The 139,862-nt window shown below is 39.3% G+C and overlaps 4 protein-coding genes and 1 long non-coding RNA gene across 7 annotated transcripts; 2 read left to right on the forward strand and 3 right to left on the reverse strand.

Moving 5' to 3' along the window:
* Nucleotides 1-2,981: 2,981 nt before the first annotated feature.
* On the forward strand, nucleotides 2,982-48,606 carry LOC139763638 (dual specificity protein phosphatase CDC14A-like). 2 transcript variants are annotated; one of them, XM_071689898.1, is made up of 10 exons: nucleotides 2,982-3,217; nucleotides 13,033-13,242; nucleotides 13,404-13,722; nucleotides 16,827-16,965; nucleotides 17,291-17,465; nucleotides 21,203-21,331; nucleotides 22,945-23,078; nucleotides 29,495-29,680; nucleotides 32,381-33,001; nucleotides 46,627-48,606. In XM_071689898.1, the coding sequence occupies exons 2-10, from the start codon at nucleotides 13,129-13,131 to the stop codon at nucleotides 46,679-46,681; spliced, it is 1,872 nt and encodes a 623-aa protein (XP_071545999.1). In that variant the 5' UTR covers nucleotides 2,982-3,217; nucleotides 13,033-13,128; the 3' UTR covers nucleotides 46,682-48,606. The 2 variants fall into 2 exon arrangements, with proteins under 2 accessions (XP_071545999.1, XP_071546000.1); XM_071689899.1 differs by lacking the exon at nucleotides 32,381-33,001 and having other exon boundaries at nucleotides 3,041-3,217.
* A 3,423-nt stretch (nucleotides 48,607-52,029) lies between these two features.
* LOC139763640 (uncharacterized) lies at nucleotides 52,030-86,616 on the forward strand. Its single transcript, XR_011716200.1, has 4 exons — nucleotides 52,030-60,787; nucleotides 60,852-70,674; nucleotides 75,507-75,617; nucleotides 86,334-86,616. It is a non-coding gene; the product is annotated as an uncharacterized lncRNA (long non-coding RNA).
* On the reverse strand, nucleotides 78,657-112,728 carry LOC139763639 (uncharacterized). Of its 2 annotated transcripts, none has more exons than XM_071689901.1 (5): nucleotides 112,515-112,728; nucleotides 102,535-102,585; nucleotides 89,507-89,760; nucleotides 85,923-86,613; nucleotides 78,657-79,799 (listed from the first exon to the last, which is right to left on the reverse strand). In XM_071689901.1, the coding sequence occupies exons 1-4, from the start codon at nucleotides 112,627-112,629 to the stop codon at nucleotides 86,122-86,124; spliced, it is 912 nt and encodes a 303-aa protein (XP_071546002.1). In that variant the 5' UTR covers nucleotides 112,630-112,728; the 3' UTR covers nucleotides 78,657-79,799; nucleotides 85,923-86,121. The 2 variants fall into 2 exon arrangements, with proteins under 2 accessions (XP_071546002.1, XP_071546003.1); XM_071689902.1 differs by lacking the exon at nucleotides 112,515-112,728 and adding an exon at nucleotides 109,933-110,017.
* Nucleotides 112,729-116,190: 3,462 nt separating this feature from the next.
* LOC139763641 (uncharacterized) lies at nucleotides 116,191-127,482 on the reverse strand. The gene is made up of 4 exons (XM_071689903.1): nucleotides 127,283-127,482; nucleotides 121,310-121,411; nucleotides 119,775-119,880; nucleotides 116,191-117,163 (listed from the first exon to the last, which is right to left on the reverse strand). Exons 1-4 carry the CDS (start codon nucleotides 127,453-127,455, stop codon nucleotides 116,231-116,233), a joined length of 1,314 nt encoding a protein of 437 aa, XP_071546004.1. The 5' UTR covers nucleotides 127,456-127,482; the 3' UTR covers nucleotides 116,191-116,230.
* A 2,006-nt stretch (nucleotides 127,483-129,488) lies between these two features.
* LOC139763642 (microfibril-associated glycoprotein 4-like) lies at nucleotides 129,489-137,197 on the reverse strand. Its single transcript, XM_071689904.1, has 7 exons — nucleotides 136,762-137,197; nucleotides 134,431-134,495; nucleotides 133,912-134,003; nucleotides 133,556-133,742; nucleotides 132,606-132,731; nucleotides 131,811-131,917; nucleotides 129,489-131,348 (listed from the first exon to the last, which is right to left on the reverse strand). The coding sequence occupies exons 1-7, from the start codon at nucleotides 137,012-137,014 to the stop codon at nucleotides 130,988-130,990; spliced, it is 1,191 nt and encodes a 396-aa protein (XP_071546005.1). The 5' UTR covers nucleotides 137,015-137,197; the 3' UTR covers nucleotides 129,489-130,987.
* Nucleotides 137,198-139,862: the final 2,665 nt, after the last annotated feature.

Raw genomic sequence — 139,862 nt, forward strand, 5'->3', positions numbered from 1 at the left:
ACTCTTTCCCCTTCCCACCAAACCTGAGTCTGACTCCCTCCCGACCACACACTACCCCACTTGAACCCCGAGGGAACACGGTCCAATGATGAACATGTTGCCACCACACCGCTCTCTTTTGTGTCTGTTTAAGATGAGCTCCACTCCTGTGTTTTGTGTTTTATATTGTATCATTTTATTCAATTTGAAGATGGACAGTGTTATGTGCTTGAAAGTGAAAGTGAACGTAAGGCATTTGATTCTCAATTGACCTGATGAAGCAAAACGTGTATTAAGAAAAATTGGAAATGAAAAGAAAGCTAGTGAATGTTGACTATCCTTTGGTCTTTAACAAGTGCACTATATATATATATATATATATATATATATATATATATCACATGAATTTGTAAGGATGTATATGAGAGAACAACGACACCATGTTGATTTACCCGGGAAGAAGAATAATGCATCACGTGGAAAATGTTGAACCACGAAACCTCATGTGATAGAGTGAGTAATGTGGGATCATGAAACCCAGTTCCAGTGGAAGCAACTGTTGGTGAAGGTTGCCAGAGTCGAGACCGTGTCCTGCCGCCGGCGTGTGCCAACCAAGTAACGGTTTCCTGGGGTTTGAGTAACCAAGTAACGGTTTCCTGGGGTTTGAGTAACCAAGTAACGGTTTCCTGGGGTTTAAGTAACCAAGTAACGGTTTCCTGGGGTTTAAGTAACCAAGTAACGGTTTCCTGGGGTTTAAGTAACCAAGTAACGGTTTCCTGGGGTTTAAGTAACCAAGTAACGGTTTCCTGGGGTTTAAGTAACCAAGTAACGGTTTCTTGGGGTTTAAGTAACCAAGTAACGGTTTCCTGGGGTTTAAGTAACCAAGTACAGGTTCCTGGGGTTTAAGTAACCAAGTAACGGTTTCCTGGGGCTTAAGTAACCAATTAACGGTTTCCTGGGGCTTAAGTAACCAATTAACAAGTTCCTGGGGTTTAAGTAACCAACTAACGGGTTCCTGGGGTTTAAGTAACGGGTTCCTGGGGTTTAAGTAGCGGTTTCCTGGGGTTTAAGTAACCAAGTAACGGTTTCCTGGGGTTTAAATAACCAAGTAACGGTTTTTTGGGTTTAAGTAACCAAGTAACGGTTTCATGGGGTTTAAGTAAGCAAGTAACGGTTTCCTGGGGTTTAAGTAACCAAGTAACGGTTTCCTGGGGTTTAAGTAACCAAGTAACGGGTTTCTTGGGGTTTAAGTCTGCATTGAACAATATCAAGGCCATCCATATGTGGAATACTTACCGGAGACAAGTTGAAAGGTTATATGGTACACAGGAAAATAAACTAACAAACAAATACGATGTAAATACTGTTCAAGAATCTAAACAGTCGTATAGGGAAAGATAGTAAATAACAGATAAAAGATGGATGAGGACGGTGAGGAAGTTTTAAAAGTGTGTTTCTTGAGTTCATAGATGTGGTGTTGCTCAGCGAAGAGCGAGCTACCCACCGAACTTGGAAGTGAAACTTGAGTGGTAACATGATGGAGGCGGACTCTTGAGTGGTAACATGACGGAGGTGGACTCGAGTGGTAAAATGACGGGAGGCGGACTCTTGAGTGGTAACATGACGGAGGTGGACTCTTGAGTGGTAACATGACGGAGGTGGACTCGAGTGGTAAAATGACGGGAGGTGGACTCTTGAGTGGTAACATGACGGAGGTGGACTCTTGAGTGGTAACATGACGGAGGTGGACTCTTGAGTGGTAACATGATGGAGGTGGACTCTTGAGTGGTAACATGACGGAGGTGGACTCTCCCAAGGTTAATGGACCAGACGGTATATCGTCATTTGGACATAGGCATGTGTAGAAGCTAGTAAAACTTGCTAGCTTTTGTTCTGGTGGAATGGAAGAGGACTGGCCTTGCAAATAGGTTGTTGCACATACTTGTGTAATTGTTCGTGTCACTGACCATGATTCACACACAGGTTCGAATCCTGGGCTTGGTCGTCAACCCACAGGTAACCCAGCTGTTCATTCTTCCCTCACGGCTGGTCAGGAATTGGTGTCTTAGTGTGGAGTATGTGTGTGTGTGTGTATATACATGAGTGTTCGAATGCAGATTACTTCATTGGGTCCTGAAAAAGCTGTTTGTATTACTGGAATAGAGCAGAAACTTATGGATTAATGTGTTAGGAGTACAAAAAACATTCAGATTCTTCAAAGACCAGTAAACTTTTCATATAGGGTAGCAGGTGCAAATGTCAAATGTTACTTGTGGATTTCAAGAAATATTTATTAAGTTTATGTTCGAACTTATCAACCTTACAGCTCAACTGCTATTTTTTCTTCTAATCAAGGCCATCTCATTAACACTATATATATTTTTTTTTTCATACATATTCGCCGTTTCCCGCACCAGCGAGGCAGCGTTAAGAACAGAGGACTGAGCCTTAGAGGGAATATCCTCACTTGTCCCCCTTCTCTGTTCCTTCTTTTGAAAAATTATAAATGGGAAGGGAGGATTTCCAGCCCCCTGCTCCCTCCCCTTTTTAGCCGCCTTTTAGGACATGCAGGGAATACGTGGGAGGTATTCGTTCTTCCCTATCCTTAGGAGAAAATTTCTCTCTCTCTCTCTCTCTCTCTCTCTCTCTCTCTCTCTCTCTCTCTCTCTCTCTCTCTCTCGAGCTTTTAATTTTGTCCACACTTGACATCAGTATAGGACATCCTCATACAATGATTACCATGTGTGAAACAACAGGTGATAAATCTTTGTTCCTCATCATTCATTGCATGTAATACTTAGAAATATGTGGGAGAGATTATCTTTGGGAGTACCGTGACAATAGCCGAAATTCCAAATCTGATTGGAATAAAGACAGGATGCTAAAGCAAAAGGCCTGTCCCCTCCCACCTCAACAGACTTGTTTACTTATAGATAGTATTAGTGATTTGATTGTCAAGCTGTCATTGAAAGATATTGATATTCCTTTCACTGACCACACTGGGTTGTGGTTTTTTTCAGTGTTCCACTTTAGGATTTAAGGTATATCAGTGTTCAACTAGTTTATTTCTAAGATTTTTTGTGCAGTCTGGTTATGTAACCAGTTTGGAGACAATTAATCCTAATGACTGTTTTTCATCTTGCAGTCTCTGTCGTTGGCAAAAAAGAAAATTGTGCATTACACAACACTCGACCCACAAAAGAGAGCTAATGCTGCCTTCCTTATTGCTTCCTATTCGGTAAGTATCTATTTTAAAGGTCTTTATTGTTATATATTTATCTTATGATGGCAGTGATTGGCAATTATATGACTTTTCCAAATTGTCCCTCCAAATTTTTGGAGAAAATATATATCTTTATTATATTCTGTGCTGGGGTTCCCCTATTTTTCTTTATTACTGCAGAACTATTATTTTCATTCTTCTTAAATGCTGACCAATAAAAATGAGGAGTTGGCATTGTTGCCTAATAAGAGAGAAGTGTACTGAGGAGTTGTACAAGTATTTTGTATGTCGTAACAGTTCTGTACTGATGATTGAAGGTACAACCCCCCCTCCCTCCCTCCCTCCCTCCCTCTCTCTCTCTCTGTAGATTTAGGGTATGTGTTTATATAGTTAGATTTTCTAGCAGAATGTTTTATAGAATGGATTATGTCAGGCAGAATATATCTTATGAAACTTTACATGTTCATGAATTTTTTTTTCTTAAATGGGATTTACTTTATATAGTAACCTTTGCTTGGTAAGATTGTAATAGAGTCCTTGTATCTAAGTCTGACGTACGTTGAAGTAATGATGGAACAAAAAAGAATATTTATGCTCCACTTATGTACCAGTTTCATCCATTTTTAATGACGGGCTTTAAAAGTTGGGGTGGGAGGCCTGGGAGCTGAGTCTATTGCTGTTGTAGGTGACACAGCTCTAGTGGTGATCTTGACTGAGAAACTGCCAAAGTTGGTTTCTGAATTTTTGAGTGTGTAAAGGGATGAAATTGAGAGTTAATGTGGATAATGATAAGGTTATTAAGTTTGGAGGTGGAGAGAGAGAGTTTGAATGGAGCAAACTTGAGGAAGGTTTTTTTTTTTTTAAGATACCTTGGATTGGCAAGTGTTTTGGGAGCAGCTGAATGAGTGTGTTAGCGGTTTTGATGCACGAGACCGGGTTATAGTGATGGGTGATTTGAATGCAAAGGTGAGTAATGTGGCAGTTGAGGGAATAATTGGTATGCATGGGGTGTTCAGTGTTGTAAATGGAAATGGTGAAGAGCTTGTAGATTTATGTGCTGAAAAAGGACTGATGATTGGGAATACCTGGTTTAAAAAGCGAGATATACATAAGTATACTTGTTTAAGTAGGAGAGATGGCCAGAGAGCGTTATTGGATTACGTGATAATTGACAGGCGTGTGAAAGAGAGACTTTTGGATGTTAATGTGCTGAGAGGTGCAACTGGAGGGATGTCTGATCATTATCTTGTGGAGGCTAAGGTGAAGATTAGTATGGGTTTTCAGAAAAGAGGAGTGAATGTTGGGGTGAAGAAGGTGGTGAGAGTAAGTGAGCTTGGGAAGGAGACCTGTGTGGGGAAGTACCAGGAGAGACTGTGTACAGAATGGAAAAAGGTGAGAACAATGGAAGTAAGGGGAGTGGGGGAGGAATGGGATGTATTTAGGGAATCAGTGATGGATTGCGCAAAAGATGCTTGTGGCATGAGAAGAGTGGGAGGTGGGCTGTTTAGAAAGGGTAGTGAGTGGTGGGATGAAGAAGTAAGAGTATTAGTGAAAGAGAAGAGAGAGGCATTTGGACGATTTTTGCAGGGAAAAAATGCAATTGAGTGGGAGAAGTATAAAAGAAAGAGACAGGAGGTCAAGAGAAAGGTGCAAGAGGTGAAAAAAAGGGCAAATGAGAGTTGGGGTGAGAGACTATCAGTAAATTTTAGGGAGAATAAAAAGATGTTCTGGAAGGAGGTAAATAGGGTGCGTAAGACAAGGGAGCAAATGGGAACTTCAGTGAAGGGCGTAAATGGGGAGGTGATAACAAGTAGTGGTGATGTGAGAAGGAGATGGAATGAGTATTTTGAAGGTTTGTTGAATGTGTCTGATGACAGAGTGGCAGATATAGGGTGTTTGGGTCGAGGTGGTGTGCAAAGTGAGAGGGTTAGGGAAAATGATTTGGTAAACAGAGAAGAGGTAGTAAAAGCTTTGCGGAAGATGAAAGCCGGCAAGGCAGCAGGTTTGGATGGTATTGCAGTGGAATTTATTAAAAAAGGGGGTGACTGTATTGTTGACTGGTTGGTAAGGTTATTTAATGTATGTATGACTCATGGTGAGGTGCCTGAGGGTTGGCGGAATGCGTGCATAGTGCCATTGTACAAAGGCAAAGGGGATAAGAGTGAGTGCTCAAATTACAGAGGTATAAGTTTGTTGAGTATTCCTGGTAAATTATATGGGAGGGTGTTGATTGAGAGGGTGAAGGCATGTACAGAGCATCAGATTGGGGAAGAGCAGTGCGGTTTCAGAAGTGGTAGAGGATGTGTGGATCAGGTGTTTGCTTTGAAGAATGTATGTGAGAAATACTTAGAAAAGCAAAGGGATTTGTATGTAGCATTTATGGATCTGGAGAAGGCATATGATAGAGTTGATAGAGATGCTCTGTGGAAGGTATTAAGAATATATGGTGTGGGAGGCAAGTTGTTAGAAGCAGTGAAAAGTTTTTATCGAGGATGTAAGGCATGTGTACGTGTACGAAGAGAGGAAAGTGATTGGTTCTCAGTGAATGTAGGTTTGCGGCAGGGGTGTGTGATGTCTCCATGGTTGTTTAATTTGTTTATGGGTGGGGTTGTTAGGGAGGTAAATGCAAGAGTCCTGGAAAGAGGGGCAAGTATGAAGTCTGTTGTTCGCTGATGATATAGCGCTGGTGGCTGATTCATGTGAGAAACTGCAGAAGCTGGTGACTGAGTTTGGTAAAGTGTGTGGAAGAAGAAAGTTAAGAGTAAATGTGAATAAGAGCAAGGTTATTAGGTACAGTAGGGTTGAGGGTCAAGTCAATTGGGAGGTGAGTTTGAATGGAGAAAAACTGGAGGAAGTGAAGTGTTTTAGATATCTGGGAGTGGATCTGTCAGCGGATGGAACCATGGAAGCGGAAGTGGATCATAGGGTGGGGGAGGGGGCGAAAATTTTGGGAGCCTTGAAAAATGTGTGGAAGTCGAGAACATTATCTCGGAAAGCAAAAATGGGTATGTTTGAAGGAATAGTGGTTCCAACAATGTTGTATGGTTGCGAGGCGTGGGCTATGGATAGAGTTGTGCGCAGGAGGATGGACGTGCTGGAAATGAGATGTTTGAGGAAAATGTGTGGTGTGAGGTGGTTTGATCGAGTAAGTAACGTAAGGGTAAGAGAGATGTGTGGAAATAAAAAGAGCGTGGTTGAGAGAGCAGAAGAGGGTGTTTTGAAATGGTTTGGGCACATGGAGAGAATGAGTGAGGAAAGATTGACCAAGAGGATATATGTGTCGGAGGTGGAGGGAACGAGGAGAAGAGGGAGACCAAATTGGAGGTGGAAAGATGGAGTGAAAAAGATTTTGTGTGATCGGGGCCTGAATATGCAGGAGGGTGAAAGGAGGGCAAGGAATAGAGTGAATTGGAGCGATGTGGTATACAGGGGTTGACGTGCTATCAGTGGATTGAATCAAGGCATGTGAAGCGTCTGGGGTAAACCATGGAAAGCTGTGTAGGTATGTATGTTTGCGTGTGTGGACGTGTGTATGTACATGTGTATGGGGGGGGGTTGGGCCATTTCTTTTGTCTGTTTCCTTGCACTACCTCGCAAACGCGGGAGACAGCGACAAAGTATAAATGAAAAAAAAAAAAACCTTGGATTGGATATGCAAAATGCAAATCAAGGACTAGGTGTTTTGCTGGACCTCAAAAAAGATATGAGGGCACATTCATGGATGATATCGCCAAAAATCATAGATAACCCAGTTGACCAATTCCTAGAAAGGAGATTCCCCCAGTTTACCCATAGTAGAGTTCTTCACCATGCAGCAGGGATCTCAGCACAGGCCATTGAGAGCATTCCTTTATAATCTGCTCTTGGACCAGACTATTGGAGCTCATGTCCTCAAAGAATGCAACACAATATTAGCTCAGGCACCAAAAATCCCCCGAAAGGAAAACTTAGATTCTTACGTCATTTCAAAGTTTGAAACTGTGTTGCAAATCCCAGTCTACAAAGGAGGAAACCAAGCAATCCTAGAGAACTACAAATGGATAACAGTGACATCTCACATCATTAAACATTTTGAAAGATGCCTAAGATGAAAGTTGATTGACTGTTTGGAATTATTGTTATAATCCAGGGTGTTTCCAATACCTCCAGGGTATGAGCCTGGTTTCACAAGAAAATTTACTTTTACCTCTACTGTTATCTGACTTAGGTAAAGATATGAGCTTCAGTTTTATATCAGCCTTTGATAATTGTATTTGAATAAGTATGAAATTTTCATTGCATAAGTAAACACTAAGAAATTGTAAACAGATATAAACCAGGTCTTCTGATGGTTCACTGAAAATGACATACTTTTCAAGTTATATATTATGGGGAATTGAACAATAAAAAGTGTTGGAGAATACTATACCTGACAGAAAAAGGCTTGTCATTTTGAAAGAACATCATGAAAGTCCTCTAAATAATGATATCTGATGATGTAAGCTTCAGCAAACACAGTAGAGGTATAGTTGCCTCTTGCAAAAACATGGCATGCCAAGTTTTATGCAAAATGGTCTTCTGATGGTTCACTGAAAATGACATACTTTTCAACTTATATATTATGGGGAATTGAACTATAAAAAGTGTTGGAGAATACTATACCTGACAGAAAAAGGCTTGTCATTTTGAAAGAACAGCATGAAAGTCCTCTAAATAATGATATCTGATGATGTAAGCTTCAGCAAACACAGTAGAGCTATAGTTGCCTCTTGCAAAAACATGGCATGCCAAGTTTTATGAACATTCAAGACAATAGAGGTAAAACCATTGATGAAGCACTTCATGTACTAATATTCTTCCAAACAGAATGCCCATACTTCTTTGTACTGATATCATCTTTCAGGGCAGGGATGTGGATTACTGTGAATGAAGGTAAACACTTAAGCTGTACTATCTGAAACATAGATGAGAGTTTTATCTTAGCATGTTCTTGGAAAATCCCTGAAGGTATTGTTCCAAAGTTAAGCTATACTTTCCAAATGGTATAACAGGGATGAACCTCAAAAATGTTACCACTGAAATCAAGATTTCAAGTGAGCTCTGTAAAAGATTAGACTCGATACTGTACATCTAGGAATGATGTTCCTTTACTCTTTCTGCGAGTGGTTATTCCATATGTAGTAAGTCACCTTTGATGAGACTGTATCATCATTAGTGGTTGGGAAATAGTAAGCGCATCTTTGTTGAGGACCTTCCTACCCAAAGTACCCCACCTTACAGAAGAGCAACCCCAAAGCTGAATGGGCCCTATACACCTAAATACTTTAAATTGTTTGATACCGGGCTCCAGATCAGCCAAGCTGTGGGAGTTAAGTGTGCCTGAGGACTGCAGCTTCCAACAACTTAGTTGACCTCAACCTAACCCATCTGCCTGGTCTTATCTAAGGCTGTTGGGGGGTAGAAGACCCCAAAGACTACACCAGATATTTGCCAGGTTTGCATGCAGTCATTGGAAACACTATTGTGTGTAAAGTGGAGGAATTTAAAAAGCCTGGGTAAAAATCTACGTATCACCAACCTAGATATGATTGATTAGGCAAACAAGATTTGGCCCCCAACAGCCTGACCGAACTGAGGAGCAACACAGGAACATGGCTTCTGGCCAAGCTTTTGTGGGTAGATGACCAATGAAACAAAGTTAAAGTTTACATAAGGCAAGGTATACTGAATGTATATTGTTGACAGCCACCATAATCACTCTAACCACCACCTCCACCACCATTAGCAAGACCAGCCAACATTACTACCACCATCATTGGTGACACGAGCTGCCAGGTACACTTTTGCCACTACCATCATTGGCAACACAATCCACCACTACCACTGACATCAGCTACCAATGCCATTCTTTCCACTACCATCCCCACCACTGACGACACAAGCCATCGCTGCCACCACCAGATGTGGTGACATCAGTCACCAGTAACACTAATATCATGACAATGCCCTACTAATGTTCTCTAGTACTCCTGCCACCACAATACACCCCAAGTGTCACCAGCCAGTTTTACCTGTCTTACGACAACTATTACTGCCGTACATACCATTTAGTGTGTGACATCAGCCTCCATTACTGTCCATACGACCACTACAATAACAGCAAAATGCATCAACCACCATTAGCAGTAATATATTATCAGTCCTGATATTGCTATTTCAACTTTGTCATCTCTGTATGTTTATATTTAAATGTACTGTGGATGTTATTGATTACATTACTTCAGATGTTGTTTGTAAACTTTTGAATATGGCATGATTTTTATATGTTTGTATTTATTTTTTAAGTTTATTGATTGGTGGTGAATCTATCCTCTTATATTTTTATGACATGCTTGTGATATGCTTTAGATATAGAAAACTACAACAATGCAAGTTGGCAATGAATAGACAGGATGAAAATAGAGAATGCTGGTAAGAGTCAATGTGGATGTGTGTGTGTGTGTGTGGTGTGGTCTCTGTAGTGGACTAAGTAATAGATGTTGTCTCATGTTCTTGTAAAAGGTAGCTGGAAGGAAGTTCCCTTGATGATATCCAGGACAGTAAAAAGTACATGGTGTAGTTTCCCAGCTCAAGTGTTACGATGGGCTGGCCCACAGCTTGTTTACTCCATTGTATCCAGCCTGGAAGTGCCTCAAGGTTTCATGGAATTCCAGGAATGTCATGGCTTAGGATTGTGGCAGAAAGCTATAATTGTGTGCTAAAGATGATCCTGGCTTTTGTAGAAAGAATATCTGTCTGTTATTGTATTTATGTTTGACTTGTATGCAGAATCATGTTTTACAATATGAAACTTGGCACAGAGAACTGAAGTGGAAGAGGTGGGACAAGTCCAGTGGGCATGGATCACTACCCACACTCACGCTGATATCTTGGTTGTTATCCTTGATGCATGTATACAGTTTTTTGTTTAACATTTACACAACTTGATTTATAATACCTAACATAAATAATGTATTTATTTCTCTCCTTATATGTATGTAGAAGCTGTTTCTTTATATTTTATTTTATAGGTAAATATACATAAATGCCTCAAGTGCCTCAAGGCACTTCAGATGTTGTTTGTAAACTTTTGAATATGGCATGATTTTTATATGTTTGTATTTATTTTTTAAGTTTATTGATTGGTGGTGAATCTATCCTCTTATATTTTTATGACATGCTTGTGATATGCTTTAGATATAGAAAACTACAACAATGCAAGTTGGCAATGAATATCCCTGGGGATAGGGGATTAAGAATACTTCCCATGTATTCCCTGCGTGTCGTAGAAGGCGACTAAAAGGGGAGGGAGCGGGGGGCTGGAAATCCTCCCCTCTCTCTCTCTTTTTTTTTTTTTTTTTTTTTTTTCCAAAAGAAGGAACAGAGGGGGCCAGGTGAGGATATTCCAAAAAAGGCCCAGTCCTCTGTTCTTAACGCTACCTCGCTAACGCAGGAAATGGCGAATAGTTTAAAAGAAAAAAAGAAAAATACATAAATGCCCACTTACGCACATATACATACCTATACATTTCAACGTATACATACATATACATACACAGACATATACATATGTACACATATACATATTCATACATGCTGCCTTCATCCATTCCCACCGCCATCCCGCCACACATGAAATGACACCACCCTCCCCCTGCGTGCGTGCAAGGTAGCACTAGGAAAAACAACAAAGGCCACATGCGTTCACACTCAGTCTCTAGCTGTCATGTATAATGCAACGAAACCACAGCTCACTTTCCATGGTTTACCCCAGACGCTTCACATGCCCTAATTCATTCCATTGACAACACGTCAATCCCAGTATGCCACATCCTTCCAATTGACTCTATTCCTTGCACGTCTTTCACCCTCCTGTATATTCAGGCCCTGATAGCTCAAAATCTTTTTCGCTCCATCCTTCCACCTCCAATTTGGTCACCCATTTCTCCTTGTTCCCTCCACCTCTGACACGTATATCCTCTTTGTCAGTCTTTCCTCACTCATTCTGTCCATGTGACCAAACCATTTCAATACACCCTCTTCTGCTCTCTCAACCACACTTTTTATTACCACACATCTCTCTTACCCTTTCATTACTTACTCGATCAAACCACCTCATACCACATATTGTCCTCAAACATCTCATTTCCAACACATCCACCCTCCTCTGCACAACCCTATCTATTGCCCATGCCTCACAACCATATAACATTGTTGGAACCACTATTCCTTCAAACATACCCATTTTTGCTCTCTAAGATAACGTTCTTAACTTCCATACATTCTTCAATGCTTCCAGAACCTTTGCCCCCTCTCCCACCGTATTACTCACTTCTGCTTCCATGTTACCATCCACTGCCAAATCCACACCCAGATATCTAAAACATTTCACTTCCTCCAGTTTTTCTCCATTCAAACTTACCTCCCAGTCAACTTGTCCCTCAACCCTACTGAACCTAATAACCTTCATCTTATTCACATTCACTCTCAGCTTTCTTCTTTCACACACTTAACTTTACCAAACTCAGTCACCAACTTGTGCAGTTTCTCACTCGAATCAGCCATTAGTGCTGTATCATCAGTGAACAACAACTGTCTCACTTCCCAAGCCCTCTCATCCACAACAGACTGCATACTTGCCCCTGTTTCCAAAACTCTTGCATTCACCTCCCTAACAACCTCATCCATAAACAAATTAAACAGCCATGGAGACATTACACTCCCCTGCTGCAAACTGACATTTGCTGAGAACCAGTCACTCTCCTCTATTCCTACTCGTACACATGCCTTACATCCCAATAAAAACTTTTCACTGCTTCTAGCCACTTACCTCCCACAACATATACTCTAAATACCTTCCATAGAGCATCTCTATCAACTCTATCATATGCCTTCTCCAGATCCATAAATGCTACATACAAATCCATTTGCTTTTCTAAGTATTTCTTACATACATTCTTCAAAGCAAACACCTGATCCACACATCCTCTACCACTTCTGAAACTACACTGCTCTTCCCCAGTCTGGTGCTCTGCACATGCCTTCACCCTCTCAATCAATACCCTCCCATATAATTTCCCAGGAATACTCAACAAACTTATTACCTCTGTAATTTGAACACTCACTTTTATCCCCTTTGCATTTGTACACTGGCACTATACATGCATTCTTCCAATCCTCAGGCACTTCACCATGAGCCATAAATACATTGAATATCCTCACCAACCAGTCAACAACACATTCCCCCTTATTTGATATATTCTTATTATTATCATACTTAATCGCTGTTTCCCATGCCAGCAAGGTAGTGCCAGGAAACAGACAAAGGATGGCCCATCCACTCATATATACACATATATATATATATTTAATCACCCATACACACATACATACATATACATACACAGACATATACATATATACACACATGTACGTATTCATACTTGCTTGCCATCATCCATTTCTTTTGCTACCCCACCACACAGGAAATAGCTTTGCTACCCTCCGCTTCAGACACTGATCACAGTCTTAATTCAGATTGAAGTGATGAATGTCTACATAACACATTCGTGCATTGCATCTTTGGCACGTGGATTATTGTACCTGCTGAGGAGTATTGTTCTTTAACATATCAGCATGAAATTTAGTAGATTAAGTAACTTGTTTTAATTGCAATTCTTTAGATTAAATGACAGCTGTAAAACTAAAGTAAAAGAATATTTTTGTTCAACCTGACCATGTAAAGAAAAATAAAATGGCACCAACTTGCCCTGAACCAGACACTAAATTAAAACTCTATTCTCTTGTTTTAGATCATCTACTTAAAGAAGACGCCAGAGGAAGCTTACAAACCACTTATTGGTGGTAACAGTCCTCCATTTTGTCCTTTTCGTGATGCAGCGTATGGTATGTCTACATACCATTTAACACTACTTGACTGCTTGCAAGCAATTGACAAAGCCTTCAAGCTGGGTTTCTTTAATTTTGAGGACTTCGATGTTGACGAGTATGAATATTATGAGGTGAGAATGATAATTGGCTGTTGGTAATGCTTGATTTTTTATGGATTTGTCATTTTCATCATAGTTCATGAAATATTGCATGATTTCTTTAGGAAATTTTCTGTGGATTATATAGTCTTCATTGATAATTTACAAAAAATCTATGTTTTTTTAATAAATAGAAGGTGCAAAATGGAGATTTCAACTGGATCATGCCTGGGAAATTCTTGGCATTCTGTGGGCCGCATGCTGAAAGCAAAGTCAAGAATGGTTACACGCTTCACTCTCCAGAGACATATTTCAGTTACTTCCGTAAGCACAACGTTACCACCATTGTCAGACTCAACAAGAAGATCTACGATGCAGCCCGGTTTAAGAATGCTGGTTTTGAGCATTATGACATGTATTTCATTGATGGCTCATGCCCATCCGATGATATAATGAGAGAATTTTTGAGAGTTTGTGAACATACAGAAGGCGCCATAGCAGTCCATTGCAAAGGTACTGTCATTTTCTTATTAGAATTTGATGTATTTCTTTTGTGTTTCAGATTTTTATAGTTCAGCCTTAAGATTAATTGGGGTATATTTTGAGTTTGTATGCAGTTGTATGTCATGTGCATATCCATATGTTAAAGCTGTGTGTTTGTGTTTATGTATTGAACACTAAAACTTGTCTTATTTGATCAGATTCAAGACATCAGAGTAATTGACATGCAAAATAGTATATATAGGCATGTGTACGTGTAGGAAGAGAGGAAAGTGATTGGTTCTCAGTGAATGTAGGTTTGCGGCAGGGGTGTGTGATGTCTCCATGGTTGTTTAATTTGTTTATGGATGGGGTTGTAAGGGAGGTAAATGCAAGAGTCCTGGAAAGAGGGGCAAGTATGAAGTCTGTTGGGGATGAGAGAGCTTGGGAAGTGAGTCAGTTGTTGTTCGCTGATGATACAGCGCTGGTGGCTGATTCATGTGAGAAACTGCAGAAGCTGGTGACTGAGTTTGGTAAAGTGTGTGGAAGAAGAAAGTTGAGAGTAAATGTGAATAAGAGCAAGGTTATTAGGTACAGTAGGGGTGAGGGTCAAGTCAATTGGGAGGTGAGTTTGAATGGAGAAAAACTGGAGGAAGTGAAGTGTTTTAGATATCTGGGAGTGGATCTGTCAGCGGATGGAACCATGGAAGCGGAAGTGGATCATAGGGTGGGGGAGGGGGCGAAAATTTTGGGAGCCTTGAAAAATGTGTGGAAGTCGAGAACATTATCTCGGAAAGCAAAAATGGGTATGTTTGAGGGAATAGTGGTTCCAACAATGTTGTATGGTTGCGAGGCGTGGGCTATGGATAGAGATGTGCGCAGGAGGATGGATGTGCTGGAAATGAGATGTTTGAGGACAATGTGTGGTGTGAGGTGGTTTGATCGAGTAAGTAACGTAAGGGTAAGAGAGATGTGTGGAAATAAAAAGAGCGTGGTTGAGAGAGCAGAAGAGGGTGTTTTGAAATGGTTTGGGCACATGGAGAGAATGAGTGAGGAGAGATTGACCAAGAGGATATATGTGTCGGAGGTGGAGGGAACGAGGAGAAGAGGGAGACCAAATTGGAGGTGGAAAGATGGAGTGAAAAAGATTTTGTGTGATCGGGGCCTGAACATGCAGGAGGGTGATAGGAGGGCAAGAAATAGAGTGAATTGGAGTCATGTGGTATACAGGGGTTGACGTGCTGTCAGTGGATTGAAGCAAGGCATGTGAAGCGTCTGGGGTAAACCATGGAAAGCTGTGTAGGTATGTATATTTGCGTGTGTGGACGTGTGTATGTACATGTGTATGGGGGGGGGGCCATTTCTTTCGTCTGTTTCCTTGCGCTACCTCGCAAACGCGGGAGACAGCGACAAAGTATAAAAAAAAAAAAAAAGAAAAAAAAAAAAAAGTTCACAGAAGCACCTGTAATATTATGGCTTCCACAGAAACCCACATTAAAAACTGTTGCATTGTTGACACTAGTGCCATAGTTATATTATTCATGTATTGTGGCAATACATGAACCTTATAGGCCCATGTTGGAGTCCAGAACAGAGTGATTGGATCACAGCCAACCCAGTTGTTCATTTACCCCTTTAGGGTTAGTTGATTAATGTGTGTCAGTGATATGCTGTATTCTTCATATGTTTCTATTTATGTAAATTTATGACCTTTTATATATATGTATCATGTTTTTTAATATACTTGATCACTGTATCCTGCGTCAGTGAGGTAGTGCCAGGAAACGGATGAAGAATGGCCCAGCTGTGGTTTTGGTGCATTACACATGACAGCTAGAGACTGAGTGTGAGTGAATGTGGCCTTTTTTGTCTGTTTTCCTGGTGCTACTTTGCTGAAGCGGGGGGCAGTGATGCTGTTTCCTGTGGGGCTGGGTGGCTTTGGGAATGGATGAAGGCAAGTGAGTATGAATATGTACATATGTATATATGTATATGTCTGTGTAAGTGTATGTATATATATATGTTGATATGAAGTGATTTAGGTATCTGGGAGTGGACTTAGCAGTGAATGGAACCATGGAAGTGGGAGTGAGTCACAGGGTGGGGGAAGGGGTTAAGGTTCTGGGAGTGATGAAGAATGTGTGCAAAGAGAACATTGTCTCGAAGAGCAAAAATTGGTATGTTTGAAGGAATAGTAGTTCCAACAATATTTCATGGTTACAGGGCATGGCTAGACAGGGTTGTGCAGAGGAGGTTGGATGTGTTGGAAATTTAATGTTTGAAGACAATATGTGGTGTGAGTTGGTTTGATTAAGTAATGAAAGGGTAAGATAGACGTGTGGTAATCAAAAGAGTGTGGTTGAGAGAGCAGAAAGGGGTGTGTTGAAATGGTTTGGACATATGGAGAGAATGAGTGAGGAAAGGTTTTGGTTGAGAGAGCAGAAGAGGGTGTGTTGAAATGGTTTGGACATATTGAGAGAATGAGTGAGGAAAGGTTGACAAAGAGGATATATGTGTCAGAGGTGGAGAGACCAAGGAGAAGCAGGAAACCAAATTGGAGGTGGAAGGATGGAGTGAAGATGATCTTGCGTGATTGGTACCTGAACATACTGGAGGGTGAGAGGTGTGCAAGGATTAGAGTTGATTGGAATGATGTGGTATATCTGCGTCAGTGTGCTTTCATTGGACTGAACCAGGGTATGTAATACGTCTGGGGTAAATCATGGAAAGGTCTGTGGGGCCTGTACGTGGATAGAGAACTGTGGTTTGGTGCATTACTCATGACAGCTAGAGACTGAGTGTGAATGAATGTGGCCATTTTTGTCTGTTTTCCTAGTGCTACCTCGCTGAAGCAGTGGACGGCGATGCTGTTTCCTGTGGGGTGGGATAGCGCTGTTTCCCATATCAGCGAGGTAACACTAGGAAACTGACAAAGAATACTGAGAATAAAGTGCTCATATAGCATTTTACTTCATAGGCCATACTACTACTGAAGGTTTTAAAAACCAGATACTGGATATAAATATTGGTAAATCAATGTAGTATAATTATAGGTAAATCAATACAGTAGAATGCCAATGTTGCATTTTACTTATAGTGAACTGTGAATGTGATGATCCCATTTCTTTTGATACCAGCTGGTCTGGGTCGAACAGGTTCCCTCATTGGATGCTATTTGATGAAGCACTTTCGGTTTACTGCTGCTGAGATTATTGCTTGGTTACGTATTTGTCGACCAGGCTCTATCATTGGAGGTCAGCAGCAGTGGCTTACCTCGTAAGTTGTAATGCTTATTAGAAAAGTAGGATAATACATATTTCAGAGATTCAAAACTAGTTAACCTAATACTATGATTTTTCAGTGTGGAACTCTTCTTAATAGTTGATTGTGTAAATTGTTACTTGAGTGTAGTTTTACTCAAAATAGACTGGAGATTTCAAAGATTTACAATATTAGTATGCAAAGAACATCTGAGATTTTTGTTGATATGCAGTTTTATGTTGAACACATCTCTTTTTAAGTTTTTTATATCCTTTGTTGTTGATTTGATACCGTATATACTTTAAGTGTTTACTCAGATTTAGATTTTGTTGCTATACAGGAAGCAGTCATCCTTATGGCTAGAAGGAGATATTTTTCGAGGGCGCAATAAGAACCAGAACTTGAACAAGAAGTGCTTATATGGGATTTATAGCATTGCTTATCGTGAACATGTTGCCAACATGCGCAATAATCAAAACAAAATCAACTGCAAGAATGATAATATGAAGAATCGGGTAAGTTTTAATTTTTAAAGAATCTTCCACTTGACATTAAATTTGCCATGAGTTTCATAATACTGAATTAGAATCATAGAATTTATAAAAAGAAAATGTTGTATTTAATAATACAACATGCATTTTTGTGTAAAGAATATGATGTTGCAGTTACCTTGTGTACCCTTAGGAAACAAATTAGAATTATGTATGTAGTATCCCTGCTGTCAGTGTCATTTAGGTTTCAAAGTGCCATTTATAAACACTTTACATGGTAGATATCTTTCCAGAAAATGCTCCATTAAGTGAAAAATGTTTTCCTGTACTTTTCCATTACAGAAATTGAAGTTTGCTCCAGGGACATATTTTTTTATCCCACATTACTCAGATATTGCCACAAAGTTGCATACATGACTGTTTTGTTTGCTCCCTCTTTTTCTGACACTGGCCTTTCACACAAGACCGTTCTATCAATCACTTATCATCCTTAGGCATTTGATTTCTTATGTATCCACCTTCTTCTGGGCATTACTGGATTCCACCTGATTATGCTTACACCACAAGTGAAAAGTCACCTTTTTGAAGTTGTATCATCAAATTATAATCTCTCCAAAGAACTTCTTACTCTTTAGGAGTCCATTCTTTCCCTGCTACTGATTGTAGTGTAGCCTTGAAGCTGCAGTAACCTCTGGAGTTTGTAGTTATTATATCATCCCTTGGGGTTGTGTTTTTATAATAATCCATCTTCTTGCACTCTTTTGCATTCAGGGCCCAGGAAGTGCATCCATCAAACACAGGACTACTCTACCTCTTGACATAGCAATCTTTGCCCATCCAGACATTAACCTCCTTGTGCATGATCCCTAACACACCCAGAACTTTAACCCAATTTTCCTCCTTGTGTTTCTGTCCAGCCCACATGGTTCCATCCACTGTCGCATCCATTTCCAAGTCCCGGAAGAACTCTACATCTGTAGGTATTTCCCATTTAAACTCAAACCAGCTTTTCTAATCCCCAGCCACACCTCCTTATCTTACTTTTCTTTTCATGCACTCATATTTTTCTTGTACAGATTTTCCCAGACTCTGCTGCCAGCTCCTGGATTTTCTCTCACTAGTCTTCCACTAGAGCTGTGTCATCTTTATATGTCTGTCTATCTATCTATATATATCTCTGATGCATGTTTCCTTCGGAACCTCTCTCAAGCAATGGGGTACATTGGATTCTCCATAATTAGTGAACTCCCATGCCACTTCTTAGCCTTTAGTGCCTCCCTTAACAGGCCACTGGCAGAGGGCATGTCAAACACAGTGTTTGCAGAGGCTCCTACCTAATGTTTCTGCAGACTACTACTATGTAATGCTCCTGCCTGATGTTCCTACCTATTATTTCTACTTAATGTCCCTACCTAAATGTTCCTACCTACTGGTTTCATCTATTGTTCCTACCATTTGGCCAATAGGTAGGGCTAGCACATAGCACACTCCACAGGAAAATCTAGAGTTACGAAGAATGAGATGTATAATTAAGTGTTGTCAGGTGTTATGCGTGACAAGGAGAGATTGTATGTTTGTGGACAGAATGCTAGTAGTCCACTTGCGGGTGAGGCAGAAAGAAAAAATAGCTACCTTGGTCAGAGTAGCGCAACTTGACAACTTTGGTACTAAAGTGCAGGCTTACAATTCAGTCATCACTAACCCTTCAGATATCCAGGTCGGTAGTACTGGTAATATACCTCCCTGGTTGTTGGGTGCCTACTAACTGCTACTTCATATAATAGCCAATTTGCCTCCTATACACTCCTGCTCTCCTTGATCTTACTGTAGACTTGCTCTTATCACCAAGACTGTTGCATTCAACTCTCTTGCCACCCTATCCATGAACAGAAATGTCTCACCTCCTAAACAGAGACCTGCTAGGAAAAACTTACCATTCTGCCTTACACATTCTATGCTCTCCTGTGTAAATTCCTCATTGCATTTAGTAAGTTTACATTTACCCATATTGTATACTCATGGGATATATATCAACCTTATTTATTATACACTTACTTCAGTCACACTCTTTCTCCATATATTTCTCACTCATATTCTTTAATGCAAACACCTTTTCTACACACCAACAACCATTTTGGAAATCTTGCTGTTTCCAGGCAGTTGCTCTTAACATGACAACCATAATCAATGAAAATGCTTCAAGGATCTGAAGAAAAAGATTTGAAGGTTAGAGAAATAAAGAGCTCTGAAGTACTGAAATACCTGGACCAATTATATCCTAACAAGTCCAGCAGCCCAGATAATTTAGTTCTTAAGGTTTTTGAAGGAGGTCAGGAGACAGCTGATATACCCCATATCAAAAATGTTCGATGAATCTCTATCATTTGGTCAGGTGCCAACTAACTGGAAACTAGCAAATATTACTCCTGTGTATAAAAGATGAGACAAAAAGTGTGCCTTGAACTACAGCCCAATTAGGCTTGTGTCAGTGGTAGGTAGAACCATGGAAAAAATAATACGAGATAGAATTGTCATGTTTCTAGACCACAAAATTATATCGGACATCCAACACAGTTCCCGCAATAGAAGATCCTGCCTGAAAAATTTGTTGGAATTTTTTTGATATCAGAATTGGGATGAAAAAGCATCATCTGATGTAGTATATTTAGACTTCCTAAAGGCTTTCAATATAGTACCTCGAGACTTTTATGTAAACTCAGAGCACGTGGAATCAGTGAAGAACTCTCCATGTTGATCAGAGACTACCTTTCTCTTTATAAGCCACTTTTTCATGTACTTCCACTCACTTTTACTCCTCCCCTGAAGATCCAATTCATACACCATCATTTTCTGCTTCACTAGCAGTATAAGTTCCCCATTCAACCGCTTACTACCATCTTTCATGTATCCATATCCCATCTACTTTCCCTACACTTTACCATTCCTAAGACCAATTTTTCAGGCTCAGTTTCATGCTCAACCAGTTTTCACCACATCTCTCACAAATGTCTTAACTTCATTTTCCAAATCCACCTTTAACTTTCATGCTTATCTACACAGAGAAATGATCAGATGTTCCATCTACCAAACCTGTCATTGTGTTAACATATAAAAAATTTTCTTTGGCACACTTATTAAAGAATATTTAATTCATGAATGTATAATGACCCATCTATCCTACTTGCCCACATATAGTTATGTATACATACATCTTTTCTTAAACCTAAACCATGTATTTCCTACTATTGTTCCTTTTTTAGGACAGCTTGATAAACTTTTCTCATGCCTTTCAGTTTTACCTGCATTTATTACTTCACCTTTGCATTGAGCTGTTATAGCACTAAGGTTTGATCCCTTGAATCAGAACATGCATTCAGCTCCTATAGCACTAAGGTTTGATACCTTGAATTAAAATATCTCCAAAGCACTTAATTGGCTCATCCAAAACTGTATTATTATTTTTTTCACTCCTCACACCACCAAGTGCATAAGCACAGACTGTCACCTCCCTTTCATAGTGTGCTTTTATTCTTATCCACATAAACCTTGGACTCTTTTCCAAGCACTCTAGCACAGTCCCACAGCTATTTGTGCATCAGAAGTGTTATCCCTTCTTTTGTTTGTCTTTTAACAAGCTTTGGACTCTACCACCTCAACAGAAGTGGAAATTTAGAATGAAATGGCATAAAAGATTTCTTTCATAGGAAAGAACTAACTTAACATGTATTGATCGTGTCCTTAGATTTAGTTTCTCATTACAGGTTACTGGGAACTCATCCGATGAGGAAGTTGAACGTGAGGAAAATGTTCAAGTTGTGTTGTGTGGGGTAGACACCCTGAAGCTTGATGACCACACCTCACACACAGACAACCATGAAAAATACATAGAGGTTAGTTGTTTATTAGATGGCTGTCTAAAATAATTGTCTCAAAAATACATAGAGGTTAGTTGTTTATTAGATGGCTGTCTAAAATAATTGTCTCAAAAATACATAGAGGTTAATTGTTTATTAGATGGCTGTCTAAAATAATTGTCTCAAAAATACATTGAGGTTAGTTGTTTATTAGAGTGTTGTCTAAAATAATTGTCTCTCTATATGTATCATATCATCTTATGTGAGTAGCATGAAGTATCTCAGGCTCTATTGTGTAAATTATTAGTTACTTAATAAGATACACATCTTCCCTATATGTGCACCACATGCATACAGGCTCCTCTGTTCTGCCAGTAACTTTTGATATGCATATGTTCCTAAAGCTTCTTACTCTACTCATATATATAAGATTAATGATGCAGGGAAATGAGATAAGATGGTGTGAGAATAGATTTGAATGGGGAGGACCTGGATGAAGTGGATTGATTTAGAAAACTGGGAGTGGACTGCAATGGATGGAACCATAGTGGTTAAAGTAAGTCATAGGTGGGAAAGAGGGTTAAGGTTGTGGGTGCATTAAGTGCATGTGAAAGTAGAGGTTAGTGATTGTTTGGGCAAAGATGGTTATGTTTTAAGGTATGTTGGTTCCAGCTCTGTTGTATGCGTGTGAGTCTTGCACCCTATCTATATCTCTGACACCCATTCCAATTGGAACCCCCTCATAGGGGTGGCCATGGCATTAGTTTCCATAACTAGTGAACTCCACTGCCGCTTCTTAGCCTTTAGTGTCCTCATCCTTAACAGGCTACTGGCTGAGGGCAACTCTAGTGCATTGTTTGTGGAGGCTCTTCCCCAATGTTCCTACTGACTACTTTTATCTAATGCTCCTACTACTTCTACCTAAAATTTCTTGGATCCCTAAATGCAAAAGAACAGAAGAGGGTGGATGAGTTGGAAATGAAATTTCAAAGGATTACATGTGTTGTGGGAAGGGTTGATCATGTAAGAAGTGATGTTGTAACTACCTACCTACAATTACCAAATAATTAGAATTAGCTAAAATGGCAGGGCTACCATGATGTGCTCATTGCACATCTTGCTTGACGTATAAGAGAGAGGTATGATAGCAAGGTATGATTGAGAAAGCGTACCAGGTAGTGATAACATTGTTTGGGCATAAGGAAAAGAAAGCCTGACAGAGAGGATCTATGTATCAGAAATGGATGAAGAAAATAAGAGAGGGAGACCAAGGAGATAGAAGGATTCAGTGAAAAAGGCTTTAGGGTATCTGGACTTGAGCTTTCAAGAAGATGAAGGGTGTGCATGGAATAGAATAATTGTATTGATGTATTATGGTATAAGGAGGAACAATGCTGTGTCTGTGGGCTGAATCAGAGCATATGAAGCAGTCAGAATAAACCATGGAATAATCTGTTTTTGACTATGAATGTTAGGTTCTGGTTTTAGTGCTTTATACATGACAGCTAGAGAGTTAATGAATTCAAATGAGGCAGTTTTTCATATGTTCGTGATGCTACATCAGTAAGGTTCAGACATCAGTTGTGTATAAAACTAGCTATGCAAATACTGTGTATAGATAAATAGATAATTTGATCTTATATTTTTAGGATGTTGCCAACAGTAACACTACTACCAAGGATTCAGAGACACGCATCATCAATGGACTTTCGCAAGGTGACCGCTTGAACCAGCTTAAGGCAGCTCGCTCCCATTCAAGATCTGCAACAACGGGACGAGTTCAGTAAGTAATAACAACAGCATGGTTTGCATGGTCATGTTTGCTGTAATGCATGTGCATAGGTAGGAATAGGAGTGTATGCATATATCTGAAGTGTACCTGGTGTGTTTCATACTCCATAGGCCCATTTGTCACCAAGGAAATTTTCTGGTTGACCAATTGTACTTGGCAATTTCTGTTTGCTGTTGAACATGTGATTTTGACTAGCATTGATAGCTGAATGTGTAATTTATTCAAGCAAGTGTTCACTAATCAGTAAGTCATTGGCAGAAGTGATTTTCCTTTTCTAGGAATATTTGTTCATCATTTTATATGTATCCCATAGTCATCCTTTGCAGAAGAATGACATGTATAGTACTTCCTCCTCATTCCATGACATCATTATAATTTGGCAAATTGCCCCGTAACATTTGCTTTTCATCTTTGTACTCCTTTACGATGCCTTACCAATATTATCAAGCAACTACAGTATTATTAATCCCCCTTGAGCTTTTTGTTTACCCTGTCTTTGCTCTTTCTTTCATTTTTCCTATAATTCCTTTTGTGTTATTGTAATTCTTATTCCTCACATTACCTGATTCCTTTTAATTTTTTATCCTCATCCATTTCATAGAAACTTCAGTTTAATTGCTTAGTAAGTAGTGAGGAAAGATTGACGAAGGGGATATATGTGTCAGAGGTGGAGGGAACGAGGAGAAGTGGGAGACCAAATTGGAGGTGGAAAGATGGAGTGAAAAAGATTTTGAGTAATTGGGGCCTGAACATGCAGGAGGGTGAAAGGCGTGCAAGGAATAGAGTGAATTGGAAGGATGTGGTATACCGGGGTCAACGTGCTGTCAGTGAATTGAACCAGGGCATGTGAAGCGTCTGGGGTAAACCATGGAAAGTTCTGTGGGGCCTGGATGTGGAAAGGGAGCTGTGGTTTCGTTGCATTATACATGACAGCTAGAGACTGAGTGTGAATGAATGTGGCCTTTGTTGTCTTTTCCTAGTGTACCTCACACAGATGTGGGGGTAGGGGGTTGTCATTTCATGTGTGGTGGATTGGCAACGGGAATGAGTATGGGTAGACAGTATGAATTATGTGCATGTGTATATATGTATATGTCTGTGGGTGTATATATATGTATACGTTGAGATGTATAGGTATTTATATGTGCATGTGTGGACGTGTATGTACATGTGTATGTGGGTGGGATGGGCCATTCTTTCGTCTGTTTCCTTGCGCTACCTCACTAACGCTGGAGACTGCGGTAGAATATAATAGATATAAATAATTAGATATAGTGAGCACTGTGCATTAGTTCTGCCCTGTGACAAAATTTTTATCGTAGGTATTCAGATATTCATAGGCACATACTCTGCTTTGAAGGATAACGTAGGGTAACACCCAAATGCTGTCACCTGTTTCATGCCATTAGGAGAGGCTTTTCATGGAGGTTGTTATTAGAATAACTGTCTTGGGGGGGAAAGATAGCTCATAAAATGGTAGGCTTTCTGTATTTGCTACAAGAATAGATTTGTCTCTTTTCTTACATCTTTGTTACAGGTAAGTTTGATTTTCACATATATTTTTTGTTAAGTATTGTATACTGTTTTGTATTGTTGAATCAAAACTGTTATCTGTAAAAAATTTGGTACATGCAAAGCATATTATCTCTGAGGCAGGGGAGAAATCTCAGTATTCCCGAAATGTCATAAAAGGCAACTAATGGGGGTGGGAGCTGGGGCTAGAAACCCTCCCCTTCTTACATTTCAATTTCTGAAAAAGTAGATAGAAGAAGAAGTCGTGCAGGGAGTGTTCATCTACCTCGAAGGCTATGACTGGGATGTCTTATTGTGTGTGGATGTAACCAAGATGAGAAGAAAGGAGAGATAGTGTGTTTGAGGAAAGAATCCTGGATAATCTGGCTCCGAGTGAAATGAAGTTTAAGGGTAAAGGGGAAGAATGGTTTGGCAATGTTTTAGGAGTAAAGTCGGGTTGGTGAAAGGAGAAGAGCTAAGGAAGGAGTAGCAATACTCCTAAAGCAGGAGTTGTGGGAGTGTGTGATAGAGTGTAAGGAAGTAAGTTGATGTGGATTAAACTGAAAGTGGATGGCAAGAGATGAGTGATTATTGGTGCTTATGCACCTGGTCATAAGAAGAAAGATCATGAGAGGCAAGTGTTTTAGGATAAGCTGAGTGAGTGTATCAGTGGCTTTGGTGCACAAGACTGGGTATTGGTGATGGATGATTTGAATGCAAATGTGAGTAATGTGAGAGTTGAGGATGCAATTGGTGCACATGGGGTATTCAGTGTTGTGGATAGAAGTGTTGAAGAGCTTGTGGATTTTTGTGCTGAAAAATGACTGGTAATTGAGAATATGGGAATATCTGGTGAAAGAAGAGAAATACACAAGTATATGTATATAAGCGTGGTTGAGAGAGCAGAAGAGGGTGTTTTGAAATGGTTTGGGCACATGGAGAGAATGAGTGAGGAAAGATTGACCAGGAGGATATATGTGTCGGAGGTGGAGGGAACGAGGAGAAGTGGGAGACCAAATTGGAGGTGGAAAGATGGAGTGAAAAAGATTTTGTGTGATCGGGGCCTGAACATGCAGGAGGGTGAGAGGAGGGCAGGGAATGGAGTGAATTGGATCGATGTGGTGTGCCGGGGTTGGCGTGCTGTCAGTGGGTTGAATTAGGGCATGTGGAGCGTCTGGGGTAAACCATGGAAAGCTGTGTAGGTATGTATATTTGCGTGTGTGGACGTATGTATATGGGGGTGGGTTGGGCCATTTCTTTCGTCTGTTTCCTTGCGCTACCTCGCAAACGCGGGAGACAGCAACAAAGCAAAAAAAAAAAAAAAAATGTATATGAGTAGGAGAGATGGTCAAAGGGCATTATAAGATTACATATTAATTGATAGGCATGTAAAAGAGAGACTTTTGGATGTAAATGTGCTGAGAGGGACAGCTGGTGGGATGTTTGATCACTGTCTTGTGGAGGTGAAGGTGAAGATTTCTAGAGGTTTTCGAATTGAGTAGAGAATGTATAGGAAAGGAGTGGTAAGAGCAAGTGAGCTTGGAAAAGGGACTTATGTGAAGAAATACCAAGAAAGATTTGAGTGTTGGATGACAAAAGGTGATAGCAAATGAAGTGAAGGGAGTGAGTGATGAATGGGATGTATTTAGGGAAGCAGTGATGGTATGTGCAAGAGATTCGTGTGGCATGAGAAAAGTGGGAGGTGGGGAGATTAGAAAGGATAGTGAGTGGTGGGATGAGGTATTAAAGTTGTTAGTGAAAGAGAAAAGAGAGGTGTTTGGACAATACTTACAAGAAAGGAGTGCATATGACTGGGAGATGTACAAGAGAGAGTGGCAGAAAGTAAAGAGAAAGGGGTAAGAGTTGAAAAAAAAAAGGCAAATGAAAGTTGGGGTGAGAGTATCATTAAACTGTAGGGAGAATAAAAAGATGTTTTGGAATGATGTGAATAATGTGTGAAAGACAAGAGAACAAATGGGAACATTGGTGAATGGGGCAAGTGGGTAAGTGATAACAGGTAGTGATGAAGTGAGTATAATGAAGGATTGTTAAATATATTTGATGATAGAGTAGCAAATCTAGGGTGTTGTGGTCGGGGTGGTGTGCGAAGTGAGAGATTCAGGGAGAGTGGTTTGGTGAAGAGAGAAGAGGTGGTGAAAGCCTTGAGAAAGATGAAATCCGCCAATGCAGTGGGAGTGGATGGCTTTGCAGTTGAATTTATTAAGAAAGGGGGTGACTGTGTTGTTGACTGGTTGGTAAAGATATTCATTGCCTGAGGATTGGTGGAATGCATGTATAGTGCCTATGTACAAAGGCAAAAGGGATAAAGGTGAATGTTTAAACTACAGAAGCATAAATATATTGAGTATACCTGGAAAATTGTATGGGAGGGTATTGATTGAGAGGGTGAAGGCATGTATAGAGCAGTGTGGTTTCCGAAGTGGTAGAGGATGTGTGGATCAGGTGTTTACTTTGAAGAATGTATGTGAGATATACTTAGAAAAACAGATGGATTTGTATGTGGCATTTATGGATATGGAAAGGCATATAATAGGATTTGTAGAGATGCTTTGTGGAAGGTCTTAAGAATAAATAGTGTTGGAGGTAAGCTTTTAGAAGCGGTGAGAAGTTTGCATCAAGGTTGTAAGACAGTGTACAAGTAGGAAAAGAGGAAAGTGATTGGTTCCTAGTGAAAGTCGGTCTGCAGCGGGGTGTGTGTGTGTGTATGTCACCATGGTTGTTTAACTTGTTTATGGATGGGATGGTTAGGGAAGTAAATGCAAGAATTTTGGAAAGAGGGGAGAATGTGCAGTCTGTTGGGGACAAGAGGGCCTGGGAAATGAGTCAATTATTGGCTGATTTGAGTGAGAAACTGCAGAAGTTGTTGACAGTTTGGAAAAGTGTTTGAAAGGAGAAAGCTGTGAATATATGTAAATAAGGGCAATGTTATTAGGATCAGCAGGGTAGAGGGACAATTTATTTAGGATGTAAGTTTGAATGGGGAAAATTGGAGGAAGTGAAGTGTTTTAGATATCTGGGAGTGAACTTGGCAGTGAGTGGAACCATGGATATGAGTCATAGGGTTAGGGATGGGTGAAGGTTCTGGGAGTGATGAAGAATGTGGAAAGAGAGAACATTATCTTGGAGAGCAAAAGTGGGTATTTTTGAAGGAATAGTAGTTCCAACAATATTATATGGTTGCAAGGCATTGGCTATAGATAGGGGTATGGAGGAAGGTGGATGTGTTGGAAATAATATGTGGTGTGAGGTGCTTTGATTTAGTAAGTAATAAAAGGTAAGAGAGATGTGTGGTAATAAAAAGGGCATGGTTGAGAGAGTAGAAGAGGTTGTGTTGAAATGGTTTGAATATATGGGAAGAATAAGTAAGGAAAGGTTGACGAAGGGGATATATATGTGTCAGAGGTGAAGGGAACAAGGAGAAGCAGGAGACCAAATTGGAGGTGGAAGGTTGGAGTGAAAAAGACTTTGATTGAGTGGGGCCTGAACATGCAGGAGGATGAATGGTGTGCATGGAATAGAATGAACTGGAATGATATGGTATACTGGGGTCAACATGCTGTCAGTGGACTGAACCAGGTCGTGTGAAACATCTGAGGTAAACCATGGAAAGGTCTGTGGGGCCTGTTTCACTGCATTACACATGACATCTAGAAACTGGTTGTGAGTGGATGTGGCCTTTTTTTCGTGTGTTTCCTGGTGCTACCTCGCTGATGCAGGCGTTGGCTATTCTGTTTCTTATGGAGCTGAGTTGTGCCAGGAATGGATGAAGGCGAGCAAGTATGAGTATGTACATGTGTATATTATGTATATAGTTTTTTCTTTTTTTCATACAATTTGCCATTTCCCACGTTAGCAAGATAGCATTAAGAACAGAGGACTGAGCCTTTAAGAGGATATCCTCACTTGGCTCCCTTTTCTGTTTCTTCTTTTGGAAAATTAAAAACGAGAGGGGAGGATTTCCAGCCCCCCCGCTCCCTCCCCTTTTAGTCACTTTCTGTGACACGCAGGGAATATATGGGAAGCCTCTGTCCTATCCCCAGGGATAATTATATATATGTATGTATGAATATATGTATATGTATGTATATTTGTGAGTATATGAGTGGATGGGTTTTCTTTGGCTGTTCCCTGGCACAGCCTCGCTGAAGTGGGAAACAGCAATCAAGTATATTGATTAATTATGATTGAATATTTAGATGCAGATAATGAGTGTTTTGAAATAGATTAACTCACAGCTTTTATATGCATTTCTTGGCTAATGGGGAATATGTGTATTGTTTTGATATTACAGGTTTGTGAGGAGATGTTTAAGGCAAGAATGTTGTTTATATTTAGATGTATCTCTGGAAGTTTAGCAGACCACGGGGGACATACAGGAACTTTAGGGAAACATCTAGCAGAAAGGCAAATGTGGCTTATGTGTAGCATTTTTTAAGGTTCAGCATGTTTCCTTTTGTACCTTGAACAAATGTATTAGATAAGAGAGACAACAGATATGTTGCTCTTATTAAAGTAGACTGAATATTTGTAGCATAGAAATATACTGGTATCTAGCAGTAGTGGAGTTTTAGGAAATGATATAATGTAGGCTCTGTAGATCTGAATTGTGGATTTTGCAAGTTGTATGTTGGAGAAATTTTACTAAGACTGACTTTCCTTTTGTGATTATTAGTTTTAAATAGTATAACATTTTGAAAGGTAGATTTGATCATTTACTTACAATCTTCTTGTTATTAGATCAAATACAATGGTTTCACGTTGTTATTTACTGACTGATTGTGGCCACAGTATGATAAAAATTTTCAAGCATGAGTAAAGTAGTTTCAAAGTATGGTATTTATTAGATATTTGGGGTAATAGCACTGTTGTTACAGCCTTGAGGATAAAGCCCACATTCGCACCAAGTCCACACCCTTGGGCAGTGGTGGCAGTGGTAGTGGTGGTGGGCGAGAGGCAGTGTTGTCACCACTGAAGGCCAGCAAAGTCTCCACTCTCACCACAGCACATCGAGATACAGCACGAAGGCCCATACGCACCACCACCACAGCCACCACAAAGAGGTGAGTACCTTCTTTTTAGATGAGGGGTTGCATGTCTAACAAATTATTTTGAGGGTTTGATTTTTGTGTGTGATACTGTAACACCGTCTTCTAATCCAATTATTTGTTTCGCTCTAATTTTCTACAGGGAAGGAACTGCATCAGTTATGTAACCACCATAACACAAGTTAAAAAATTTTTTTGCATTAATCCCATGTTTCAGAGGTCCCATTCATGTTCTGCACTCTTTGATTTTTTTTTGCATTGCAGTAAAACTCCCAATTTCGGATTATTTGTAGGCACAGATTGATTTTGAAGGTAGGTTATCTTGGTAATTACTCGAGCATTTTATAGCATTTCTGCTGAGGGAGTTGTGAAAGTGTTAAGAAAGTAAGCCCTGAAATAATGTGGTAAAAATGTGTGGATTTAGAGAGGTAGCTTTTTATTAGTGCTTATGTACCTGGCCATGAGAGGACTTGAAGAACTGAGCATTTTAGGATGAGCTGAGTGGGTTAGCAGGTTTGATATGAGATATTGGGTGTAAGTTTTAGGTGTTTTGAATGCAAAAATTGGTAATGTGGCAGTTGAGGGTATAATTGGGGGCATGAAGTATTTAGGAAGGTGAGTGGAAATGATGAACAACTTGTGATGAAAAAGGATTGGTAATTTGGATTACCTGGTTTGAAAAAGTCAGACATACATAATTATACTTGGAGTAGGAAAGGTGATAAGCATTTTTTGGATTATGCACTTACTGATGCATGTTCAAAAGAAAGATTCTTGGATGTGAGCATGCTTAGAGGAGAGGATGATGGGGTATGGGATATCTGTTGTGTATGGTCAGACTTGAATCTAAGTTTGCCTCTTAGGTATCAAGGAGCATGGGTTGCAGTGTGCAGCATGGTTATTTATATTTATTTACTATACTTAATTGCCATCTCCTGCATCAGCGAGGTAGTGCAAGGAAACAGATGAGAAATGGCCCAATCTACCCACATACATATATCTCCATACACGCATATATACATACATATACATTTCAACATGTACATACATATACATACACAAACATACATATATACACATGTACATATTCATACTTGCTGCCTTCAATTATTCCCGTCGCCACCCCACCACAGCATGGTATGCCACTAAATTTTATGTTTGGTTGACTCAGGATCTTTGAAGTTGAGGTGCAAGTGAAGATTTGTAGAGGCTTTTGGAAAAGAGGAATTGGTATATGTGAAAGTAAGTGAACTAAATAGGCTTGTGTGAGGAGATAACAGGAGAGATTGAGTATAAAATGACAAAATGTTATAGCAAATGATGTTAAGGGAATGTGTGAGGAATGGGATTTCTTTAGGGAAGCAGTGCTGGCACGTATGAGACAAGTGTGTGTTGTGCTGAAGATGGGAGGTGGTTAGGTGAGAAAGGGTAGTGAGTGGTGGGATGATGAAGTTAAGTTACTAGTTAAAGAGAAAAGTGTATGAGCAGTACTCACAAGGAAGGAGTGTGAGCAATTGGGAGATATACAAGAGAAAGAGACAGATGAAGGTAGTGTCAGCAAAGGGGGCAAATGGGGAAGTGGTTACGGGCACAGGTGAGATGAGTTGATGAAGTGAGTGTTTGAGGGATAGGTGAATGTGTTTGATGATAGGGTGCATATGTAGGGTATTTGGTTCAGGGAGGAATGCAAAGTGAGAAATCCATGGTAAGTGAAAAGAGAAGAGGTATAGAAAGTTTTTTGTAAGATGAAATGTGGCAAGGTGGCTGGCATGAATAGTATTGTAAATGAAGTTCTTTAGATAGAAGGTCACTTTTTTATTGATTGGTTAGTTAGGATCTTCATTGTGTTGACTGATCAAGGTAAAATGCCAGTGGATTGGTGGAATGCATGTATAAAGGGAAGGGACACAAGGTATGTGTTCAAATCGCAGAGTTGTAAGTTTGTTAAGTGTACCTGGTAAGTTGTATGGAAGATTGGTGATTGAGAGGGTTGTGGCATGAACAGAGCATCAGACTGAATCAGTGTGAATGTACAATACTTTTTAGATTTTGATGTTAATATTCCAAACATTGGGAGTTTTCTGTAATAAGTACTTTTGATTGAATATTATGAAAAACTTACAGGTTGTGATTAATTGCAAAGCCTTGTAAAAATTTGGTGTCCATCTGAAATAAATAAAAGCACTTGTGACATTGTTTTCTGGACTGTTGGCCAGGGCCTAGTAAATTTCATAATTTAAGGAAGAGTTCGTGAAATTTTTCATTATGAAATGTATTTCTGAAAATTTCTTAAGGAGCTAGATGCTATTTATGACTCATGGGAGTGTTGCTTCTTTGCTCTTAACATTATTGGGCCTTGGTTAAGGTTATAAGATTTGGAGCATGAGTATGCATAAGAAAAATACTACACTAATATGCAGAACGTACATTGGATAACACAATTAATACAGATATAGCAAAGGGATTTGTCCCTCTGTTAATCTTTTACTTAGATAAATGTTGACTTTCATATAAATGTTTCTTGGAAAGAAACTGGTAAGAGGGAAATGCATGTATTCATCTCCACTTATTGCATTTTTAGGTGATTTTTGGTGTTGTAACTTGATTGATGATTAAATAATTGAAAGGCTTGGATTAAGGAACATTTACTAACGTAAAAATATAATTTCTCAATGAGGCATTTACCATAAAACTTTCTCATCTCTCTTACACAAGACATGCATGGCTATTGGGATCGGTGTATCGGGGATCTGCTCACCGTGGAAACAAGTCTCGTGGGGTGTCCCGTGCCCCTGGGCCCCCATCAGTTTGTCATCCTCAAACACGTGGCTTGATCCCAGCCTCAATGATTCCTCTAGGGACCTCACAAGGTCCTGATAATTCAGTGTCTCAGAACCCAGGAAGAAAGGCTCATTTGAACAGTTCCAACACATCCTCCTGCTCCTCATCCCTTACAAAGGCCTCATTCCGTTCTCTATCCCCAACATCTGCTCCAAGGGTTCCTTCCATTTCCTCTTCCCTTTCATCTTATTCTTCCTCTGGAAATGACAATCAGCTCCCCAGGGCCAGTGACTTCAGCACATGTGCAGCCTTGTCATCAGATAATGTGGACAATGGCAATGTTGGGGAGCATACTCAGATGGAAAATAACAACTCTGAGCAGAGTCTAGAAAATGATGGCTGCAGCCTGAGAGATGACAGTAGAAGCCGGACTTCAAGTTTGGGAAATCAGTCTCCGCTCTCACCTCCTGCTGTACACAGCAAACTTCCTGTCTGTCGCGTAGTAAAGGGAATAACAAATAGTAATCAACTTTTTCACTACCGTTTCTCTCCTGTGTAAGTTAGATGTTTAGTGATTAGTGATTATTTTTCTTTGCATGTATTGACTTACTTTCAGATTTATTCTGCTTTGCCATGCCTGAAGTCTCCTTTTGCATAGCCAACCATTAGTCTTTAATGTGTTTTTATTATTTGGCATGAATTGTACACATTTACACATATTTTTATGGTTATGCATGCTCTCTCACAAACATACACACATCTTTCTCATTCTCTCTCATTCTCTTTTCTTTCCAATTTCTCTCAACTTTTTTCACATACTTTAATTCTCACTTGTACTTTCTCATTTTAACTTTTTCTTTCCCTTCACTTTCTTTATATATATATATTGTTATGAATCCTCCTACTGGGAAGGATCGTAAACTACGCACACGGATAACACTATGTTAGAGTTATGGGATTAAATCAACGACCAGTATGAAAACTACTTATAATCCAAGAAATAAAGAGTAAAAAATAACAGAAGCATATTAATCAGGCACAGATCATTTACGTTAACACTGAACATGAGTTCAGTATTCCAGGAATCATTTCAAACCAGGAGATCTCTTTCCTTTATGACAGTTTGACTCTAGCAACATGATTCAAGATGCCCTTATTGGTTGGACACTTCTATGACAAGTTACAATACTCTATGACACTCGAAACTAAATGATAGAGGCAGTTCAACACCATAGAGTTTCGTATAGGCTACAGGGTAGAGAGGAAATCATGGCCCAGCTGGTGTCAGGTTTTTATTGCAAGGAGGAGCGAGCCAGGAGCGGCCTGCCCCGCCCTGTTGCCCTAGTCTCAGGTGGGATTGGTGAAGGGTGACCCATAGTGCCACTCTTGATTGGCTAGAGGCCTAAGGCCCAGTTGTGATTGGAGGAGGGTGGCTCATAGTGCCACTTTTACTTGGCTGGAGGGTCTTAGGTCCGGCTGTGACTAGAGGAGGGTGGCTTATAGTGCCACTACTGGTTGGCTGGAGGGTCTTAGGTTTAGCCCACATCTTGCTTAAGGCCCAAGCTCCTCCTCTTGTCCTGACGGTGATGACGATATACAGGAAGCCATATTTCCTAGTTGACCTCCTATCTTGACCCCCAGTTGTCTGGTGCCTTGACGGGATGCCTCGGACTGGGGAGAAATGACAGTACTAAGTGTTGAGGGTGACTGGAATTAATGGACCAGCGTGACCCTTGTTCTTGACCTTAGCCATCTGGTTCCTTGGGTATGGGAAAAATGGTAGGCCTAAGGGTTGAGAGTGCCTGAATAGATGACCCGGCCAGGGAAGTGAAACCCAGTCTGAGATAACACGAGGCCCTGGCCCTCCTCTCTGTCGTCCTGCGTCATAGAATATCTTTTACACCATACACACACAAAGGGACACACATACGAACATGGGGGCACATACACACATGGGGATAGGGGAGAAAGAATACTTCCCACGTATTCCCTGCATGTCGTAGAAGGCGACTAAAAGAGGAGGGAGCGGGGGGGCTGGAAATCCTCCCCTCTTGTTTTTTTTTTAATTTTCCAAAAGAAGGAACAGAGAAGGGGGCCGGGCCAGTTGAGGATATTCCCTCAGAGGCCCAGTCCTCTGTTCTTAACGCTACCTTGCTAACGCGGGAAATGGCGAATAGTTTGAAAGAAAGAAAAGAAATATATATATATATATATCTTCTTTCTTTTAAACTATCCACCATTTCCCGCATTAGCAAGGTAGCGTTAAGAACAGAGGACTGGGCCTTTGTGGAATATCCTCACCTGGCCCCCCTCTGTCCCTTCTTTTGGAAAATTAAAAAAAAGAAAAAAAAAACGAGAGGGGAGGATTTCCAGCCTCCTGCTCCCTCCCCTTTTAGTCGCCTTCTACGACACGCAGGGAATACGTGGGAAGTATTCTTCATCCCCTATCCCCAGGGATATATATATATATATATATATATATATATATATATATATATATATATATATATATATATATATATATATTTTTCCAAAAGAAGGAACAGAGAAGGGGTCAGGTGAGGATATTCCCTCAAAGGCCCAGTCCTCTGTTCTTAACGCTACCTCGCTATCGCGGGAAATGGCGAATAGTATGAAAGAAAACATATATATATATATGTATTTTTTTTTTTCATACTATTCGCCATTTCCCGCGTTTGCGAGGTAGCGTTAAGAACAGAGGACTGGGCCTTAGGGATGCTTGTGGCATGTGAAACGTGGGAGGTGGGCAGATTAGAAAGGGTAGTGAGTGGTGGGATGAAGAAGTAAGATTATTAGTGAAAGAGAAGAGAGAGGCATTTGGATGATTTTTGCAGGGAAATAATGCAAATGAGTGGGAGATGTATAAAGAAAGAGGTAGGAGGTCAAGAGAAAGGTGCAAGAGGTCAAAAAGAGGGCAAATGAGAGTTGGGGTGAGAGAGTATCATTAAATTTTAGGGAGAATAAAAAGATGTTTTGGAAGGAGGTAAGTAAAGTGCGTAAGACAAGGGAACAAATGGGAACTTCAGTGAAGGGGGCTAATGGCGATAACAAGTAGTGGTGATGTGAGGAGATGGAGTGAGTATTTTGAAGGTTTGTTGAATGTGTTTGATGATAGAGTGGCAGATATAGGGTGTTTTGGTCGAGGTGGTGTGCAAAGTGAGAGGGTTAGGGAAAATGATTTGGTAAACAGAGAAGAGGTAGTAAAAGCTTTGTGGAAGATGAAAGCCGGCAAGGCAGCGGGTTTGGATGGTATTGCAGTGGAATTTATTAAAAAAGGGGGTGATTGTATCGTTGACTGGTTGGTAAGGTTATTTAATGTATGTATGATTCATGGTGAGGTGCCTGAGGATTGGCAGAATGTTTGCATGGTGCCATTGTACAAAGGCAAAGGGGATAAGAGTGAGTGCTCAAATTACAGAGGTATAAGTTTGTTGAGTATTCCTGGTAGATTATATGGGAGGGTATTGATTGAGAGGGTGAAGGCATGTACAGAGCATTAGATTGGAGAAGAGCAGTGTGGTTTCAGAAGTGGTAGAGGATGTGTGGATCAGGTGTTTGCTTTGAAGAATGTATGTGAGAAATACTTAGAAAAGCAAATGGATCTGTATGTAGCATTTATGGATCTGGAGAAGGCATATGATAGAGTTGATAGAGATGCTCAGTGGAAAGTGTTCAGAATATATGGTGTGGTAGGCAAGTTATTTGAAGCAGTGAAAAGTTTTTATTGAGGATGTAAGGCATGTGTACGTGTAGGAAGAGAGGAAAGTGATTGGTTCTCAGTGAATGTCGGTTTGCGGCAGGGGTGTGTGATGTCTCCATGGTTGTTTAATTTGTTTATGGATGGGGTTGTTAGGGAGGTGAATGCAAGAGTTTTGGAAAGAGGGGCAAGTATGCAGTCTGTTGTGGATGAGAGAGCTTGGGAAGTGTCAGTTGTTGTTCGCTGATGATACAGCACTGGTGGCTGATTCATATGAGAAACTGCAGAAGCTTGTGACTGAGTTTGGTAAAGTGTGTGAAAGAAGAAAGTTGAGAGTAAGTGTGAAGAAGAGTAAGGTTATTAGGTACAGTAGGGTTGAGGGTCAAGTTCAATTGGGAGGTAAGTTTGAATGGAGAAAAACTGGAGGAAGTGAAGTGTTTTAGATATCTGGGAGTGGATTTGGCAGTGGATGGAACCATGGAAGTGGAAGTGAATCATAGGGTGGGGAGGGGGCGAAAATTCTGGGAGCCTTGAAGAATGTGTGGAAATCGAGAACATTATCTCGGAAAGCAAAAATGGGTATGTTTGAAGGAATAGTGGTTCCAGCAATGTTGTATGGTTGCGAGGCGTGGGCTATGGATAGAGTTGTGCGCAGGAGGGTGGATGTGTTGGAAATTAGATGTTTGAGGACAATATGTGGTGTGAGGTGGTTTGATCGAGTAAGTGATAATAGGGTAAGAGAGATGTGTGGTAATAAAAAGAGTGTGGTTGAGAGAGCAGAAGAGGGTGTTTTGAAATGGTTTGGTCACATGAAGAGAATGAGTGAGGAAAGATTGACTAAGAGGATATATGTGTCAGAGGTGGAGGGAACGAGGAGAAGTTGGAGACCAAATTGGAGGTGGAAAGATGGAGTGAAAAAGATTTTCAGTGATCGGGGCCTGAACATGCAGGAGGGTGAAAGGCATGCAAGGAATAGAGTGAATTGAAAGGATGTGATATACTGGGGTCGACGTGCTGTCAATGGATTGAACCAGGGCATGTGAAGCATCTGGGGTAAACCATGGAAAGTTCTGTGGGGCCTGGATGTGGAAAGGGAGCTGTGGTTTCGGAGCATTATTACATGACAGCTAGAGACTGAGTGTGAACGAATGGGGCCTTTGTTGTCTTTTCCTAGCGCTACCTCGCACACATGAGGGGGTAGGGGGTTGTTATTTCCTGTGTGGCGAGGTGGCGATGGGAATGAATAAAGGCAGACTGTATGAATTATGTACATGTGTATATATTTATATGTCTGTGTGTGTATATATATGTATATGTGAGATGTATAGGTATGTATATTTGCGTGTGTGGACGTGTATGTATATACAAGTGTATGTGGATGGGTTGGGCTGTTCTTTCGTCTGTTTCCTTGCGCTACCCCGCTAACACAGGAGACAGTGACAAAGCAAAATAATAAATAAATAAATGAATATATATATTTTTTTTTTTTCTTCTTTTTTTGCCACTGTCTCCCGCGTTTGCGAGGTAGCGCAAGGAAACAGACGAAAGAAATGGCCCAACCCACCCCCATACACATGTATATACATACGTCCACACACGCAAAATATACATACCTACACAGCTTTCCATGGTTTACCCCAGACGCTTCACATGCCCCGATTCAGTCCACTGACATCACGTCAACCCCGGTATACCACATCGCTCCAATTCACTCTGTTCCTTGCCCTCCTTTCGCCCTCCTGCATGTTCGGGCCCCGATCACACAAAGTCTTTTTCACTCCATCTTTCCGCCTCCAATTTGGTCTCCCTCTTCTCCTCGTTCCCTCCACCTCCGACACGTGTGTCCTCTTGGTCAATCTTTCCTCACTCGTTCTCTCCATGTGACCAAACCATTTCAGGGCGCCCTCTTCTGCTCTCTCAACCACGCTCTTTTTATTTCCACACATCTCTCTTGCCCTTGCGTTACTTGCTCGATTGGGCCACCTCACGCCGCGCATTGTCCTCAAACATCTCATTTCCGGAGCATCCATCCTCCTGCGCGCAACTCTGTCCATGGTCCGCGCCTCGCAACCATACAACATTGTTGGAACCACTATCTATATATATATATATATATATATATATATATATATATATATATATATATATATATATATATATATATAATGTATGTATATGTACGTGTATACGTGTGTGTATATATATATATATATATATATATATATATATATATATATATATATATATATGTATATGTATATATATATATATATATATATATATATATATATATATATATATATATATATGTATATATATATATATATATATATATATCCCTGGGGATAGGGGAGATAGAATACTTCCTACGTATTCCCTGCGTGTCGTAGAAGGCGACTAAAAGGGGAGGGAGCGGGAGGCTGGAAATCCTCCCCTCTCTTTTTTTTTCCAAAAGAAGAAACAGTGAAGGGGGCCAGGTGAGGATATTCCCTCAAAGGCCCAGTCCTCATCCTCTGTTCTTAACGCTACCTCACTAATGCGGGAAATGGCGATTAGTATAAAAAAAAAAATATATATATATATATATATATATATATATATATATATATATATATATATATATATATATATATATATATATATGAAAGTTGATGGAGAGAGGTGGGTGATTATTGGTGCATATGCACCTGGGCATGAGAAGAAAGATCAAGAGAGGCAAGTGTTTTGGGAGCAGCTGAATGAGTGTGTTAGTGGTTTTGATGCACGAGACCGGGTTATAGTGATGGGTGATTTGAATGCAAAGGTGAGTAATGTGGCAGTTGAGGGAATAATTGGTATACATGGGGTGTTCAGTGTTGTAAATGGAAATGGTGAAGAGCTTGTAGATTTATGTGCTGAAAAAGGACTGATGATTGGGAATACCTGGTTTAAAAAGCGAGATATACATAAGTATACTTATGTAAGTAGGAGAGATGGCCAGAGAGCGTTATTGGATTACGTGTTAATTGACAGGCGTGCGAAAGAGAGACTTTTGGATGTTAATGTGCTGAGAGGTGCAACTGGAGGGATGTCTGACCATTATCTTGTGGAGGCTAAGGTGAAGATCTGTATGGGTTTTCAGAAAAGAAGAGTGAATGTTGGGGTGAAGAGGGTGGTGAGAGTAAGTGAGCTTGAGAAGGAGACCTGTGTGAGGAAGTACCAGGAGAGACTGAGTACAGAATGGAAAAAGGTGAGAACAATGGAAGCAAGGGGAGTGGGGGAGGAATGGGATGTATTTAGGGAATCAGTGATGGATTGCGCAAAAGATGCTTGTGGCATGAGAAGAGTGGGAGGTGGGTTGATTAGAAAGGGTAGTGAGTGGTGGGATGAAGAAGTAAGAGTATTAGTGAAAGAGAAGAGAGAGGCATTTGGACGATTTTTGCAGGGAAAAAATGCAATTGAGTGGGAGATGTATAAAAGAAAGAGACAGGAGGTCAAGAGAAAGGTGCAAGAGGTGAAAAAAAGGGCAAATGAGAGTTGGGGTGAGAGAGTATCATTAAATTTTAGGGAGAATAAAAAGATGTTCTGGAAGGAGGTAAATAAAGTGCGTAAGACAAGGGAGCAAATGGGAACTTCAGTGAAGGGCGCAAATGGGGAGGTGATAACAAGTAGTGGTGATGTGAGAAGGAGATGGAGTGAGTATTTTGAAGGTTTGCTGAATGTGTTTGATGATAGAGTGGCAGATATAGGGTGTTTTGGTCGAGGTGGTGTGCAAAGTGAGAGGGTTAGGGAAAATGATTTGGTAAACAGAGAAGAGGTAGTGAAAGCTTTGCGGAAGATGAAAGCCGGCAAGGCAGCAGGTTTGGATGGTATTGCAGTGGAATTTATTAAAAAAGGGGGTGACTGTATTGTTGACTGGTTGGTAAGGTTATTTAATGTATGTATGACTCATGGTGAGGTGCCTGAGGATTGGCGGAATGCGTGCATAGTGCCATTGTACAAAGGCAAAGGGGATAAGAGTGAGTGCTCAAATTACAGAGGTATAAGTTTGTTGAGTATTCCTGGTAAATTATATGGGAGGGTATTGATTGAGAGGGTGAAGGCATGTACAGAGCATCAGATTGGGGAAGAGCAGTGTGGTTTCAGAAGTGGTAGAGGATGTGTGGATCAGGTGTTTGCTTTGAAGAATGTATGTGAGAAATACTTAGAAAAGCAAATGTATTTGTATGTAGCATTTATGGATCTGGAGAAGGCATATGATAGAGTTGATAGAGATGCTCTGTGGAAGGTATTAAGAATATATGGTGTGGGAGGAAAGTTGTTAGAAGCAGTGAAAAGTTTTTATCGAGGATGTAAGGCATGTGTACGTGTAGGAAGAGAGGAAAGTGATTGGTTCTCAGTGAATGTAGGTTTGCGGCAGGGGTGTGTGATGTCTCCATGGTTGTTTAATTTGTTTATGGATGGGGTTGTTAGGGAGGTAAATGCAAGAGTTTTGGAAAGAGGGGCAAGTATGAAGTCTGTTGGGGATGAGAGAGCTTGGGAAGTGAGTCAGTTGTTGTTCGCTGATGATACAGCGCTGGTGGCTGATTCATGTGAGAAACTGCAGAAGCTGGTGACTGAGTTTGGTAAAGTGTGTGGAAGAAGAAAGTTAAGAGTAAATGTGAATAAGAGCAAGGTTATTAGGTACAGTAGGGTTGAGGGTCAAGTCAATTGGGAGGTGAGTTTGAATGGAGAAAAACTGGAGGAAGTGAAGTGTTTTAGATATCTGGGAGTGGATCTGGCAGCGGATGGAACCATGGAAGCGGAAGTGGATCATAGGGTGGGGGAGGGGGCGAAAATTCTGGGGGCCTTGAAGAATGTGTGGAAGTCAAGAACATTATCTCGGAAAGCAAAAATGGGTATGTTTGAAGGAATAGTGGTTCCAACAATGTTGTATGGTTGCGAGGCGTGGGCTATGGATAGAGTTGTGCGCAGGAGGATGGATGTGCTGGAAATGAGATGTTTGAGGACAATGTGTGGTGTGAGGTGGTTTGATCGAGTGAGTAACGTAAGGGTAAGAGAGATGTGTGGAAATAAAAAGAGCGTGGTTGAGAGAGCAGAAGAGGGTGTTTTGAAGTGGTTTGGGCACATGGAGAGAATGAGTGAGGAAAGATTGACCAAGAGGATATATGTGTCGGAGGTGGAGGGAACGAGGAGAAGAGGGAGACCAAATTGGAGGTGGAAAGATGGAGTGAAAAAGATTTTGTGTGATCGGGGCCTGAACATGCAGGAGGGTGAAAGGAGGGCAAGGAATAGAGTGAATTGGAGCGATGTGGTATACCGGGGTTGACGTGCTGTCAGTGGATTGAATCAAGGCATGTGAAGCGTCTGGGGTAAACCATGGAAAGCTGTGTAGGTATGTATATTTGCGTGTGTGGATGTATGTATATACATGTGTATGGGGGGGGTTGGGCCATTTCTTTCGTCTGTTTCCTTGCGCTACCTCGCAAATGCGGGAGACAGCGACAAAGTATAAAAAAAAAAAAAAATATATATATATATATATATATATATATATATATATATATATATATATACATACATACATTATTCCTGGGGATAGGGGAGAAAGAGTACTTCCCACATATTCCATGCGTGTCGTAGAAGGCGACTAAAAGGGGAGGGAGCGGTGGCCTGGAAATCCTCCCCTCTTTTTTTTTCTATTTTCCAAAGGAAGGAAAAGAGAAGGAGGCTCATTCCTCTGTTCTAAATGCTTCCTTGCTAATGCGGGAAATGGTGAATAAGTGTGAAAAAGAAAAAATATTAATTATATGTATGGATCATGGTGAAGTGCCTGAGGATTGGTGGAATGCATGTATAGTGCTGTTGTACAAAGGCATAAGTTTGTTCAGTATTATTGGAAGACTGTTTGGGAGGGTATTGATTTGAGAGTGTGAAGGCATTTACAGAGCATCAAATTGGGGAGGAGCAGTGTGGTTTCAGAAGTGGTAGAGGATGTGTGGATCAGGATTTTGCTTTGAAAAATGTGAAAGAAATATTTAGAAAAATAGATGGATTTGTATGTAGCATTTATGGATCTGGAGAAGGCATATGATAAGGTTGATAGAGATGCTTTGTGGAAGGACTTATCAGTATATGGTGTGGGAAGTATATTGCTACATGCGATAAAATATTTTTTATCAAGGGTGTGAGGCATGTGTACGAGTGGAAAGAGTGGAGAGTGATTGATTCCCGGTGAAGGTCAGTCTGCAGCAGGGGTGTGATGTCCCCATGGTTGTTTGATTTGTTTATGGATGGGGAGTTAGGGAGATAAATGCAAGAGGTTTGGAGAGAGGGGCGAGTTTGCAGTCAGTTGGGGATGAAAGGGCCTAGGAAATGAGTCAGTGATACAGCACTGGTGGCTGATTTGAGTAAGAAACTGCAGAAGTTGGTGACTGAGTTTAGAAAAGTGTGTGAAAGGAGAAAGTTGAGAGTAAATGTCAATATGAGCAAGGTTATTAGGTGCAGCAGGGTTGAGGGACAAGTTAGTTGGAATGTAAGTTTGAATGGAGAAAAATTGGAGGAAGTGAAGTGTTTTAGTTATCTGGGAGTGGACTTGGCAGCAAATGGAATTGTGGAAGTGGAAGTGAGTCACAGGGTGGGCGAAGATTCTGGGAGCGATGAAGAATGTGTGGAAAGATGGAACATTATCTCGGAGAGTGAAAATGGGTATTTTTGAAGGAGTAATAGTTTCAGCAATATTATATGGTTGCAAGGCATGGGCTGTAGATAGGGTTGTACAGAGGAGGGTGGATTTGTTGGGAATGAAATGTTTGAGGACAGTATGTGGTGTGAGGTGGTTTTATCGAGTGAGTAATGAAAGGGTAAGAGAGATGTGTGGTAATAGAAATAGTGTGGTTGAGAGAGCAGAAGAGGGAGTATTGAAATGGTTTGGACACCAGGATAGTAGTGTTTGAGAGTTTTGGTTTGTTTATCTGAAGTAGGGGAATAACTGCTTTGTTACCCTCATGAATTGCAACTGTTCCTACATCTGTGCAAACACACCTGGGTCATGTTTTACCAGTGAGTTTAATATTCAGCTACCGTGTGATGTATCATCATGTAATTTCCTATGCAGATGCATTGTAATCGGTACTTTAATGCCCTACAAAGAGTAGGTTACTCTGACTTACATTTCGTGCCTCAGAGGTGAACTTTGTAATTGTTGATTACTTACTTTTGATATTCCATTCATCCATTGATCAGTCATTGAAAGACGTGGAGAGAAATTGATTGGTTAGGTTAGTTATGATTGCTTCCTTCACCAGGTTTTAAATCATGTAATATATGATAAGAATTTTCTAAACCATGTTGCCTGCCAACAAAGATATGGTATAGTTGTGTAAGGTAAGTAAGGCACTGAAAACAATCAGTTTTCAGGAAGAGCTATATATTTTGTACATGAAAATATGATGCATATCCGTAACTTCAAAAAAGTAATGATAAAAAAGGTGATGGAATTCCATAACTACAAAACATTGATAATGGAAGCAATGGATATCCTCAACTACAAAATCATAATTATGAACCCTTTATGAATATTCCCAACTGAAAGAAAGTAATAATGAAAACATAATTGATGTCCTAAACTACAAAAAACTGATGATGAAAACATGATGGATATCTCTGATTGCAAAAAACTAGCTTTGAAAACACGATTGATTTTCCTAAGTACAAAAAAACAATGACAATAAAAAAAGTCTTTATTTTTAGAACGTAGATTAGAAAGAAATCTTAGACAAGGACATAGTTGAAGTTATAAAGTTGGAATTGAAAAAATAGACTCCAAGAAATAGAAACCAGATATCCAGGGGGAAGTGAAATGAAGTAGATTATTTGAGACAGGAATCAAAAGTATCCCAATTTTGAAAGATAAGGAGGAATTTAATGTATAGGTCACCTTTGCTGCACAGAGAACTGTATTGTATTGTGAAACCGTATTCTAATGGACCGGTTAAGGGGAAACCCTATGCTAATGGACCGGTTAAGGGGAAAAGAGTGCTGCTTCAAGCTGAACTCCACTACATCCAAGGTCTCTAGGAATTCACAACAATGATGTGATGTTTTGTAGGTCACCTCCTTCCCACTTGAGGCTGGAGGTGTTCAGTGAGTAAGAAGGTTACCTTTAATCAGAAGGAAATAGCCCCAAGTGTGCATCTATAGTCACCTGAATCACCTGACCAGTCCTGGTCACAAATGGTGCTAGTAGTCCTAAAGCTGGGTAGTGAGGCTTCATTGAATGTGGAAGCTGTACTTGCTAGTGTTCACCTTTCCTTGTAAGTTCTCTACAAGAGGAAGGATCACTGTCCTGCACAAAAGCTTGTTTTTGGTTATGTCCATGGCTGCAGCAGTGTAGAATGTGCTCATACTGAGCCCATGTGCCTGCATGAGACACAATCTACAAACATTATGCTCTTGACACTTAAATTATTTTTTATTTTTCACCAATGCTGGACCTTTTGGCACATGCACATCTGATACCACTCTTATATGCCATGATGTATACAAAAAATAGACCCTTTTACCTTAGAATTTTTACATTGTAATTGTAAGAGAACACAGCCACCAAGTTTGTTTACATCTTGACCAAGGGTGTGGTTATCTTAGACTGGAAGGCAATGACTAAGCCAGGGCTTTTTCTTCTTACATTGTATCAAATTATTATTTTTTGGAGGTGTAAAGGTACAAAAAGTAATATTGTACCATAAAATTGCTGTAGATTGCACTGCAGACACATATAATGTTTGGGAATTCCTCCTGGAAATCACATTGAATAGAAGCACCAGTTAGAAGGCATTGGATAATCAACCAGTTAGCCTTTCCTCAGTTCTAAGAGAAAATTATGCTAACTGTAATTCAAGATAAGAGTTTAATTTTGTGTGAAGATAAGAAATAAGTCAACATAACTTCCATATCAACTGATAGTGTTTTACAGTTTACTGGAATAGCTTCTGATACCATTTGTTTAAACTTTAGAAAGGCTATCAGTTAAACTCCATGTGGAAAAGTGCACAAGATAAAAGCTCATGAGGTTACTGGAACATGCAGTTGAACAAAAGAGTGAGTAGAAATGGATGAAAAACATAATGCCTTAAGAGTAACTGGTGATGATGCATATGAATTATTTAGAATTAGATGAAAGTACTATGATGTGTGAGGATTTTAAAGAAAATGAAGTATCATCAAGAATTATTATAATATCGAAATGGCTAAGATGAAATGCACTCCGAGATGTGGCAGTTGAAATTCAACAACAGACAAATCTCAAACAATGCATTTTGAATTACAAAATATATATGAATACATTATGTTGAAAAAGGTGCTGTCACTGGTTCTAGAAGAGAAATTTCTTGGAGATATCATTGAGTAAATAACGTTTTTCTGCCTCTCAGTGTTGGCATTCATTGCAAGAAATACGAGATATAAGGAGCATACACCATATTGCTCCTTATTGACCATATGCTAATAAGACTGCATTTTGAGTAGTTTGTACAGTTCTCATCTCCAGATTATCAAAAGGACCATGATAGGCTCAAAAGAAGCCAGAATGGCAACAAGATTAGTGCTAGACCTTGCAACCACGAGAGAAAATATGAAAAGAGGAGCTTAGTCTTTTCTTTCTTCAGAAGTGTAAGCTTTGTGGATTCTAAAAGGTGAAAAGATTACATGAATATAGATACGTTGTTTCAGATATACAGCTGTGGAAGCTTAGAGTGAAAAGTGTCACTGATATAAGGAAATGATTCTTTTACAAACAGGATGATTGAAAATTGGAGTAAGCGCTTTCAAGAAGGGATCAGACAGTTACTTTCAGTTAGTAACTTACCATTAACTAGTTAAGATTTATTAAAGATTCTCAATTATTTAAGCAGGTAAAGTCATTACAGACCAATGGGTTATCAGTTACCTGCACTTTTTCTCTCTCATGTTACTCTTTTTTTTTCTTTATCCGTCTCTTTCCTCCCTTACTCACACTCAAATGCATTTTCAGATACTGACAGATTCAAATACAAAAATACCTACTAGCCCATTAATTCTGTCTTCTTGTCTTCTCCCTGTCTTATGCTCAAACACATGAACAGTTATGCAGACATATGTAAAAGCACACTTTTGTTTTCAGATCGTAAGTCCTGAGTTTTGGTTTGAATAGAAAGCAAGTCAGTAAGGGTTAGTGATTCCTTAGGAAAACTGTAACTAGAGAATTTATGTCCGTAGATTGTTCTTATGTCTTACGACCTGATGCCCATGGCCTTTGGCCATATTTTTTTAATTATTTTCTTTTGCATAATAGGATTTATCTTTATGTTTAGTATGAGTGGCAATGATTGTTCATTGTGTGTAACATTTGTGAAGTACATTGTGGTACATTTATTTAATTACACTGATTTATATATTCTGTAACATTGTGCATGTCTTGTAATTGTTCTGGTATTCTGATCCACAGCCGAAACTCAAACAGTCTCACCAGCCGTTCAACGAAAGCAGCACTTGTCAGATGACTACCAATACTGCCCACCACGAAAAACAAGAATAGCAAGAAAGTCACTGAGAACACATCATCACCATCATCAGCAACTTCCTCCTACACTGACTCCACCAGCATCTCCACCAACAACAAGATTTCTATCAAGAAATCTCGACGCTCTTCCATCAGCAAGCTTGGCTCCACCGAGAACACCCCCACCCACTCCGACACATCCATCAAATCGCAAGCTCCCCCCACCAACTCCAATTATGATAAAGAGTCGGATGCCCCATTCAGCCCAAGTGACGAAGAGGATAAGGTCATGTCCAGCACTTCCACTCCCGAGAGAAAAAACGCTCCACCGGAGCTCTGGAACACTACCAAGGCTGCCAAAAGTACTTCCAAGTCTTGGTCAGTTGAGACTGTGTCAGCGAGTAGGGCTAGAGGGGAGGGCAAAGTGTCACGATCTGCTCCCCCAGAGTTGAGAAAAACTACTTTAATTGAAGGTAGAGGAGGTAAGAGTGCTTTAGGGACAAATTTTCGAAGGTCTGGTCGTGGTCTCAACCGAAGTGATTTAGGAGGCAAGAAAAGTGGTGGGCTTAAAAAGCGATCACATAGTCCTTCAAATAGAGAACCTGGGAGAAGTCTTAAGACTCGGAAATCTCGAAGTAGAGTCACTAGTCCAGAACCCATTGTAAGTGACACATCTGATAGAAGTAAATCAGATAAAAATAGAGACATGATTATGAACAAGAAAAAAGCTTCTCAAACTCAAATTACAGAGTTTTACACAATACGGAAGGAGAAAAGTACTTACAAAGTAATAAGAACACTTCCTGATGACTTTTCTAGTGACAGAGGCACACGTATTCGAACAGGTTGGGAAGACGATGGAAAGCGAATGACCAGTGCAAGTGCTGTCACAACACGACGCACTCGTCACATTCCTGATGAGTGAATTTTAGGCCCCTGTTGTTATAATGGCACACTGACTTTAGTTTTGTTTTAAACAAATTGTACAAATATTAATTTTTGTAAAAGTGATATGAAAGAGCAGGGCTTTCTATAATGCATTAGAAACTGTACTGAAGCTTTTTAAATACTCTAAATATCTTTTATAGGTCTTGAGGAGATTGTGTTTTTTAAGTCTGAATAAGAGCCAGATCAAATTGTGCCTAATGTATAATAGGTAAGTCGTGCCATGTCCTTATGTTGGTGTACAAATTACATATAGGTCTGGGAACTAGCTGGAGTGTTTTAAACTTTTCAAGATACTATTTAATAGCCTCAAGCCCTGTGATGCCTGGGTACTAGGGAGTTTTTAATCCAGGAAGTAATATAAGAAATTAAAAATTGCTTGCTTCTGAAGTTAAGTGAATGATATAAATTTATGGCATGGTTACCATGGTTTTAGAGTAGTTTTATTCTGGGCTGCTAGTGGTGGGCAGTTAGTGATATGCTACTTTTCTTTCAAATATTTATTTTTTAAAAGTTAGAATGCTCTTTGTCAAAAATGTTTAACAGTTTTAATTTTTCAGAATCCAAGGTTTCCTATTGTATTTGGTGTTGAGTGTGACACATCAAACTAGGTTGACCAGTAGATAGTATTTCCTTGCAGACTAATATCCCGGTGTCATTTAAGATGTGATTCTTATCGATAACTTGTTCCAAAGGCTTCTATTAAGAGATTAACAATGATATATCATTGAACACTGGAGGTACATCGTACTCTATTTTTGTGATGGAAGAGAATGCTTTGCGTGCATTTTATTGGCCAAATTATGCTTATAGGTGAAAAAATATTTTGGTTAGACTTTTATTTGTACAAAGTATATTTTGTATATAAAAACAGTCCTATCAAATAGCTACTATTTGTGCTTCAGTTTACATTTATTATTGGAATTGTAATAAATTCCATTTGAGAATTTATTGTACAGAATAAAATTGTCACTTGTGTTACAGGTGTATTGAAGATCCCCTATGAGGAATTTCTGAATTGGTCTAAGTTTTACTATCAATATAGTATAAAATCAAAAGAAAATGGTTGTGTATTATATTTTTATATAAACTCATTGCACTGTACTAGAGGGGTCTTAGGTTATGCTCTAATATACGAGTATTATGACCCAGAGTAAGCTTGTAGTTTGTTAGGGGTTTGAGAGAGTAAACTAATGTGTAATGTGTTGGAATCCTCAGATTCAGAATTTATCTGAATTTAAGAATGAAGCACTTCAAGGAGCCAACAGAAGTGAAAGTTGTTATGTTACCATTATAATCTGATTTTAGATCAAGAGAAAAGTTTTATCTTAAATTTTGTCACTTTTGAGGTGATTTCCTTTGATAGTGGATTTTGACAAAAGTGATGTTATCTCTTTAGATTATATTACAAGTCTCCTTCACTTTTAACATTTTTAATAATGTCAGTTGCAGAACTTATAAATATTTGACTTTTAATTAAGTAAAATTTCCTGTTAATGATTGACTAATTTCTAATGAAGTTATTTACCTCTTAATTTTACAGTTGTATAGCAGAATTTCTGGAAGGTTTGTTACTGTGAAGGTAAGCTTTAAAATTCATTAGATTTTGCTCGAAAGAGGTAACAATAAAGCATATCTTACCTTTTAATGTAGATATATGCTACTGATCTCATTCCATCTTTAAGGATCTATGTGCTGTCTTTAATCCATGTGTAATTGTTGAATTTTGTGAGGAGCTTACTTGTTGGATAGAATTTTTTGTGCATGACATTAGCTGAAGTTACAGCAGTTCATGTGTTTTTCAGATATAATGGACTGCATAGTCAAGTGGCAAGTGCAGCTAGTGAATGTATGGTTAACTTGATTAATTTTCAAGTGATTTGTTACTGGTTTACTACAGTCTAGAAAAGCATAACAAAAGTTCTCCCTTGTTTCCAAAACTGACCACTAGATGATGTCAACTTTACTTCTGGCTGCTATTCCTGAAAGTGAGTCAGATTTGTCTTGTCTTGTGAAGGTTACAGCTGAAGCAACCACTATGGTTCTTGCTTTAAATTTAAATTTGCTGTGACGTTGAGTTTACTCGGTCAGCAATCACCTTTCCTGCCATTGTCAAATATTGGTTAAGTGAAAATAGTGGCTCCATGAGAAGGCTTTTAGGTTAGAATGGAATCCAAGCACATTAGCATGACTTCTGTAAGTTTTGGTTTTAGAACTTTTGGTGGTACCAGGTGTACAGAATCTTTTGAGTAGACTGAAGAGACATTGTTTGGATGATCCCTTTCCATAGCTGTTGGATCCCCCCACTCACCCACACACCACACCATACACCACCAAAATATAATAATAGCAATGATAATAATGATAGTAATAATAATGATAAATAAATGAATAATTGAGGATGGTTGACATAAGTGAAAAAAGGATTGTAGGTCTGATTGTAGAATTGGATGATTTTTAGCAATTATCTGTATGTTTCAAGGTCACCGGGGCTATAACGCCCATGGCAAGTATCTTCAACTTTTTTGTTAAATAATTGGTTCTTGGATGATGTCACCTTTGTAGGCACTAGCAGAGTTATTGTCTCTTGAACTCACAATTTGAAAGAGCTAGGGAAATGGTGGAGTCTCTCCCTTAATACATTCATAAGTGAAATCATCACCCTATAGAGATTACCATCAGTATATTTGTAATATTGACAGGAGATTCAACTTTTATCCATAAGACAATGTTTTGTTTGTATTGCAGGGTTATTGATGTCATTTTAGATGAAAAAATTGAAGATAGAGTCGGTTCCAAAGGTACTCATAACACCTTTTACCTCATTGCCTGGTTCTTTGGCTCTTGGGTAATGGTACCTTGGTAGGAACTAGAGTCCTTGGTGTCTGTTGATCTTCCTTGTATGAGAGCTGGGTTTATTTTGTTGTTTTACTGTAGACCTTTCCACATCAGAGATAGTAAGCAGTTTATCTGCAGCATTGCTTTGTGCTCAACTGTTGATCCTGAAGACAGCATTTTACTTTGGTTACTGGGCCATCAATGTCAGTGTGAATATAAAGATGAAAAAATTTGAAAAGGTTGGAAGGCAGAATGAGAAATATAGATGTTTGCAACGCCCTTTACCTTACTACTAGGTGTTTTTAACCATACCAAGGTTAACCCTACTTTCTCAAGGCTTCCTTATCTTTCAGCTATGACAAATTCAAAGTATATGAAGTTCTTTTTTGACTAAATCTTAACCAAACATTAAGATTTACTTATACGTAATTACCCCAAGACCCATTTTTGAAAGGGTTCTAGTGTTACCCCGGACTCCTTTGAAATAAGTTCTTTAATGAGACAGTTCTCTGTTTCTTCAGCTAACAATAATGTAGCCTCAGAAGGTTATTTCTCACTTGTAACCTCAAGCCAGCAGAGTTCAGTTACATCTGATTTGGATAACTCCCAGTGAGAACAAGCAGCTTTCCCAGTTAGACTAGGTGGTATTGGGATCCATACTGCCTTCCAGATTGCCATTCCAGCTTTCTTTATTTGTCTCTGATGTTACCAGAAGGCTTCAAAGAGCTCTTTAGGTAAACTGATCCAAATTTCATCTCTGCTGCAAGATGTCAGAGTACTTATTGCATATTCCTCATCAAGACCCATTTCTTCATGGACCCACAAGCAAAGTTGCTAGGATAAATCCAGCATGGAAAGGAGACCCGAGCCATGCCAAACTGAACCTCATTATTTAAGCTGGACTAGGCAACTGTGAATGAACAAAGCCCACCTACACCATAAGGATCCCATGTGCAGGAGACTTCTTATTCGTCCCAAACTTTTCCCTTGGCACTATCTTGACCCCACATGCTCTACACATTATTATAACCCTTTACCCATCTGCCTCTCTCAAATATCATACCAGTGTATCTTTGACAAAGGAAGGATTGATTAGTATGGCTGACTTGCTGTAAGTTTTGAGTTCAGTTGGATGATACACCAGGCAAGTTGAAATTAATTATGTAGTTTCAAGAAGTCTTGCCTGTCCGAGCTGTCCGTTTGACAGAAGAACCTGTCTCCTCAGGTCTGATAAAAGTGGCAGGACCCCTGATGTTTAACATTTGCTTAGAAATGGGGAAGCTAACTCATGTGATGCTAAAAGTGCTTTCACTCTAGTTGATATGTATCCAGAAACTTTAGAAAATCAAGGTGTTGCTGTGGACTACAGTGAGCAGCAACTGAAAGGGGAGGGAGTGGGGGGCTGGAAATCCTCCCCTCCAGTTTTGACTTTTCCAAAAGAGGGAACAGAGAATGGGGCCAAGTGAGGTCTTTTCCTCATAGGCTCAGTCCTTTGTTCTTTATGCTACCTCACTAATGTGGGAATGGTGAATATGTTTGAAAAAAATATTTTTTTTTTTTTTTTTTTTTTTTTTTTTTTTTTTTTTTTTTTTATACTTTGTCGCTGTCTCCCGCGTCTGCGAGGTAGCTAATATGTTTGTGTATTTTTGTGGATTGGGAGGTTTGGTTTTGGTGCAGTATAAATGACAGCTCAAGAACTTTTATTCATTTGATAAGCATGCCACAAACATAAGAAAATGATACTGCATTGATGGATACATCTTCTTTCATACTTGTTCACTATTTCCCAAATGAGTGAAGTAGCAACAATAACAGATGACTGAGCCTTAGAGGGTAAAACATCCTCATTTGACCCCTTCCTCAGTTCCTTTTGGAAGTTGATACAGAAGGAGAGGATTTCTCCCTTGCTCCTGCCCCTCTTCATTATCTTCTACAACATGCAGGAGATACATGAGTAGTATTCTTTTCCCCTGTCCTCAAGGATACCCCTAGTTCCCCATTTGTTTACCATTTTCTGCAGTAGCAAAGTAGTGCAAGGGAAAAAAAAAAAGGAGCTTCATTCACTTACATCCATTCTCTAACTGTCATGTGTAATGCACAGAAACCGCAACCCCATATCCACATCTAGGTACTGCAGATCTTTCCTTGTTTTCCCCTAGCTGCTCCATATGTCCTGGTTCAGTCCAGTGACATGTCACCCCTTGTATGCCATAGAGTCCCAATTCACTCCATCTCTTGCATGCTTTTCATCCTCTTGCATGTTCATCCTTCCATCCCCAGTTTGGTTACCCCCTGCTCCTTGTCCCTTCTACTTCTGACACATATATCCTCTTTTGTCAACTTCTTACATGTTCACTATTTGTTCAGACCAAAACTGCTTTAACTACTAGGTCATCCACCCAATCAAAGGCAAATATAAGTTACAAACAACATGAAATGGAGCACTCATCAAATTCATGGATGTCCTGCAACCATAAACCTTCAACATTTACATAATGAGGCAAAAGATTTTCCTGTACCATCCTTCTCTTTATGCTTGACACTCAGTGTTTTGCAACAGCACTAAATCATTTGCATCCTTACCACTCCATATCTAAACTCCATCAGGTATTATAAAAAACTTACCCCATGCCTTGATAACCAATACTCCTAGATCCCCTCTTCCCCGATAAACATGACACTGACAAAACATATGCACACCAAAGTAACCTCACAGACAGCTGCCCTCCCAACACAGTGTTTATGCTGAAACAGTGGCTGAGATCATTTGATGTGCCAGCTTTTCCTCCCTCCCTTCATCACCAGAAAGGGATTTTGTTTGTTTTTTGTGAATATCATTTAGGGTTATAGGAGGATCCATGTTGGATTTGTGTCTGTCTGGGGTTTAGAGGATTGACAGTGTATTTCAGTGGGATACAGACATTCTCTTTTTAGTGAACCAGTTTTGTAGTTATGTGACAATGTTTCATGTTTGTTATTGAATGGATAATGTCAGAGTGTTAAGTTAGGATTATAAAGCCATTTGCACCATCAAGACTTGAGACAATTGTATGAATGTCTTATCCAGACATTTTCTTATGGTCCCAGAAATAAAGCGTTTAGGACAAACCCATAATGGAAATGATGGATGGCCACAGTCCTTTTGGATCAAGCCTCAAAGACATGCTGAAGCAATTCTTATTCAAATGTACTAGACAATATTGCAGTCAGTATGCTTGCAACTTCCTACCTTATGTTCTAAATGATCCCCTTGCCATTCCTCTTGTTCCAGGTGTGCATCATATAGGTTAAACTCTTCCCTTGCTATTGTTCCTCGTATATGAAAGGTAGTTATAACCCGTTTCTTTGCCAGTCGTGTCAACCATGAATACACCTGTATTTAAGAGACATCAGCGGCCACCAGCATGGCAGCTATTTATTAAGGTTGTAAGAGTTTTCTTAAACTGTGTACTAGACAATGAGATTTATGACATATTTTTAAACTTTCTTCTATCAGTCGTCCATGTAACAGAGAACTCCAGCTTCTCAAGCCTCATGGGAGTAGCACAACATGACAGCATAACCTTACACACCAGGATGGAGCAGGCAGCTAGTCTAAGCTTAAACTTGCTCTTAGTGCTAGGTGAGAGATTAAACTCTTAAATTCTCATTAATTTCCTTGTAGGTTTTCACATTTTTGATAATACCCTAAATGACCAGTATGTTCATTTCTCTTCTATACCTGAAAATCATGGCCTAAGTCAACTACTCAAAAGTTGAATTTTTAAGGTTGATCATATACTGTACCATGTTTTCAGTAATCATTAGTGTAGCCCTACATCAAGATCATATAAAGTTTTCAAAAACTTTATATATATATTTTAGCTTATGATTTAGATTGTTTTCCTCTAGGGCTCAATTGTCGTCCATGATGCTACCTTGTTAGGACAGGAAAAGTGAGAAAATGAAATTATTATTGTTTGATGTTAATATACTTGTTTCATATTATGGTAATTTGGAGCAGTTATTAGGTTTTATTTTACCTGATAACAATTTGAAAGTTATGTTTTAGCATCAGGCTTTCTTGTGCGAGTCTAGTTAGTGCTACTTGGAAGGGATTACTCACGAGGAAGGTATTATTGTATAACTGGTCTTTTACCAAAAGTTCCTTTTCACTGTTTAATGAGTTGCTTGTTGGCTTGAGTAAGAATGGAAATAATGCAAGCAAGCAGCTATTCCAGTTGTTTTATGAATGGTTTTTTGATATCTTAATATGTCATAGCTTCACCTTACATGTCAGGCTAATCAGTGAATTTACTTGAAAGTAATTTTTCTTAACCTCAACAGGAGTGGATATGCTACTTACCCATTTTCCCCCAATATTTTTTCCGGCATAGGCTAGTTCTTGTGACTCTTGTTGGGCTGAAATCGTCAAAAATGTAATGATCCAATCTTGTGAGCTAAGGAAGCAAGGGAGTACTTTTGTTCGCTTGTTTTTATTGAAGTTGCAACCAGTTATTGGTCATTTACAGTGAGCTAATGGCTACTCTACATTTGCTTGTTCATTTTACTGTTTTACATCCTGTTTTGTCCTATAACTATGAGTAAGGTATAAGAACTGTTTGTACCTTCATTTCACCCTTGTTTGAATAAGGAAGTATTTCAAATTCAAAACTTATTTTTCAGGGTATCATTTGCTCTGTCATGATGTTCTCTGTGATTACTTTTTTCCCCTCAAGAATCACTTTCAAAGTATGAAAAAAATGTGAGTTAGGACTATCATCTGATTTTGGTGTGATTGGTAGGTTGTACATTCATTTACAATGGAAGCCCTGAAACCAAATGAAAGTGACCACCAGCTACCCAGAATTGTTTCAAGAGGGTCCCAGCTAGTCAGAAGCCACCATTTTAAGGCAAGAGTTACCTCCCTAATAAAAAGTACCATTAAAAGTATAGCTGTTCAGAATTAGAAGCAATGATTTTGCAGTTTTTCAAGATTGTGTTTAATTTATAAGACTATAAATCTGTTTTGTAAAATGTCATTCTGAACCCTTTGCTTTCAGTTTATAAGACTATAAGTCTGTTTTGTAAAATGTCATTCTGAACCCTTGATCTAACTTTGCTGCATTTAGTTTTTATTGTTTATTTAAAATGAGATTATGTAGAACGTAGACATTTACTTGGTGGAGTAATTTAGTTACCTGGAAGTGGATATGGCAGTGAATGGAACCATGGGAGCTAAAGTGAACCATAGATTGTGTGAGGGGGCAAAGGTCCAGGGTGCACTGAGGAATGTATGGAAAGAGAGCTCACTGTCTGTGAGGGCAAAGGTAGGTGCATTTGATGGTGCAGTAGTTCCATCAGTGTTATATATGTGCAAGGTATGGGCCTTAGTTTAAAATGCAGAGAAGTGGTTGGATGTGTTGGAAATGAAGTTTGTTGTGGGGTGGGTTGATGGAATAAGAAATGACAGCATAAGAAAGGTGTGGTAGTAAGAGAAGTGTGTACAAGAGTGCTGAAGGTGTGCTGAAGTAGTTTGGACATGAGGAGGGGACGAGTGAGGAAAGGGTATACATGCCTGAAGTAGAAGGAACGTGGAAAAGGAGGAAGTCAAGGAGGTGGTGGAGGGATGCAATGAAAGATTTTTCAGGTGTTTTGGGTCTGAACATGCAAAGGATAGATTTAATTAGAAAAATACAGTACACAGGGAGTGATATTGTCAGTGGACTGAACCGGGGCATGTGATGAGCTTGTGTGGAAACAGAAAGTTCTGTGGTACCTGACTGTGGATAGGGGTTGTGGTTTTGGTGCATTACATATGATAAGTAGATAATGGATGTGAGCTAATGCACCCATTTCTTTATGTACTTGGTGCCACCTCTTCAATGCAGAAAACGACAAACAAGGAGGAAAAATAAACGTTTGTGTGTGTGTGTATGTATGATTGAGGAAAGAAACTTGGGTATTCTGGCTCTGAGTGAAACAAGTCTCAAAGGTAAACGGTAAGAATGATTTGGAAATGTTGTAGGAGTAAAGTCAGGATTTGGTGTGAGGACAAGAGCTAAGGAAGGAGTAGCACCACCCCTGAAGTAGAAGCTTGGGGGTGTATGAAAGAGTGCAAGTAAGTAAATACTAGACTGATTGGGTAAAAATGAAAGTGGATGACAAAAGATGGGTGATTTTTATTTCTTATGCACCTCGCCATGAGAAGAAAATTCATGACAAGTGATTTGGGAGCAGCTGAATGAGGCCCCGCAGACCTTTCCATGTTTTTCCTTGACTGCTTCACTTGGCCTGGTTTGGCCCATCAACTGTACATTGTCCCCTGTAAACCACATTGCTCTTATTTACTCTAACCCTTGCATGCCTTACACGCTCTTGCATGTTCAGGCTCTGAGCCTTCAAAGCATCTTTCACTCCACCCTTCCATCTCATCCTTGGTTTATTCTATTGCTACTAGTGTGCTGCAGAATTTGAATGTGAATGAATTGGCAGAAGGATTGGACTTCTGCCTGAACATGTTTGCAGATAATGTCAGAGTTATGAGGGAAGTAAAATGTGAGGAGGATTGCATCATCTTTTAAGGAACCTAGACAGACTCCAAAGTTTGTCTGATACATGGTTGATAAAATTAATGCAAGAGTATTTGTAAAGTAATGAGGATGGTACACAGTGAAAGGCAGCCTCACAATATGAATATTTTCTGGGAGGAAATAAGTTGCAGGAATTTATGTATGGGAAGAACTTGGGAATTGCCATTTGTCTGTAACCTGTTGCCAGAGTTCCTGATTAGATGAATAGTGAAGAATATGAACTGCCTGCAGGTAAATATTACAGTAGCATTCAAGTTTTTGGATAAGGAAATATCAGCTAGTTGCTCACTGCAAACATAGGCCAGAACTAGAATTTGTTTCTCAGATTTCTCTGCTTGAAGAACTAATAGGGGAGAGCAAGAAAGATGGTACTGGGAAGTACATTTGTAGCATAATAATCATTGATGAATGGAATAATCTAAATGATGAAACTGTAAATGTAGACAGCATACAGAAGTTCAGAAATGCGGAGTGGCAGTATTGAAAAGCGAAAAATCTTGAAATTGGGGAAAGTTGTCAAGTTCTAGTACCTCAAGGAGATGCTTTGGTTTTTCTAGAGTATCCAAGTCTCACCTCACCTTCTTATGATGACCTCATTACTACACCCCTTAGTTACCTGTAGAAACACTGTGCTGGAGATGTCCTCTGCCAGTGACCTGACAGGGATGAGGCACTAAATGTTAAGAAGCAGCGCTGGAGTCTACCACTTATGCAGAGGAGTAAAAGAGATGAGCAGTTGAGGGTGATGGCACTGATTGCAAGTGGGATGACTTGTGAGAGTAAAAGGAGGGAGCCTGTGGTGAAGTTTAAAATTTGTAGCTTCGATGTGCTTGGAATTGGGAAAACCCATATCCTTGGGCAGGATGTGTGGAGTGAAAATGGAAATGAATGCAAGTTATGGGAGGGTGTGGAAGAAAGAGTGGTATGGACAAGAATGAGTGAAAATTATTGGGGAGGAGGGAAAGAAAGATGTGCAATTCTGCTATCACCGAGTGTGTGGGAGGGTGTTACAGAGCATGGAGGGATTGAATCAAGAATGATGTGGGTGAAAGGAAAGAGTGGCATTGTAAAGTATGCATGGGTATGTGTATACGTGCCTGTGAATATGAAGACTGTATGAGGTAAGGATGAAATGAAGCTGTTATGGAGAAATTTGAATAACCATATAAACAGTTATGAGAATGAGAGAAACATGGTTGTATTGAGTGATATGAATGTAAAAGTGGGATGGGATGAAATTGATAAGATAGTTGGTAAATGGGGAGTGCCTGGAGTAAATGATAATGGAAGTTATCTTGTGGGTATTTGTGCTGAGAGGGGTTTATTCTTTTGCAAACACCATGAGTGGTTAGATATAAGTTATGAGATGTAGGAATATAAAGGGCAATGCATGGTTTACAGAAGAGATTAGAAATGCTGTGGAAAAGAAGACAAAGGCATATGGTAGATTGCTCATGTGAAATGTACCAGTAAAAGTTTAGCAAAGGAGGATGGAAGAGTATATGAAATATGCAAGTGGAATGTTTAGAATCTGATAGAGGAAAGCACAAAAGTAGTAGATGAAGATTTTGGAAGAAGGTTAAGTAAAAAGTTTTGGGATAATAAGAAATTATACAGGAAGAGGGTGATAAAGGAAAGAGATGGATGTAAGAGTGGAAATGTTAATGTGAGAAGTAAGGAAGGGGAATTGCTGAATCAAAAGGAGGTAGCGAAAGAAAAATGGAAAGAGTATTTTGAAGAACTGATGAATATGGGAGAATGGGAGGCAGTAGTTGTTACATGCATGGGTTTGGAGGAGGGAAGGAAGAAGATACAAGTGTTGGGGTCAATAGCAAAGAGGGAGGTAAGAAGGGCAATGATGAGGCTGAAGGTAGGAAAGGCACGTGGAATGGATGAGATTACGGCTGAAATGCTGAAGTATGGAGGAGAAAGTGTGATAGAGTGGATGCATCTGACATGTAATTTTGCATGGAAATAGAAGGTTTGTGCCTGAGGATTGGGTGAAAGCTATTATTGTTTCTTTATTCAAAGTAAAAGGTGCTAAGGATTTATGTAGCCGCTATAGGGGAATGAGTCTGTTAAGTATACCAGGAAAAGTGTATGTAAGAATGTTGATTGGTAGAGTGATGGAAGTGACTGAATGCAGAATAAGTGAAGAGCTATGGGGTTTTAGGAAAGGTAGGGGATGTGTGAATCAGATTTTTGTAGTTAAGATGACCGTGGAAAAGTATTTAGTGAAAGATAAGAAGTTGTATGCAGCATTTATGGATCTGGAGAAAGCATATTACAGAGCTGAGTGGAAAGCTTTATGGGATGTGTTGAAGATATGTAGGTTAGGGGACAACTGTTGGATGGTATGAAAAACCTTCTATAGAGGAGCAGATGCATGTGTAAGAGTGGATGGAGAGTTGAGCAAAAGTTTCAGTATACATAATGGGTTTGAGGCAGGGCTGTATGATGTCACCATGACTTATATATCCTCTTTGTCGATCTTTCCTCACTCATTATCTCCATGTGACCAAATAATTTCAATACACCCTCTTCTGCTCTCTCAACCACACTCTTTTTATTACCACACATCTCTGTTACCCTTTCATTACTTACTTGATCAAACCACCTCACACCACATATTGTCCTCAAACATCTCATTTCCAACACATCCACCTTCCTCCACACAACCCTATCTATAGCCCACGCCTCGCAGCCATATAACATTGTTGGGACCACTATTCCTTCAAACATACCCATTTTTGCTTTCTGAGACATTTTTGCTTTCTGAGATAATGTTCTCGCTTTCCACACATTTTTCAACGCTCCAAGAACTTTTGCCCCCTCCCCCACCCTGTGACTCACTTCCACTTCCATAGTTCCATCTGCTGCCAAATCCACTCCCAGATATCTAAAATACTTCACTTCCTCCAGTTTTTCTCCATTTAAACTTACTTTCCAATTGACTTGTCCCTCAACCCTACTAGTACCTAATAACCTTGCTCGTATTCACATTTACTCTCAGCTTTCTTCTTTCACACACTTTACCAAACTCAGTCACCAACTTCTGCAGTTTCTCACCTGAATCAGCCACCAGTGCTGTATCATCAGCGAACAACAACTGACTCACTCACTTCCCAAGCCCTCTCATCCGCACAGATTGCATACTTGCCCTTTTCTCCAAAACTTTTGTATTTGCCTCCCTAACAACCCTATCCATAAACAAATTAAACAACCATGGAGACATCACGCACCCCTGCCGCAAACCGACATTCATTGAGAACCAATCACTTTCCTCTCTTCCTACTCGTACACATGCCTTACATCCTCGATAAAAAACTTTTCACTGCTTCCAGCAACTTGCCTCCCACACCATATACTCTTAATACTTTCCACAGAGCATCTCTATCAACTCTATCATGTGCCTTCTCCAGATCCATAGATGCTACATATGAATCATGTTTGTTTTTCTAAGTATTTCTCACATACATTTTTCAAAGCAAACACCTGATCCACAAATCCTCTACCACTTCTGAAACCACACTGCTCTTCTCCAATCTGATGCTCTGTACATGCCTTCACCCTCTCAATCAATACCCTCTCATATAATTTCCCAGGAATACTCAACAAACTTATAATGTAATATATATATATATATATATATATATGTATGTATATATATGGATGGAGTGATAAGAGAGATGAAAGCAAAACTAGGGAAAATGGGTGCAGAGATGGAGTGTGGTGGTGAGATACGATGGCTAGTGGCAAGCCTGTTTGCGTATGATACTGTGTTATTTGCTGAGAGTTGAAGAGGAGTAGCTGAAGGTGGTAAGTGTGTTTTATGGTATGTGTAGATGTCAGCGGTTGAAGGTAAATCCAAGCAAAAGTAAAGTATTGGTGTTTGAAAGGAAACAGAGTGAAAGTGTAGATTTTGTAAAACCATATAGCATGAAAGAAGAAAGTGTACTCAATTGTGCTTTGGATATGGGAGTAGAAAGAGTGGAAGAGGTGAGAGAATTTAAGTATTTAGGAGCTGTTTTGGGTAAGTATGGTGATATGGAAGGAGAGGTAAGGGAGCGAGCAGTATAAGGTAGAAAAGTCATTAGGTCCCTTGATAGAATAATGAGCAGTAGAGGAGAAAGTATGAAAGAAAAGAGAGGATAGAGAGACAGCATAGTCCTCACATCTGACCTATGAAACTGTGACATGGACATGGAATGAGTCACAGAGGTAAAGAATCCAGGCTGTAGAAACGAGCTATTTGAGAAGAGCACGTGGTGTGACTAAATGGAATGAAGAAAGAAATGAAGGAGGTTTATGAGAAATGTGGTACGGCAAGGAATTAATTGTAGAGAGGGTAAAACTTAATACTTTGAGGTGGTTTGGGCACGTGGAAAGGATGCAAGATTGGGAGTTTAGAAGGAGAGTGTATGGTGGTACAATTAAAGAGGTTGGTGTGAGAGGAAGACCACCTCTGACAGGACAGAGAGAGTGAAAGAATACTGGAGGGAGAGGAATGGTGGAAGAATGCTGGAATGGTAAGGCCAGGGATAAATGGAGACCCTTTTGCCGGGGCCATCCCTTGATGGGAGTGCCTGAAGGGAATGGGCATCAGAGATATAGGTAGATAGATAGTAGAGAAAAGAGAAAGATACCCATGGGTGTATAACTTCTACTTCATACAGCAGAAAGAGGATTTTTTTTTATTGTTGATTTACTTGATTTTGGTTCATTTTAGAGATCCTGAATATTCTTCGTTAGTTTGACACTGTTGGTTAGCAATAACAAATAATTCCAAATTACATACATACTGCAAAGCATCACAACAGCATGAAGATGATGGGAATCAGTTAGATATGCATTCTGTGTGCTATGGAAGCAGATTTATGAAAAATATTCATCTATTAGTAATAGGAAATAAACAACACGCGTCAGTACTTATGTTCACATGTGTACTACATACTTGCCTTCAAATTGTTCAGTACTACTGATCCTATTTCTCCTCAAAATCACTACTGATCACTACAAAATGTTTACTATATGCCCTTTTATGGTGAGTACACTTATTTTTTTATTGACATTTTGAAAGTGATCCTCTCATGGTTTGAATTTGTTTTACCTTTGCAAGGGTAGTACCTATATTGGTTTAACTGTATAAAGGATTTTGTGTATAGTATGTATATTCACATCTTCCCCCCTCCCCTTTTTTTTTTTTGCAAAGGTTCCTTCTGTATGGATTTGTTTTCCATAATTACATTTTTTTACTCAGATTCATTCTGAAGGGGGATGGTTCAGTCATATAGGGGCTGAACAATTAATGTCTTTAAGGTTATCCAAAATTTATAGCTGATTAAGCCCAGCTTTGATAGTTCTCTTGATTTCTTACTGCAAGCTCCTGTATAGCAAAGGCTTATTTTGCACTTCTGGCATGTGAAAAGTAGGGTATAAGCATGGAGAAAGACATAAGACCTTGTACTTGTGACAGATTGAAAAAATTAAGTTCCTTATTTTTAATGTATGAAATATTCTGCTCAATTTTTTAATTATTTCTAGATTAGAATTTAAGACATATTTTTACTCCTAAAGCATGTTATAAAATGACTTGTGGATTCATATGCCCTCTCCCAGCAAAGTATGTTTTCGTACCCGACCCTGTAGCAATCTACTTGCAAAGAAAATGTACCAGAAAAAGCTTGGTCTCACCATGGTGTGTCTGTGCTTTTGCCCTTATTGGTTTCATTTGCTTATGTAATAATAGACTGCAGAGTGGCAGATTTTTCATGAACCTAACATCATTGCTAGGAAAGGACAAGCGGTATTCTTCTTTTATACTTTCTATTTACGTATACTGTAAATTTTTTTATGTTCAAATGGTTTTGGTTTCTTCAGCTATCACCAACTTTTGATTGGGTAAATTAGTGTTGTCTTGGTGACATTGTTTCATAGAGAAAATTATAGTAAAATATGATGACTTCCTGTGTTTGTTTGCTAAGTGAACAATCAGTTTACCTCATCATTCCAATGCTCTCTTATCATGTGTACGCCTTTCATCCTGCATGTTTCTCAAAATCCATCCTGTCTTAATTGCTGGGAGCAGTATATCCTTGGAGCTGCTGGAGCCCCCGAAAAAAAGGTCTTGGATGTAATTGTTATGGATAGGTACAGATAAACGGATAGATAGACGCATATATTATACCCTTGCACAGCCTTTAACAAGGATGATGGCCTCAAGTTTATGGGTAAATTGACTGTAACCCATGCGTGTTTTTGACCTTGGTAGTAACCTTTTCTCCCTTCTGATAGCTAACTTGTTTAACATAATGACCGGTAATCCTTATGGCTCTTGACCTTACGACAAAATTAATTTTCACTTACAGAGACTTGTTGTATATTAGCAAGAAGGATCATAATTACTGTCCTGGCTTCTCTCTATCTAATTTACTTGGTATGGGCTATCTTTAGACCAAGAGGGTTGAGCCTTCAGAGGCAAAGATAGTCTGACACATTGTTTGTAGGGGCAGCTACTTTTTTTTACTGTGAAATATAGACATTAGATTGGTTGAACCTCAAAGGACTAATTGTGAAGGGGTTGGCTGTTACTTTCTGAAAAATGTTTGGGCTTCCATTGACTGGCACCATAAGAGGTTGATGGGTATTCTACCTCATGCACAGTGTGAAGAAAGTGTATTGTAATCAGAACTTATTTTTTTTAGAATTATAGTATCTTGGATCTTGAGTGCACAACTATAAGCCATGAAAGATTAACTTGAAATATGCACAACAATTGTAATAATTTCCCCGAGGAGGAAATTGAGTGTATTTTTTTATGAATACGTAAGTAATTCATACTGGCCTAAAGCAATCCACATTCATGCCATTTCAGTCTGTGTAAATGATTCAGCCATTATCATTCATTCATAATTATACATTTTAAACTATCAGACTTTTATTTGAGCTCTGTACAGTTTATATTTTAAAGTTAGTATTCTACATAGATACTTGTAATTATGTAAGGTCTTAAGTTTATCATTTCCCTCTCATAAATTTTGAGTGTGGTTAATGGTTTATGCCAAATTTTGCTGGAATGTTATAGCAATGTTAACAAACAATAGGAATCACTGAACATTTTTTTTATTACAGAGAAGGATGCTTATATGTATTTCTGCCGTCATTTTGCTGTTCTTGCCAAAGATGGTAAGAGTGTTTAATGACACATGGTGAAGTTATCTCTGTATACAGTATTGAATAATTATATTTCACTACATTTTCATTTTCATGAGACTGCATTCTCTGTCTGTGAATTTTGAGTATGAAATACAAGTTGCCAATACCACATAAGAGTAGTAAGAATGTCTTTTAGTCAGGACCAAAAGCTTTATTCTACTGAAAAGTAGATTAATTAATACTGTACAATGCTGATGACTTGGAAACTGTGTATTAGATACACAAGATCATGCACTGGGTATCATATTTCAAAGTTTGTTTTTAAAAACTTAAATATATAACAATAAGGTGAGCTGTGATAATGAAACTGAATGTTCTCGGTTAGGTAAAACTGCATGAATGAGATCAGCATTTTGGTAATCACCATATTCATGGATGAATCTTGCTTCATTGAACTCATAAAGGATATGATGTTCTTTTGAATTGTGTTCCACTTGTACAATTCTTTGTTAGTCAGTGCTCTTGAATTTCGAAATCCCTTCTAATCGTACAAGTATAAATCAGATACTGTTCATTTGTCTATAAAAAGGTATGTCTCCATTGTAGAATGCACACAGTCTGATGCCAACTAGAGTTTGGCTTATTTATTGATATTAATGAGATGCCTTGTATACATATGATTGTCTGCCTAACATTGCAAGTCAGTCCATGTTTATACTATTTTCTCTCAAGTGAAAATTTCTATTTTGTGTTATGCAGCAATACAAATCTGGGTCCTTTATAAAATAAAAGATTATTTTGAAAGTGCTGTAAAAGTGTTTATATATTATACAGTGTTCAGATGTTGTATAGCTTCTTTTATATATATATATATATATATATATATATATATATATATATATATAGATATATAGATATAGATAGATAGATAGATAAGAAAATAGTTTTTGAGTACCTTTTCATTTTAAATAACATAATTGCTTTTGGGAATTGAACTATTTTTCTAACCCTGTTTGTTATGCAATAGAAGTTTGTAGTGTCTTATTTGAGAAAACTATTAAATATAGACAGTTGGATATGATGTGTTTGTTACTTCCTATCAACAGATAAAGTTGTACAGTTTGGTGTAAAAGTTTGAATCGCTGTAAACTGTTCTGTGCTGATATTAGCAGTATGGCTGTTCACACACCAATTTACAACTAATTGTCATTGCCACCTTTGTAGTGGAGCATCATAAACATATAATTTATTCATATACCCCCAGTCACTTGCTGTTATGTAAGGTGTGCCGTTAGCATAGTCTAATATCTATAGCTAAGCCCCATAGTATACTCCATTGTTTACCTATACCTCTTCATATCCTGTAATTTAGCTCATGAATAGTCTATAACCTTCCCAACATTCCACATCACTCCAAATCTTTCTATCAACATATTTCTCTCACCCTTTCTCAGTAATACCTGTGATACCCCCCATAGTCTCATTTACTCCATCCTTCCATTTCCTTATTAGTCTCCCCATCCCAATAGCTCCCTCTACCTCTGACATGCAGGCATGTCATTCTCTCTTTAACTAGTCTTGTCCATATGCCTAAACCATTTAGGCAGAGTCTAGTAAGCTATCTTATTCTGATTACATTTACTGCCACACCTTTCTGACAGTCATTTAGTACATGACACATCCACACTCTTCCCTCTGTATTCAAGGCCTAAAACTCCGTCCATACATTACTGTTGTGACTTGTACCTGGAAGCATACTCATCTTTGCCCATACAGACACTGACCTTTCCTTCCAAACACTCTTTAATGTGTCTAGAACGTTAACCCTGAGAGTCCTCCCCATTTCAGTTCACATTCAAACTCAACCCCTTACTGTTATTCACATTAGCTTCCAGTTTTCTTACTTTACCCACTCAGTTACCATCCTCTCGAGTTCTTTTCGGTGTCACCTGCTTTCAGAGCTACGTTATACACAATCATCATATGATTAACCTTCCATGCTTCCCACTTCATGCTTACTGAAATCTGCCCCTTTCTCCATGAACTTCACATCCATCTCCCTCATCACGCTAGTCATTAACAGATTAAAAGACCATGGTGATTTTATTTAGATCCACCCTTACCTGGAGCCACTCATTCTCCTCCCTTTCTGCTCGCACACACACCTTATTTTCCCATACAAAATCTTTAATGCATTCTTTAGCACTTTTTTACCCCATATATCCCAGTGAATGTTGGTTTGTGGCAGGGGTGTGTGATGTCTCTATGGTTGTTAAATTTGTTTATGGATGGGGTTGTTAGGGAGGTGAATGCAAGAGTTTTGGAGAGAGGGGCAAGTATGCAGTCTGTTGTGGATGAGAGGGCTTGGGAAGTGAGTCAGTTGTTGTTCACTGATGATACATCGCTAGTGGCTGATTCAGGTGAGAAACTGCGGAAGTTGGTGACTGAGTTTGGTAGTGTGTGTGAAAGAAGAAAGCTGAGAGTAAATGAATAAGAGCAAGGTTGTTAGGTTCAGTAGTGTTCAGGGACAAGTAAATTGGGAGGTAAGTTTGAATGGAAAAAACTGGAGGAAGTGAAGTGTTTTATATATCTGGGAGTGGAATTAGCAGCGGATGGAACCATGGAAGCGGAAGTGAGTCACAGTGTGGGGGAGGGAGCAAAAGTTCTGGGAGCGTTGAAGAATGTGTGGAAGGTGAGAACGTTATCTTGTAAAGCAAAAATAGGTATGTTTGAAGGAATAGTGGTTCCAACAATGTTGTATGGTTGCAAGGCATGGGCTATAGATGGGGTTGTGCGGAGGAGGGTGGATGTGATGGAAATGAAATGTTTGAGGACAGTATGTGGTGTGAGGTGGTTTGATCGAGTAAGTAATGAAAGGGTAAGAGAGATGTGTGGAAATAAAAAGAGTGTGGTTGAGAGAGCTGAAGAGGGTGTATTGAAATGGTTTGGTCACATGGAGAGAATAAGTGAGGAAAGATTGACAAAGAGGATATATGTGTCAGAGGTGGAGGGAACGAGAAGTGGGAGACCAAATTGGAGGGGGGAGGATGGAGTGAAAAAGATTTTGAGCGATCGGGGCCTGGACATGCAGGAGGGTGAAAGGCGGGCAAGGAATTGAGTGAATTGAAATGATGTAGTATACCAGGGTTGGCATGTTGTCAATGGATTGAACCAGTGCATGTGAAGCATCTGGATTAAACCATGGAAAGTTTTGTGGGGCCTGGATGTGGAAAGGGAGCAGTGGTTTCGGTGCATTATACATGACAGCTAGAGACTGAGTGTGAACGAATGTGGCCTTTGTTGTCTTTTCCTAGCACTGCCTCATGCACATGCAGGGGGAAGGGGTTGTTATTTCATGTGTGGCGGGGTGGCGATGGGATTGAATAAAGGCAGACAGTATGAATTATGTACATGTGTATATATGTATATGTCTGTGTGTGTATATATATGTATACGTTGAGATGTATAGGTATGTATATTTGCATGTGTGGACGTGTATGTATATACATGTGTATGTGGGTTGGTTGGGCCATTCTTTCGTCTATTTCCTTGCGCTACCTCACTAATGCAGGAGACAGCGACAGAGTAGAATAAATAAAAATAAATATACATTTTTTTTTTACATCCTTCCTATGAAGTTTCTTGCTTGATTTCTTTTTATAACCCTTATGTGTATTTGGAACACAACCATTTTCTTCAAAATGCTAAAATAAATCAATTCACTTCCTTAACTTTCCATTTAGGATGTTCAGTAATTACTCATAAAAACATTAGTTGTACTTTCATAATTACCAGTTATGAACAATTACAATTACTTCATACCTGAATCAAGTTGAGTTCAACAGGGCCAACCATGTCCCTTGAATTGTGTTTCATATCTGCCCTTCCAGTCCTTTGTTTTCTTGAAGTTACCTATACTGTTAGTCATGTAAAATTCCTTCGGAGTACTTAATTCAGATATTACTCAAAACTGTGATAGTTTCAGTGAAAATATACCTTTTTTCACAAAGTTCCACCAAGTAATCTCAGTACATACCACCACAGAATTTTGTATTTCTTATCATTTCCCTAACAGTAGAGGGTGGCAATAAACAGCTAGGATCACTAAGGCCACATATAGATGCATTCTGATGTACATTTGCTTGTCAGAAAACAAATATCCTTGAATTTATACAAAAGTATTATAAACACCATCATAATTAGGGAAAGTTAAGAGTAGCTACATTTCAGTAGTAGCTGCAGTACTTATTACCATCAGAGCCATGCTGTCATTGCCAGATAGTCTCAAAATAAATGACACTAAGGTCTACAATAAAAGTTCAAAGCGAGTGATTTTTGAGCTTCAGTTGATTACTTTTGGTGATGAGGGTGGACAAGTGTGCAGCTCATGAAGCTGCTCCCCTCGACTCCTGCAGTTAAGATGCAATACTGCTTTTTGCTTAAGGGACTCATTTTAACAAAGTATGGCAAGTGGGAATATTGGTTTACAATGAGTTGTTGTTGCTTTGTCTACTTTTTATTGATAATAAAGCAGAAGTATTGAGAGTGTGCAAGAAGGTAGCTTCAGTCTTTGGTCACCAATATCCTCCTGTCTAAATACTCAAACTTTTCCCTCTAGAAGCATGCATTTTTATTTCCTCTCTTAAAGAAGGCAGACTGTCGAACCCTTCTGACTGTTACTCCATTGCTCTCGCTTAACCTTTTCCTAGTCTTCAAAACTGCTTCTTAACTTTCACTTTCTTCGATACTTGGAATCCCACACCCTTCTCTTAGATCATTTACCTGGCTCTTTGTAGTGGAAAGCCTGCCGGTGATCTTTCCTATGTGGTTTACTTTTTGGTTTTCTTTCTATGATTTTTGTAAATTCCATGTTGTGTCATCATCTTTAAAGCTTGTAAAAGGATGCAGCACAAATCATGGAGTTCCTTCATTTGTTTTTCCACCTCTGTGCTTTTTCATGCATAACTTCCTTTTCAATTGCTCCATCAAGGTAGTTGTTGATGCAGTGACTTACCTCTCTCATGAGTGGTGTTCTTAAATGTTCTTTCGTATGACCTAAGAGTTTATTCTCTCCATGAACTACCTTTATCCATGTTTTATGTTGTTGAATTCACTCTACTGTCTTCAACTCACTAACCCTCCCAACTCCCTCTTATTACTTTTCCCCACTCACTGTACATATATTTTCTCTTAATTTGTACATGTACATCATCTGTGAACAGGGAAGCCATAACCTGGTTAAATTCAATAATGCAAAGTCTTTTCTTCTATCCTTTTCTTAATCTCACTTGTTTCCTAACATCACATTTCGACCTGTGCAGCATCTCTGCTAGGGGAAGCAATAACTTGGTCAAAGCCAACCATGCAAAAACTTAATTTCTATCCATATATCTTTCTGAATCTCACTTTTTTCTAACATCATACATTGAAACACTACACTTGAACCCAGCAGTAATGTAAACGTGTTAGGCATCGTCAATCCTCAGTTCTATATTTAAAGAATCCCGCTTAATGATCACCACAAAATTTGCTTCCCATTAGCTGGAGGTATTGCATACGAGCAGCAATAGTTTTTATGAGCAGTAGTTCCGTATTTACAGGGTCTCATTTGTCAGTGTACAGAGTAATTCTTGCAGAACTAGGATAGCTCTTCTTTTCACCTTTCCTTTAGCTTGAGTGGAATCAAAAGCCTTCTGCCTTATTAATTCTCATGCTATCACCTACCTTGAACCACCCATATCCATTCACCATGATGGATAATTATACCTATTATCTTGCTCAGTCAGTAAGAACAGAGCTTATGTTATCTTCCAAAATGATCAACATTGCTTGTTATCTTGCTTGGTAGCTAATTAGTGTTGAAAAGTGTGAATAATCAACATTGAGTGTGTCATCGTGCTCACATGAGAAAATAAAGGCTCAAAGTTGCCTTTGTTATCATACAGGGTTTGCTATTTATGAACAATTTAATTTGTTGTTTGCCTTTTATTTGAATGTCTTGAACATTCATCCTATACAGTCTGTTATGAACTTACTTTCAGCTAACTTTACTCACAAATCTATCCCTTATGCAGCCATTTGCCTTACCTTGACGTCAATATTTGTGAGGAATTTTGATACATTCCTCAGGTGCCTTCATGATGCTTTTATTTTCTTGTTCCTTGGACAGCCATGATGAAAACCTTTCTTAAATGTGTTACAATTTCTAAATTTTGTTGTCTTACAGGTGATGTTAGCTTGTCTGTGTCAACTATCAAACCGGTGAGCAAACTCTAGTGATGCATGGCACATGTTGCACAGCTATACCCTCCACTAGCGCTGCCCAACCCTGAGGATGTCTCTGTTCTGGGCAACACCTTTGGTCTTTTCCTAAAGCAACATGACAGTGGTTGCCACCTCTTCCCGCTCCACCCAGACCTTTGGCTGTCACTGAGTGGGCACCTTTGCTGTTGGTGCATGGTCATTCCCTGCCGAGACAAATGAGGTAATCTTGAAAGTTATAAATGCCATGTAGTGTGTTATGTACTAGTAACAACATTTACGAAAATAAGTAAGGTCCTGAAGGGTTAACTTGTTTAGTTCAAAATCAAGTAAATCAAATACAAAACCTGCTCGTGATTATAAATATGAGCATCTTGTGACACCCAGGTACCAGATTTCAGCGCAATATATCACTTAAATTTACTTTTTCATTTTCTTTTGATTTTTTTGATAAGATTCATGTTACCAAGATGATCAAACAGATAAGGGGGAGGGGATGAGATGGGAGAGGATAAATATTGTGAAGTGTTTTTCTAAAATATTCTCTAATACAGGCATTGAATTAATTGTACTGATAATTACTCTTATCTGATATGAATCCCCATAATATGGGCTTTCCTTTCACAAATAAGATGTCATTACAGTCCCTCTTTATCCAAACTATCAGAAGTATTTAACCTCAGATTCAATTGATTTAACCTTATAAAGGATGAGTTTTATTGTAAAGTAACCTCATAGAGTGGTCAGTACAACATTTCATTTCCACATCATTCAGAATCCTCAGTTTAGTCAGAATAGATTTTCACACTTCCACTCATTCAAGTGTCAAATTTGGCATTCCAAAAGCCAGCAACTACCAAATTCTGACACCTGTGATAGTATTGTGTAATTACTTGTTGCTATAGTCTGTGTTGTACAATTTGGGGTGAGAAATCCGAAAGAATTTTTGGTAAGTATGGTAACAAACTACAATTGTAATGTTGTAGTAACTTGGTTCATGGAGGCTAAGAATAGGCTTACCATTCTTATGAGCACTAACACTGCCGGTATACACAGGTATAAACTGTTGGTGACTGACAAAGGTGCTTATCCTTACATTCCCTGAAAGGAGTAAAGGTTATGCCTGTGTTTATCTCGGTAACTGTACTGTAGAAACCCTTTTGACCATCATTTTGTGGAAGCTGAGCACTGCAAAACTGGTCTCTTGAATTACTGTTCTGCCCACCTGGATATGTTAGTGACACAGAGGAATGTTCTCGACATAACCACCCCTAAATTGCGCTTCCTTGATCCAGCCCATGGATCAGAGAATTACTTGAAGCGTAAAATACTTCATAACAAATGAATTTCCATGTCGTTGGGTGAGATTGTTTACTAATGCAGGTGGAGTTGATGCCTCCTGGAAACAGTTCACCTTCACGGATAGCATTTGGGCATAGGAACAGACTTGGGATGCAGTAACGCCATCTGCATTGAAGAACACTTGGCATAAGCTATGTCCTAGGACCATGCTTGATGACAGTGGGAATGCTACAGTTTTGAAGGGTTTAATATTTGAGAAAACTTCAGTAGTAGAACTGTTAGGATACCTCAAAGAGGTAGATACCTTGCACAAGGCACCTCTACTAACCCTATGATGTGTTTTCTCCAGATCTATGAATTCCATATACAATTCACTTTTTTCTATAAGTATTTCACACTCAGATTCTTTAGTTTACAAATTCTTTAATTTATGAAGCCACAGTGCTTCTCAATTAGATGCTCTGATATTGCCACCATCTTCTCAATCACCACTATCCCATACATATTACCAGGTATCAGGGTCTCTGAGAGAGGGGTGCAAGGAATACATCATACCCAGGCCCAGGGGTCCAAAAGGGGGCCCAGAAATTTCCTGGGATCTCAGAAAATGCAGTTAATGAACAGAGTGCTCAATTCCATCCCTTTCTCATCTTCCGTAACTTTTTTGGCCTTACATAAGCTCATGGCATAAAACCTTAGTGGATAAAAACAGGATGACTAATGGAGAAGGGAAGGGGACCCGAAAGAAACTTTATACCCCGATAAAATTCCTCTCATGGGCCTTGCCAGGTAAAGTTGAACAAATATATACTGTGTAATTCAAGCATTCACTTTTGTGTTCCATGCCTTTATTAATTCACTTTTGTGTTCCATGCCTTTATTATAAGGGCACTATTCATGCATTCTGCCAGTTCTCAGGCACCTCATCTTGGGATATACAAACACTGCGACAGCCTAAGTAACCAATCAAAACTATCACTTCCTTTCTCATAAAGCTCAGTCGCATTTGCATCTATTCTTGCAGCTTTGCTCCACTTCATCTTGTACAAGGCTTTCACTATATCCTTTCCTTCCATCAAACCACTCCTGATTACTCGCGTTTGAATGCCACATCTACTACCCCATACCACACTCAACAGTACTTAGAAATACTCACTCCATCTCTTTTTCACCTCTTCTTTATATTTTACCTATTTTCCATCTACCCCCTTCTCTATCATTCCCATTTGTTCTCATGCTCTTTATCTCCTTCCAAAACACTTTCTTGTTTTCCTGAAATTCATTGATACTATCTCTCCCCATCTCATATTTGCCATCTTTTCCAGCTGTTATCCCTTTCTCTTTGCTTCCTGTTGCTTCCTCGTGTACACCTTCCAAACTCTTGACACTCCTTACTTGTCCCCCAAAAAGTACCCCTTTCTCTCCTCTCACTTACCAGGTGAATAAGCACTTAATCACCCACCTTTGATAGCTTATTTTCATTCTTTCCCTAATTAATCTTGACCTCATTCCATGTTCTTCAACATGGTCTCATAGCCTCTCCGTCAACAGAAGTGCTATACCCTCATTTGCCCCAAAACATTCCCAAACCATTCTACCCGTTTCCCCTTCAACACAGTCTTACCTGAAATATCCAAGTTCCTGTCATTAAACACTGCACTTCAGGAAGGTTACATTATGCACATTCAGCCACCCCAGCTTGAGCCTTCCAGGAGGAAATCCTTGTTTGTCTTTTTATTCTGTTCCTGTTCACGTAAAGTGACAATACAGGAAAGGTAGGGCTTCCAATGTCTTATTCCTCTTAGTCAACTATTGACACACAGTAGATATGTGGGCAATATTATTTTGGACTCCCATGGTGTAGCAGTTAGCATATCTGTGACACATTCACAGGCCGCCCACACTCAAGTGCATAGGTTCGAATCCTGGTTATGGCAGTCAGTCCATATTCAACCCAACTGTTCAACCACACCAGGAGTTGGTTGATAAAATGAGTACCTGGCTCAGGCTAGGGTATATATATAAATATTGCATGAATGGGATGGCTTTGATTAGGGTCTCAGCTGTAGGAAAAAAAATCCTAACATTATTCTTGGAAGGGTACAGGCATTGCACACACTTCACCATGTCTTTCCTGGTCCTAAACTCCTTTGTACCCCTTACAGGTCACATCATAGAGACTCCATCTTTGTTGGCAAGTGCTATATTTTCTGCCGTAAATGCCTTAGTTGAGGATATTATATAATGAAGGGTATGGTAATGTTCTGTATATGTGTGGTGTAGTAGTGTTTGGTATATAGTGAAGGGTGTGGTAATATCTTGTACAGGAGTGGGGCAGTGAAAGGTATGGTAATGTCTGTACAATCAGTTGTTCAAGTATATTCTGTATAGTGAATACCGTCTTATTCAGCACTGTTGAGTGGTGTGAGATTGTGTCCCATACAATGAATGGTATAATCATGTTTTTTACCATAAAATGTGTGAGGTAAGTTTTGTAGTAAATGATACAATACTACTGCCTGTGGGTTGGAATGATGTTTCATACAGTGAGTGGTACAGTAATATTCTGGACCATGAGTGATATGCGAATATGTCCTGTTCTATCAATAAATATACTCATATTACCCACCATTAGTGGTGAGGAAATTTATAGTAGAGAGAAAGGTAGGATCGTGTTCAGTTCCTTCAGCAGTGTGAGAGCCTCTTTTACAGTGTTTGGTATGATCAAGCCCCGTATCATGTAGGGTCATCTTGTGCAGTGAATGGCATGATCTTGCTTGCCGTCTCTACACCTTTTAAAGTCACTGTGGTATGGTAAATAGAGGGAAGACCAAGTGAGGAAGGCATAGTTGAGTCTGTGAAGATTTCTTGAGTTCAGGTTAGAGAATTCAAGTGTCTTTGAGTCGATAAAAAAAATAGAGGCTATAGCTGGTGAATCTGATGATGGTATTGACATGTTCCTTCTTGGTGGAGGCTAGAGTTAGACAGGTTTGGAAGATAGGCTGATGTGAATGACTGTGGTCTTGGTTTGGTTGATGGTGGTGGTCTGACTGAAGACCGTCAAGGATGTTCTTTAGAGTGATGTAATCAAGGGAACTATTGTCAATATTGACACCAATGGTACTGTTGTCAACATATGCTTATGAAGCAGTTGCATCCTACAGGGTATAATTTATGATGATGAGGAAGTACAAGGGTCACAGGTTTGTGCTCTTCGAGACACTAGAGGTGAAGGGCCATTAGATGGTATTAGCCCTTCTGATAACACTCGTTTAGGAAGTATGCAAGCCAGGGAATGCTGAGACATCTCAGCAGTGTTATGGGTTACTGGATCAAAAGTTTTGTTAAAATTAACATTGATGCAAGAGCCAAAGAGGTCTTGCATCTCTTTAGATTGTGATAGAATCTAGGAGGCTGACAAGGCAGTGGGTGGAGAAGGTCTTCACATTACCAAACTGCTGATGGTCCAATTAAATTTACCCAAACTTTCACTGTAAGGTAAGGATTGAGGTTATGGTATTAGGTTGTACTTCACTAAGAGACTGTTGACGTAGATATCAGGAAGACATATGACTAAGAGACTGTTGACGTAGATATTAGGAAGACATATGAAGTCTGTAATTCAGTGGGCTGGGTGTTGTGACTGATGGAGGGGAGCACTAATTATGAAGCCGAGGGTTCTCACTAGCTTAGGGTAGAATTCCTTGCATACTTTCTTGGTCTGTCATTAAGTATACCTTATGTTTGTTTCAGAAGCTCCCTACCCTCCCACAGCTTGGCCAGAAGACATGCTGCTGTGACATTCAGTTTAGAAAGGTTGTTCGGAGGTTGCAACCTGTGGCCTTATGTAACCACTCCAACCTGGTGAGTCTGGAATACTTTGTATATGTTTATATGGAGCCAGGGCCTTTTCAAATTTCTCCAATATACAGACCATGGCAATTCTAATGGCTATAAACAAATGGAAACACTGTGGACAGTTAGTTAGGATATAAGTTTGAATGGAGGAAAATTGGAGGAAGTGAAGTGATTTAGATATCTGGGAGTGGATTTAGCAGCAAATGGAAGCAAAAGTGAGTCATAGGGTGGGGAAGGGTGAGGTTCTGGGAGTGCTGAAGACTGTGTGAAAGAAAGAACTTTATCTGGGAGGGCAAAAATGGGTATGTTTGAAGGAATAGTTCCAACATCATCAAATGGGTGTGTGGCATGGGCTATAGATAGGGTTGTATGGAGGAGGGTGGATGTGTTGGAAATGAAATGTTTGAGGACAATATGTAGTGTGAGGTGGTTTGGTTGAGTAAGTAATGAAAGGGTAAGAGAGATTTGTGGAAATAAAAAGAGTGTGGTTGAGAAAGCAGAAGAGGTAGCGCCAGGAAAACAGGAAAAAAAAAAGGCCACATTCATTTACCTAATATCTATCTGTAATGAGTAATGCACTGAAATCACAGGTCCCTATCCACATCCAGGCCCCACAGACCTTTTCATGATTTAATCCAAATGTTACACATACCCTACCTAATTCAATCCATTAACAGTATGTCGACCCCATTATACCAAATTGTTCCAATTCACTATATTCCATGCATGCGTTTCCCTATCCTATACGTTCAGGCCCTGATCACTCAAAATATTTTTCACTTTATCCTTCCACCTGTAATTTGATCTCCTGCTTCTCCTTGTTCCCTCCACCTCTGACACATATATCCTTTGTCAATCTTCCCTCTCATTCTCTACATGTAACCAAACCATTTCAATACATCCTCTTCTGCTCTCTCAACCATACTTTTTATTACTACACATCTCTCTTACCCTTTCATTACTTAATCAAACCACCTCACACCACATATTGTCCTTAAACATTTCATTTCCAACACATCTACCCTCCTAACAATCCTATCTATAGCCCATATAGTATAATATTGGTGTTACTACTGCTTCAAACATACCCATATTTGCTGTCATATAATGTTCTCTCTTTCCACACATTCTTCATCACTCTCAGAACCTTCGCCTCATCCCACACCCTTTGACTCACTACTGCTTCCATGGTTCCATCTGCTGCAAATTCCACTCCCAAATATTTAAAACACTTCCTACAATTTTTCTCCATTCAAATTTACATATATGTACATTCATGTGTGGGTTGTTGGTTACGGTAGGGTTGAGGAACAAGTCAGTTGGGAGGTGGGTTTGAATGGAGAAAAACTGGAGGAAGTGAAGTGTTTTAGATGTCTGGGAGTGGATTTGGCAGCGGATGGAACCATGGAAGCAAAAGTGAGCCACAGGGTTGGGGGAGGGGGCAAAAGTTCTGGGAGCATTAAAAAATGTGTGGAAGGTGGGAACATTATCTCGGAAAGCAAAAATGGGTATGTTTGAAGGAATAGTGGTTCCAACAATGTTATATGGTTGCGAGGCATGGGCTATAGATAGAGTTGTGCGGAGGAGGGTGGATGTGTTGGAAATGAGATGTTTGAGGACAATATGTGGTGTGAGGTTTGATCGAGTAAGTAATGAAAGGGTAAGAGAGATGTGTGGTATAAAAAGAGTGTGGTTGAGAGAGCAGAAGAGGATGTTTTGAAATGGTTTGGTCACATGGAGAGAATGTGTGAGGAAAGATTGACAAAGAGGATATATGTGTCAGAAGTGGAGGGAACGAGAAGTGGGAGACCAAATTGGAGGTGGAAAGGTGGAGTGAAAAAGATTTTGAGCAATCGGGGCCTGAACATGCAGGAGGGTGAAAGGCGTGCAAGGAATAGAGTGAATTGGACGATGTGGTATACTGGGGTCGACGTACTGTCAATGGATTGAACCAGGGCATGTGAAGCGTCTGGGATAAACCATGGAAAGTTTTATGGGGCCTGGATGTGGAAAGGTAGCTGCAGTTTCGGTGCATTATACATGACAGCTAGAGACTGAGAGTGAACAAATGTTGTCTTTGTTGTCTTTTCCTAGCGCTACCTCATGCGCATGCAGGGGAGGGGGTTGTCATTTTGTGTGTGGCGGGGTGGTGAAGGGAATGAATAAAGGCATCAAGTATGACTTATGTACGTGTATATATGTATATGTCTGTGTACATTGAAATGTATAGGTATGTATACGTGCATGTGTGGACGTGTATGTCTATACATGTGTATGTGGGTGGGTTGGGCCATTCTTTCGTCTGTTTCCCTGCGCTACCTCGCTAACGCGGGAGACAGCGACAAAGTATAATAATAATATATACATGTGAGTGGATGGGTCTTTCTTCACCTGTTTCTTGGTGCACCCTCACTAGTGCAGGAAATGGTGATCAACCTAAATAATCAATAAATATAAAACATGGATTAGTACCCACAATATGTATCTGATCAGACAGAATATTGTGTTTACATGAGCCTGCAGGCAGCAGCCTCAAAGAACACAGCTATTTGGCCATAACCAAACTGTGGGAATGAAGACCTTCAAAACTAATGAAAGGCATATATGCAGTGTGACCAATGATGTACCTATGAAACTCGAGAATTACAGCATTAGTAGACTGCTTTACCTTGAGGCTGTGTAACAGTCTGGTAACTTTAACTATTGCATGACTTGGGAATATAAGGTAGGTGGTATCTAGTTGGGCAAGACTCTGGCAGATGTTGACAAAAGCAATGTTGATTAGCTGAATAGTGGCATCTCGATCATTAGATGACAAAACCATGCTGAACTCTTCGTACATATTTAGAACTATTGCATCATGTACATTTAACACATGCCAATTTGGAGATAGTCAGGTGCTAAACTTGTTTATAAAGGGTCTGCTTAAATCAAATTTGTTTTAAATGCAAGATAGTGAAGCAGATAATCATACACTATCATGTCTTTTCCTGTATCTATGAAACCATAAAAAAAATTCTACTTCAAAAAATTTGAAATTGTAGGTGAAATAAAGTGGTTTATTTACAATTTATACAAAAGAATGGCTCAGAATATTCATTTCTTTCACAATCATTCACTTCCATTTGAACTTATATAAAAAGAATGAAGACTGAAATACCCAACATGAGGTATAATGTAGATTAAGTCCTCAGATGTAAATACACAGGTCCTCAGCATAAGGAAAGGTCGACAAACATCTTTCCATGATTCTCGAGAATGGTGTTGGATGACTGAATAGTTATTGGCAACTGGAATAGTTCATAGGCCATATACACATCAATGGTACAGTACATAAAATGTGCTGTGAAGGAATGTAGAGCACTATGATAATAATAGAAATATTGTAATAATTTCATACAATGCCAATTAAACTGAAATGTCAAATACGTATAATTATGTAAAAAAACAGCTACTAACATTTTATTCGTAAAATTCATCTAAAAGGATATTATTCTATGGTATTTAAATTATCACAATGGTGAAAAACATAACAAACATTTACATCTAGACAGATTATCTGGCACTTGCAGATTACATTAATTTGAATAAATGATATTTTGTTAAAAATTACATATAATATACCCCTATAATTTCATTGTACATAAGATCAGGGTCTCCCTAGGCAACAAATACCACCAAAACCCATTCAATAAATATCACATGAATCTAAATACACAAGAAGCAATGAAGATGTGGAAACAGGATATTTATATACGACAAATAAATAGCTGGTGGTGTTTATGCTAACATAATAGAACAATGTGCTGCCTAGCAAAGTATGTTAACACCAGACAATGTAGCATTTTTGCTATCTTAATAATATCCTTTCACTTGAAGTTTATCATTTCTCCTTGGATAAGCTGAGGATTATATCACTTGTTTCTTGGTTTTATCATATTTCTTATATGATGTTCTTTCATTTCATAAGAAAGAAACTTTTTCACTTCAAAAACACCCATTTTTCTGAGTGGGAATTACGGCATTGTACCATCAAGTTGACCCTGAAACAAATTCATATAGAAAAGCAATAAACTGTTGATATAAACACATTTCATTAGTCAACTGGGTCTCCTACAGCATTACAGGTGTATCTCTGACTGCACGACAATCCTCTTGAAATTCAATGGTATTCGGTGTTTGGGGCTGCTGAAAAATCACATACAAAAATTCATCATGGAACAAATAAAATTTCTTACAATTCTGATCAAATAAATCAGAATTTTGTATGTTTCATATCAGGAAAAGGCACGAAAATAACTTCCTATATTTGACACGTATACACAAAAAGAAATATACATTGGCTTTGAGTAAACAGTGATAATCATATTAACAGAAAAATAGCTTACAGCCAAATAATTCAGGACATAACAGCATGTAACCATGAAAACTCCTATACTGGATGGTAAGTACAGGAGTATAATTTTTTTTTCAACTGCTGCCTCTCCTGCCTTAGTGACGTAGTGTCAGGAACAAACAAACAATGGCCTTTTTTCCACGCATCCACTCTAGTTGTCATGTATAACGGCCCACATCCAAAGCCTCTTATTCACAGCCATGCCTCACACAGTAACCTGACCACTTCCTATAATGTAGCTCACCCCAACAACTGCATAATGCCAGCTGTATACAATATCGATCCATTTCCTCCCAATCCATACATGCCACTCTTGCCCTCTTCAATTTTTAGGCCCCAACTCTATCCTTACCCTTGCTCCCTCTATATTAATCTTTAATGTTTACCTATCTTCAATTACCTTTTCCATGTTAAAACCATATTTCAGTATACCTATATGTCGGCTTTATAAAGCACTGCTCTTATTATTATCTCACTCTTACACTGCCAGGCCCTACTTGATCAACCCATCAAAAATTATCAAGTATTTCACTTCCATCACATTCACTTTCTTTCTTTTGCATTGAAGGACTAAGACTCGCACCCATACAATAAAGTTGGGATTATCATACTATTCCTTTAAACAAACCCAACTTTATCCTTATAGACATACATTTCTAGGATATAGTCTTAATTCACCCAAGAACTAAATCCCTCTGCCCCGCAAAGACATACTACAGCCCCGCTATGGTTATATCTGCTACAACACCCATTCCCAGGTACCTACGTGCTCTGCTTTCTCCAGATCCCCCATTTTAACCAACCCGCACCTTCCTGTCTCACCCCATCGTTGCACGTTAATGCCTTGATTTTATTCACGTATTATCTCAAGATTCTCCCATCAAACTCTCCTAAACTCTATCATCAGCTTCTGGAGATTCTTGCTGGACTGGGCCACCAGAACTGTGTCATCTGGAATGAGCAACTGTTTCACCTCCAGTACCCCCTTGACAGCTTACCATAGACCTGCTCCTCACTCTTCAAAGACACTTGAAATTACCTCCCTCACCATCCCATCCACAAAGGGGTTAAACAACCATGGTGACATCACACATCCTTGGTGCAGACACGCCTTCACTGAGAACAACTGAAATTCATCTCTTCCTACTTACATCCATGTCTTACTCTCATGGTAAAAATTCCTCCGCATTCAGAATTTTTCATTTAACTCATGTATTTGTAGCATCTTCCACATGGCCTCCCAGTCAACTCTTTGTATGCAAAGACCAAATCCATAAATGCCTCATACAATTTGCTCTCTTTCTCCATATATTCTTTGCTAATTCATCAAAGCAAAAATTTGGTCCACATATCCTTTACCTCTCATGACACCACAATGCCCCTTCCCATTCATACGTTTTATGCAACATCCTCCAACGCACTTTACCCGGTATACTCAACAGACTTATACCTCTTTAATTCAGGCATTCACTTTAGTCTCCCTTATCTTTATAAAACCATTATACATTATGCCAGGCTTCAGGCACCTCACTTTCAGTTACATAAACAATAACCTGAATAACCAGTCAGTGACAATGCCACCTCCTTGACTGCAATTCCATCTGCCCAAGCTTTGCCTCACTTCATCTTATACACAGCTTCCTCTCTGTTCATCAGAGCATTTGCCAAGACTTTCAACGTGCATAACATGTTCAAAACACAACATATCCACCACACTATTGACCATCATATTCAGTGGTCCTTCAAAATACTTATTCCATCACATTTACATATCTTCTGCTGTCATCATTTTCCAATCTGATTTCCTTTATCACCGCCATTTGTTCTTATATGAATTCTCCTCAGACTATTTTTATCCAAAAAGTTTTCTCATTTTCAATCAAGTTCATTAATACCCTCTCACCTCCTGCGTACTTATACTCCTTTCCAGCAGATACTGGCTGTACATCTTTTTTTGTTTCACAGGCAATTTGAGTTCCTCATTCCAATATTCACCACTCTTTCTCATCCTACTTTTCCCATGCCACACACCTCATCCACACACGTAAGCTCTCCTTCCCTAAATACATTACACTCCCCTTGTTTCTCTTACCGGCATCCTATGCCATTCTTCACTCAATCTCTTTCTTGATATCTCTCCACATAGGCCACTCACCATTTCTTCACATTCCCTCTAAGGGTCAGTCCTCTGTTCTTAACGCTACCTTGCTAATGTGGGAAATGGTGAATATGTATGAAAAAAAAAAAGTAATAATAATGTGGGTATACACATCAGAAATGCAGGGAACAAGGAAAAGGAGAAAACCAAGAAGGAGTTGGAAGAATAAGAATGAAAGTCAAAGGTGCTTTGAAGGTTTGGGGCCTGAACATGCAGGAGGGTATAAGGCATGCAATGAGCCAACCCTGGGCATATGAAGTGGACAGGAAATCACATGAAGGTCTGTGGGGCTGGTTGTGGATAAAGGTTCTGGTTCTGGTGCAAGTGCATTATACTTGACAGCTAGAGAGTGGATAGGAGCAAATGAGACTATTTCGTTGTCTGTTGCTGTTGTTACCTCGCTAAAGCGGAAAATGTTGAACATGAAAAAAATACTTGCTCACTATTTCCTGCATAAAGATTGCATAAGGAACATGAACAACAACTTCATTTACTTGCATCCACTCCTTAACTGTCATGTGCAATGCACCAAAACGTAAGTCCCCAGTTCACATTCTAACCCCAAAGACCTTTCCATGGTTTTCCCTGACCACTTCGCAAGCACTGGTTTAGCTGAATGATACCCTGTATGTCACTATCCTTCAATTTGCTTTATCCCATGCACACCTCACATCCTCTTGCACGTCCAGGTCCAGTCACTCAAAGCATCTTTCAATTCCCTCCTTCCATCTCATCTTGTCTCTCCTTATTCCTTGCTATCAACACTTTTAACACTTATTAATCAGCCTCATGTCAATTACCCTTCCCATATGTCCAAACGATTTTAGCACGCCCTCTTCAACTCTCTCAATCATACTGTTCTTAGTACCACACTTTTCTCATACCCTATCATTTCTTCCCCACACAATCTTCCTCACAGCACATATCCTCAAGCATTTTACTTCCAACACATCCATTTTCTTCTGTACTATTTACTAGGGCCCATGGCTTACATCCATGCAACACCATAAGGACTATAATACAGTTAAATATATCCATCTTTACCCCACAGACAACGACACCTCTTTTCAAGTACTCCTCAATTCACTGAGGCCCCTATGGCTGACTTTAGCGCCTATGGTTCTAACAGTTGACATGGCCATTACTGCATATCTCAGCTGCTCCTAATTATAATAATACTGATTATCACTATTGGTATTTTTTAAAACTTAATAACCATTTCCCAAATGAGCAAGGTAACACCAAGATGAGGCAAAGAAGAGCCACATCTGCTCACATCCATTCCCTTGCTGTCATGTGTAATGCACCAAAATCATAGCTCCCTACCTACAACCAGATCCTGCAGACCTTTCATGGTTTACCCCTGGACACTTAATATGTCCTGGTTCAGTCCAGGGACAGCACATCAACCCCTGTGTAACACATCATTCCAATTCACTCTATTTCGTGCATGCCTTTCACCCCCTGCATGTTCAGGCCCCAATTGCTCAAAATCTTTGTCACTCCATCCGTATATCTCTAATTTGGTCTCCCCATTCTTGTGTGTGAAATACTTTGAAAAACAGATGGAATATATATGTTATCCCTGGGGATAGGGGAGAAAGAATACTTCTGAAAATACATACAATGAATGAACTGGAAGACAAATTGGGGAGTTTTGACCAAGGAATGTACATGGAAGGCATCTGAAAGCTGTTTAAAACTTTTACAATGTTAGTAATGTAACAGTGAGTTGTCTTAAATGGAGGGGGTGAACAATGAGTGAACTTAATTAAATGTGGGAGTGTATCAAAGATGTGTGATCTCACCATGGATAATTTGTTTCCATGGGTAGGATATAGTGTGAAAAAGAGGTGGGGTGACTGTGATGTGATACTTAAACTTTGCAGAAACAGAATGCAAGTTGCCACAGTACTTGTATGCAGATGACACTGTGCTGTTAGCAAAATCAGAAGAGCTGGGCAGAATGATGGGCAAGTTTAGTGATGTTTGTTGGAGAAAAATGCTGTATGTGAATGTGAACAAAAGTAACGTAATAGTTTCTGACAGGGAAGGAAGGTCAGACTAAGATAAGTTTGCACAGCAAAGTAATGGAAGGTGTGTATATCTTTAAATATTTGGAAGTGGTTTACTATAGATGGTAATGGAAAAGCTTCAGTTGAAAGCAGGGTCATGCAAGGGAGCAAAACTGGGATTGCACTGAAAGCATGACAGAAAAATAAAATCTCAGTGTAAAATGTGCAAGAGGCTTCTAAAAACAAGCACTTGTCCCATTATGGGAGTGAAGCCCAAGGTGAATAATGTCAGGACAGGTAAAAAATAAGAGCACGAGAGATGGATTATCTGCATAGCATAACTATAATTAGGAGAAACAAGCAGAATGAAGAATAATGTAAAAACGTTTTATGGTGTGAGGAAGTAATTAGAAAGATGCATATATGTATGACAGATGAGAGGCTGGCAAAGGAAGACAAATTACAACGAAAGACGGACCATGGAAGAAAGAGACGTGTTATGAGAGAACTGATTAATGCTCTGGATATTTCAGATGAAGATGGGAGACCATACACGGTGGAAGAATTTTGTGCATGGAAGTGGTATGAATGGAGACTGGACTCACAAACCTATCAACTTAGTGTATAAGGTGAAAAAGTATGAAATTCTTTTAAAAAAGAAGTCTATATTTCACTTTGTTAAACTTGGCACTAGTTTAGGACAGTGTGAGTGATGTTGTGGAGGGTGTATGTACCTAATCCAACCCAATACTATTGAGTACAACTAATAATATAAAGGTGGTGGATGCATACAAATAAAGCCACACGTTGTTTGTTCCTGATCGCTAAGGTGGGACAGACAATTAGGTATATAAAATAAAATTTTACCAAACTGCCTTTCCAGTTTTAAGAAGGCAACGTATGGAAGAAATGGCCTAATTCGCAAACTTCTTATCTCTAGCTACTGTGCATAATGTACTAATACCAAAGCATATCATCCACAGCCAAGCCCCACAAACTATACCATGATTTACCTTGGCTGCTAAGTAAATACTGGTTTTGCCAAACAATACATCAATCCAATTCATTCTATATAGTGCACATCTATCACCCTCCTGAATGTTCAGGTCCATAAACCTTCACTTTATCCTTACAACTCCTTATTGGTCTTCCCTTCCCATTAAAGCGCTTTCTCCAACTCTGACAAAAATATCATCTTTGTCAGTCCTCCTGGACAATCCTAACAATATACTCTAGTCAGCTACCTCAATCAGACTGCACTTACATGATCGACTTACCTCGTAATCACCATTTAATTTCCAACATGGCGTCCCTCTCCCTTTTCTTTACATTCAAGGCCCAAAAACTCACATTCACACTACACTGCCAAGGGTTACCATACTTACAAACACACTCATCTTTGCTCTTATAGATAATGACCTCTACCACGTGTTCCTTAGCGCATCCAAAGCCTTGGCTTGCTCTTGCACACAGACTCACTTAAGCCCCAATGGTTCCCATTTGCACATGACTATTCAGCCCCTACAGTTCTATATGCAGTCACACCAAACCCCAGGTACCTATAAAGCACTCACTTCCTCCACCTTGCCATTACTATGCTCATAATCACCATTATTATTAAATCAATGAGGAGAATGCTGAAAGGTGCAAAATATGTGATATCATCATCATCACAATCATTAACATAATTATAATTTTAAAGACATAACTGGGAACAAAGTGTTATGGGTAAGAATACTTACTTGACATAAAGAGGCCCACAAGTCACTTTCTGAGTGTCAGCCAGTTCTCTCCATGCTGCTGGACATGTCGGGCAACTCATTTCCACATTACTGACTATTTCAATTGACCATACACACACAAAACTCTGCTTTTTCTGCAACAAGGTTATGTACACAGTAGAAAAAAATGTATTCATTTTTCTTTAAGTCTTTGATCTGTTTACGCTTCTAGTATCAAATCTTGTTTTTTAAGTATTTCTAATTGTATTTTTGCTATGCTCTGAAGTTCTCGTCCTATCTTTTGTAGAGCTCTCAGCTTCATCCTTTCTCTCCTTTCTTTTCTCCTTCTGTAGTTTTCCTCCTTTGTTTCCTTATCTTTTAGTTGATGAAAGTATTGTTCCATCATATCTTGTCTTCTCTCTCCTTTTTCAGCTTGATCGATAATAACTGATGCCGAGTCAGAAGTCTTTCTTTTGGCTTCTGGCACGTTATTGGAGGATGGAGCCACAACAGTCGACTGAGGAAGAGCTGGTGAGCAGACCAATGGTGGAGTAGATGACAGTTCTGGAGATCCTGAGACTTTCTGAATTATAGTAGGTGCTGACGACGCCTGGTGACTACTACTCTTTATTATGTGAGGTTTTACAGCCAGCATTGATAAGCCATCAAGCCCTGCTGTCTCAAATGTCGGTCCCAAAAGGTCATCAAGTGGCTGTGGAAAACAAGATACAGGAATATACACAAAATCTAGAAATTTAATTACACGAATGTTTTGAATGCGTATAAATCCAAAAATATAAATGTCTGTTCACCCCCCTCCAAAAAAAAAAAAAGAAAAAAAACTTTAAAATGGCCAAAATCATCCTTATAAATACAAAATCTAACCTCTCCATAAAAAGAATTTATTTGTTTACTTCTAGTACTATGCAAAGAGTTGGGGACACAAACTCTCATGCATGATAAGCCAGTAAGTAGATATCAGAGTTGGTGTTTGTGTGACAAAGAAGAATGTCGAAAGAAAATGTGAACAATGGTAAAGTAATGTGGTACAACAGAGGAGTGAGAAAGAATGGTTTGAGTGTGAGTTTATAAGAGGAAGAACTTCAGAAAGTGGAGTGCTTTAAGTACCTGGGAATGGATATGGCTGCAAATGAAACCATGGGGGCTGAAGTGATTCACATTGGAAAAGAAATGGTCAATATTTGCAAAGTACTTTATGAATGTGTCTTCAGGCTTGAATGCAAAACAAAGGAAGAGGGTGGATTTATTTGAAATCAAATGTCAATCTGTTTTAACAAGGAAATTTACCATATGTTTCATGTAAATTAGAAAATAAAAATTTATCAAAATATATTACCGAGTTTTGCATATTCTAAAAAAAGAAAAATTAATACATGTAAAGTGCTGTTAAAAAGACTGTAAAGTGCTGTTAAAAAGACAGACATATGACTACCATTTAGTAAATGATGTATAATATATATGAATATAGGCATCACAAATCACAATTTCTGAAATCAAAACATCAGAAAAGATATCAAAGATACACAAAGACTGACCTAATTCCTTCATTTCTTTTTCTCGAGCCTATGATTTCAAAAGGTCACATTCTATCTTGTCCTTTTCCTTCTATGACTTTCCATGAACCTTCATTGTCAGGCATTTGTTTTTCAAGTTTCTTGATGTAGTCAAATTCTAATATACTCAAAGTTTCATGGAATGTCTTTCAAAAGCTATTATTTTCTAGCACTCTCCCTGATCACCAGATTGCATTTCTTCTTAAAGGAATAAAACATCCTCAACTCAATAGCAGACTACGGCATAAGGGAATTTCCTTCTGCAAGTGCTCTGGTAACTCAACAAAGAAAGCTCTCATGGAAATCATTCGTTCCTTTGTAAATCAGCTTTCATCTTTAATAAATGGTCTGTCTATCTATCTACATCTCTGATGCCTGTTCCCAACTGGAACTCCCTTATAGGGGTGACCCCATCAATTGAGTCTCCATAACTAGTGAACTCCAGTGCCATCTTAGCCTTTAAGTGTTTCTAATGGCAACTTCTAACTAATGTTTCTGCCTAATGTGTTCCTATCAACAACTTCTACCTAAAGTTCCTGCCTAAGTACGGTTTCTAACTTAATACCCAGTGTCATAACTTATTCTTCTTAAAATCACCACTATAAAATTAATACAATTTATAAATATACTCATTTTTATCACTGGTGCAAAACACAATGGCTCAATGAAGCTAGCAAAATAGAATCACTTGGGAGCATGAACGTCATGTCTCTCAGTCATCATGATGTATGGTTAACTGACAGTCCAGAATTTTTCCTAGTGGTAATTATAGTAGCTTGTGATATAAGACATCTTTAACTCTTTCAGGTCAGCTGATTATTTTTAAACTGTTTCCCCATTTGCAGTAATATCTAAAGTACTCTAAAGTAGGTATTAAAAGTCATATAAACAGTGCTACAAAGACAATTAAACTTCGGTGTATCAATAAGGTCTTTAAATCTCTGCACATTGCCACCATTTAATTTGTGTGCATGTCCAGTGGCCCCAACATGTGATCCTCCCTCTTAACTCCTTGGGCTTTGAAGATTCAGTCCTCCTCTAACATCATATCCAACATCATTATTCATGGTCTCCTGTAATGTGTAAATATGACAGTTTTCCGTTCTGATCACGTGAACCACATACAACCTTGTTTGTTTCCACTGCATTGTACAGCAGGAGCCTAGGAGGGTGTGGTTTGCCGTGTCCTTTCACCTTGACTTTCACCGGGTAACTGAACCTTGTCAATATTCTTGTGCGCTGATTAGTTGGGTTGACATTTAGCATATGGTTATAAATGGAAACACAAGATCCTTCAAACATACATAAAAAAATCTGGGCCACAACTCTTGCAATGTTTGTAGGTTTAAAATGCCTACAACTGGCATAGGAATAGTCCCAAAAGGGTTCAATACCCACATTCCTTTCAATTCACTTCAGAGCAGAAGGCAAGCCCTACAAGAATGCCCTACAAGCATGTCTGCAGTCCTGTTAATGGTAGTCATAATCGTTTGGCAGCAGTCCTTAGAGGGTTAACTAGCTGAAGTGAAGGTTAATAGTAACACTGTATTGAAAAATATGTGGTGACAAAACAGGACCTAATGGGTGAATAAATCTGCTCCACCAGTTATATATGTTCTTGTTTTAAAAACTTTTTTATATCATTATCAATACACATATCTGCCGTTTCCCGCATCAGCGAGGTAGCACCAGGAAACAGACAAAGAATGTCCCAACCACTCATATACACAGATGAGGGTATAATTGGTGGACATGAGGTGTTTAGTTTTGTATATGGAAATGGTGAAGAGCTTGTGGATTTGTGTGCTGAAAAAAGACTGGTGATTGAGAATACCTGGTTTAAAAAGCCACAGAAGCTATTGAAAAGGGTCCTAGGGTAAAATGTAATAATAAAAACAGAATGGACCCTTTATGCCTTGGCGACAAAGAAAATATCATCTATAAAATAACAGAGCTTTCAATTCTTTCTGAAAAGGTCTTAATATATATATACTCTCATCTCTAAGGAATCTAAGTACTATATAAACATACCTGAAAATAATCCCATAATCGCCTTCCAGGGCTTCCAGCTTTATGACGATCTTTAATTCTTTTATAGGTCGTTATCAGATTGCTCCACTTACTGCGGATCTTGTCTAAGGGCAAGTTATAGGAATAGGACCTCAGTTCTTCCTGTATCTCCTTATACACCTGATTTCTTTCCTGTCTAGAAGAACAAAACTTCTCAAAACGGTCTCGAATGCATTCAATTAGCAGCAGTGTTGCATTGTAGCTGAAATCTTCTTCTGAAAACATAAATTAAGTAGACGTTACAAAAGGAAATTTCTAAACTTTGGTCTTCAAATAAGTTATCAAGACCATTTTACTCTCCCTTCTTTCTACATAAATCTCACTCTTTCTGAATATATATATTCATATTCATTATACATAATTGCTGTTTCACGTGTCAGCAAGGTAGTGCCAGGAAACAGATGAAGAATGGCTCATCCACTCATTTTTTTGTACATATTTACCATTTCCTGCATTAGCATGGTAGCATTAAGAACAGAGAATGAGCCTAAGAAGGAAATATCCTCACTTGGCTCCCTTCTCTGTTCCTTCTTTTGGAAAAGTACGAGCTGGTGGGGAGGATTTTCAGCCCCCTCGCTCCCTCCACAACATGCAGAGAATACATGGGAAGTATTCTTTCTCCCCTATCCCCAGGGATATATACACATATATATATATATATATATATATATATATATATACACATACATACATACATATACATACACAGACATATACAGACATATATACAAATGTACATATTCATACTTCCTTGCTTTCATCCATTCCTGTCGCTATCCCACCCCACAGGAAACAGCATCTCTACCTCCCCCCAAAAAGGCCACATTCGTTCACTCGTTCTCTAACTGTCATGTGTAATGCACTGAAACCACAGCTCCCTATCTACATCCAGGCCATACAGACCTTTCTATGGTTTACCCCAGATGCTTCACACCCTGGTTCAGTCCACAGACAGCACATCGACCCCAGTACACCACATAGTTCCAATTCACTCTATTCATTGGAAGCCTCTCACCCTCCTGTATGTTCAAGCCCCAATCGCTCAAAATCTTTTTTATTCCATCCTTCCACCTCCAATTTGGTCTCCCAATTCTTGTTCCCTCCACCTCTGACACATATAACCTCCATGTCAGTCTTTCCTCACTCATTCTCTCCATATGCCCAAACCATTTCAACACACTCTCTCTTGCTCTCTCAACCATACTCTTTTTATTTCTGCACATCTCTCTTACCCTGTCATTACTCACTTGATCAAACCATCTTACACCACATATTGTCCTCAAATATCTAATTTCCAACACACCCACCCTCATCCATACAACCCTATCTATAACCTATGCCTTGCAACCATATAACACTGTTGGAACTACTATTCCTTCAAACATACCCATTTTAGGGAAGCAGCAATGGCTTGTGCAAAAGATGCATGTGGGATGAGAAAGGTGGAAGGTGGGCAGATTAGAAAGGGTAGTGAGTGGTGGGGTGAAGAAGTAAAGTTGTTAGTGAAAGAGAAAAGAGAGGCCTTTGGACAATAATTGCAAGGAAAGAGTGCAAATGACTTGGAGATGCATAAAAGAAAGTAGCAGGAGGTCAAGAGTTGTAAAAGAGCGCAAATGAGAGTTGGGGTGAGAGAGTATGATTTAACTTTGAGGAGAATAAAAAGATGTTTAGGAAGGAACATCGGTGAAGTGGGGAAGTAATAAAAGGTAGTGATGAAGTGATAAGATGAAGTGAGTATTCTGAAGCCTTATTGAATATGTTTGATGATAGAGTGGCAGATATAGGGTGTTTTGGGCAGGGTGGTGGGCAAAGTAAGAGGATCAAGGAGAATGGTTTGGTTAAGAGAGAAGAGGTTGTGAGAGCTTTGCGGAAGATGAAATCCAGCAAGGCAACAGGTTTGGATGGTACTGCAGTAGAATTTATTAAGAAATAGGGACACTATGTTGTTGATTGGTTGATAAGGATATATAATGTATATATGGACCATGGTGAAGTGCCTGAGGATTCGTGGAATGCATGCATAATACCACTGTACAAGGGCAAAAGGGGATAAAGGTGAGTGTTCAAATTACAGAGGCATAAGTTTGTAGAGTATTCCTGGGAAATTATAAGGGAGGGTATTTATAAAAAGGGTGAAGGTATGTACAGAGCATCAGATTGGGGAGGAGCAGTGTGGTTTCAGAAGTGGTAGAGGATGTGTGGATCAGGTGTTTGTTTGCTTTGATGAATGTTAGAAATAGTTAGAAAAACAGATGGATTTGTTTGTAGCATTTATGGATCTGGAGAAGGCATATGATAGGGTTGATTGAGATGCTGTAAAAAGGTCTTAAGAGTATATGGTGTGAGAGGTAAGCTTCTACAAGCAGTGAAACGTTTTTATCAAGGATGTAAGGCATGTGTACGGGTAGGAAGAGAGTGATTGGTTCCCCCTGAAGGTCGGTCTGCAGCAGGGGGGGTGTGATGTCCCCATGCTTGTTTAATTTGTTTATAGATCGAGTGGTTAGGGAGGTAAATGTAAGTTTTGGACAGAGGGGTGAGTATGCAGTCTGTTGGGAATGAGAGAGCGTGGGAAGTGATTCAGTTGTTTGATGATGATACAGCACTGGTGGATGATTTGAGTGAGAAACTGCAGAAGTTGGTGACTGAGTTTGGAAAAGTGTGCAAAAGGAGAAAGTTGAGAGTAAATGTGAATAAGAGTAAGGTTATTAGGTTCAGCAAGGTTGAGAGACAAATTAATTGGGATGTAAGTTTGAATGGAGAAAAATTGGAGGAAGTGAAGTGTTTTAGATATCTGGGAGTGGACTTACCAGCAAATGGAATCATGGAATCAGAAGTGAGTCACAGGGTGGGGGAGGGAGGGAAGGTTCTGGAAGTGTTGAAGAATGTAAGAAGGCGAGAGCATTGCCTCAGAGAACAAAAATGGGTATGTTTGAAGGAATAGTGGGTCCAACAATGTTATATGGTTGCGAGGCACGGGCTATAGATAGGGTTGTGCGGAGGAGGGTGGATGTGTTGGAAATGAAATGTTTGAGGACAATATGTTGTGTGAAGTGGTTTGATCGAGTAAGTAATGAAAGGGTAAGAGGGATGTGTGGAAATGAAGAGTGTGGTTGAGAGAGCAGAAAAGGGTGTGTTGAACTGGTTTGGACACATAGAGAGAATGAATGACAGAGAGGATATATGCGTCAGATGTGAAGGGACAAAGGAGAAGCGGAAGACCAAATTGGAGGTGGAAGGATGGAGTGAAAAAGATTTAGAGTGATCGGGGCCTGAACATACAGGAGGGTGAAAGGTGTGCAACGAATACAGTGAACTGGAATGATGTGGTATACTGGGGAATGTGAAGCATCTAGGGTAAACCATGGAAAAGTCTGTGGGGCATGGATGTAGAAAGGGAGCAGTGGTTTCAGTGCATTACACATGACAGCTAGAGACTGGGTGTGAATGAATGTGACCTTTTTGTCTGTTCCTGTCACTGCCTCGATGGAGGGGGGGATGCTATTTTGAGTGTGAGGGGGTGGTGACGGGAATGGATGAAGGCAGCAAGTATGGATATATGTACATGTGTATATATGTATATGTCTGTGTATATACATGTATATATACGTTGAAATGTATATGTATGTATATGTACGTGTGGGCGTTTATGTATATACATGTGTATGTGGGTGGATTGGGCCATTCCTCATCTGTTTCCTTGTGCTACCTTGCTAATGCAGGAGACGGTGGTTAAGTATAATAAATAATTAAATATACATATACAGAGGTATAAGTTTGTTGAGTATTCCTGGTAAATTATATGGGAGGGTATTGATTGAGAGGGTGAAGGCATGTACAGAGCATCAGATTGGGGAAGAGCAGTGCGGTTTCAGAAGTGGTAGAGGATGTGTGGATCAGGTGTTTGCTTTGAAGAATGTATGTGAGAAATACTTAGAAAAGCAAATGGATTTGTATGTAGCATTTATGGATCTGGAGAAGGCATATGATAGAGTTGATAGAGATGCTCTGTGGAAGGTATTAAGAATATATGGTGTGGGAGGCAAGTTGTTAGAAGCAGTGAAAAGTTTTTATCGAGGATGTAAGGCATGTGTACGTGTAGGAAGAGAGGAAAGTGATTGGTTCTCAGTGAATGTAGGTTTGCGGCAGGGGTGTGTGATGTCTCCATGGTTGTTTAATTTGTTTATGGATGGGGTTGTAAGGGAGGTAAATGCAAGAGTCCTGGAAAGAGGGGCAAGTATGAAGTCTGTTGGGGATGAGAGAGCTTGGGAAGTGAGTCAGTTGTTGTTCGCTGATGATACAGCGCTGGTGGCTGATTCATGTGAGAAACTGCAGAAGCTGGTGACTGAGTTTGGTAAAGTGTGTGGAAGAAGAAAGTTGAGAGTAAATGTGAATAAGAGCAAGGTTATTAGGTACAGTAGGGGTGAGGGTCAAGTCAATTGGGAGGTGAGTTTGAATGGAGAAAAACTGGAGGAAGTGAAGTGTTTTAGATATCTGGGAGTGGATCTGTCAGCGGATGGAACCATGGAAGCGGAAGTGGATCATAGGGTGGGGGAGGGGGCGAAAATTTTGGGAGCCTTGAAAAATGTGTGGAAGTCGAGAACATTATCTCGGAAAGCAAAAATGGGTATGTTTGAGGGAATAGTGGTTCCAACAATGTTGTATGGTTGCGAGGCGTGGGCTATGGATAGAGATGTGCGCAGGAGGATGGATGTGCTGGAAATGAGATGTTTGAGGACAATGTGTGGTGTGAGGTGGTTTGATCGAGTAAGTAACGTAAGGGTGAGAGAGATGTGTGGAAATAAAAAGAGCGTGGTTGAGAGAGCAGAAGAGGGTGTTTTGAAATGGTTTGGGCACATGGAGAGAATGAGTGAGGAGAGATTGACCAAGAGGATATATGTGTCGGAGGTGGAGGGAACGAGGAGAAGAGGGAGACCAAATTGGAGGTGGAAAGATGGAGTGAAAAAGATTTTGTGTGATCGGGGCCTGAACATGCAGGAGGGTGAAAGGAGGGCAAGAAATAGAGTGAATTGGAGTCATGTGGTATACAGGGGTTGACGTGCTATCAGTGGATTGAAGCAAGGCATGTGAAGCGTCTGGGGTAAACCATGGAAAGCTGTGTAGGTATGTATATTTGCGTGTGTGGACGTGTGTATGTACATGTGTATGGGGGGGGGGGTTGGGCCATTTCTTTCGTCTGTTTCCTTGCGCTACCTCGCAAGCGCGGGAGACAGCGACAAAGTATAAAAAAAAAAAAAAAAAAAAAAAAAAAAAAAAAAAAAAAACATATACAATGTACATGTACAATGGCGTGCATAGTGCCATTGTACAAAGGCAAAGGGGATAAGAGTGAGTGCTCAAATTACAGAGGTATAAATTTGTTGAGTATTCCTGGTAAATTATATGGGAGGGTATTGATTGAGAGGGTGAAGGCATGTACAGAGCATCAGATTGGGGAAGAGCAGTGTGGTTTCAGAAGTGGTAGAGGATGTGTGGATCAGGTGTTTGCTTTGAAGAATGTATGTGAGAAATACTTAGAAAAGCAAATGGATTTGTATGTAGCATTTATGGATCTGGAGAAGGCATATGATAGAGTTGATAGAGATGCTCTGTGGAAGGTATTAAGAATATATGGTGTGGGAGGCAAGTTGTTAGAAGCAGTGAAAAGTTTTTATCGAGGATGTAAGGCATGTGTACGTGTAGGAAGAGAGGAAAGTGATTGGTTCTCAGTGAATGTAGGTTTGCGGCAGGGGTGTGTGATGTCTCCATGGTTGTTTAATTTGTTTATGGATGGGGTTGTTAGGGAGGTGAATGCAAGAGTTTTGGAAAGAGGGGCAAGTATGAAGTCTGTTGGGGATGAGAGAGCTTGGGAAGTGAGTCAGTTGTTGTTCGTTGATGATACAGCGCTGGTGGCTGATTCATGTGAGAAACTGCAGAAGCTGGTGACTGAGTTTGGTAAAGTGTGTGAAAGAAGAAAGTTAAGAGTAAATGTGAATAAGAGCAAGGTTATTAGGTACAGTAGGGTTGAGGGTCAAGTCAATTGGGAGGTGAGTGTGAATGGAGAAAAACTGGAGGAAGTGAAGTGTTTTAGATATCTGGGAGTGGATCTGGCAGCGGATTGAACCATGGAAGCGGAAGTGGATCATAGGGTGGGGGAGGGGGCGAAAATTCTGGGAGCCTTGAAGAATGTGTGGAAGTCGAGAACATTATCTTGGAAAGCAAAAATGGGTATGTTTGAAGGAATAGTGGTTCCAACAATGTTGTACGGTTGCGAGGCGTGGGCTATGGATAGAGTTGTGCGCAGGAGGATGGATGTGCTGGAAATGAGATGTTTGAGGACAATGTGTGGTGTGAGGTGGTTTGATCGAGTAAGTAACGTAAGGGTAAGAGAGATGTGTGGAAATAAAAAGAGCGTGGTTGAGAGAGCAGAAGAGGGTGTTTTGAAATGGTTTGGGCACATGGAGAGAATGAGTGAGGAAAGATTGACCAAGAGGATATATGTGTTGGAGGTGGAGGGAACGAGGAGAAGAGGGAGACCAAATTGGAGGTGGAAAGATGGAGTGAAAAAGATTTTGTGTGATCGGGGCCTGAACATGCAGGAGGGTGAAAGGAGGGCAAGGAATAGAGTGAATTGGAGCGATGTGGTATACTGGGGTTGATGTGCTGTCAGTGGATTGAATCAGGGCATGTGAAGCGTCTGGGGTAAACCATGGAAAGCTGTGTAGGTATGTATATTTGCGTGTGTGGACATATGTATATACATGTGTATGGGGGTGGGTTGGGCCATTTCTTTCGTCTGTTTCCTTGCGCTACCTCGCAAACGCGGGAGACAGCGAAAAAAAAAAATATATATATGTATAAAAAGCCGTATGACAGTGAAGAAAGTTTCAAGAGATGGGGCCCCACGAGTGTAAAACTCACTTCCTGTAAAGTGCAAACCCTCCAACCACCCAGCATTTGTAATGCATAAAAGCAAGTTATGAGTAGAGCAGGATAAGAGAGGAGAAATAAAGACACTGCAAAAAAAATATTCTGGACAAAAATCCAAAACCCTTTAATAAAACTATCGGTTAAAAAGCAGTTAATCAAATTAAGGGATTCCGTGGAAAAGGTTGTAAAGGATGATGTAAGGATATGTGAAGAACTGAATTACATGTTCAAAAGTGTTTGTAAAGTGGAAGACTATAACCCCAACTATAAACTATAACAGGGGGAAGTCTTTAAGAGTAATGATATCACGAAAAGACATTCACAGAATGCTATAGGCTATGTTAGACATATGGTCCAGATGAAACAATCACCAAATGTACAATAGATAGATGCAGATACTTTTGATAAACCATTTGAAATACTGTTCAAGATGATGCTTGAGAAAAGTGCCAAAGGCGTGGAAAAATTTCTGGCAAACATCATATCTAGTTACAAGAATGGAAAGCAGGAAAAACTGAACCACAAAAGTCTTCCTAATAAGTGTGGTCTGACAAGTACTGGAAAAACAATTAGAAAGGTAATGGATGACTTCCTGCAGAGGAAAAATTACTCATAAGGGACTCATGGTTTTGGACAGTCATTTGAAACAAATCTCTTAGAGTGTTCTGTTTTAAAAAAAAAGAGAAGCCTGAGTGGACTACTAGAAAGCAACTGACACTGTAACCATAGGCGGCTGATTAGGAAGCTGGATAATAAGGCAGAAATAAGGAGGAGACTCCTTTGACAGACAAAAGCTTTTCAAAATAGAAGGGAACAAATGGTGCATCTCACAGGAGTCTTTTTGAATTGGGAGGAAGTCACAAGTTGGCCTATTACTCTTCTTAATCTATGTGAATGTGTTGCCAGAAAGTATGGACTCCAACCTGAGTACGTTTGCAGATGATGCAAAAGTCATCATGAAAGTGAAAAGCGAGCATGACTGCATCATCTTACAAGGGGATCTACCCTGACTCCAAAGTTTGTCCGATACATGGTTGATGAACTTCCACTCAAGTGCTGTATATATAAAGTAATGAGAATAGGACACAAAGTAAGAAGGCCTCAACATGAAAATTATGTACCACTATATAAGCTGCAGGAATCTGTGTGAGAGGGACAGGAGATGACTTGGTTCCTAAACTGTTACTGGAGTCCCACATTAAGAGAATAGTAAAGGAAATTAAACTTCTGCTGGCAAATATGAGGAAAGCACTCGAGTGTATAGTAAAGGACATATACAGCAAGCTGTTCACAAACTACATAAGGTCAAAACCAATTATGCTTCTAAAGCCTCACCCATGCACCTAGAAAACAACAAAACACTAAAAAGATCCACAGGAGGGCAACAAAGACAGTACCAGAATTAACACAGCTGAGTTACAGGAAAGGTTAGAAGCTTCAAATCTGTTCACCAGGGAAGAGAATATGGAATAACCTGAACACAACATCTTAACTTTTTTTAACCAGACACATGAAGAGGCTATGAACAGTCTTCAAAAGATGTCGGGAGAGAACAGGACATAACAGATAAAGCAAGAAACTTGTTAAAAAGATGTAGAAGTACTTTTGTAGTATAACAGTGGTATACAAATGGAGGTACAGAGGTCAAGAATCCAGGCTGTAGAAATGAGCTGTTTGAAAGGAACATGTGGTCTGACTAGATTAAATGAAGTAAGAAATTTAGGGGTGGACAACAGATTTGTTATGGCAGGCAATGCAAAGAGGATGAATTCTGGAGTGGCAGAGTGGGTGAAATGTAATACTTTGAGGGAGCTTGGGCACAGGGAAAGAATACAAAACCAGGAGTTTACAAGAAGAGTGTATGGCAGTATGATCAAAAGGGTTGGTGAGAGAAATAGACTTACATATGCCTACTCAAATTTTGCTTATCGTTATTACCTTTTTTTTTTCACATAAGTACTTTTGCCAATTCCAGTCCACTCAAACACTTATAAGTATCACGACAGAGTCTGTCAAACCTATGGCCCCAGCATTATGGGGTGCTAAGAATCTCCGGGTGTCTGCCTCACTCTACTGCCAATGAGAGGAAGGGCTCTAGCAGTAGTAGTATCGGCCCTCCCTACAACCTTTCCCTCACTATTAAACCTTCCTCTTTTTCTAAATTCACTTTACCAACATTCTTGGTCTCTCTAGTAACCTCTCCTCAGGTGAACATCATCTGCCTGAGACACAGTTGTCTAATGATGTTCTCACTAGTCCCTTTTTCACATCTAGCTATAACCTTCACTCTTAATTCCGGTTCATAGGTGGTGTGTTTGTGCTTATTCCAACATCAACACACCTGTTCCATGCCTCAAGTACCATATCTCCAATCTTTGATGTTATGTGGCTCAAGGTCTGTTTCCCAACTTTCACACTTTTTCTCTGTTTTGCTTACTGCTCTCCTAATTCTACAAATTTTATATCCTTCAAAGTATCTAATTCCTGCCATGAGACTGTGACATCCTCTCACCTGCAAGCTGAGATCCTCTACCTTGGGGACTTCAACGTTCATCATAGGGAATGGTTGGATTCCTCCCAAAAGGATGGTGGAGGGATTGAAGCCTTCATGTTATCCATTCTCAATGATTTAGAGCAAATTATCTCCCACCCTATCCATATTCCTGACTGCTGTGACCAATGCTCATATTCTGGATTTGTTTTTCACCTGTAGTCCATCTCGATGTAAATACACAATCTCACCCCTAATTGGTTCATCTGATCACACTCTCATAAATGTATCTATTCTAATTGCACCTCCCCCTCCAGCAGCCCCCTCTAAGCATAAATGCTGGCACCTCAACAAAACTGGCCGGAATAACTTACGTAACCTCTTTTCTTTCCTTAGGTAAATAACCGTTCTCATGTGGTGATACTTCTGTCTCAGCCAAATGCATACCAGAAGTTATTCTTGCAGGAATGGAAGCATTTATCCCCTCTTCCTCCCAGACATCCTCCTCATCCAATCAATGGTTCAACCATTCCTGTTCTAAGACCATTCAGGCAAGGGATCAGGCATATCGGGCTTGGAAAAACTCTCCTTCCTATACCCCCTGTTCAGCTTTTATCACTGCAAGCACGTTATCCGTGAGGCAAAGCGTTCTTTTATTCAAAGAAAGTGCAATAACCTCTCCTCGTCATCCCCAGATGGGTCATTCTGGTCTTTAGCTAAGGGAATCTCTAACAACTTTAGTGTTCTACCTTCCCTTCACTTTTCCGCTTGGACAGTACTATATCTGTCTCTTCTGTACACATGCAATTCTCTTTGGTTCCCATTTCTCCACTAACTCCACCTTGGATAACTCTAACATTCCTTCACCCCCTGATGCTCCTCTTACTACTCCTATGCCCCTTCCCATAAACTCTTTTCAGACTGACCAAAAAGAAATTCTTTCTCTGGACACAAGCAAGGCTTGTGGTCCTGATGGCATCCATCTCCATGTACTGAAAGAGTGTGCCTCTGAAATTGCACCTGTGCTTGCTCATCCATTCCATTTCTGTTTAAAAACCAAAACTTTTCCTTCTCACTGGAAGCTTGCATTGATACATCACATACCTAAGAAAGGTGACAGTTCTGACCCCTCTAATTATCATCCTGTTGCTTTGACATCTACCATTTCCAAAGTCTCTGAATCCCTCCTCAACTCCCGTATCCTTAAACATCTTAAAAATCACAGCTTCTCTTGATCACCAGCATGGCTTCTGTAAGGCAAGTTCCACTGGTGATATTCTTTCCTATCTTACTTATGTCTGGTCATCATCCCTGAAAGATTTTAGGGAGTCGTGTAGTTGCCCTTGACATATCTAATGCTCTAATGCGTTTTGACAAGGTGTGGCATCAGGGTCTCATCTCTATGCTCCCCTCTTTTGGCTTCCCTCCCTCACTTTCCTCTCGTTGATCTATCTCTGTAGGTGTCGATGGATCAGCCTCCTCCTTTTTCTCCAACAGTGGTGTCCCTCAAGGTTCTATCCTGTCCCTTACACTTCTCTTTCTTTCAACAATTTCCTCTCCTCCACACATAATCCAATGCAGTCATAAACTGACGACTCACCCCTGCATTCATCCACATCCTTCAATTCTGCTGCCTCTTCGAAGTCTCACAAGATCTGCATCTTGTCTTGACACAGCTTCCTCAATAAACTCCGTCTTGGATGGCAAATCTCAGTGGGGTACACAAAATCTTGTAAAGTTTAATGCCTTCAAGGCCCAGTTTTGACCCATTTCTTTATCAAAAACTCCTCACAACTCTTGTCTTTACTTTGATGGTACTGTAATTCCACCAAAACTTAATGATCATACTTGGTGTTACTGTAATGTCCACTCTTTCTTAGAAACCCCACACTACAGGAATAGCCAAGTCTGCCGGAAAGAAACTTGATGTCCTGTTTACATATTGAAACTTCTAAACAGTTACTCCGTTTCTACAAGGGATTGATTCGTCCTTGTATTGAGCACTACTCTTCACATTTGAGGTGGTTGTAGCTCTGCATCCTTACTAGAGAAAGTTGAGTCAAAAGCAGTCCACCTTATAAACTGTCCCAGGCTAGCTTCCATACTTGATCCAACTGCCCTATGCTGCAATGATGGTTCCCTTTCCCTCTTCTATTGGTATTACTTTTGTTTTTGCTCCCAAGAGCTGGCAGCTTGCATGCCCACACCACTAGCTAGACCATGCAATACTCAGCAAGCTGCTGCATCACATGAGTATTTGTGTGGCCATCAGCAACTCAAGAGTGGGCCGTTTTGAATCCTGCTTCTTTCCCTACTCGCTGAAGCTTTGGAGCTCTCTACCTTCTCATGTCTTTCCCATTAACTGGCACATTTCAAAAATCAGGTTTTTCACCTCCAAAAATTCATACTTTCCCTTGTCTTTTCTTTTTCAGTTTCATAATTCCCTCTATATTTCAATTAAGGCCCAGCTTTGATGTGGACTTTTGTCCGTGACTGGATCCTTCAACAAAAAGAAAATAGACTGGAGGGAGAAAAATGGTGGAAGAATGCATGGAATGGTGTAGCAAAGGGAGGTATGTACGGACAGGAATAAGTGGGGACTCTTTTGCTGTTGTCACCCCCTTGATGGGAGTTCCCACAGGGAATGGGCATCAGAGATACAGATAGACAGACAAATGGATTAAACTGAATGAGGACACAGTAAATCCAGACAGCATAAATTAACTAAAAAGTTTATGGGAAAGAGAATGCTCCAGAGATGGGAGCTCACAAGTATAAAACTCTCTCTCCATACTATACTAACTGGCAATCACAATTAGGTAATGACATACACATGCATATACATTCAAAAAGTTATGACAACACAATGTAGAAGAGATAAGGCCCCACATAACATACACACAAAAAAATTCTAGACCCAATTCAATAAGGCATTATAATGCTGATCTAATTATCTGTAATATTTAAGATAAAAAAATTACAAAGAGTGGAGCAGCTACTAAACAAAGTGTTATGGATGTCAGTAAAGAAAATGTATATAAAATAATACAAAAACCTTATTTAATGGTGAAGACTGGAAGAAAGTGAAAAGAGGATTAACTGTATAACAAGTGGGAGGAAAGGCTGAGAAATTCTGAGCATCAAAAATTCTTAGTGTTATGTAATGTGTCAGTACCATGAAGCTTGGGGAAATTTGTACCTGGACCACCACAGGAATATTAGTCAAAGAAAGGTGTTTCCACTATGTTCAGCAATACAAAAACTTTGGAATCTGGACATAGGTGTACAATGACAACATTGAAGTTGGCATCAGACATAAGCGTTTGTCCTATAAAGAGGTATCTACTGACCATGGTGCTCTGAGAATAGTTGCAATCACCACTGTCAAGTATTATAAGTGTGTGAGAATGGTAACACTATGCAATACTTTACATATATAATGAAGCCTCAAGTACAACGAGATCTCCTACTGTATATGTTTGATGTAGCCATTTACAAGAACTCCATATATTAGTAAAAACTGCACCTGAGCTCCCATCTTGATTCTAGCAGCTTTGTTCATATATCTTACCTCCTTCTTCACTAACAGCTGAGAGAAACCTCTGTGTGGCATATTCTTGGTCTGAAAATAAATTTATAAATAAACAAATGGATAAACTTTAATGAAAGAGTAAATGATGATAAATCATAAATTCAAGACTTTATTAGCTTATTAAAATTCTGATGATCAGTTCATATCAATGACATACAGAACTTATGTTTACTGCTTTAAAACTAAAATCTTGGATTACTGATATCATAGGTAACTACATAGTATCATTATCCTGAAGTGACGGCACATCAAAATGATCATTCATTTATTCAAATCATCCCAAGACCACTTTCTAGAAGATTTCTGGTGTTACTCCAATCCCTCCTTTCCAGGGACTCCTGCACTTCTGAAGCAAGTTCTTTAACAAGACTGTACAGTACTCTGTTTTACCACCTAACAATGATACAGCATTGCCAAAGGTGGTTTTTCACTCACAGTGTAACCTTATACAGGCCAAGTACATTAAAATGAAAAAATCATACTTATGACTGATTATGTACAAATTATAATTGAACAATATCTTTTTGATTTACACATTGTGCTGCAAGAAAACACTTCAAAAATATGTTTGGTACATTACACTAAACATGTCTATTCCACAATGATATACACAAGATCTGGCTCTCTGAAGTCTAAAATTTGTAGATCATTAAATAAATAGTAGACCTAACAATATTATATGGTTGAGAAGCATGGGCTATGAATAGGGTTGTACGGAGGAGGGTGGATGTGTTGGAAATGAAATGTTTGAGGACAATATGTGGTGTGAGGTGGTTTGATGGAGTAAGAAATGAAAGGGTAAGAGAGATGTGTGGAAATAAAAAGTGTGGTTGAGTGAGCACAGAAGGGTGTATTGAAATGGTTTAGACATATGGAGAGAATAAGTGAGGAAAGATTGACAAAGAATATACATGTGTCACAGGAGGGAACAAGAAGTGGGAGACCAAACTAGAAGCAGCAGAATGGAGTGATATAGATTTTGAGCAATCGGGGAGTGAACATACAGAAGGGTGAGAGGAATGCAAGGAATAAAGTGACTTGGAATGACATGGTATACTGGGGTTGATGTGCTGTTAATGGACTGAACCAGGGCATATGAAATGTCTAGGGTAAACCATGGAAAGTTCTGTGGGGCCTAGATGTGGATAGGTAGCAGTGGTTTCAGTGCATTACACATGACAGCTAGAGACTGAGTGTGAACAAATATAGCCTTTTTTGTCTGTTTTCCTGGTGTAACCTCACTGAAGCAGTGTAGTGATGCTGTTTCCTGTGGGACAGGGCAGCAACAGTAATGGATGAAGGCAAGCAAGTATGAATATGTACAAGTATATGTTTCCATATGTACAAACCATTTCTTCTGCTCTTTCAACCACACTATTTCTATTTTCACACATCTCTCTTACCCTTTCATTACTTAATCAAACCACCTCACACCACATATTGTCCTCAAAATATGATGATCATTTAACCCATGTACATAAGAATTACAGTCTAAGGTACTTACGCTACCATCTACCACCACATGCACTATGGAAATGTTTTTTGAGTTGTATGTCCAAGGAACTAGTAAAAATCAATTTGAAAAAATGAAATGAGCATTTCACATGAGGATAACAAAAGGATGATTTTAGATTTAGTGTAATGGAAGCATATTGTGTGTCTAGGTAGAATGAAAATCAACTAAATATGCACAGTGAAATAAGCTAATGCAAGTGTGGTGTAATGTTCAACTTTATCACACTGTTGAGGATGAGGATGAGTGATATGAAAGGTGGCATATAGTTGGTCCACTTCAAGGTATTGGAAATGGAGACAATGATGCCTGACATATAAATGAAAAGAAAACCAATAAATAGAAAATTCAGTCACAAAGTGGTTCTAGGAAATCCATTATTTATATGCATAAAAAATTTGATACCGTAATCTTTTTTTCTAATTTCAAAAAGAGCATAAACACTAAAATGATAATTATAATAATACACCCAATGAATGATGTACAAACCTTAATGTAATTACTACCTTATTTACAATTAGAAAAAAATAATGATTTCCTGTATATTGATCAGGATAGCAAGTGCAAGTTCTTCAACCACTTTATATCCAAATATTTTTTCTTTTTGCACAGAATACTTAATAGCAAGGGGGTCATTCATGAACTGCACAATGCTAAGGAGACAGGTGGGTCGACTGCTCAAACCTTACAGCTTACATACCACATCCTTTCATTAGTATTTCCATTCATGTTTGTCTAAAGAAATTTAAGTAAGCTTTAAACATTCAAACTCAGAGAAGTTAACAATTCCAAAAATTTTTACTTTCTTCTTTCATGCATGTCTGCTGTATCCCATGTTAGCAAGGTAGCACTAGAAACAAATAAAGACAGGCCAAATTCATCCACACCCATTCTCTAGTTTTTTTTTGTTTTTTTTTCTGTTTCCCGCGTTTGCGAGGTAGCGCAAGGAAACAGACGAAAGAAATGGCCCAACCCACCCCCATACACATGCCTTGATTCAATCCACTGACAGCACGTCAACCCCAGTATACCACATCGCTCCAATTCACTCTATTCTTTGCCCTCCTTTCACCCTCCTGCATGTTCAGGCCCCGATCACACAAAATCTTTTTCACTCCATCTTTCCACCTCCAATTTGGTCTCCCTCTTCTCCTCGTTCCCTCCACCTCCGACACATATATCCTCTTGGTCAATCTTTCCTCACTCATTCTCTCCATGTGACCAAACCATTTCAAAACACCCTCTTCTGCTCTCTCAACCACGCTCTTTTTATTTCCACACATCTCTCTTACCCTTACGTTACTTACTCGATCAAACCACCTCACACCGCACATTGTCCTCAAACATCTCATTTCCAGCACATCCATCCTCCTGCGCACAACTCTATCCATAGTCCACGCCTCACAACCATACAACATTGTTGGAACCACTATTCCTTCAAACATACCCATTTTTGCTTTCCGAGATAATGTTCTCGACTTCCACACATTCTTCAAGGCTCCCAGAATTTTCGCCCCCTCCCCCACCCTATGATCCACTTCCGCTTCCATGGTTCCATCCGCTGCCAGATCCACTCCCAGATATCTAAAACACTTCACTTCCTCCAGTCTTTCTCCATTCAAACTCACCTCCCAATTGAATTGACCCTCAACCCTACTGTACCTAATAACCTTGCTCTTATTCACATTTACTCTTAACTTTCTTCTTTCACACACTTTACCAAACTCAGTCACCAGCTTCTGCAGTTTCTCACATGAATCAGCCACCAGTGCTGTATCATCAGCGAACAACAACTGACTCACTTCCCAAGCTCTCTCATCCCCAACAGACTTCATACTTGCCCCTCTTTCCAAAACTCTTGCATTCACCTCCCTAACAACCCCATCCATAAACAAATTAAACAACCATGGAGACATCACACACCCCTGCCGCAAACCTACATTCACTGAGAACCAATCACTTTCCTCTCTTCCTACACGTACACATGCCTTACATCCTCGATAAAAACTTTTCACTGCTTCTAACAACTTGCCTCCCACACCATATATTCTTAATACCTTCCACAGAGCATCTCTATCAACTCTATCATATGCCTTCTCCAGATCCATAAATGCTACATACAAATCACATGTAATACATTAAAACAAAGGCCCCCTATCCACAACCAAGTCCCATATGCCCTTAAATGGTTTTCCTAACCACTTCGCATGCCCTGGTTCAGTCCACTGACAGCACATAGCCCCAGTATACCACATCATTCCCATTTGCTGTAACCCATGCACAACATTCACCCTCCTGCATTTTCAAGCCCCAACCACTCAAATATTTCTCACTTTATCCTTCCATCTCTAGTTGGTCTCCACCTTCTTTTCCCCTTTACTCCTGACATATATCATCTTTGTCAACCTACCCTTGCTCATTCTTTCCATATATCTAAACCACTTTGGCACATCCTCTTCAGCTCTCTTTATCACACTCTACTTATTACAACAACTCTCTCCTACCCTTTTATTACTTGATCAAACCGCCTCATACCACACGTTGTCCTCTAAAACGTCATTTCCAAAACATTCACCCTTCTCCACTCATCTTACCTATAGCCCATGACTTGCATCCATACAACAGTGCTGGGACTACTATACCTTCACACACATCCATTTTCACCCTCCCAGATAACAACAACCTCTCTTTCCAAACATTCCTCAAGTTTTCCCAGAACCTTTGCCCTCTCGCCCATGCTAAGACACTTCCACTCCCTTGGCTCCATTTATTACCATGTCTACTCCCAGGTATTCAAAACAACTCACTCCTTCCAAATTTTCTCCATTCAAATTCACATCCCAACTAACAGCCATGGTGAAATCACACACCCCTGATGCAGGCCAGCCTTCACCAGGAATCATTCACTCTTCTTGCTTCCTACTTATACACACACCTAACACACTTGATAAAAACTTTTCACTTCTTCTAGTAGCTTCCTTCCTACACTATATACTCAAAAGACCTTCCACAAGGATATCTCTTATCAAACCTGTGGTACACTTTCTTATGATCCTTGAATGCCACATACAAACCCTTCTATATCTCTAAGTATTCCTTACACGCATTCTTGACAACAAACACCTGATCCACAAATCCTGAACCACTCCTGATACCACAGTGTTCCTCCCTAGTCTGATGCTGTACATGCCTTCACTATCTCAGTCACCACTTTCCCATACAACTTATACCTATGTAGTTTGAACATTCACTTTTGTCCCTCTTACATTTATACAATGGTACTATATTTGCATTCTGCCAATGCTCAGGCTCCTCAATATGATCCATACATACATACATTAAAAATCCTAACTAACCAATCCATAACACAGTCACCTCTTTCTTAAGAAATTCAACTGCAATACCATCTACTCAAGCCGCTTTGCTACATTTCATCTTTTGCAAGGCTTTCATCACCTCTCTTCACCAAATCACTTACCATGACTCTCACTTCACACACATTCCCAACCCAAACACCCTACATCTGCCATCCTATCATCAGACACATTCAACAATCTTTCAAAATACTCCATCATCTCCTCACTATCCGTCACCACTTTCCCACACGCTCATTTCACTGTTGTTCCCATTTGTTCTCTTGTTTTTCTCACACTATTAACCTTCTTGCAAAACTTTGTCAACCCACCACTCACTATCCTTTCTCACCAGCCCACGTCCCACTTCTGCATGCCACATACTTCATTTGCACATGCCAGCACTCTTTCCCTAAATATCTTCATTCCTCACTCACCCCCCTTGCTTTGTTTTCTCTAACCATTTGCCTTCTAAACCTAATCTCTTCTAGTATTTCTTCACACATGCCTCTTTTCCAAGCTCACTACTTTCACCACCTTCTCACTCATATCCTTACCTCTTCTCCAAAAACCCCTACAAATCTTTACCCTTGCCTCAACCAAGTAATGATCCGAGACCCCACCAGCTGCCCCTTTCAACACATTCACATCCAAGTGTCTCTCTTTTGCACAACCATCAACTGCACAGTGACAGTACTGTAACCAATAAGGTTAGGAGGTGCTGCTATTGTAAACAGAAAAAAATTGGGACAGTTTTCAAGTTTCAGTAACTCAAAGGGATACTCTAGTTTTCTAGGGTGTCCAAGTCTCACCCTGTCTTTTCATGGTAACCTCATTATTACACCCTTGGGGGTGAATTGAAGGGTGAGGCATTGCCCTACTCCATCAAAGCAATCTTTTTAAATACAAACAAACATTAGAGGTGTGCTGGGACTTTTTGATTTTTTTTGCACAATTTTGGTGCCTCACTGCCTCTGGAAACACTTAGCTGGAGTTGTCCACTGCCAGTGGCCTGTCAATGGTGAGGCACAAAATGGCTAAGAAGCAGCACTCGAGTCCACCAGTTATGTCAAGAGATGAGCAAAAAAAAAAAAAAAAAAATGAGGGTGATGGAGCTGAATGTAAATGGGAAAAGTTTAAAAGTTTAGCATGGCTGTGCAGGGGATTTGGGAAACTCAAATCCTTGGGCGTGATATATGGAGTGAAAATGGAAATGATGAAGGCAAGTTATGGGACAGCTTGGAAGGAGGAGTGGTATGGACGGAAATGAATGAAAATTATCAGGGAAGAGGGAAAGAGGGGTGTGCAATTCTGCTATCACCGAGAGTGTGGGAGGGTGTTACAGAGCATGGATGGAATGCTGGATCAAGAATAGTGCAGGTGAAAGGAAAGACTGGAATTCTGAAGTATGCACCTATAAATATGAAGACCATATGAGGTAAGGATGAAATGAAGCATTTCTAGAGAAATTTGAATAGCTTTGAGAATGGTTTTGAGAATACAGAGAAATGTGGTCACACTGGGTGATATAGATGTAAAAAAAAAGGATGAGAGGAAACTGGTGAGATAGTTGGTAAATAAGGAGTCCCTAAAGTGAGTGAGAACGGAAGTTATCTTGTGAATGCTTGTGCTTTGAGGGATTTATTCCTTGTGAACACCTTTTTTCACCATAAGATGATCCATAGGTATAAATGTATGAGGGATGATGGAAAAGAAGAGCAAAAGCCTTTGACTGTGGCAGTGGATGAAACAGAGAATGGCCGTGTTAGACGCAACAGTTGTGTAAGGATTCTTTGGAGACACCATTTCAGTTCTTATGGGGATGAGGATCAGGGAGAAATGGAGGTATGGATCAAGGAAGAATGGAGAGGTAAAAGTTTTGGAAAGCAAGATGAATCAGAAAAAATGCAGGGAGTGTGAAAGGAACACAACTGAAAGCTTAAATGGAAGTGCAGTGAATGCATGAATGCTGTGCTAAAAACATTTACAGAAACACTATTAAAGGTCACATAATTAATGGTTGGATACAAGGCTGTGAGATATAGGAATAAAAAGGGCAAAGCATGGTGGATGGAAGACATTAGAAATGCTGAGAAAGAGAAGAAAAAGGAATATGGCAGACTGCTCAATATGAACATACCAGTGGAGTTCAGCAAGGGAAGAGAATATGAAAAGTATAAGTTGAATGTTAAGAAGCTGAAAGAGGAAAGCAAAAAAAAGGGTACATGAAAATTTTGAAAGAAACAAGAGAAAAGTTTCATGAAAATCAGAAATTATACCGGAAGGAGGTGAAAAAGAAATAACCAATTGTTACTGAGCCTTAATATTTCCATGATTCATGGCACCTTATGACCTGTCCTAACATTTGAGACACTGAAAGTGTGTGTAGCACCAAACTTAATAGATAAAGCGTGTGGTAATCCACCATGTTGTGCTGTGTGTAGTACCACGCATACTAGATAAAGCATGTGGTAATCCGCCATGTTGTGCTGTGTGTAGGACCAAACATACTAGATAAAGCGGGTGGTAATCCACCATGTTGTGCTGTGTGTAGGACCAAACATACTAGATAAAGCGGGTGGTAATCTACCATGTTGTGCTGTGTGTAGGACCAAACATACTAGATAAAGTGTGTGGTAATCCACCATGTTGTGCTGTGTGTAGTACCAAACATACTAGATAAAGTGGGTGGTAATCCACCATGTTGTGCTGTGTGTAGGACAAAACATACTAGATAAAGCGTGTGGTAATCCACCATGTTGTGCTGTGTGTAGTACCAAACATACTAGATAAAGCTGGTGGTAATCCACCATGTTGTGCTGTGTGTAGTACCAAACATACTAGATAAAGCGTGTGGTAATCCACCATGTTGTGCTGTGTGTAGTACCAAACATACTAGATAAAGTGGGTGGTAATCCACCATGTTGTGCTGTGTGTAGTACCAAACATACTAGATAAAGCGTGTGGTAATCCACCATGTTGTGCTGTGTGTAGTACCAAACATACTAGATAAAGCGTGTGGTAATCTACCATGTTGTGCTGTGTGTAGTACCAAACATACTAGATAAAGCGGGTGGTAATCCACCATGTCGTGCTGTGTGTAGTACCAAACATACTAGATAAAGTGTGTGGTAATCCACCATGTCGTGCTGTGTGTAGGACCAAACATACTAGATAAAGTGTGTGGTAATCCACCATGTTGTGCTGTGTGTAGGACCAAACATACTAGATAAAGCGGGTGGTAATCCACCATGTTGTGCTGTGTGTAGGACCAAACATACTAGATAAAGTGGGTGGTAATCCACCATGTTGTGTTGTGTGTAGGACAAAACATACTAGATAAAGCGTGTGGTAATCCACCATGTTGTGCTGTGTGTAGTACCAAACATACTAGATAAAGTGGGTGGTAATCCACCATGTTGTGCTGTGTGTAGTACCAAACATACTAGATAAAGCGTGTGGTAATCCACCATGTTGTGCTGTGTGTAGTACCAAACATACTAGATAAAGCGGGTGGTAATCCACCATGTTGTGCTGTGTGTAGGACCAAACATACTAGATAAAGCGGGTGGTAATCCACCATGTTGTGCTGTGTGTAGAACCAAACATACTAGATAAAGCGGGTGGTAATCCACCATGTTGTGCTGTGTGTAGGACCAAACATACTAGATAAAGCGGAAGGTAATCCACCATGTTGTGCTGTGTGTAGTACCAAACATACTAGATAAAGCGGGTGGTAATCCACCATGTCGTGCTGTGTGTAGGACCAAACATACTAGATAAAGTGTGTGGTAATCCACCATGTCGTGCTGTGTGTAGGACCAAACATACTAGATAAAGTGTGTGGTAATCCACCATGTCGTGCTGTGTGTAGGACCAAATATACTAGGTAAAGCGGGTGGTAATCCACCATGTTGTGCTGTGTGTAGGACCAAACATACTAGATAAAGTGTGTGGTAATCCACCATGTCGTGCTGTGTGTAGGACCAAACATACTAGATAAAGCGGGTGGTAATCCACCATGTTGTGCTGTGTGTAGTACCAAACATACTAGATAAAGTGGGTGGTAATCCACCATGTTGTGCTGTGTGTAGTACCAAACATACTAGATAAAGCGTGTGGTAATCCACCATGTTGTGCTGTGTGTAGTACCAAACATACTAGATAAAGCGGGTGGTAATCCACCATGTTGTGCTGTGTGTAGGACCAAACATACTAGATAAAGCGGGTGGTAATCCACCATGTTGTGCTGTGTGTAGAACCAAACATACTAGATAAAGCGTGTGGTAATCCACCATGTTGTGCTGTGTGTAGGACCAAACATACTAGATAAAGCGGAAGGTAATCCACCATGTTGTGCTGTGTGTAGTACCAAACATACTAGATAAAGCGGGTGGTAATCCACCATGTGTGCTGTGTGTAGACCAAACATACTAGATAAAGTGTGTGGTAATCCACCATGTCGTGCTGTGTGTAGGACCAAACATACTAGATAAAGTGTGTGGTAATCCACCATGTCGTGCTGTGTGTAGGACCAAATATACTAGATAAAGCGGGTGGTAATCCACCATGTTGTGCTGTGTGTAGGACCAAACATACTAGATAAAGCGGGTGGTAATCCACCATGTTGTGCTGTGTGTAGGACCAAACATACTAGATAAAGCGTGTGGTAATCCACCATGTTGTGCTGTGTGTAGGACCAAACATACTAGATAAAGCGGGTGGTAATCCACCATGTTGTGCTGTGTGTAGGACCAAACATACTAGATAAAGTGTGTGGTAATCCACCATGTTGTGCTGTGTGTAGGACCAAACATACTAGATAAAGCGGGTGGTAATCCACCATGTTGTGCTGAGGGGTTTGTTTTGGTCGTCCAGCTGGGGCGACGAACGCCATCATGATCACCCTAAAGTCATCCAACTTTGCAAATAATTTTTAGGTTATTCTTCTCCTACTCTGGTTACTGAGTAACACGGCCCTAGGGGCCATAATGACGCCTTGACATGCCCAAAATAACCTTTAATAATAGTATTTCCCGTCATATATGCCATTATGTCATGAAGATATTCACGTCAGGGGGGGAAATGTTTACCTTGGTTGATCCTCTCTTCTTCTTCCTTAGAGGCGAGAATGGTCACTGTACGAGCACCATCGGATAATTCGAAGGTCTGGAAGATTTCTATGTCGGCTTTGGAGTCCAACTCCATGGTTAATGGAAGACACTTAATACAGGAGGGCCTGGATTCACCAGCGGTGCACAGACCAGGTGGCGGCCACACGTTCAAACACCTATGACGTCATGAACTGCACACGCTCGTTAGCCTGTGCCATATAACCTACCCTAATGTACCAGATATAAAAGCATATAATCACTTTTCCATCCACATTTACGTGTGGATTTGTCTCATCTTTCTAAGCTAATATGAACAACTGTTTCTCCATGAATTCTTAAATCAGAGACCAGTGTACAGTAAACCCTTTTTCCACTCAACCCACCGAGTATTTACGTTAATCTATAAAAGACATTAATTACACTATAACCACAAGTGCTTACATGTGAAGCAAATATAATTGGACGTCTGGCCTAATTTTCCCTAGCTATTGCAATATTCCCCCAGCTGAATACTTAAACACCCCCCAAAACCAATAAGCTGAAACATTTAACATCAGTAGCCTCTAATAATTCACCATTATAAAACCAAATATGGACAAAAACGTAATGTTGAAATTGGGTGTAGTAATACCGACCAAGAGGATAACTAACTCCATCACTGACTCTGCTACCATAAATGATAGAGCTAATGCATCTCATCTAGTAAGATATAGTAATTGATTTAATGGTAAAACTCAGAATGGTCCTCTTGTTAAACCATACCAGTTTAGTTTACAAAAGAGAGCTTTCCCAGAAGAATGGGCTCCACATTTTATTATTTCCACACCTATGCCACACTAACAACTATTGACCTATCATCCTAAAATCATAATGATTTATTGTACAGAAATATGAATAACTTCTAACTCATATTTTTTCACTGAGTAGGGCTGTTTAAAATGACTTCATCAAAAGTTTCATAAGACAATGTCTGTCTTCACAGACCTTAAAATTCCTTAGATATATCTCTTTAGAGAAGAATAAACATATTTATCTTGGACGAGATGTCAGTAACATATCTGCCGCAGCTCCCTTCAGGTCTGAATTTGAGTTTCCTTAGTCGTGCTCTTTTTAGGGAACTAAGTAAACAGTCATGTGCTATGCTGATGACATTTGTAAGAAAAACTCAAGAAATATTCAAATTTGTTTCATTTATATTAGAGCTATGAATATGAATTTTTCATATCAAATGAAGGACCAAAATCCTTTGTAGATATGTCAGAAGAAAAAACACCCCAAATTCAAAATCACTTCCCAAGATGGTGAAACTGCAACTTATACAAATATCATGAGGTTGAAATTCACTCTTACACTATTAGAAATCTGAGGAGATTTAAAAGTGGCTTCAACCTCAAAACACTTTTATAGTGAGTATGCCACATATTTCTATTTCACTCTTTGTTAGATCCTTAGATGATCAAGACATACATCTTGTTAATCTCCAGTATGCACTGAAAATCTTACAATGAAAAGGAATACAGAAGTGCAGTTTCATCAAGGAACTTTTCACCTAGAGTCCATCATTTCCCTGTTACTGATTGTAGCACATCCTTAAAGCTGCAGGAGCCCCATAACAGATATCCTAGAGATGTATAATGATCGAACAGCAACTGCCCCTCCAACCGAGTTTTAAATGCCACTGCACCAGGTGTTTACCAATCTGAAACTATACTCCCCATGCATGTACGACACACATTCCTTTCCATATGATCAATAACCTATCATTCCAACATTACAAACATTTCAACATATCACAAGACCCATCATACCCAACACACAACATAAACACAATTTATGATCTGTGATCCCACTTGGTAGACATCGCAGCATCTTGAGTGTTGCAGGAGCCCGTGAAGGAATTGGGTAGGTTGGTAAGGTATATAGATGTTATCAGGCTCCACCTGTATGTGTTTACACCATAATCAAAAAGTCACCTTTGATGAAGTTATATCATCAGCAAAGAATGAAAAGGTGTACAATCTCTTCAAGGCACTTCTCACTCCTTAAGAGTCCATCACATCCCTGATTCTTTTTATTTTAGAGTGTAACCTTGAAGTTACAGGAGCCCCATAAAAGGTCCTGGGATTTTACACTTAAATCATATATATACAAAAGCATCATCCATAACACCTAGTGCATCTAACAAGTCTCTATCCCTTGGATGGGGTGAGGGGAACCTCTCCAAAGATGGTACTTTGTCAGACAATCATGATAGTTTCTAGGAAAATTATGTTGTAGATAACTCTTTTCCATATACAAAAAGCAATATACACAGATCCTTCCACAGATAATACCATCAGAGCTTGGCACAACCTATTTCTATTTGGCAATGTCCCTAACTTTTACAGAATATAGATAATTAATCATTCCCATGGAATTGCCTTTTTTAATGTTCAATGCTCAACATGGAAAAAAGTCTCCATTGAACCTTGGCCTTAAGTGAAATACAAAAAGAGGTAAAAAGAAAGACTTTTAAGAAGGAAAATATTTAAGATTACTGGGGAACTAGAAAATTTGCTTTTTAAAAAGGGGCAGGTTAAAATTCTCAAGAAAGATACGAGAGGATACAGATATCCAAAACTTGACAAGAAAGGATGGAAATGACCCACTTTAGAATTGCCAACAACCTCGCAATAATTTTATGATGCAACAGCTAGGTGGGTACTATGGTCTAGATAATGGTTCTTGGTAACAAAAATTAACAAAATACCTATAAAAGAAGGAAAGTGAACGAACATTGTGTTGTAGGGCAAGTGGGTCAAGTTTTGAGTAAGACTTGGAGAATTGATAAAAAGAATTGTTTTGTACTTTCCTTTCTTACTTCCTGTCTCAGGAATCCCTTCTATCCTTATGAGGCTCCTGTAGCATTCAGGAAGCTGGTCACATCCACGAATTAGGGCCACAGGTCATAAAGTGTTGTGATATTTGTGGGAGTCTATGTGCAGTGAGTGCAGGGCAATTGGAAACTACTCTGCCTTGTAAGCATGTAAAAATAGAAGCGCTCCATATTTGAAAGCAGTACTCCATACAAGGATGCATTGACCTAATCTGTTGATTTCTCAACAGCATAAGAATTTTAAAAAATGTGGTCACAAAGCCAGTTTTCCCAAACCCTCAACATTAGGGTCCCTATTAAGCAGTTAGAATAAAAGCACTGGAGTAATAAAAATTACTGTATCAGTGGTAAGGACATAGTACCCAAAGAGTTATCATCTATGTAGCTCCCTGGGGGTAAGAACCTCCACATACATCCAAGAACAAGAATGATCCCCCTACAATTGCTCCTACCCACAAAGCCTTTAACACTCAGTGAATTAGAAGTTTATGGGTAGTTTTATGCTTTCGCAACTTCATTTAGAGTAGATTTTACAAATGTAAAACCCTTTCTCATTAAGGAAATGGTTATACCCACTGTATGTCTGGATGCTGAAACATGACTGACAGAGTTCCCAAAATCCATCCACCTTTGCCTCACAGGTAAGGTTCAATAGCAGATCAGGTACTTTTTCTCTGGTATTTACTTCAATGCTTTACGATATTAATAGTCATGCTGCCTATCAAATGCTTCAGTGGTGAACCAACAAGCTGTAAATGAAGGAAATAGGATACAAAGGAAACCAGAATAAACAAGATTTTATTTTTCTGACTCACAAGAGTTACACAAGGGAGTCTGCAATTGCATTACGTTTTTCTTCTCCAGCAATAAAAGGTTGGAGATCAGTACATGCTTCGGTAGAAGGAGGAGGAACATCATCTTCATCAATATCCACCATTTCTAACTCACCATTTTCAACACAAACATTATGAAGTATGCAACAGGCTTTAATAGCAACACTACATTGTGCAAGATGTTGCATTTGTAACAGTTTTAAGCGGCTAAACCTACCCTTTAGAAGGCCAATTGTTCTCGAAATTGCCATCATTGCTGATAAATGGCTTCTGTTATAATGCAACTCCTTAGTTGTTAAGTAACCATTGTCCTCATAAGGAGTCATGACATATTCAGACAGGGGAAATCCAGCATCAGCAATAATATGATATGTATAAACCTTACTTCCTAAACTAAATTCTTGCGGTAATAAAGATTGTGGGTCATCTCTAAAAGCTTCATAAAGTTCACATCTACTGAAAACATCACCATCATCTAAAGTTCCAGGATGCCCAACATTAACATATGTGAATCTGTATTCGTTATCACAAACTGCTAACAAAGTAGTGCAAAAGACATTTTTTTCATTCATGTATGCCTCAGGGTCCTCAACATCCTTAGGTTTGTTGATGGCAATGTGGCAAGCATCGATTGCTCCAATAGTTCCTGGAAACCCAGCTTCTTCGAAACCTCTGACGGTGTCCAATATATCAGGCCCACTTGGCCAGCTAATACGATTCTCAAGGTTTCCAGACACAAGATTGCAGAAATGATGCAGTGACGTACAAATAACAGATTTACTGGTCTGAAATCTTTCTGCTATAACTCTGTATGATTCTTGACTGGATAACACCCATAAACTTGCCAAAACAACATTTTCAAGAGGCAACTTTGAGCCTCTCTCATATCGGTAGTGTGGCTGAAGTTCAGTGAAAAGGTCCTGGAAGCATAAAGAATCACTTTAAAACTCAAATGCCCTACAGTAATGAAGTAATATCTCTCAGTCTATAATATTCTATTACAAAATCAATGAACAAAACTTATAGAGCAGCAGACACTCCTTTTTGGAGGCAAAATGCAAGAAGTCTTTGAGTAAAAGATAAATTACATATGGTATACACATTCAGCATGCACTAGGAAACTCCCTCATTAATGTGAAAAAAAATCCTTTATGAAATGATTGATGAGCACTGAGAAGTACCACGAAATACACAGAAAATTAAAATATTACCATTGTGCTGTCTGGTCTATCTACAAACATAGACGTCACATAATGAAATGGATAAACATACTTTGCAAGTCTTGACAAACATTTCAATCTTCCCCTATCCCACTCTACGAATAGCTTTATCACCAGCATTGTCAGAAAGAATTATTAAGCATCTGACCTATCAGTAAAATGGCAACATTTGCTGAACCAGTGAGTCTAAGCTGTTTTGGGTAAAGTCCATATAATGGGAAGTGGATTACAGAAATGTTTGATCTGGAATGTAACCCCCCCTTGCAGCATGGGTTTCAATTACTCATACAACATTCCACTAAAGCAACAGATCACTGGGAACATAACCATCTTGTTCTGCAAGGATCCCTGCACAGTGTAAGATCAAGTAAAAAAAGCAATAACCCCCTTAAATGTGTCTAAGTGTGCAAGCCAATCTCCCTCATAACTCATTTTTGGTAGGTACTATATATGATTTCTAAATAAACCCATGTTATTCACACCAATGTTGTGCCTGTGCATGAAATAAAAGCAAACTATGAAACCAAGTTATAAAAGAAAGAAATGACAAACTCTCCCTGTTCTCACTTCTTACTGGGAGCTGTCAAACATGTCAAGCACATCCCTCAGCCTCTTGCTAAAAAGTGAACCAGATGAACTTTCAGAGTATTTTTCTTACTTTTAAATGTCAATCAATCATTTCATAGAGGAATCTTTTCAATCTTTTTATTGCACATGTGAATAGAGACACACTGAAATCGATATTGCCATACAAGACTAAAGAGTAAGACACAATATTACTGCTCAGGAATGTAACCTTCCCTTATACAATGGTCCTTAGCTGCTCGCTTCATGACATTTCACATCATGACATGTTTTCTGAGATTGGAAACCAATCTGTAAGCAGTGAGTCCCTTATGGATACAAGGTCCTAACACTGATTTTCTTAAGAGAATCTCTCATGTTTATGGAGCAGAACACAAAGGAAAGAAACACATTAAACAACTGTGGTGATATCACACATCCTTGACATGCATCAAACTTCACTGGAACACACAATCTCCTAACTTCCTACTTGCACAGTAATTAGGTAACACATTGCATTTAGCAACTTTTCATTTACACCATGCTATCACTGAGCCTTCCGTAAAGCTTTTCTGTCATTCCTATTACATGCTTTCAGCAGATCCATAAATGCCACTTGCACGTCTCTCATTTTCCAGGTATTTCTCACACTTATCATTCAAAGCAAACACCTGTCCAAACACACTCTACTGCTCCTAAACCCATCATCTACCCCAGTCAGCAGCTCTGTGCATAACACCACCCTCTCACATAGCACTATCCCAAACACCTTACCAGGTATACTCAACAGACTCCTACCTCTACAAACAGATCATTCATTTTTGTCCCTTTTACCTTTACACAAAGGAACTATAAATGTACTCTGCCAGTTCTCAGGCACCTTGGGTCATAAACATGTCACACAACAAGGCTAACCAACAATAAACTATATATCCCCCTTTCTGAGAAACTCAATAACAATCCCAACCACTTCAGACACTTCATATTCCTTTTCACAGAGTGCTTCTAGTACCTCTTATCATGCTATTGTTTCCATTATCATGACATATGTTCTGTATTCCAAAGATACCACACCTGCCACCTTATTATCAAATTTAACAGTCCTTCAAAATACTCATTCCACAACATTTCCACATCTTTTTACTCTCTTCCGTGTTACCCTCAATTGTCCTATTAATCTACACTTTCTTACTTCTATGCCAATAGTTTTCTTCTTGTACACAATGGGTACCCCTCTTTCAGAGCCAGTCCTCATAAATTCTCACATATTTTCTTATATTCTACAACTGAAACAAATGGTGCACTGCTCCACTATATGAAAGAAAATCAGTGAGCTAAACAATTCATGCAACGACATCAGATCTTCAAAATCTAATGTGTGCAGAGGCCCTATGAAATATCTACATGTATCACTCTGCTTTTAATGTATGAAATGCTGGATGATGCACAGAAAACATTAAGAGTGTCATTTTACACAAACAGTGAGCTTATTAGCCTTTTCTATGTTCTCTGCACTTATGTACATTCTGTCTATCTATATCCCGGAGGGCTGTTCCTACCAGGAACTCCCATCAAGTAGGGGTGGCCACAGCAAAATGGTCTCCATGTATCCCTGCCCCTTTCAAGCCTCCTGCCATACACTATTCCACATATTCTTCCATCACTTCTCTCCCTTCAACACTCTTCCACTCTATTTGCACATATGAACTATAATCAAAGGAAAAATTTTCTCATTAGTAGTACAAACCTCTACTTGTGATCGACTCATGCTAAAGTGACAATGGAAGTCACTTAAGTTGTAGAAAGCCATCATACCCCCTTTCTGCAAATAATCTTCTGCACTACGACCACCCCTAAAAGTAAGGAAAAATATTATTGGTGAAAATGACGACAGGAAGTTCAATTACATTCATACATTATGATTGCTTTCTGATATCATATTAACCATATTTGCTTTAGATCTTACATGCTGCTTAAACATACACTAAAATTCCACATTCTTTTTCAAGGACAAGTTTATGGGATAGGGGAGAAAGAATACTTCCCACATATTCCCTGCGTGTTGTAGAAGGCGACTAAAAGGGAAGGGAGCGGGGGGCTGGAAATCCTCCCCTCTCTTTTTTTTTTTTTTTTTTAATTTTCCAAAAGAAGGAACAGAGAAGGGGGCCAGGTGAGGATATTCCCTCAAAGGCCCAGTCCTCTGTTCTTAACACTACCTCGCTAATGCGGGAAATGGTGAATAGTTTGAAAGAAAGAAAAGAAGTTTATGGGTTGTACCTTTAACTATCTACCAATTGAAACATGCTTAAACTAGGAGGCACTTACCATACACGTAACATAGGATGGAAAAATTGCTTAAGGAACTTAATACATTACAGAATTTTCATCAACAGGGGGTCCTTATCACTGGCTGGAATTGGAACTCCCATGCATTACGTAAACATATATTAATCATATTGATTTCACTTATACTGGTCTTTTCTAGAAAAAAAAATTTCTAGTGTAAAGAGGGGAGACTAGTACTATGTTACAGTAAGAACCTAGCTGTACTATGCAGGAAGGGAGTTCTGTACTAATTGGGGCCCAACTATTAAACTGTCTTTATTATTGCACAGATTTTTTCCTATTTCTACCATTCAGTGCTAAAGAATTTAAACATATTACACCTTTGCTTTGAAGCAGTGCTTGATGATATTCAAAATGAGCAGGTGTTGTACAAAGTCATCAACAGGATCATCCATAGCAAAGAAGTAGCTGGCTTTGTAGCCATATCCTAAGTAATAGCATTAAAAGTTACATAAAATTCTGATTCATTAGAAAAAAGCCACCAGTTCAGCTGTCACTGGAAATAGAGCAGACAACCACAAAGCCAACATATCCTTAACAGGGTCTTGATAAAAGAGATATCAAAACCTCTGTCAGTTTATGTAAACTGGTAGTAATTGCTTAAAAAGCCTAACAAATAATTTTACCCTCTCTATTCAGCATGCACATTGACAATACAAGCTACACAAACCTTTCATAACACACTGTCTGATATCAAAAATTATATACCTAATGGACATCTGATGCTCTTGTGGTATCTCCAATAAAGCCAAGAATGAGTTTGTGTCATCATGGAAAACGGCAAATTTATATCTCTCATCCTATGGTGAGGTATCTCCAAATATATGGGCCACATAAAAGATGCTACCAGTTTGCTTATATATATAAAAAAAAGGGCATTAGCTTCGATATCTACACGAACAATGTAGCACTGTATCACAGTACGGCAATACTTACTTTTTTCGTCTTTTGCTTTCTGGTGCCTCTGTTTTAATGATAATGGGTTCTTCATCATTAAAAGGATGAGAATCTGCTTCTGGTAACTGTCTCTTCACAGGCCTATAAAGAAAATATTAATATTCAGTATACTATTCTGTAAAGTCCACTTTGTATAGGGGGAAACCTGGGTAAATACACCTCAAAACCTATTTTTACATTAAACAAATACACATCTGACAAGATGTGTTTTCATTTCGATGCAAAAACAGATTCTAGAAAAGCATATTTGACCACAACAATTCACAGTGGAGAAGGGAATCAAGGTGGTAAATTTTGGCTCTAAAATTTCCTGTTTAAAGTAAATCTGTACTGATAAGGGAAGTTAGGTGAGGTTTTCATAGGTTCTGTTGATTCCTAGACATGTTAAAATGTCTTTTACCTTCTTTAACCCTAAATTTTCCTTCAGTCTCACAGCCTTGCCTGCTAAAGATCTATTTATAATCTCAATACAAAATGATGCTCGAAATTACGCAGCAATTTTCTGAAGTAAAATTTTACCTACACTTCTACCAAGTCATGACATATGGAACAAAAGCATCAATGAAAGCATTACTGCACAAAAAAGAGAACAGAAAAACATAGTATCAGGGTAAATATTCAGTTCAAAGTAACCACTGGAGTTCACCAATTCCATGCTTTATGCGAAGGTTATGTTCCGCAAAAACCTTGCACAAAGAGAAATCACATATAGCAAACGAATAATCATATAGAGAAAAATGGGATGTATGCAACTGTGTATGATACAATCTCCTAAATGTATTTAATCAGATTTTCATCATATCAGTACATTATGAATTAACAGAGATTAGCTTTTGATGTCCAGTAAACTTATCTAGTCATCCTTTACTTTCCTGAAATGGCTTTGACTCAACTATACTGTCTTCTTTATTTTTTTTATTTTTTTTATTTTTTTTTTGCTTTGTCGCTGTCTCCCGCGTTTGCGAGGTAGCGCAAGGAAACAGACAAAAGAAATGGCCCAACCCACCCCCATACACATGTATATACATACGTCCACACACGCAAATATACATACCTACACAGCTTTCCATGATTTACCCCAGATGCTTCACATGTCCTGATTCAATCCACTGACAGCACGTCAACCCCGGTATACCACATCGATCCAATTCACTCTATTCCTTGCCTTCCTTTCACCCTCCTGCATGTTCAGGCCCCAATCACACAAAATCTTTTTCACTCCATCTTTCCACCTCCAATTTGGTCTCCCACTTCTCCTTGTTCCCTCCACCTCCGACACATATAGCCTCTTGGTCAATCTTTCCTCACTCATTCTCTCCATGTGCCCAAACCATTTCAAAACACCCTCTTCTGCTCTCTCAACCACGCTCTTTTTATTTCCACCCATCTCTCTTACCCTTACGTTACTTACTCGATCAAACCACCTCACACCACACATTGTCCTCAAACATCTCATTTCCAGCACATCCATCCTCCTGCTCACAACTCTATCCATAGCCCACGCCTCGCAACCATACAACATTGTTGGAACCACTATTCCTTCAAACATACCCATTTTTATATAAATAAAAAGAGCGTGGTTGAGAGAGCAGAAGAGGGTGTTTTGAAGTGGTTTGGGCACATGGAGAGAATGAGTGAGGAAAGATTGACCAAGAGGCTATATGTGTCGGAGGTGGAGGGAACAAGGAGAAGTGGGAGACCAAATTGGAGGTGGAAAGATGGAGTGAAAAAGATTTTGTGTGATCGGGGCCTGAACATGCAGGAGGGTGAAAGGAGGGCAAGGAATAGACTGATTTGGAGCGATGTGGTATACCGGGGTTGACGTGCTGTCAGTGGATTGAATCAAGGCATGTGAAGCGTCTGAGGTAAACCATGGAAAGCTGTGTAGGTATGTATATTTGCGTGTGTGGACGTATGTATATACATGTGTATGGGGGGGGGGCCATTTCTTTCGTCTGTTTCCTTGCGCTACCTCGCAAACGCGGGAGACAGCGACAAAGTATAATAAAAAAATATAAATATATATATATATATAGAAATAAAGAAATAAAGAAAATAGTGAAATTGGAAAAAATGTAGCTTAGACATTGAAGCTTATTGATACAGTGGTTAAATTGATGAGATCTACTATTGACATTTGTGTAAATAAATTATACATTTCCTTTTTCCAAAGCCAGAGGTTGAACCATTATGTGACATTCATTTTTTCATTTCATTTCAAGCTAGAAGTTTCAGTTTTCTAAATTGTTTCTTACATTTTTCATATGTATATATATGTATATGTGTGAGTGTGTATATGTGCGTATGTATGTGTATGTGTGTGTATGTGTATATATATATATATATATATATATATTATCCCTGGGGATAGGGGTGAAAGAATACTGTCTTCTTTATACGAACCCTTAAAAGTCTTCAAAGCTCTAAAACTGAGCTGAAGGTTATCATGGCTGCTTTCTGTCTTAGTCTCATGCTTTATGTATGATGAAAGCATTTTCTCCATCTCTATTTGTGGATTTCTAACCACTGTGGTTACCTTGGCAGACAGTGGAGTACAGTGTACCACAGTACCTCCCATTTTCTCCACGTTCCTCTTAATGCTGCAGCCTGTAGATCCACTGAGGTTGTAAGCATACCCAAGCGCTGCTGTTCCTTCATCAGCATCAGTGCATCATAAGATATCTAGCTTCATTTCTAGTCAGAGAGGTTCTCTTTCATGTAACTGCTGGTTCAGGGGTAAAGGATGTTGCTAGACATCTGGATGCTACATCAACAAACTCAAACACCATGGGTTATAGTAAAATTACAACAGCAGATATATACAAATCATAAAAGTAACAGTAGCACAGACCTGGACACAATGGTGGCAACTGTGACTCTGACCCATTGGTGGGAAATTAGCACACTCCATCCAAGACCTACCCTCAGTCCATCCACCAACCCTTTCAGAAGTTTTGGTGCACTTTCTATCACACGTACCCACATAGTAGTGAATCTTGACCACATGAAACAGAAGTTAGAAAGTTCCTCACATAATAGCAAAATCGCATATAGTGATCATGCACAAAGCAAAGGATGGATGTATTATAACTAATGAGGACAAAAGAAACACATTATTTGATTTACAACTCAGCAGAGATAATCTAAACTAGGACAGCATGAACTGAATCATTTTTTTTTTCCTATCTTAATAGTAACAGTGGGGAGAGCTAAAAAGATCAAATCAAAACTAGCTTTGGATATTGAGCAAATTTCTGCATAAACAGGAAAAGTTTTGGGGCATGATTTCACACATTATATTCATTCCACAATGTTACATAAAGCAACAGCAGTAACGGTTATGAACACCAAGGAAAATACTGGATCAACTGATAAGAAGGTGATATAATACACTGGTAGTATCAAAAAAAATGCTCTAAAGGTTTAATTCTATTCTCAGAACCCTAACTAGCATTACAAAATAAAATTGCTGAATATTCAAAGCTAGTCTTAATACATGTTACCTATCACTTTTTTTCTCATGTTCACCCTGCCCTTCATATCCCTCTGCAGTATTATTGTTTTATTATCACAAGATTACTTAACACTATCTCAACTGTGCTCTCCTAAAACATACTGGTAAATTACCAGTTCAACTATGTATCAAAATTAGCTTTGTATTTTGATTTTGTTTTGCTGTGGTAATGTAGTGTTTAAAGTATATTGTACAATGCAGAGCATAAATGTACAACTTATATCAAACATAGTGATAGTGGTGGAGTTGTCACAGAAAATGTAAGAGTGAGTGATAAAGTGGTTTAAACACTTACAAGAATAAAAAAAAAATATATAAAAACCTTACCTAATTTCCACTAACAGAAGAGATTTTTAGTATGTTTAGATTTCCAAAAGGATTTCAATAAAGTACCACACGAGAGAGTTTTACATATACTTAAAGCACCCAGAATCGGTGAAGAACTCTACATGGAACAGAGACTGGCTTACTGGATGAAAGCAGTGTGGAGAATTAAACCGCAAAGCCTCAAATTGGCTAGACGTAATGAGTGGTGTGCCACAAGGGCTGGACCTAGGCCCAATTCTGTTCATCATATACATTAATGACCTACAACTCAGTCTCATATCTAAGATCTCCAAGTTTGCTGACGACACTAAACTAGAAGGTAGAGCTGTAAACAGGTGGGACTGTGAAATGACGGAGAGAGATCTTAAATCACTAGCAGAGTGGTCAGACAGATGGCAAATGAAGTTTAATGCAGATATGTGTAAAGTTATGCACTCTGGAGACAAGAATATACATTACGACTACAAACTACTCAGACACTCTCTAACTAAAGTAAATGAAGAAAAGGGTCTTGGAGTGGTCATTAGGAACAATCTGAAGTACATTAAACAGTGTCAAGCAGCAAGTAAATAAGGCAACCAAATGTTAGATTGCATAGCCAAGAACGCTGATTACAAGACACCAGAAACAATTATCACACTTTATAAATTCCTAGTAAGACTACATTTTGAATATGCAGTCCAGTACTGGTCCCCAAACTATAATAAAGACAAGGAAAACTTACAGCAACCACAGACGCATGACAAAATTGATCCTATCCCTTAGAAATCTGGCATACAAAGAGAGGCTAAAATGATTGGATCTCTTCTCCCTTAAAAAACATGGACTTTACAGCAACTTAATCCAAGTGTTCGAAATTCTGAACAAGTTCAATAAAAAAATCACAAACATCCTTTCAAGATACAAGAAAGTGTGGTTACCTAAACAAGTGGAATAAAACTCAAAGCTAAAAGATGTAGAGCAGGTGCGGGAAAAGCTTTTTTTCCCTATAGCTGTGTTGAGCACTGGAATAGGTTACCGTCAGATGTAGTGAATGCTAAGACTATTAATACCTTTAAAAGTCATCTAGACAAATTTTATGAATTCAGGTGCACTCGGAAAAAAACACCAGAAATATACTGTATAAACAACAGTGGTAACGGAAACACCTGAGGGATAATGTGTAGCAGCGGGGAGTTGGTGGTAGCTTGAAAAAATGCTCAGTGGAATTACATTTTCTTGTCAAGCTAAATTTTTGTTTTTACTAGATAACCCAGTCATGGGCCAATTAGGCCTTCTGTTGTCTGTCTTTCTCATGAGATATATCACAAGGGGTTGCATGGATTGGCAAAATGCTGCACTGTGGTGTATACAGTTGCTTGTCTGTTTACATTCATCAGCAGCGAGAGTGATGCGTAATCATGAATGCGTCAACTATATTTTGACTATAATGCTGAATATTAAGATATATGTCAATCTCAGCTGCTACAAATGGTAGGTAACGTTATCATTCCTTTGATTCATTTCTACACCATGTTTCATCCAGTGCGTTTTCTTTCATCAACTCCACAATTCCCTTGATACTCGCAACAAACAGCACAACCACCGTATTTAATATCACACAATAAAACATAAGGATTTGAATCTTGCCCTCCAACTTTTATTCTACTTTCTGAACATTATACGATCAATGCTACAAAAAATCACTCAGTATCAACAATTAGTTTCAACGCAAGGCTGGAATAGTAAATTACCATCACTTCTACTACGCGTCTGAAGTCCAGTGATTTGCTCATCTTCCATATATAACATTAATTGTAATGTGCTTTTGCACTAGATCATTACAGCTTAAAAAATACTTAAAATGGCAATAAAGAAAAGTTATAATTTTTTCCTTGTCTCGATATCCTCTGTCGTTCTCCACTTTTCATTCAAGGTCTGGCCTTAAAAGAGGACGTTTGAGCCTAACTATTACTACCTCCTACATAAGCCTCACTACAAGACATGTCCACTTTTGTTGACAGCTTAAGACAAACAAGTCAACCATAAATGATAACACACAAAACCCTAAATTTAAAATATGGGAAGAAACTTATTTTCAGCGACTGGGGCTATCATAGCTCGCTACTTACCTTAGACTCTGCTTCCTTTTATTTAGTATGTGTTCCTGAAGGGCATCGCGAGCACTGTCTACAGCCAACTGTTCCTCAGCCAGAAGAAAGACAAATAGTGACTCCTGTGCAAATCTTAGAGCCATTTCCTCTTCATTATCGAGATATATGACAGACTGACATGATCCACACATTCAAAATAAACAAACTACATTCATACTTAACATATAAACAAAACAAAATACGTTTCTAAATATATATTAATATATTGCTTAAATAAAATCATCCTTTAATATCTTGCGATGCTTTAAGATACTGAAGAAGTTATAATGTCTGACTCAGTGACTGTAAAATTATCATTTCACATTTCTTGAATTTTGGTTGATTTTACTCAATTGATTCCAATGAAAAAAATGCAATTTAATCATTATAATGATTCTGTTTTCTGGATGCATATATTAAGAGTGTTTTCAAAAGTTCCAGACAATATAATGAAACTCGAATGTAAAATGCCAAAATGCCAAATTTTATTTGTTTTTCATTAACTTCATCCCTCCCTGGACCTTGGCTCGAACTGTAATATCATGATGGACTTAATTCATTTAAAAGTGAAAAGGACTTGATAAGTGGAATTTCCAATCCAACTGAAATCAAAATGTTCATTTCCTTTGAAAGTTTCACTTATATAAGAACTTGAGGAAGCTTTACGGAAAATATAAAAGTATTCAGGAATTATGGATTTAGGAAGGTCAAATGAACAGGAATAGGATGACAGTGGCTATATTTACGGTACCATAATGCATTTCCTGTGGATCATTCTTGCAAAAAATGCCGGATCGCGCATGCGCACGGTAAAATGGAGCATTTGAAGGTCGCGGTACAGCTAATAAGTTGATTAAAGAATTCATTTGTTCAATTTTAAGTCAATTCATCCACTTAATATACGTTGGCTGATAGTGTAGAAGGATAAGAAAATTAATTAGAGCCTAAGTTAATCTAACCTAATTTAAACGAGGCCAAAATTTTACTGATGCGCATGCGCGACTGGAACTCGCGTAAAAATAGTCCACGGGAAATGCATTACGAATTTACGGTACGGTAAATATAGCCACTGTGCAATAGGAAAGCACACTCGAAAGTTAATGGGAGAGTTAGAATTTAATTTCTGAAAGAGAAAGGAGATCATATCCCAAATATAGTTTCAATGGAGCTTTAGACGAGTTTGAATATTCGAGAATGAAATATAGGAAGGCTTGTAGTTGAAATGTTGAAATGGAGAACCTCTTTTTGGTGTGCTGGAGGCTCTGTTGAATGGTTGAAAAAAATATAATAAGATGAAATTAAATAAATGTAGAATGTACAAGAAACTAGCACGATGGAATATTTATCCTTACGCTGATGTATGGCTGTGAAATCCAAATGTATAGTTATCTAAGCGTGCATAAGATACTTGGAATTGGAGAGAAAGAGATGCATTGGATAATTGGAGAGATAAATGAATAGGCTAATTGGAATTGAGAGAGAGAGAGAGAGAGAGAGAGAGAGAGAGAGAGAGAGAGAGAGAGAGAGAGAGAGAGAGAGGTCATATGAGGTCATGTGTTGTGGTCAATACAAAGGCGCAAAGATGAGTCATATAGGATGACATTGCAGGTGATAGGTCGGTCAAGATGATATGTATATATATATATAGCATTACTATATAAGCAATAGGGAGCAAAGTTAACTTGTGGAAATGAAAAAATAGAGATATTTCACATGAAGGATGCAAAGGCCATTTGTTCATGGAGCTGGTATGAAAAAAGAAATTGGCCTCGATGAATCAACTTAAATGTAAAGTGAAATTGTAAGAACCGCTTTTCTAAGTGTGGAAATCTGTCTTTCAGGTTAACTCAATAACAATGGCTGTATGAGTGATCTTTGAAGTGATACATTCCAATAGCTTAGAAATAGAGTAATGATAAGAGATTATAAGACCACGACTTTAGTAAGAGATTTAAAGCACAAGAAATTAAATTTCGAAAAACTCATTCATGCCGAGAAATTAGCTTTTATCTTATTTTTTCCCCAAGAGGTTAGAGGTGACTTTATACACGGGGTCTGCAGCAAGAAATTTGGTTTGCAGGTAGTTGGGCTGACGTCATCATCTTCAGAAAAAAGGAATTTACTCTGGCAATAATTCCTTAATGCCTATGCAGTTCATCGTCACACTAATGGTCCTCTATATACATTAAATAATATATGACTTTAATGTATCTCTTAAAAAGCATACAAATGCTAAGAACATGGAAAAACATCTAGACAAGATGCATGATTTAACATTTCGGCGTATTGCCAAAAGCCTCCAGTGGCACCAATTTTATCCCATGAAAAGAGATATCTAATGAAAAAAAAATCTTATCAACTTGCATTATACCATTATTAGGTGTGATGCCAATTTACAGTTTCTATATATAAATATATTCCAGCAGTAACACGGGACCCCAGCCAGTGTCCTTAAAGTAGCATTGGCAACCTTCCCATCAGCTGGTCCATTTCGCTCGTCAACATTATTTTTGAATTAAAGTGGTCTTAATCTATACATTATTTAACACTAAATTATATTGCAAAATATTTCACATATATCTTGCTAATATTAGGGTGACGCTACTAGCACACATTACACTTCTACTACTTTTGGTTATAAAAATTAGTGTCAGAAATGTTTATTCATGACATTTAATTGTCATTGACCTGTACAAAGGTGAGCAATGTACTGTACACTTATACAAGCGTAACATACTGTTGGTCAACACGTTGTACAGCACACATACTGCTCACTCCTGTTGTACAAGTGTGAGCACCACACTGTACACTAGGTGTACAGCACATACTGCTCACTCCTGTTATACAAGTGTGAGCACCACATGTACACTAGGTGTACAGCACATACTGCTCACTCCTGCTGTACAAGTGTGAGCACCACATGTACACTAGGTGTACAGCACATACTGCTCACTCCTGCTGTACAAGTGTGAGCACCACATGTACACTAGGTGTACAGCACATACTGCTCACTCCTGCTGTACAAGTGTGAGCACCACACTGTACACTAGGTGTACAGTGTAACACCATACTGCTGGTGTCACGATGTACTACAGGGATATCTGGGGGTGTGTTCTGACGCACGACAGGGATATCTGGGGGTGTCTTGGTGTACGACAGGGATATCTGGGGGTGTCTTGCTGTACGACAGGGATATCTGGGGGCGTCTTGCTGTACGACAGGGATATCTAGGGGTGTCTTGCTGTACGACAGGGATATCTGGGGGTGTCATGCTGTACGACAGGGATATCTGGGGATGTCTTGCTGTACGACAGGGATATCTGGGGGTGTCTTGCTGTACGACAGGGATATCTGGGGGCGTCTTGCTGTACGACAGGGATATCTGGGGTGTCTTGCTGTACGACAGGGATATCTGGGGATGTCTTGCTGTACGACAGGGATATCTGGGGGTGTCTTGCTGTACGACAGGGATATCTGGGGTGTCTTGCTGTACGACAGGGATATCTGGGGGCGTCTTGCTGTACGACAGGGATATCTGGGGGCGTCTAGACGCACGATGAAGCAATTTAGAATGTCTCGTTGTACACAACGCGAATTATCTGGGGTGCCAAGACGTATGACGGGATCTCTGGGGGGGGGTTGTCTGGAGGGACTATGGGGGCCACACCAAACACCATAACCCCGTCAGTTCATGGCGGGAGGCCGCTGCACGTCCCAGGGGCTGACGTCTGAACGTGTCGTGTTGTATTCATCTCGGGAAGACGCGCCCTCCACATGGATCATGTCGTCCTCCACCGAGGGCGACCAGGCCTCGTAGTCTAGACGCCATTTGGCCTCCTCCTCCTCTTCTTCTTCTTCCTCCGAGGTGGTGTCGCTTGTATGGTCGGTGGGTGGCTGAGTGGGTGGCTGGGTGGGGGCTACGTCGTCCACTGGGGCTGTAGAAGAAGGAGAGAGGCTTCGACGTCGTATCTTCATCTCGACGTGCGTGAGGACCAGGACGCGTTCACGATTGACCCACCAGCGGATCTCGGTGCTGTTCTCCTCGCTGTTGGGGGGAAGACAGTGGCTTAATTAGGCAGGGAGAGGTGCTGCATAGCCCCAGGGGGCGAGGGACATCCTAGCCCTAGGGGTTAGGTTAAGCCTAGGACCTCCTAAGGGGAAAATATAGATATAATGTGAATGCAGCTCAAGAGAAAACGGGTGATCCATGAGAAAACGGGAACTAATTTTAAGATGGGAAACAAAGATAAAAAAAACAAAGTTTCCAAGGTCACATTAGCATACCCTAGGGTTAGGCCATCCTGTTAAAAAAGTAAAAAAAGAGGTTAAGAATATAGATATTGAACATTCTTAATATTAGGTTAGGTAATATTTGACTATTGTCCAGCTCTTTCTTCTAACAACTCATTGTACGGGATTATCTTTAAGACCCGAGATTGTATAAAAAGCAAGTTACAATTTCTTCAACCATGAAGGTTTATGAGTTTACCAAAGGACATATACCGACCTGTTAGGAAGGGTTGGGTAACGACCATTAAGGTGAGCAGCGTAGCAAGCATGGAACCACCAGCCCCCTTCCTTCTCCTGCGCACAACTCTTGTTTCTAGCCAGGTCCTGCGCATACAACACCAGGTTTAGCTTTGAGTCATGTTGACGTGGTGAAAAATATGAATTAAACTGTAAATACGAATTCATACAGAAGTTGGTTAAAAAAACAACTCCGAAACGATGTAAATATGTAAATAAAAACGCCACCAATTGCAGTAGATACGAGTATCTTTTGAGAAATGCTCAGGCAGACTAACAGCTTATTCAAACTAACAAAGGAACTATTGACCAATATGGTCTGTAAGATAGTTAAAAAAAAGATGATCCGAATTGCTGGCTGATTCGAACCACCCTCTACACCCAAGAGACAACAAGCATTCCAGAAAAGTCGTCTAAAAAAAAAAAATCTAGATTTCTAGGAGAAAGTGAGCTCTGTGTTACAACCAAGGTTGAAAAAAGAATGGACTGCTTGTTCCTGGGCTGCCAGAAAGCGTTTGCCACTGAGATACAGCAAGGGGCTCACCTGATCACGATCGAGAGTCAGCAAGGGGCTCACCTGATCACGATCGAGAGTCAGCAAGGGGCTCACCTGATCACGATCGAGAGTCATCAAGGGGCTCACCTGATCACGATCGAGAGTCAGCAAGGGGCTCACCTGATCACGATCGAGAGTCAGCAAGGGGCTCACCTGATCACGATCGAGAGTCAGCAAGGGGCTCACCTGATCAAGATCGAGAGTCAGCAAGGGGCTCACCTGATCACGATCGAGTGTGGAGAACCGACGGCCGGAGTGGAAGATGGAGATGGCGTCGCCTGCGTCGCCAGAATAATTGGTAGCCAGGAGGCGGTAACCATCGCTCTCCGGTCCCACGCTGAACACCTGTTGACCACACTTAATTGGTTGTTTGGGCTTGAGAACTATTAATTACATGGGTCATTAAGGCCGTCAACTCAAATTACATCCACCAACCGAAAAATATTTAACCCATTCGGGTGTTAAATACAATTCTAAGACCTAATATATGTGGCTCATGGACACCAGTTACTCGCCCTGCTTTATATATTTCCCTCTACTAACTTGACAAGCCTATAATTCCCCACTGATGCTGCTCAGTATGTAACTCTCTACTAACTTTTCTATAGACATCTTAATACTCATGGTGTTTTACTTAGAATCCTGCAAACTTTAAATGGTATAGCATTTTAATTCATGTTGTTGCATTATATAGAACTCCCTGTTAATTTTGTCCTAAAGTTCTCTTATCTATACTCAGACTGATTGAAATAACACCTCTAACTTCTTAATCTAAAACTTCTTAATTCAAGATTTAATTAGTCATGGCCCATTGTTACGTAATCTTAACCAACATCTTAATTTCCCCTCCTTAACTCTTATTTTTATTTTATTCTCTTCTATTTTCTTAGAAGCAAACGACAAATAGATTGTACAGAATTGGTTAAACAATTAATAAGGAGGCTGATGTACGGAAATATGTCTATAAAGTTAAAGAGTAACAGCATTAGGTAAATATAACTTTGGATAATGGCTGCTGGTAAAGAAGCATTAGATACAGCAGAGTTAAACATGGCAGTGCAAATTACAATATTAATGGCTTGAAAAATGCTGAAGTGGTGATGGTTACAGCAGTATGGGAAATGTCATTTGGGATAGAGCCATTCTCTTATGGGAACAGAAGTAATAACCTTGTAGAGAGCATGTTTAGCTCCTTGTTGGTGATCGAACATGTCGATCCTGAGCTCATAATGGCCGCTGGAGGTGAGCTGGTGTACTTTTTCCAAACCCAGCCACATCTCCTCCTCCAGGTGGCCAAACCCCATACGGTAATCGTGCCATTCTCGCGCGAAATCCACCTGCACCTTCTGCGGCTTCCTGGTGCGAAATATAAAATGTCACCCCTCTCGAGGAATGTTCTAGATATAGATCATGAGTTTTAATCATGGCTGCCAAGAATATATCAACGAAATATCGAGAATATAATATGGCGGCGAAAAAGCGGCTCGTTTAGAGTCGGGTGTGTCTAATGTCGGACCTTTCTTACCTTCGTTGTATGACGGTCCAGCCACCTCCCTGGGTCGTCATGTCGCAATACACGGGGAAGGTGAACGGGAAGAGTTGGTACACGCCATTACCCTGTGGACATACCCTGATAAATAAATTGACTACAAGTCACGCTGATAAATGATAAAACCTACACCCTGATAAATAAATTCACTACAAGTCACATTGATAAATGATAAAACCCACACCCTGATAAATAAATTCACTACAAGTCACATTGATAAATGATAAAACCCACACCCTGATAAATAGATTGACTACAAGTCACACTGATAAATTAAGAAACCCCACAGAATGTACTCACTTACATCATTATATCACAAATATTTTGATAACTTTTAAATCAATTCTGGAGGCTAACTAATTGAGGCCTGGCTTGGAATTTAATACCCAAAGTAGAGTGAAACTATATAAAGTAACTATATAAAGTAAGATGAAAAGATAATGCTAGTAGCAATCAAGGATTAAAGTAAATTCTAAATAAAGTGTGAGAGCCAACCTTGATGCCGGCTTGGCGCAAAGTTGAGCAGTCATGGACTACAGTAGGGGCCAGCCACCTCACTCCTGCAGAGAAAATGAAGTTTTTAAGATTGACACACATGAAATAAATCTAATTATATCATACACACATGAAATAAATCTAATTTTATCATACACACATGAAATAAATCTAATTTTATCATACACACATGAAATAAATCTAATTTTATCATACACACATGAAATACATCTAATTTTATCATACACACATGAAATAAATCTAATTCTATCATACACACATAAAATAAATCTAATTTCATCATACACACATGAAATAAATCTAATTTTATCATACACACATGAAATAAATCTAATTTTATCATACACACATGAAATAAATCTAATTTTATCATACACACATGAAATAAATCTAATTTTATCATACACACATGAAATACATCTAATTTTATCATACACACATGAAATAAATCTAATTTTATCATACACACATGAAATAAATCTAATTTTATCATACACACATGAAATAAATCTAATTTTATCATACACACATGAAATAAATCTAATTTTATCATATAAACATGAAATAAATCTAATTTTATCATACATGAAATAAATCTAATTTTATCATACACACATGAAATACATCTAATTTTACCATACACACATGAAATAAATCTAATTTTATCAAACACACATGAAATAAATCTAATTTTATCATACACACACAAAATAAATCTAATTTTATCACACACATGAAATAAATCTAAGTTTATCATACACACATGAAATAAATCTAATTTCATCATACACACATGAAATAAATCTAATTTTATCATACACACATGAAATAAATCTAATTTTATCATACACACAATAAATCTAATTTTATCATACACACATGAAATAAATCTAATTTTATCATACACACATGAAATAAATCTAATTTCATCATACACGCATGAAATAAATCTAATTTTATCATACACACATGAAATGAATCTAATTTTATCATACACACATGAAATAAATCTAATTTCATCACACACTTATGAAATAAATCTAAGTTTATCATACGCACATGAAATAAATCTAATTTTATCATACACACATGAAATAAATCTAATTTTATCATGATGTATCACTTGTCTTCTTGGGCAAGGATGGGCCATCGTTAATTGCCGAAAAAAATTACTTAGCCTTGATGTATGTAGGTAGGTAGCCCTGGATCATTGAGAAAGGTTTATATAATAATTCATTTCAATATATATCTCTATCTGTCTCCTGCATATGGCCCTTTGTTCCTGCAACAAGCTCTGTAACATCAAAACTGGCAAAAATCACCTTTAAACTACCCACAGAATCTGAAGGACCACTGCCCCTGGTATGATGTATGGAAAGGTACTAATTGGTGTCAAAGAAATTGGCAGATTTTTAAAAAGAAAAAAATCTACAGACCTTAAATAACTTTGGAACACTTGATATGCTCAAAAAGATATTATAACTATTAATAACTGATAAGAACGAATCTAAATAATTTTGGTATATTGTGTCAAATATATCACAGTTTCTTTGCTTTAACAATAAAAAAGACAAAAACTATTATCAATAACTTCCCTCTATCAACATCATGTCTGTCTTCACAAGGGAAACACGACAAATCATATCCAATAATGTTAAAAATCTTATCTATTTCAAACAGGATAAATTATGACAGTATCAAACAGGATAGAATAAGGTAACAGTATCAAACAGAATAGGATATGACAGTATATATACATAATAATACGCCATCAAACAGAATAGGATTAGACAGTATATATACATAATAATACGCCATCAAACAGAATAGGATTAGACAGTATATATACATAATAATACGCCATCAAACAGAATAGGATTAGACAGTATATATACATAATAATACGCCATCAAACAGAATAGAATTAGACAGTATATATACATAATAATACGCCATCAAACAGAATAGGATTAGACAGTATATATACATAATAATACGCCATCAAACAGAATAGGATATGACAGTATATATACATAATAATACGCCATCAAACAGAATAGGATTAGACAGTATATATACATAATAATACGCCATCAAACATAATAGGATTAGACAGTATATATACATAATAATACGCCATCAAACAGAATAGGATATGACAGTATATATACATAATAATACGCCATCAAACATAATAGGATTAGACAGTATATATACATAATAATACGCCATCAAACAGAATAGGATTAGACTGTATATATATACATAATAATACGCCTTTCGTAGACGTGGTAATACGCCATCACTTGCCTTTGTTCTGTCCTCTGAGAATAAGATCAGTAATGGTGCGTAGTTCCTGGAGTAAGGCGACGTCAGATGCGTTTTGCTGAGCGGGACTTTGATGGTGGCTGATGGTGGTGAGTGTTGTACTGGGGTCAATGGCGCCTCGTCTGGCTGTGGTCACATCTGTTGGCTGGTACATTGGCTTCCTGGGCCCCACAGCTAACACCACCCCCACACACACACTCACCCACAAACTCATCCACCCCACCCACGCCCCCATAGTCAGACGTCCGCCTCAACTGGTCTTACTTTGAATATGATGGGATGATAGAGGAATAAATCTATCAGTGAGTTAGTAATGGCGAATGGATACACTTTTCCTGTTTGAAATGGTGACGGACGTGAGTGTGGAGGAGGAGCAGCGCGCTAACTCACTGGACACTGTATGAAAGCTCAGTGGCCCAGACCAGGAGATGGGCCAGACCTTAGTGCCCTGCCCCTCACACACATACTGACAGAGGTTTCTTTGTCAGCCATCATCAGTCTGGCCTTCCTTAGTAACAAGGCACTTGCTCATTATGATCACCGTTGGGAATAACGTGCGTGCGCGCCAAACCTAGTTGCTACCCTAACCCGCCAGGGAATACTCACTCAAGGTCCTCCTTCAGACATACACCTTACAACCACCAGGATGTGTAGTGAGGGAGTTCCACTTCATACGTAAACCTCAACCACCAGGATGTACATAGCGAGGGAGTCCCACCGCTCCTCTCCCTCTTTATTATAACACTGGTCAGACCTCTAAGGCAAACTAGGAATTGGTATAGAGTTCAGCTGAATTTAGATTTGGGTCAAAGAAACTATTTACAGTTTTTCAACCGCTTCTTGATAACTTGACGTCCCCAAACAGGAAGGGTGAACCTTAAGTGATAGACTTGCATATATATATATATATATATATATATATATATATATATATATATATATATATATATATATATATATATTAAGAATATATGGTGTGGGAGGAAAGTTGTTAGAAGCAGTGAAAAGTTGTTATCGAGGATGTAAGGCATGTGTACGTGTAGGAAGAGAGGAAAGTGATTGGTTCTCAGTGAATGTAGGTTTGCGGCAGGGGTGTGTGATATCTCCATCATTGTTTAATTTGTTTATGGATGGGGATTGTTAGGGAGGTGAATGCAAGAGTTTTGGAAAGAGGGGCAAGTATGAAGTCTGTTGGGGATGAGAGAGCTTGGGAAGTGAGTCAGTTGTTGTTCGCTGATGATACAGCGCTGGTGGCTGATTCATGTGAGAAACTGCAGAAGCTGGTGACTGAGTTTGGTAAAATGTGTGAAATAAGAAAGTTAAGAATAAATGTGAATAAGAGCAAGGTTATTAGGTACAGTAGTGTTGAGGGTCAAGTCAGTTGGGAGGTAAGTTTGAATGGAGAAAAACTGGAGGAAGTAAAGTGTTTTAGATATCTGGGAGTGGATCTGGCAGCAGATGGAACCATGGAAGCGGAAGTGAATCATAGGGTGGGGGAGGGGGCGAAAATCCTGGGAGCCTTGAAGAATGTGTAGAAGTCAAGAACATTATCTCCGAAAGCAAAAATGGCTATGTTTGAAGGAATAGTGGTTCCAACAATGCTGTATGGTTGCGAGGAGTGGGCTACGGATAGAGTTGTGCGCAGGAGGGTGGATGTGCTGGAAATGAGATGTTTGAGGACAATGTGTGGTGTGAGGTGGTTTGATCGAGTAAGTGATGTAAGGGTAAGATAGATGTGTGGAAATAAAAAGAGCGTGGTTGAGAGAGCAGAAGAGGGTGTTTTGAAATGGTTTGGGCACATGGAGAGAATGAGTGAGGAATGATTGACAAAGAGGATATATGTGTCAGAGGTGGAGGGAACAAGAAGTGGGAGACCAAATTGGAGGTGGAAAGATGGAGTGAAAAAGATTTTGAGTGATCGGGGCCTGAACATGCAGGAGGGTGAAAGGCGGGCAAGGAATAGAGTGAATTGGATCGATGTGGTATACCAGGGTCAACGTCCTGTCAATGGATTGAATCAGGGCATGTGAAGCGTCTGGGGTAAACCATGGAAAGTTGTGTGGGGCCTGGATGTGGAAAGGGAGCTGTGGTTGCGGGCATTATTGCATGACAGCTAGAGAATGAGTGTGAACGAATGGGGCCTTTGTTGTCTTTTCCTAACGCTACCTCGCACACATGAGGGGGGAGGGGGATGTTATTCCATGTGTGGCGGGGTGGCGATGGGAATGAATAAAGGCAGACAGTGTGAGTTGTGTGCATGTGTATATATGTATGTGTCTGTGTGTGTATATATACGTGTACATTGAGATGTATTGGTATGTATATTTGCGTGTGTGGACGTGTATGTATATACATGTGTATGGGGGTGGGTTGGGCCATTTCTGTCGTCTGTTTCCTTGCGCTACCTCGCAAACGCGGGAGACAGCGACAAACCAAAATAAATAAATAAATAAATATATATTATATATATATATATATATATATATATATATATATATATATATATATATATATAGGGGATTAAGAATACATCCCACGTATTCCCTGCGTGTCGTAGAAGGCGACTAAAAGGGGAGGGAGCGGGGGGCTGGAAATCCTCCCCTCTCTCTTTTTTTTTTTTTTCCAAAAGAAGGAACAGAGGGGGCCAGGTGAGGATATTCCAAAAAAGGCCCAGTCCTCTGTTCTTAACGCTACCTCGCTATCGCGGGAAATGGCGAATTGTATGAAAAAAAAATATATATATATATATATATATATATATATATATATATATATATATATATATATATATATATATATATATATAGATGCTCTGTGGAAGGTATTAAGAATATATGGTGTGGGAGGCAAGTTGTTAGAAGCAGTGAAAAGTTTTTATTGAGGATGTAAGGCATGTGTACGTGTAGGAAGAGAGGAAAGTGATTGGTTCTCAGTGAATGTAGGTTTGCGGCAGGGGTGTGTGATGTCTCCATCGTTGTTTAATTTGTTTATGGATGGGGTTGTTAGGGAGGTAAATGCAAGAGTTTTGGAAAGAGGGGCAAGTATGAAGTCTGTTGGGGATGAGAGAGCTTGGGAAGTGAGTC

Source organism: Panulirus ornatus, chromosome 47, assembly GCF_036320965.1.
Source record: "Panulirus ornatus isolate Po-2019 chromosome 47, ASM3632096v1, whole genome shotgun sequence".
Lineage (NCBI taxonomy): Eukaryota > Metazoa > Arthropoda > Malacostraca > Decapoda > Palinuridae > Panulirus > Panulirus ornatus.

Excerpts from the sequence above, each read along its gene's own strand:
- LOC139763642 (XM_071689904.1), bottom strand. The coding sequence starts at position 137,014 with ATGGGGGCGTGGGTGGGGTGGATGAGTTTGTGGGTGAGTGTGTGTGTG. Across the intron at positions 132,732-133,555 it reads CTAAACATGCTCTCTACAAG|GTGTTCAGCGTGGGACCGGA; the intron begins GTTATTACTTCT and ends TGTGGTCAACAG. Across the intron at positions 131,918-132,605 it reads CCACACTCGATCGTGATCAG|GACCTGGCTAGAAACAAGAG; the intron begins GTGAGCCCCTTG and ends TTGTATGCGCAG.
- LOC139763639 (XM_071689901.1), bottom strand. The coding sequence starts at position 112,629 with ATGGAGTTGGACTCCAAAGCCGACATAGAAATCTTCCAGACCTTCGAA. Across the intron at positions 102,586-112,514 it reads AGAAGAGAGGATCAACCAAG|ACCAAGAATATGCCACACAG; the intron begins GTAAACATTTCC and ends ATTTATTTTCAG. Across the intron at positions 86,614-89,506 it reads GATTATGGGATTATTTTCAG|CCACTTGATGACCTTTTGGG; the intron begins GTATGTTTATAT and ends TGTTTTCCACAG.
- LOC139763638 (XM_071689898.1), top strand. The coding sequence starts at position 13,129 with ATGTCTACATACCATTTAACACTACTTGACTGCTTGCAAGCAATTGAC. Across the intron at positions 13,243-13,403 it reads ACGAGTATGAATATTATGAG|AAGGTGCAAAATGGAGATTT; the intron begins GTGAGAATGATA and ends TTTAATAAATAG. Across the intron at positions 29,681-32,380 it reads ACCACAGCCACCACAAAGAG|ACATGCATGGCTATTGGGAT; the intron begins GTGAGTACCTTC and ends CTCTTACACAAG.
- LOC139763641 (XM_071689903.1), bottom strand. The coding sequence starts at position 127,455 with ATGTGTGGATCATGTCAGTCTGTCATATATCTCGATAATGAAGAGGAA. Across the intron at positions 121,412-127,282 it reads AAAAGGAAGCAGAGTCTAAG|GCCTGTGAAGAGACAGTTAC; the intron begins GTAAGTAGCGAG and ends TTTTCTTTATAG. Across the intron at positions 119,881-121,309 it reads GAAAGCAAAAGACGAAAAAA|GGGTGGTCGTAGTGCAGAAG; the intron begins GTAAGTATTGCC and ends CCTTACTTTTAG.